The sequence below is a fragment of the Euleptes europaea genome, chromosome 11 (assembly GCF_029931775.1).
Source record: "Euleptes europaea isolate rEulEur1 chromosome 11, rEulEur1.hap1, whole genome shotgun sequence".
In the NCBI taxonomy this organism is placed as follows: domain Eukaryota; kingdom Metazoa; phylum Chordata; class Lepidosauria; order Squamata; family Sphaerodactylidae; genus Euleptes; species Euleptes europaea.
The window spans coordinates 31,274,878-31,412,960 of record NC_079322.1 but is presented as its reverse complement, the minus strand read 5'-3'; the positions used below and the strand labels follow the sequence as shown (position 1 = coordinate 31,412,960).

The 138,083-nt window shown below is 42.7% G+C and overlaps 1 protein-coding gene across 1 annotated transcript; it reads left to right on the top strand.

Annotated features, from left to right (window-relative positions):
• Positions 1 to 45,955: 45,955 nt before the first annotated feature.
• On the top strand, positions 45,956 to 130,295 carry ANO10 (anoctamin 10). The gene is made up of 12 exons (XM_056857394.1): positions 45,956 to 46,100; positions 47,774 to 47,953; positions 50,409 to 50,543; positions 51,344 to 51,463; positions 53,643 to 54,212; positions 58,632 to 58,687; positions 59,786 to 59,860; positions 62,456 to 62,638; positions 63,263 to 63,454; positions 66,234 to 66,362; positions 99,154 to 99,270; positions 130,160 to 130,295. The coding sequence occupies exons 1-12, from the start codon at positions 45,962 to 45,964 to the stop codon at positions 130,190 to 130,192; spliced, it is 1,929 nt and encodes a 642-aa protein (XP_056713372.1). The 5' UTR covers positions 45,956 to 45,961; the 3' UTR covers positions 130,193 to 130,295.
• The last annotated feature ends 7,788 nt before the right edge of the window (positions 130,296 to 138,083 follow it).

Below are 138,083 nucleotides of genomic sequence, written 5' to 3'. Positions count from 1 at the left end.
TTATACTCCACATAGGGTTGCCAACCTCCAGGAAGTATAGGAGCGAAGAACATTTACAAACAAGGTGCAATTTATATAAGCTACTGAGATAACCTGTATACATACAACGTACACGCACAAGTAACCACACTATAACCAACACACAGTATGTACAACATATACAATCCAAGGGCAAAAAGTCTTTCAAAGGTCTCAGCAGAGTGCCAAGGAAGTAACGTGAGTTCAAGATTAATGAGAAGCCACAATCTTCAATAGGATACGGCCGTTTCAAATTCACAATAATGTAGAATCCTCCTTCAGTCCTTCAGAGAATTGCTTCTAAAGAGTGTATAGTCATACACAATCATTTTCATATCCCACCCAGGGTAAGTATAAATCAGGTTACTATACTATTTTCCTAACTTTTGGTATTAGTATAGAGGTGCCTGTTTCTCCCCCAGCCGCCAGGTAGTAGCTGGAGTAAATTTACGGACCCTGCTCGCAGCTTTCGCCGCCTCGTGAGTAACTTACAGACACGGTTTGTGGCTCTTGCCGCCTTTTAGTTACCTTACAGACGGATTATAGCTCTGGAGCTCTCCTTTTCACAAGGACTGTAGCTTTTGTTTTTTAAGCCTTTGGTTGGACTTGCTTTTTTAAACTATTTTGCTTTGTGTAACCTTGATGGATGTGCCTTCAACATCTTGTTTGCTTATTACTTATTCTGTTGATTTTCTAGTGTGACTAATAACACATATCATTTCTTCTACTTGTGTTTATTATGAATATTAACTGCAGTAATATACTGTATATTTGAATTGAGCGCACGTGCTATTTGTTTCCCTAAATCTCCAGGTAGTAGCTGGAGATCTCCTATTACAACTGATCTCCAGCCGATAGAGGTCAATTCACCTGGAGAAAATGGCCACTTTGGCAATTGAACTCTATGACATTGAAGTCCCTCCCCAAACCATGTCCTCCTCAGGCTCCACCCCTAAAACCTCCCACCAGTTTCCAAGAAGGACCTGGCAACTCTAACTCCACACTTGAGTATGTCTTATGCTGACTGAAGAAGAGTTGGTTTTTTATGCCAACTTTCTCTACTACCACTTAAGGAAGAATCTACCCGGCTTGTGATCGCCTTCGTCTCCCCACAACAGACACCCTGTGAGGTAGGTGGGGCTGAGAGAGTTCGGAGAGAGCTGTGACTAACCCAAGGTCAACCAGCTGGCTTCATGTGTAAAGGTAGTCCCCTTTGCAAGCACTGGGTCATTACTGACCCATGGGGTGATGTCACACCCCGACGCTTGCTAGGCAGACTGTGTTTGCCATTGCCTTCCCCAGTCATCTGCACTTTACCCCCAGCAAGCTGGGTACTCATTTTACTGACCTCAAAAGGATAGAAGGCTGAGTTCACGTTGAGCCAGCTACCTAAAACCGACTTCTGTCGGGATCGAACTCAGGTCATGAGCAGAGCTTGGACTGCAGTACTGCAAATTACTACTCTGCACTGTGGGGCTTCATGTGTAGGAGTGGGGAAACCAACCCAATTCACCAGATTAGCATCTGCTGCTAGTGGAGGAGTGGGGAATCAAACCCGGTTCTCCAGATTCGAGTCCACCGTTCCAAACTACCGCTCTTAACCACTACACCACGCTGATCTATCTAGGTTAATGCTGTTTAGTGTGACTGGCTGCAGCTCTCTAGATGAGTGTGTTGTTATTCAATATTACTTGATCCTTTATAGCAGGGATTGAGACTGGGACCTTCGGCACACAAAACAATTGCTTTACCACAGAGCCACGGTTCCTCCACAGACTTTTCAGTTTTTGCACTCATGGTGGCCTTCCGCATTTATAGTATGATCTCTACTTTCACTCAGAAATATGACCCCCAGGGAGTCCAATGGTATTTACTCCCACGTAAGTGCATTGGATTTCAGCCTTGCAGTTAGGGTTAATATCTAATGCAGGGGCAGAGATGCATGCTTTGAGTAATTGCATTATACACACAAAACTCGTGAATTTTCAAAAAACTGATTCTCTATGCTAAAAGAAGCCTTTAAATGTAGACTGAACTGTTAGATAGCACTAAAAAGGCACATAACCTGTAACCGTAAAAGGTGGTAGTCATGTATTCACTGAGAGTGAAAAATAATGGAAACTTTTGTGCTCACTGGCTGATGGGAGGATTCTTTGAGAGTCCAAAACGGAAAATTCCTTGAGATTCCAAAACAGAAAGTAAGGGATACAAAATACACAAAAATGATATTTGGACATTAATGTGCTACTGCTCCACTGTTTTGACAACATATCTATGCGATTTCACAATATTAACTTCAAAAGGAGCTTCAGTATTAGTGCAGGAAAGATGACAGACTATGGCTAATTTTATATTTATGGCATAGGTAGATAACTACTGAACTTGAGAATTATAGTTCTATGTAGTATCTGTAACATCTAAGGTTGCCAACTGCTTGGAGGAAAGAATGTTTTAACTCTGTCTCTCTCTCTCTCTCTCTGTGTGTGTGTGTGTGTGTGAAGTGCCATCAAGACGCAGCCAATTTATGGCAATCCAGTAGGGTTTTCAAGGTATGAGACTAACAGAGGTGGTTTGCCTTTGCCTTCCTCTGCATAACAACTCTGGTATTCCTTGGTGGTCTCCCATCCAAGTACTAACCTGGGCCAACCCTGCGTAGCTTCTCAGATGTAACAAGATCAGCTAGCCTGGGCCATCCAGGTCGGGTTCTAACCCTTTAATAGAGGCTTAATGGGACCCTATTCACCAGGTTACGATTTCCGCAAATGGCCAGTGCAGTCCCAAGGGCTGTCTGTACTGCTGTAGCTGGCCGTTGGTGTAAGTATGGTGCCACTAATGTGCTCCCTAAAGGGTTTTGTCAGTGACCAGGTGGCAGGAAAAAGAGCATGTAGCTGGGTTTCTGAGGCTGCAACCACGTCAGCGTCCCGAGCAACTGTGCTGTAGTGTCCCAACCTGGTGTTTTGTTGCAGTGATTGGGCCGTGATGGACAGAGCAGGCAGAAGCAATCAGAGGTCAGCAGGCTGGGGGCGGGGGTAGCCCTATGCCCAGGGGAGGGGTGGGAAGGGGTGTGGCCAGTGATCAAACTTCCATATCTGTGGCACACACACCCCTCTCCCTTAAAGGACCAGAACCCTGCCATCAGTCACTGGGCAGATGACAGAGTTGACAAGGGCCCCAGCAACCCCCGCTCCCATGGAGACCCCATGCAGGCTCTCAACGCTTATGGTCCACATTTAAAAAAAAAAAAAAAAACCTCCTGCCAGTGGAGAGGGGGGACCTGGCAACCCTATACCAAGCAGCGTGTCAGAAAACCAAAAAGGGAAAAAAGATGCAAGGCGACTCGTGATAGCTTTATTGTCATGTATAGTCCCTATGCATTTTGCGGTTTAAGCTTCCTCAGGGGGATCTATAAAAACATAATATTTCAATAAATATAATAGAAGAACCACATCACAGAAAACATTACAAACTATTAAAATTAATAGAGATAGACTTGTGGGTGTAAATGCCTTCTCAATTTGCATTACACATCTGAGAACTAATGAACTGGTGCCCAGTTCGGATATGAACACGGCCCCAAGTGGCAAAGAGCTCAGAGTGGTTGGAGACTCTAACAGCAGGTACAGCTACTTTTTCTTTCTTTGCGTCACTGCCTTCTTACTTAATCCTCTTTTGACAGGATGTGCCTTTAGCTGCCTCCAAATTGCAATGATTCCCTATGGAGCTCCCACTGCTACTGTGAAAGAAGAGGCATTCATAGTGGAGATGGAGCATCCATGGGGCAGTTTCTCCCACAATTTCCTTGAGTCAGACAGACCCCTGCAGCCACCACTGTCCCTCTATGCCACCAGACGGTTTTCCCAAGATTTTTTTTTTAAAATCAGTAATTGCTATAGTGTAAAACTTTCCTGTGGAGGGAACCTTTTTTTGGGGGGTGGGAGGGGACTTGGAACTGGATATTGGGTTTCTAGAGCTATGTCGTAAGAGATGTTTTTGGAAGGGTCATCTGCTGAAGCTGGAGGGTGAGAGATTCAAAACAGATAAAAGGAAGTATTTTTTCACACAATGCGTAGTGACATTGTGGAACTCCCTGCACCAGGATGTAGTGATGACTGTCAACTTGGAAGGCTTTAAGAGGAGAGTGGACACGTTCATGGAGGAGAGGGGTATTCATGGCTACTAGTAAAAATTGATACTAGTCATGATGTATGCCTATTCTCTCCAGGATCAGAGGAGCATGCCTTGTTTGTGGCTTCCTAGAGGCACCTGGTTGGCCACTGTGTTAACAGACTGCTGGACTTGATGGGCATTGGTCTGATCCAGCATGGTATTTCTTATGTTCTTATGTTCAGTGTGATGTTACTTCTGGGTAGGGTTGCCTGCTCCGACTTGGGAAATACCTGGAGATTTTTGGGATAGAGCCTGAGGAGGGCAGGGTTTGGGAAGGGGAGGGAATTCAATGGGGTATAATGCCATAGAGTCTACCTTCCAAAACAGCCATTTTCTCTAGATGAACTGAACTCTGTCGCCTGGAGATCAGTTGTAATAGTGGGAGATCTCCAGCCGCTACCTGCAGGCTGGCAACCCTACTTCTGGGGGAAAACTAGAAGTCACGTCACATAGCTCTTGGAATCACCAGAAATGCTATGGTTTTACCATAGCGTTTCTGGCAATTGCAAGAGCAACATGATGTCACTCCCCCCCCCCAGAAGTGATACCAACACCCCCCATGTTCTGCCCTCAAAGCTCCTGCCAGCTGAGCTTGGCAACTCTTAGTGATTCCTGGGCTTTGGGCAAAAATCCAGGAATGGGGTCAGAAGTCGTTGCCACCCCCTGTTGGACCTCCTGCCATGCCTACCTCCTGGCACTGTGGGCCAAGCAAGGGGTGGTCCTTGCCCCATGTGAGGTGGATGGGAGCTGCTGCTGCCTCCAGAAGCTGGCTGGCTGCCTGAGCCCCAGACGAGACAGGCGCAAGCAACTACCACAGAGCAAGCTGCAGCCCTCAGTCATGGATTGGGGCCATGGGCGGTCAAGGGTTTCCCCAGTGTGGGGTGCAAGGCAGCTGCCCCTGTGGCCTGTTGGTTAAGACCACCCCTGCCAAGTACCAGAGAAGTGCCCCAAGTCATTGGAATCTGTTTCTGCTGCAGCAGCCCTACAAGTGCAAGCCGCTCCTTGTGTTACACCACTCTCCCTCTCCTCTAGATAGGCAGAGGGGGAGAGTGCTATAAAGATATTACAACTGAAAAAGGAATTCATTAAAACCAGTGGGACATGTTTAAATGCCAAAACAGAAAGGTTGCAGGATTGTAGATTGGTGAAACTAAGTGAATGATCCAAAGTTTTCTCTGTGCAATATTGTGCAAACTTTTCCTTTCTCTCTATCCCCCCCCCCAATCAAGTCACAGCTGACTTATGGCAACCCTGTAGGGTTTTCAATGCAACAGAGGTTCGGCGGAGGTTTGCCATTGACTGCCTCTGCGTTATGACCCTTGTATTTCTTGGAGGTCTCCGGTCCAAATACTAGCCAGGGTTGACCCTGCTTAATTTCTGAGTTCTGACAAGATCAGGCTAACCTGGGCTATCCAGGTCAGGGCTTCTATCTATTACCTCAGGTAAAATTTTGGTTATCTTCCAGACTTTGTGGATTGCGGCATTCTTCTCTCTAGCCTCCCCTTATCACACCTTGAGTCCTTTCACCACTATCCCTATTGTTAGCTCCCCCTCCTCACTCATTTAGATAATTTGATCTGTGCTGGCTTCCCCTCCCCTGCCTACTCCAGCACAAATTCCTTGCTGCTCTCTTGAAAGCTTTCCTGAGGCTTGGCCCCACCCTACCTTCCTCCCTTATTTCTTGACATATTACCCGCTTATGACCTTTGCTCCTCCAACTGTACCATCTTTAGCTGCCCAAAGGTCTCCTGCTCTCTTCCAACTCTGCCCATGTGCCCTCTCAGCCTGGAACTCCCTCCAGAAAATAAACTTTGGTTTAACATCTGAGTTCTAACCCAGAATGGAAATATAACTGAACTAAGTGAAGCTACATGGGCTCACCTTCCACACCCTCTCCATTATTTGTTATTTTTAGCTGCTTCCACACAGGAACCAGCCTTATTGTGCACACATTGCTACAGCAAATGCAGAGGCAGACACAGTGGCAATGGAGCAATCCCCGGGGAGGGGGGTTATTCTGCACTTTTCCCTCCCTGTCCCCTCATACCCACCATTCTCTCCCCCACCAGAAGGGGTTTTGCCACCTTTTTAAAAAAAATGGTTAGTGGGGTGGATGCTACCCCTACCAAACAACTCCATTGAGCAAAGTTTGTTTTGTTCATTAAACTATTTATACCTCACCTTTCCTTTTGTCTCAAGGCTTCCTCCAACTTAAATTCTTCCATTGGAAGAAGAGCCACTTAAGCTGGGTAAAGTTGCCAACCTCCTGTTGGAAATTCCTGGAGATTTGGGGGAGGGGTGGAGCCTGGGGATGGCAGGGACCTTAGGCGGGGATAATGCCATTGAGTCCACCCTCCAAAGCAGCCATTTTCTCCAGGGTGACTGATCTCTGTAGTCTGGAGATGTTGTCATTCTGGGAGATTTCCAGGCCTCACCTGGAGGCTGACAACTCTAGTTGGAGGATATCTCCAGCTAGAGGCTATTTGGATGGTTGGCTCCACATCAGTAGATATAGCTGCTGATATCTATATATTTAAGAGCTGGCAAAATGCCTGCTAATCTGCACCTTCCTGTTCACATGGTGGAAACCTACTTTGAGTATGATCTTTTGAGAAAGATCATAGCAATGCAAGCTTGGGGAAAAACCAGAACAAGGCAGGGGACAACCTCAAATGGGGAAATCTGCTAAATTTTGCAGAAGCTCCTCCGTGCCTCCCCCCCCCCCACCGCAGTTGTTGGAGTGTGAGAGGCGAAACTGCATCCATGCGGAAGCAGCTTTTGTCTCCTCTCCTCTCTCTGCTTTGCCACAATTTTGATTGCGCTTTTTTGAGGCTGGTCTTTTTGCTGCTGTTACACAGTAGTAAGCCATGCATTTTGATTAGCAATGTATAATGGCACTGTATCATTGTAAATATTGGAGTGGGGGAGGGAAATCACTGGCTTTGAATAATGGATTTTCGAGATATCTTTAACCAACAGAGGTATATTGGTTTTACCCTGACCTGGATGGCCCAGGCTAGCCTGATCTCATCAGATCTCAGAAGCTAAGCAGGGCTGGCCCTGGTTAGGACTTGGATGGGAGACCACTAAGGAAGTCCAGGGTTGCTTCCCAGAGGCAGGTACTGGCAGACCCCTTGTGTTCATCTGTTGCCCTGAAAACCCAACAGGGCCACCATAATTTGGCTGCGACTTGATTGTACTTTCCACCACTACCATATTGACTTCAGAGTTATTGCCTGTATACGCTTAGCAGTTACTCTGACATATAAAGCTTGTAAAGTTGCTCTCCATCAAGAAGAGAAAGTTAGAATGAACTGATGTGCGGTTATTATGTTGTGCCACTGAAAATGGGATGGAGGCAGGCCTTGGGTCAAAACCCCTTCCCTCTCAGCAGAGCTCAGTGGCAGTAGCTGAAGTCCCAGAAACCTACCACATGAGCCATGCCTGCCATGGGCCAGTCTGGTTGCCATCGATGGCGGTCCAGAATAAGGAAAGCATTATGAGACCATAAGAAAGTGCCGTTTTAATGGGTCAGTTCATAACCAGTACTTTATAATAATATACCATCCTTGTAATATACTAAGGTTATTTGGATGGGAGACCACCAAGGAATACCAGGCTTGCTGTGCAGAGGAAGGCACTGGCAAACAACCTCTATTAGTCTCATGCCATGAAAACCCCAAAAGGGTCGCCATAAGCTGGCTGCGACTTGAAGGCACTTTACACACACAATATACTAAGGTTGCTTCTCACTTTGAGTATTTCAGAAATAAATAAAGGCTAGTTTCTTGAAATAAGGAGCAGATAATAAGCATATATATCAGGGTTCTTTCCTCTGTCTTTTACATGGACCTCTCTGGTCATGTGTATTTGATGCCTCCTTTGCCTTGCTTCTGAGCAGGCAATTTTTATTCCTGAGGAGGCCCTTCTTAGGGTCAAGAAGAATCAATTTATGGGAGGAGCTAACTACCTACTACCTCCAAGGCAAAACCTTTCCTTTCCCTGTGGCTCAACCATTGACCTTTTCCTTTTTCCATTCTGTAACGAACTCCATTCCTGCATTGGGAGGTTTTGACAAGGGGGGGAGGGGAATAACCTCATAGACATGATCAAACAATTTTTTTTGCCGTCAAGTCACAGCTGACTTATGGCAACCCTGTAGGGTTTTCAAAGCAAGAGACGTTCAGAGATGGTCTTCCATTGCCTGCCTCTGCATAGCAACCCTGGTATTCCTTGATGGTCTCCTATCCAAATACTGACCAGGGCCAACCCTGCTTAGATCTGACAAGATCAAACTCTCCTGGACCATCCAGGTCAGGGCATGCAAACCATAGCAAAATTTAAAACCTCACAGAATGGTAGATTTACTGGCCCCACTTTTACAGGGATAAAACAAAGCCTTCCTTGCTGTGGATTAATTGGTGACAATTTTTGCAAGCAGGGGTTATGATTGATCATTAAGCTATAACACAGCATACATGGATCTACCATTACCATCTGTAAGCAGACTTGGAAACCATTTCAACGAGACAGGTTGCAAAGAAACTACTGTATGAAAGAACATTGGCTAAGCAAGTGATCTTTAATTACCATCTTTGTTGATCATCTCCTTTTAGCTGGGCTGAATATAAGTACAATCTTTAGCAGTACATTTTTGCTGTTTCGTGGAACTATTGCCTAGTTACTTGCATATGAAATACACAGTTGAGCAACATCCTTCAACATCTGCAAGAGAAGGGTGGGATGGGAGGTGTGTGCTTTACAAGCAGCTAGCCAATACCCAGCTAAGTTAAGGTTTGGGAATCTTAAGATCTGAGCACAGCAGAGACAGTCAACTTCCCCAGTGCCCACCAGTGAACTCTTAAGCAGATCTTAACCATTGATTTAAATGGTCTTGGATGAGTGCATTCCATGTTAAGTCTGCTGCATGAACCCCAGTAGCCAGTCCAATATTTTTAAAGTGAAACATGACAACCAAGCATCATGAATTGTGTTCCAATCAGCCTACTAACACCAAGCTATATTTTGGATGTTTGTCCCTGGAATACATGTGACTCAGGTAAATAGGTAAATAGCCCTATTCTTTAAGGTAGTTCTCCTAACTAAGAATACAGTGTCTGTGCTGCAGCAAGAGCCTGGCTGGAGCAGTGAAGCACCAGGCAAGGAAAAACATGCTAATGATGCAGCATTATAGCCCCAGTCTGGCATAAGGGACAGTGGATGGGGTGGAGGGGGAGTCAGGGGTACACATTGCATGCGACCCCCTTAGCCCAGCAGTCTTAGCACTGGCAGTATACCCACTCCTCTACCAGCATGGCAGCAGGAGCAGGAACTTGGTTGGACAGGACAATGATGGGGTCATTTTAGGTCTGGACCTGGGGTACGTCTCCTCCTCTCAGCCCCTTTTTGATGATGAGTCCCTCCTCAAGTTGAAAGGTCACATTGACTTGCTCCATCCTCTTTCCAGTCTTCCACTTACACCAGGCATGGTCAGCCTTGCCTCTTCAGGTCTCAGAAGCATCAGCAAGGGAAAGCAGGGAGAGCCCCCGCCCCCGATCCCCTTTTGCCCTGCAGGTCTGTATGTCCCCCAGATCCAAAGTCAACAGTCCCCACTACTTCCAGTCAGTGGAGAGGGAAACCCTACACATCTTCAGTAAGGGAATATTTCTGTACCATGGACATGGTTAAAGAAGTTGACCAGAAAATAGTGGGGAACAAGGAGTGTCATTGCCCTGGCTCTTGATAAGCATCATATGTCTTCCAGGATCTCAACTATAAGGTAGAGGGATAGCTATGTAGAGGAGCAGCAGCAGCTGATATTGTGAGGCAGTGGGTCATGGCGACCGGTGAGGAGAGTAGCAACATGACAAAAGCAGTGAGGAATGGGAAGGTTGCAGACATCAGTTGCATTCCGTACATACTTCACCAGGCCTTTTGGGATGCCCCAGGCCTGGGGAAAAGGGTAATAATATGGCCCTGCATGATCTGGTTGTGATGAAGATCAAGAAGCACTTTAACCACACAGCATGAAGGACAGTCAGCTGCTGCAGGGGAAGCAGGAAGAGTGGGGCATGTGCTGCAGGAATGGCTGGCATAAGCACATAACGGAATTCCATCAATGTCATGCTAGTGAGGCTGCTATGGTAGAAGATCCTCACTACCAGGCAGGATGGGTGAAACTGATGTGTAGGCACCACTTGGGATGCAGATAGTAGGTTACCATGACCAAGTTGTTCATGTCCTGAAGCCCTTCAAAGGTGTCATTAAATCTGTCAGAGTGGTCAGTGCGACTGTGAGCTAGGTCATTCCCTCTGTGAAGTTCCTTGGGTAATAGATGTTGGGTTTCTCATCCCTAACTCTACCCCATCTCTTCAGATATATGAAGTGTCACCCTAAGCTAGGGTTGCCAGCTCCGAGTTGGGAAATACCTGGGGATTTTGGGGGTGGAGTCTGAGGAGGGTGGCATTTGGGGAGGGGAGGGACTTCAATGCTATAGTGTCCAATTGCCAAAGAGGCCATTTTATCCAGGGGAACTGATCTCTGCCGGCAGGAGATCAGTTGTAATAGCAGGAGATCTCCAGCTAGTACCTAAAGGTTGGTAACCCTACCCTAGGCTGGCAGAAATATATCCATGGGCACAAACAGAAGAAGAGCAGGGGATTGAGGTGATAGCCAATGAACTGCCCTAGACTACCTGGTGTGTCATTGGTAGGCATAGGGGAGCAGAGCTCGCACAGGAAGCAGAGACACTGCTGTGCAGGGTGAGCCCAACTAGCAGTCATCTTGTGAGACCTATGTGGCAACTCTGGAGCTGACAGGGCAGAGACAGGTTCATCTACATTCCCTGAGGCCCTGTGGCATGTGAAAAATCTTAAGAGCAATAAGGAGTAAAGTAGCCTCCTTCACATACTTCATATAGCTCTCCCAGCAGACATTTGGAAGTGATAGCAAACCTCTTAATATCAGAAATAAAGAATGCCTTCAGAGAAACTCTGACTTGTCCATTTTACATATCTAGTTTCTCTGCTAAGCCCATCAAACATGCAGATTGATGGAGCTAGCCCTCCTTGAGTCATCCCCTCCTTCCTGGGAAACATCCCACAAACATTTTCACACATCTAAAAATCTTATATTAGAGAATTTACCGGTACTTAGGTAATCTAGGTGTTCTTCTTTTCTGCCTCTACTTCCTGTTCTTTCACACTCAACCATCTAGACCAGGGGTGTCCAATCTTTTGGCTTCTCTGGGCCACATTGGAAGAAGAAGAATTGTCTTGGGCTGCACATAAAATACACTACCACTAACGATAGCTGATTCATAATGTTTTAAGTAAGTTTACGGTTTTGTGTTGGGCCACAATCATAGCCGTCCTGGGCCGCAGTTTGTTGGTTTTTTCAAGATATTTTATTAATTTTTTAACAAGAAAAGAAAAAAGAAACAACCACACATACATACATGGGCCACAGTTTGGACAAGCCTGATCTAGACTAATCAAGGAGCCACCTCCTCAGAGGCGTCCTGGCTGCCGTGGAGCCTAAATTTTTTTTTAAAAAAAAATAATGGAAAAAAGGGGGAAATGCCCATTGAAAACAGTGAGGCTGCGCCATCAAAAAAGGTGGCACAACCCCGGCACTGCTCAAGGGGTTGTTCCCAGGGTGAAAGGGCTGTGGAAGCAGTGTAAAGGCAGCTCCACCCTGGGAACGCACCCCCCCCCCACACACACACACACACACTGATGTGGGCTTTCTTTCCTGGAAAAGCCCTGCCGGTGTGGCTGCACTGGCAGTGGGGGCTGGCGGTGCCCAGATGCCAGCAGGTTTGCCCCCGTGCTGGCGTAGGTGCCACCTTATTCCATGGTAAGGTGGCACCTATACCGGCACAGGATCACACCAGCTTCAAAGGAGCTTTGTCCCCCACCCCTTCAGGAATGGGCTGGCCGGGTGCCAAACGTTTGGGCTAAAGCTGATGTAGTTAAAAATGGAATACAAAAATTACCCATAATGCTTTGTGACATTGATGAGAGAGAACAAGAGACCCTAGTCCTGTCCCACACACCCACACATTGCATCAACAGTGCCTCCATCTCAACTGGATTAAACTTCAGTGTGTTGGTCCTCATCCAGTCCCTTGCCAGCTCTGGGCCCTGTTTACTACCATATCGGATTTCAGTGTAAAGGAGAAATAGAGCAAGATAACATCAGTGATTCCTAGGGTGAAGGAGGGTTGCCAATTCTGGATTGAGAAATTCCTGGAGATTTTGGAGGTGGAGTTTAGGGAGGGTGGAGCTCCTTGGGGTAAAATGCCATGGAGTATAATGGGGTATAATGCCCTCAAAAACAGCCATTTTCTTCAGGGAACTGATCTCTGTTCTCTGGAGAGCAACTTGCAATTCTGGGAGATCTCCAGTTCCCACCTGGAGTTTGCCACCTTAAATTGGAGCCACATTGATCCCTGCTCTCTCTCTGATCCCCCCCTTCCCCACCAGTCCTGTTCTTTCCTTCTCATCCACCCTTCTCTGTGACGTCTCTGGTCTCCTCCTTCAGGGCTCCAAGGGGTAGAGACCCTCCTCCTGCCCTCTCGGAAAGACAGGCCAGGACCCCTATGGGTTTGCCCGCCATCTCTGAAGAGACCCCAAGAGCCAAAGAGACCCCCCAGGGTCTCCTCCACACTGACACCCCCTCCACTGCCGCCTGGCTCCAGGGGGGAAGTCTGAGGAAGGTGACCCAGCTAGGCTGGCTTGAAATGTGGGGAACTGTCTTAAATGCATGTCACTGGTTGAACAGTATGGGATCTGTCCTGGCTGGGGATCGTTGCCACGGTTGCCCCCAAGGGAGAACAAGATTTCTCCCTGCTCAAAAGCCATTGAAAGGGGTGACTCATCCTCCGATGATGGGGGTGGGTGAAAGCCAGGGGAAACCCAGCTTGCCCATTGTGGGCTCAGTGACAGGAGGGGGGGTGCTCCTTTGTGACGTCACCCCTGGGCCCTTGCTGTCCTGGGGGGGCTCTGTGGGCTCTGAGAGAGTAGGAGAGGAGTTGAGCCTGCTTTTGACTGCGTTTTTTGCTTGTTTGGATTGATTTTGCCTGTTTGATTAATCCGACTAGTCACATTTATTGATTCTATATATATTTATAATCCTTGTTTGTCTTATTCATAATATTTATTTCACATTTATCTATTCTATATATATTTATAATACTTGTTTATCTTATTCATAATATTTATTCATTGGATATAATTGTATATATTTGTAAATATTTTATATACAATTGTACATATTGTGTTTGCTGATGACCGCCTGGCACAGGAGAATGTAAGTGGGGCTTCTGTTTTCTCTTCCAATTGCTATTTGGCTCCTCCCTCTAGGGTTGCCAGCTTCGGGTTGGGAAATTCCTGGAGATTGGAGGGGGCGGAGCCTGAGGAGGGCAGGGTTTGGAGAGGGGAGATGCTTCAATGCAGGTCTCTGAAGAGATAGGTCATACATTTTCTAAATAAATAAGAAATATGGGATCTGAACGCAACAAACAATGCATAACCAAGAGAGAAGAAGAGAGAGCCAGCGTGGTGTAGTGGTTAAGAGCGGTGGTTGGAGTGGTGGAGTCTGATCTGGAGAACTGGGTTTGAGTCCCCTTTCCTCCACATGAGTGGTGGAGGCTAATCTGGCGAACTGGATTTGTTTCCCCACTCCTACACATGAAGCCAGATGGGTGACCTTGGCTAGTCACAGTTCTCTTTGAACTCTCTCAGTCCCACCTAACTCATAGGGTGTCTGTTGTGGGGAGGGGAAGGGAAGGTGATTGTAAGCTGGTTTGAGTCTCTCTTAAGTGGTAGAGAAAGTTGGCATATAAAAATCAACTCTTCTAACATCACCAGGTTCTCTTAAGTGGTCCAGCTTGGATGGAGGCAACTGCTTAAGAGTGCAGTCCTGAAGGGAAGGGGTAGATCCACTGCGTCCGGGAGCAGTGAAGCCGTGCCACCTCCTCAGAGGCTTCCCAGCTGCCGTGGAGCCTAAAAACACATTAAAAAAAAAAATAATGGAAAAAAGGGGGAAATGCCCATTGAAAACAGTGAGGCTATGCCATAAAAAAACCACCAGCTTGCCCATTGTGGGCTCAGTGACAGGCAGGGGGGGCTACTTTGTGATGTCACCCCCTGCTGTTTTTCTGGGCCCTTGCTGTCCTGGGGGGGCTCTGTGGGCTCTTGACAGAGGAGTAGGAGAGGAGTTGAGCCTGCTTTTGACTGAGATTTTTGCCTGTTTGAATTGATTTGCCTGTTTGATTAATCCAACCAGTCGCATTTATCGATTCTATATATATTTATAATCCTTGTTTATCTTATTCATAGTTATTTATTGGATATAATTGTATATATTAGTAAATATTGTATACACAATTGTACATATTGTGTATGCTGATGGCCGCCCGGCACAGGAGAATGTAAGTGGGACTTCTGTTTTCTCTTCCCATTGCTATTTGGCTCCTCCCTCTAGGGTTGCCAGCTTCGGGTTGGGAAATTCCTGGGGATTGGGGGGGGCGGAGTCTGAGGAGGGTGGGGTTTGGAGAGGGAAGATGCTTCAATGCCCTAGAGTCCAATTGCCAAAGCGGCCCTTTTCTCCAGGGGAACTGATCTGTCACCTGGAGATCAGTTGTAATAGCAGGAGATAACCAGCCACCACCTGGAGGTTGGCAACCCTCCATCCATCCCTCTCCCTGCCCCCAATCCAAAGAGTGCTGCTCAGGATGGGTGGTGCGGCATTTCTTCCCCTGTTCCCCTTCCGCAGGAGGCACTTGGCAGCTTTAAGTCCGGGCTCCTTTCCCCGGGTTTTGGGCCACCCAGAGCAGGGCGAAGCCCCTGGGAATGTGGTTCCCACAAAGGCCTAGTGATGGTCCAGGAGGTGGCGGGTTCTGCTTCCAGGACAGACCCAACTCCCCTCAACCACTCTCCTTGAGCAATGTGGGGGGACTTCGAGGGAACCCTGGGTGTCACCAGTCCCGCTCTGACCTTCTCTCTGCTCTCTTCCAGCCTCCAGCGCCTGTGGGCCCTGTAGCCTAACGGGTTGCCAATCTCCTGGACTGGTCATGGCAACCCCGGCAGATGTGTGCAGCAGCCTCTCCAGACCAAGTGGCAAGCCTGTGCCGCCATGGAAAGGACTTCTCTTCATCCCTCGAAACCAGCAGTCAAAGAGCAGCAGCCAAAGCAGTCCCTCCAGCAAACCAGAGGGCATCCATGTTCCTGTGTATCCTGCTCTAGTGAAAGCCATATTGTAGGGAATATGTCCAGGCATGTAGCCTGCACCAGCACCCCCCCCCCTCTTGCAACATCGGACTAGTTCAGCAAAGCCATTCAGCAGACATTAAGATAACAATGACTCGCTCTTCAGCAACGATCTCCAGACATTAGCAGTGATCGCACCTTTTGTTTCAAGCCATTAAGCCAATCAGTGAGACTCCTGACTTCTCCTGGGATTGCAAAAGCCATTGGAATTATAATAGATTTCCAAATTCTCACTACCCCACAGCTTAATCCTTTGTCACCTTTTTGCCACCTGGGAACCTAGGAGGAGTTCTCCCCGCCCCCAGAAAAACAGTATAACTGCAATGCTCCCAGCCCACTCTCTCTCTCCCTTGGGCCTTCCCCTCCATACTGCCTGGCATTCTGCCAGAGGGGGTGTTCATGCTTGGACACCTAGCCCCCCCTGTCCCCTTTTTATCCCCCAAAGCTGCATGGAATTCAGGACGGACAACTAATCTGCAAGAGAGGTGCAGTATATTTCCTCCTCGGCCTGTCACATGGCGAAAGTCTCTTTTATTCCTCTGTTTATTTCCTAGATTCTCTGTATGTGTGTATGCATAACTGAATGCTTGAATATATAAACACTATTTAATTTGGACTTCCTAGTCTCTGTCTTTATTCAAGGTCTCATTAAACGGATTCTGGTAGAGTTGAGTGCGATCTCGCTATAAAAATACATAGTTACCGATTGCTAAGCTAATTTCCCCAATTAAAGAGCAATTCGGGTAACAGCCCTTTTTGGGAACAAGAATAAAATTGCCCCTGCGGCCCTGGAGGAGCCTGCAGGTGAGAGGATGCCCCAGGCTGAGGTGGCATTGTGGGCAGGGAGGGGAGGTGGGACCGAAGGGACTGCTCTCTCTGGGTATGAACCGAGTCCTCTCTCCCCAGCTACAACAGCAGCTGCCGCCAGCAAGACCCCCGCAAGAGAATGTATAGAAAGATATCTGAATGGGAACATCAAGGTGAGCCCCCTGAAGCACAGGGGCCTTCACCAGAGCCCAGGGTGCTTTCCCTTCCCTTGGGGGGGTTGGGCAGGCCCCGAAGCATCTCCGAGGGACCCCTTTGGTTCCACTCCCTTTCTGATTTCTCTCCCCCGAGGGCAATCTGTGTTGTGAAGGAGGGCTGGGGAGTGTGTGTGTGTGGGGGGGGCTGCCACGCAGATCCTGTGCCAGCTGACAGCTGTCCTGAGCGGTAGTGGTGGTGGTTGCAGGACAGGGAATGGTTTGCCCACACTCCCGGTGCCCCCCGGGCTGATGAAGTCTGCGTTACTGGCCCAGGAGTGCGTCTTGGAGGGACGTTGACTTCCGGACTGCCTCTGTCAGGGACACTGTGTCATCTGAGCGTCCTTCGGGGCCCTGCCCAGAGGCTGCCAGGGCAGGCTGGCTGGTTGTAGGGTTGCCAGCTCTGGGCTGGGAAAGACCTGGGGAGTTTGGGGGTGGAGGGGCCTTGAGCAGGTCTGATGCTGTGGAGTCCATCTTCCAAAACGGCCATTTTCTCCAGGGGGACTGATCGCCACCGCCTGGAAACGCATCGTATGAGTGGGAGGTGCCCAGGTCCACCCTAAGGATCAGCCCGCCAGCAATCCGGAGTGGGCCGGGCCGCCCTTTGGGCCAAAGATGCCACAGTGGCTTTCAGCTCCACTCTTCTTCCGAGCCTCTTGGGGAGGGGGGACTGGCCCATTCTCTGTGAGACCAGTGGCGTCTCAGGAGGGATGGAGACGGAGACCTGCCCTGCCTGTTCTGGGGCAGCAGGGACCCCACCAGGGGCGTAGACTTTCCAATTTCCTTGGGGGGCTGGGGCTGGGCCAGAGGCATTGCTATGCATCATAGGGAGGGGCCTCTGTTGCCACTATCTGTGGAGGGATTTAGGGAGGGTCTCCCCAGAAATTTAGGGGTGCTTCAACAAATGATCATCAGACAACTGAAATACAAGTTCAACATTTAATTAACACTGGAAATTGTTTATTTACATCTTTAAAAGTACTGTAAAATCAAACAGTCTCCTAAACCCATTACCCCTTCTGCAGCTCCCACAAGCATCCTCTCCTGCCATATCCCACCTATCCTTCCCAATTTCCCTTCACCTCCCCACTCCCCATGTGTTGGTAGGATTAGGGCAGAAACAAGAAGAAACTCTGCTTGATGGAACTGTAGGTTACTTTTTGGAAGAGCTGTGTCTAATGCGTCCAAATGACCACACAAAAGCAGCAGTAAATGTAGCATGAAGTATATAGCAAATCTCAATAACCTTTGTGCACATCCACTGCTTTTGCCCCAGTACTCCTCACTCCTCAGAAGATTCCATGCTGGCCATAATGAGACAAGGCATAGAGAATAAAACTGGTGCTATCACACTGCCCTTGTACAAATCTATGCTGAGACCACACTTGGAATACTGTGTAAAGTTCTGGTCACCACACCTCAAAAAGGATATTTCAGAGTTTGAGAAGGTGCAGAAAAGAGCAACCAAAATGATCAGGGGGCTAGAGGAACTGACCTTTGAGAAGCGGTTAAAGTGCTTAGGGCTACTTAGCTTGGAAAGAAGGCAGTTAAGGGGAGACATGATAGAGGTCTATAAAATTAGGCAAACTTGGTCACCTCACCGTTCACCCCCAACTAATGGTCACTGACGAACAGGTTGAAAAGCTGTTCTATTGTCATTTTCTTTGGGTTTGTCTTGTAGTGAGCTGTGCCTGGGTATCATTCTGTCCTTTCCAATCACCTTTTTTTTAACCATATTAGCATGATATTGTAATTGCAAAAATGCTTGCTGTAGCTCCTTCAAGTGAGTATCTCTGTCTGAGGGATTGGAGCAGATGCAACTATAACGTAGGGCTTGGCTATAGACAATGGCGTATTTGATATGGTTGGGGCAATACCTGGAGGCATATAGATATGTTTGCTAATCTGATGGTTTCCGAATAAGGTCGTCCTTGTGCGTCCCTCATGTATCCATACTGTAGTGTCCAGGAAGGTTATTTCTTTTTAAAAATTTTTTAAAAATATTATTTATTAAACAACAACAAAAAAGGAAATCAAATGTTAACTGGGAAACTATTTGGGGCAAGTAAATGCATAATCTAAATAAAGGGGTCTATATGCCAATAAATACAGCAAGAGATGAGCTATCTGATTACACCCAACTGTCCAAAAAAGTTTAATGGCAATATTGAACTACAAAGCAAAACAGGAACCAATACAACAACAAGCCACATAAAACTAATCTCAACAACATAAGAAATAAATGATGGTACATAACTCAAAACAGTGAGTACAAAATGTTAAAATCAACAGCTCAAGTAACAAGGGATCCAATTATTTTTACATTCAAAAGGTAGACTGAAGGTGGGGTGGAAGTTGTTGAAAGCCCTGTGAAATTTTTTGAGGGCTTCTTTGCCATGAGTCCAGATAAAGAAAATGCCATCAATGAATCACAAGTAAAGGAGAGGTGCCTATGGGCCCCTCAGCCCCCCTATAGTTTACGCCTATGCACCCGACGGCTCTCCTCACCCCGCTAACAGCCCCCCCTCTTGCCACTTCCAGGGCCGAAAAAACCACGGCCAGTTCCTTCGGGCCGTGTCTCAGGTGCGCATGGCCCAGGAGAGGAAAGGGCAGCATTTTCTCCCCTTCCAAAAAGAAGCAGCTGGGGAGGCCATCAAGGTGAGTGAGACTCAGGGCCCGGCTCCCAGTGGGAAGGGGGTGGCTGGGAGGTCCCAGGGTTGGGTTGGGGGAGGAATTGGTTTTTCCCCACCAGTATTTTTTTTTTTCAACGGGTTGCGCTTATGGCAGGCTGAGATCTCCCTGGTTTTGCACGTGTCTTGCCTTGGGAGCTCCATTTAAAGGCAGGCGGGAATCCCAGAGAGCCATTCTTGCTCCCAGGACCGGTGTGCAGGTCTCCGGGATGCCGAAGAGCCCCAGCTCTGTGCGAGGGAGGCTGAGAGTGGGAGAGCGAAGGTGGGGCAGGAGCAGCCCTGCCGGAGCCCATGGAGCACTGACCACCTCTCTCCCCATCCTTTGTTTCTCCCAGGAGATAATGCTCCAGTCCTTTTGGGAGCTGGAACCAACATTTCTATTGGCACAGAAAACTGTCGGGCACCTCAGGTACGTCTGTTGCAGAGGGAACCTTTGAGCATTACAGTCACCGGGAGGGGGGCTCTGTGAGGAGAGGGGGCAGCAGCTGATGTGGGGGTTGCGGGACCAGCCCCAGGGAGCCATGTTGCTCTGTGCCGGGCATTTGTCCCTTGAGGCCTGGGGGGAGCAGGAGTGGATCCGTGAGCACCCCCTCCCAGGGCAGGAGGACTAGCCCTACCTCACAGCTCAGAGCCCAACCCTTGCCTTTCCTTCCCACCCGCAAATTCTAGCCTCCCCTCAGCCCCGGACTGAGGGGGTCCATGGTGGGCTGGGCTCTGGGCCTGGTGCTCAGATGGAGCCCAGCCCACGAATCGGCGAAGAGCCAGGTAGGTTACACGCCAGGCACCGTGTGGTCGAGAAAGTGGTTTCCGAGGCCGTGTCTGCCCTGGAGTCGCAGTTTTAAGGAGAGCGGCATTCTTCGGGCATGGCAGGAAGAGGCCAAGGAGACAGGGTCCCTCTTTGGGTCCGGGATCCAGGGGCCTGCTTCCTGCAGAACAGGGAGGCTGGCCGTCAAGGCTTTCTGTGGGAGGGGGGAATTGGCAAGTCCACACTGTCCCCCTCTTCCTTTTAGGCGCTGAGAGGCCCGGCAACATGGTCCAGGCCCTTCTTCTAGAGGATCTCTCTGCAGGGCACATGGCAGCCCTTTTGGACGTAAGTGTGCAGAAGGCCCCTGTGGGGCAGAGGGCCTTCCCTGGTCCTGGGTTGCTGCTATGACCCCTGTGCCGGTTGAACCCAGACCGTCCAGGCCAAGGATGGTTGCCCCAGCTTCTCTGCCTGAGGATGCAAGCGGAGGCTGTGTGCAGGCAGAGCCCCTTTCCAAACACGAGGGGATCTCCCTGCAGAGGAACATAGTCTTCGGTGGGCTCAGCTGCCAGCGGTCTGGCAAGGGGGCCCTGCCGTCTCCCGGCCTGGGGTGTCGCTTTCTTTCCACAGCAAGTGGTATATTGGACACAAGTCCAGTGGGCAGGGCCCAGACGCAGGGCTGCTGATTTAATCGGTGCTGTGCTGGGCTTCCTCAAAGAAAAGCCCTTCGTGGAAGTAAGTTCCCCACCCATCCCCATCCCCCAAACGTGGCATGGATTGACTCCAAGGCCTATGGAGCAAAGCCAGAGAAACGGGGCTGCCCCAGCTCTTGGGGGGTGCAGCTGAGGACCGGTACTCCGGTCTCCGGGTCTCCTTCCCGCCTTAAGACTCCTCCCAAATGCTGGAGAGTCTGACACTGGGGCATTCCCCCCTCTCCATTATGATGACCGCCTTGGCTGGGCGGGGGGGGGGTCAGAAGGGGGGCAACTCTGAGGGTCGCGAGCTCCTTTGCTACCTGGGGATCTGCAAGAGGGGCCTCTTCTTCTCCTTCCCTCTAGATCCTGGACGACAGCACCTTGGGGCACGTGGTGGGGCAGCTGGCCCTCTCCTTGGCCGACCCGGAAGCGGACATCCGGGAGAAGGCCAGGGAGAACATGGGCCAGCTGCTCAGGCTGCTTCTCCGCCGGCGGGGTGAGTTCGCTGGGCAGGAGGAGATGTGCCCCCTTTTGCTGCAGCTGGTCATCTCTTCTCGGACCCCACCAGCCCCCCACCCCTGAGGTCAAGCCTGGCTGTGCACCCCCTCCCTTCGCAGCATAGGAGCTCCTCCTGTCAAGGAGCTCCTCCTGTCTTCCGCACAGCTGACCGAGAGGTTTCAGGATGCCTCTTCCTATGTGTCCCCATGGCCCCAGCCCCTCCGCCCCTCTTCAAGGGGAAGACAGTCCCTTTCAGGAGGGCGCGAGCCAGGCTGAGGGGGGTGGGGGGCTCATAGGACCTTGCCCCACGGGAGGAAGAGACACCCCCCCCCAGCCAGATGGAAGCAAAGCCGCTCTGTGCAGGGCAATTCCGCTGGAGCTCCGTCTATCTTCTCGGCAGGGCTGTGAAAAAATCCTCCCACCTGGGAGGATGATCCAGAGCGGCCCTGGAGGGAGAGCTGCCTCGATCTCATCTCCTTGGCTGAGGTAAAGGGAGCCTTTTTCCGTGGTGCTGGATGGGCCTCCTGGAGAACGGCCTCGCCTTTCAGGAAGGGAGGGGGTTTATTCGACAGGAAGCATGGGGGAGGGAATTCTTTGGGCAGGGGTGTGAAGGGGGTCCTGGGGCTCTTCCCTTGCCCAAGGAATGCCGCAGCCATGGGTCATTCCTCTATTCCTTTCTGATATCCGTATACCCACAATACTCCTGGCCCTGACCAGAAGAGCAGGCACAGGAGAGACAAGGCACTGCCTCAGGGAGTCTTTTCCAGTCTCCCTGTGGAAAGGGGCTGAAGGAGGGAAGGCGGGAGTCAAGATGTGGGGAGATCAAACACCAGGGCTGTGGTTTGGCTGGGCAGGAATGACTCAAAGGGAGACCTTGTGGGTTTCAGGTGTTCCAGGTCCACCTCAGCCAGGGACAGAGGCTCTCCCTCCAGGCGGCAGTTGTAGAATATTTGAGGACCCAGGAAAGCCGCTGGGTGAGGCTGGGGGCCCTGGTACAGACCTACGCCACCCTGGGCCAGGCACGAGGCCTTATAGGAGAGGAGGAGGAGGTGAGTGGATGGGTGAGGCAAGCGTGGCGGGTGGGGGGAGGCAAAGACACCAGCTCTTGGCTGAAATCCCAAAAAGGATGGGGATAATGTGGGCCATTTTCCCATCTCCCCAGGAAGACTATCTCCAGGGAAGCCTGGCTGCCCTCCTTTACGACCTCCAGAGGGGCAGAGGGCTTCCCGAGATCGTGGCACTCCTGCCAAAAACAGGTAAAGACCCCTTTCTGGGAGAAATGGAGGTGGAGAGGGAGCCGTGGCCGCAAAACCACCCCAGGAACCGAAGCTGCTCCTGCTCCCACCATCTGCAGCCAGGGCTGGGCCTAAGTCCCCCGAGGGTTGCCCTCTTTCCCTGAACGGGGGCTGCACAGGACCACACCAGAGGCTGCCTCTTGACATGCCAACCTTGCCCCAGGGCAAAGAGGGCGCTTTCCAGAAAGACCCGACAGCCCCAGGACAGGTTTGCCCACCCACTTCGGGACACCAACTCAGAAGCCATTCCGCCCTCTCTTGCATATGTGGTAGTCCAATCCAAGAGAGCTGACATGGGGCCATGCCTGCCTTTCTTCTCTTCCATCCGGAACATCTTCAGTAGTCCGCAAGGATCCGCAGGGGTGCCCTTCCTCCTCCTCCTCCTCCTCCAGCTGGGCCTGACATCTTGCAGTGGGACATCTTGCAGTGGGATAAGGAAAAGATATCTGCTACAAGTAGCCAAAAGAAAAAACCTTGATGGATGTCTGAAGAAAGTCTTTTTTAAAAAATAATAATAATTTAATTTATTATTTTTCCAAAATTATTAAACACAAAGTTCAACAATTAATATAAAATAACAATAAAATGTAAAATCAATAAAAACATTGTTGAAAATATTTATATATAATCAAAAATATATTGACTTCCCCTACACCTCCCTCCATCTAGTGATAAATTTATCACTTTTGCATAGATTATTCTAATCCTGATACTGTTACTAATATTTATTAATCGCTTTAGCATTTATATTCTTCAGAAAAAAAAGAAAAAGATTAATAATACTGTCATAAAATATAAAAAAAAAGATTTTTTTTTGTAAATCTCACTAATAATAAATGGATTAGAACAGTAGGAAACATTTAATTACTTCCATTAAAAATTAATTATTTTGTAAACCCTCCATTTCTCCCAAACACTCATTTAGTACAAATTATATTTCTAGTACATTGATATCATATATTTCCATCAAAGCCAAGCCTTTTAACCGGTTCCTTTTTAATCCCTTCCAAAAGAAAAACTAGACTCTTTTAAATCAGTCCCTTTGTTCGGAATTTCCAGCATTTTCTTCTTTTCCTCATTAACACTAAACCTCAAAGAGCATCCTTAGAAGTTGTTGGTAAAATTTCTTCTGCAGGTGAATGATCATGTAGGGGTTGGGGGTTCAGGGTCCCGGGTCCTCCGCTCCTCTGCCGCCCGCACTGGTTGAGCCCAAGGAGCCTCCTCGGCCTCAGACCAGTCAGAGGGAGAGTCCCAGTCAATCTCTCCCTCTGACGTAGCCAGAGTCCCGCCGCTCTCAACCTGCAGCAAGGCCCTCTGACTGCTCTCCTCCTCGGCCTCCGCTCCAATGGCCTTTATAAAGGCCAGGCTCCGCCCTTTCCTCCCCCTGGCCCCGCCCCCTTGAGCCCTAATGAGGGCTCAGGGGCTCCTCCCCCTCGGGAGTATGCCGCGCCCCTGTGGCCCCGCCTCTCGGCCAGGGCCAAACTGCCCAGCCCGCGCCCCCTCCCAGCCGGCTTCTCGGGGGCGGGGGAACAACCACCGGAGCCGGGTGGCGTGGGACCGCCGCTTCCTCGCCCGGGCCGCGCCCGCCCGCTTGTCAGCTGGGCCGCGGGGAGGCCGGTAAGGCCAGCGGCCGGGGAGGCGGCCGGGCGGCCGAGTCCGTCGTGGCTGCCCGCCAGGTGGGCGCCGGCTCCCGACCCTCGGCCCCGCCCTCCCTCTCTGAGGGGCCAGCCGTCTTTCCCTTCCCCGCCAGACCCTCTGCCCCCGTCCTCCTCCCCGGCTGCTCCGTCTCCTGCTGCAGCGTCTGTGGGGAAGAAAAGAGAAGCAGGTAAGGGTTCGGCCTCTTGATTCCCCTTGGTTCCCTCCCTGGGTCGCCCCTTTTCCTGTGTACCCCTGGGGCTGGTAGGGTAGTCCCAGGCGGGCTGCCCCTGGGCCCGTCTCGGGACAGATCATCATAATAGATCTGAGTTGCAATTTCTTCCATCCCAAAATCAAAGAAAAAGATCCCAGTAGCTCCGGTTTTTCTACCCTTTAAGCCCTCCAAGCTGGTGTTAAAAAGTTCATCAGGCAGAATTTAGAGACAGAAGTCTAAGTCACATTCAGATCCATTATTGCCAGCTCGACTGTTGCAGTTTGTTTATTGTAGTTCTCCGTTTCCTTTACAAGATTCTTCTGTTCTTCGTCACTCTTGTCAACTAGAGAGCCCTCTAGTCTCACCTCTGACCTCATTGTGATGATTTGGGTTTTTATATCTTTAAGACTGTCTAAGATGATATCCAGTTTTTGATTGATAACTTGATATTGAGTGTTCATCAAAGCAGAGAATTGATCCAGCTGTTTAGTCAAACGTTCCATGGTTGCTGCTTCTGAAAATTCTGTTAAGACTTAGTTGGTAAAGTCCAACTGCAAGTTCTTGTGTTGTAAATAACAAAGAGGTGCTGCAGGAGTCAGGGTCGTAAACCTTTCGTCTTCCTTTTGATCAGGAACTTGGGAAATATTTGCCAGTTACACGATGATGCCACACTTCCGATTCCAAGTTCTCTCGCGATGATAGATTGTTTCTGGGAAGGACGTGGCAGGAAGGCTTAGTTTAGTTAGAAAGACGACACCTCAGGGTGTGGGGGGTTATTCTTCCTCCCTCCCCTTTGTATGTCATAGTTTCTGATTGGTAGCTGAAGCGTCTTTCAAAAGCCCTAGTTGTTATGTCTTCCCACCGATCAAATTGATAAGATCCCTGCCAGTTTATCTGATCTTTTCTTGTTTTCAAAGAGTCATTTAAACATTGGTTGGGGAGATACGGATTTGACAGATGTATTTAGCAATGTGGTGAGATTTTTTTTGTATTGAACATTAGTTTATATTAAATATTATATTTTATTATATTAAATGGGTTTGGGTTAAGAAAAACCAATTTTATTAATTCGGTAGCTTATTAATCTATAACTTAGAAGCTATATGAAGACCTGACTTTTAGTTGACCCTAGTTCCAATTAGGACTCTGACCTAAAGGGTCATAGAAAATTGGATTGCTTAATCACCCACAACATATCGGATGCTCCAAAATTATGTTTGTGATAAGCAAGGCCATTTAAACAGGCAGAAAATTGTCTGCTCACGTATGGGGAGACTGTTTTGGTACACTAGCTGATGGACAGATCAGTTATCAGACCTGGACACTGAAAGAATCCAGGTAAAACAAAAGAGTTCTTTTAACTTACTCAGATTTTAGGAGAGTAGGTATTCTTGCTTCTGTATAGTTGCTTAGATGGTAGTAGATAGAGGAGATCTGAGCCTGATTCCAAAGAGACGTTCGTGGCTGTGTTATTTCCCTCTTGCCAGCGGGACCTAGCCCAAGATTCCGAGAATCTTCAGAAGGCTCTCTCGGAAAAAATGGGGGTCTAAACCGCTCTTGAAGGCTGCAGGGATATTCCTGCTACCCAGCTCACTGTTTAGAGCCGGGCAGGAGTGCAATTAAGCACCCCCAATTCGAACGTTTCTTGGTTCTCTCAGGAGCCCCTGAGGAACGTAGCGCTCAGATCAGCGTCTCTAGCGGAAGTCCGATGTCTGAGGAAACTCGTAAAATTGCCAGAGATAGACGAGAAGCAAAAGTAGAAGGTGACAGAAATAGAATCAAAAGTCTAAGTGCAACATTCCAGCGACTCGCACGTAGAGACAAAGAGACCTATTATAATAACCAGTGAAAATGAAGCAATTAAAGGTAAACGACCTTATTTGTAACGAGGTGACTGCCTCTCCCTCGTTGCAATTGATTGACTTAACAGAAGATCATATCCACAGCAAGTTCCCCCCATTAGAGTATCCTCACTACTGGAGGAACTCTATTTGGGGATGGGAAAGGCTACAAGGGAGGCATGTCCTGCTCTCTCAACCCCCCAAAGAAATTCCCTGAATGAAGATAGCTGCCTGCCACTTTTAGAAGAAAAACCTAAAGGAACCAAGGACTCTTGCTGGAAATTCCGAACAAAGGGACTGATTTAAAAGAGTCTAGTTTTTCTTTTGGAAGGGATTAAAAATGAACCGGTTAAAAGGCTTGGCTTTGATGGAAATATATGATATCAAGAGTCACTGGAAAAGACAGTCATGCTAGGAAAAGTTGAGGGCAGCAGGAAAAGAGGAAGACCCAACAAGAGATGGATTGACTCAATAAAGAGGCCACAGCCTTCAATTTGCAAGATCTGAGCAAGGCTGTCAAAGATAGGACATTTTGGAGGACTTTCATTCATAGGGTCGCCATGAGTCGGAAGCGACTTGACGGCACTTAACACACAGTAGAAGAAGAGTTGGTTTTTATATGCTGACTTTGTCTACCACTTAAGGGAGAATCAAACCAGTTTACAAGCACCTGCCCTTCCCCTCCCCACAATAGATATCCTGTGAGGTAGGTAGGGCTAAGGGAGCTGTGACTAGCCCAAGGTCACCCAGCAGGCTTCAGGAGTAGGAGTGGGGAAACCAACCCGGTTCACCAGATTAGCATCTGCTGCTCACGTGGAGGAGTGGGGAATCAAGCCCAGTTCTCCAGATTAGAGTCCACTGCTCCAAACCATCGCTCTTAACCACTACACTACGCTGGCTTTCAAGCTTTTGTCCCTGGCAATGTTTCATTGCCAGTGAGGTCATAACGCCTCAGGATATATTTCTGGGTATAAATGTACCCCCAAATTGCATCCATTTTGTGTGTGTGTCCTGGACTCTGCAAGCCCCCCACTTGCTTGTGGGTCCTTTTCTCTCTCTTCTGCAGCTGCCATCTTGTATGTCGCCCATCTGCTTGGTAACTATATTTTCCTTGCCCCCTTATTCTTCTTAGCTCTGTAGTGTTTACATGATTGATTGTGATTGTGTATGTTGTTAAATTGTTTTAATAAATTCTTAACATTCATACATCGCTTTATTGAGAACGTTTTCCACTGGTGTGCTCACCCTCGTAGAAAAAGGCGTCAAAGGTTCCATATGCCAACCTCTGGCAAAGCTTTTCTGTCTCCATTGCTGATTCCCCCAGATTAAAAGGAGACCCCCTAATTGGCATAACAAAGATATTGGAATAGTGTGGTGAGATGATCCAGCAATCCTAGAGATCAGAAGCAGTACAAGGATAGATAAGATTTAATATTTTCAGTGCTATTACTTTTCTAACTCACAGTTTGAAGCTTTCTGACTCCTTTATACTTTTCTGTTCCTCATCAAGGTGACCTATACAATACAAACACTTTATTACGCCCTTGCCAGAAAAATACATATAGTTAGTTCAACGGGCAAATATACTCATATACATACTATAAACTGTTACAACATAATCCTTCTTTCTGGGAATTCAGTCCTAAATAATCTGAATATATAATTACATAACCGATGGACGCCCTTCACTCCTTAGGAATACTCTTAGATTGACGGATTTTAATCACTACTGTGCAGAACCTGGCAGTGGAGGATGTAACCTGCTTGTTTTCCCCCAATAACATCTGCAATAAATCTACTTGCGGTACCCCTGTGACACCTTTTATTAGGGGGAAATGAGCTGGACACGAGCCTCATTATACCAGGGACAACCAAATAAAACGTGCCACTGATTCTAGCTCCCTTGACCCACAGGGGCAGAGTCTCTCTGATATTGGTATCTTCTTAAAACGGCCCTCCAACATAGCCGAAGGGAGAGCCTGGACATGTGCTAAAGTAAATGCTCTCCTATGGCTTCCTCCTTCCAACTGAAACAGATAGGATGCTGGGGCTACTTTGTACCTATTATTCTCTGTTGATATGAAGGCAGGACACCTCCCCACATCCTCTTGTCTTTCTATGTCCCAGATCCTCTGTTTAATTAGACTTTTAGCCTGTTCGTATCCCATCTGAGACACGACCTGTGGGTCCAGTCCTATTCTAACCAGCTTCCTAAAGACTGCCTGAAGCCATAATGATTTGAAATTATCCTTTAGAATCAGGGCGGAAAATCCCATTGGGTTGGTGATCATTTTAAGCCACATTTAGATGCCAGGCTCACTCTGGCCTCTGCCTTCACCATCCCCGTCTCCAGGTGGATGTTAGCATTTGACACAGAACTAGGGACTTGGAGGACTGTTCTTAGAAATTTAGATTGTACCCTTTCTAGAGGTGCAAATTGTGATGAAGGGGCACCCAGCCATGACCCATACAGGAGCTGTGTCAGGGATTTCACCCTAAATAGTTTGAGGGACCTTACACTGTGCAGTAATTGCAGCTATCTTTATATCAGATGCTGCATGCAGGAGAAGTAGCAGGTCTAACAAGTTCTATGACGAAAACTAATAGCTTGGACAACGATGTAGAAATGAAGATGCATCTGGATTTGCATTATAGTGGGCAGGTTTTAATCACTAAAGGCAGTATGTATCTTTGTATTTAGGTTTCTAAACTTCACGAGGATTACATTTCCTTGTTTGTGGGTGACCTGCAAAAAAGCTTTCACCTGCTCTGCAAGGAAATTAGTTGTTCCTCCGCACCAAATAGATCAGATAAAAACACACAGATATGGGCGTAAACCCTAGGCGGAAAGCCAGAGGTCAACGTCCCATGGATCTTAACTGCATGTACATTCCAACATTCACAGGAACATGCAAAAGTATCCAAAAGGGCAATAAAGTATTTTGCAAATGGGGCTTAAACTTTTAAATGGCTTTTGCTTCAGTTGTCAAACCTACTCTGGCTAGGATTCTTAGCTGCATCACACCTCAATACGAGAGCTTACAAATATACACAAGTAATGCAGGATGTACATGTGTTCAATGTAACATTTGAACAGAACTATTGGCATAATGAGATCAGGGCCATCAGCATCAAAACTACTACAGAAACAACAGGGACAGCAACTCCCACAATGATCTTGCCACCTACCAATCTCAGCGATGAGAGCTTCCTGATAGCAACCCCAAATGAACCATGCATCGGAAGGCACTAAAAATATTTGATGACGACCCCATGTTAGCCAAACATCATCAACACATTTTGTCCACTCAATACTAGCTGTATGTGGAAGGCATTGATCAAGATATGGCAACTATGAGAGTACTGAGATGACAGCCTCCGGCCCACACCCTCTTCCACACATGTGCATAAGTTGGTAACCAGGAAGAGCTCACAGCTCATTCACCAGCACAAGCCTCCATACCCAAGACACCCATAGATGGCACACTTTTCAGAAGAAAGTTCAGATACTGCTGTTACTCGAACATAGGCAAAGTTCTAAAAACCGAAAAAACATTTGTACTGGTTTCTCTACCTCTGTCCACAAGTTCATGTACAATGTATACTTAATTGTTCTTTGTATGAGCATTGAATAATTCTCATGTTACCATCAATGCATGTACAGTTGAATGTGTGATACAAACCCACATTAATCCAGGTTCCGGATCCCACATTTCATTTGCCCTCGGTTTTATTTGCAAAGTGAATGCATGCTGGCTCTTTCTTACAAACAGATATATGCACGTATCTGCAGGATGTACATGCGTTCACTGTTACTTGTGAACAAGGCTTTTATGATGGGAACAAGCTTTTTGAAGGGGGAAAGTGGATAAGCAAAGTGTTAGTGGCATGCTCCTGCCTTTGTTCAATAAGTTGCTTATTTTGACCAAATGAAATGCCTGATCTTTTGAAACTTTTCCATAACAGGCTGTTTGCAAGGGCCTTTTTTTTTTTAAGTAGCATTAAAAAATACAGCACTTACCAATAGAGTGAAATGGCATGTTCAGCTCTACTGCTTGATTCTGCTGGTTATATAAACTGGCTCTTACCTGATTATGAAGTAATTGGAAGTTGCTTCAGCACAGATGTTTTCTCTGCCTTTGTTTCCAAACTAGAGCACTGATTATGGGAACATCCATACACTGTTATCCTCCAATCATCTGCTTGCTAGATTTTTCCCACCCTATGCGCACTATTTCTCAAACTTGGTTGACTATAGTCTTTTTGTGGAAGAACAGTCCTAGCACCTTAACATGCCAGCTGAACAGACAGGTGTGCATTTTCAAACCTCCTGCCCTTATTGGTGCCATTTCTCTTCTCCCAGCCCCTTGCAGTTGCCATTCTCCACGCCCCACCACCAGAAGGTTTTCTAAGGGCTTTTGAAAAATCTGGAGGTGCAGTGGAGAAAATGTAGGGAAAAGGAGGAAAGTGTGCAGAAAACTCCTGTGGACATTCTATTGCTGGCGTGAATGCCTCTGGATTTGCAGCAGCAATGAATGCAGAATGTGTGTGTGTTGTGCCTTCAAGTCGCTTCCAATTCATGGTGACCCTATGAATCAATGTCCTCCAAAACATCCTATCTTTAACAGCCTTGCTCAGGTCTTGTAAACTGAGGGCTGTGGCTTCCTTTATACAGTCAATGCATCTCTTGTTGGGTCTTCCTCTTTTCCTGCTGCCTTCAACTTTTCCTAGCATGATTATTTTCAGTGACTCTTGTCTTCTCATAATGTGACCAAAGTACAACAGCCTCAGTTTAGTCATTTTAGCTTCTAAGTCAGTTCAGGCTTGGTTTGATCTATAACCCACTGATTGGTGTTTTTTTTTGGGGGGGGCAGTCCATGGTATCTGTAACACTCTCCTCCAACACCACATTTCCTCTGCTGTTCCCCAGTAGCTGAATGTAGAATAGAGACTCCTAATCATGTGAATGCAACCTGAACCAGGTTGCCTGCCTGACTTTTAAAATATTTTGTTCATATTTTATTGTTTTGGTTGCAAATGGTTTAATTCTATGTTCTTGGCAATGCTGCATATGAACCCTTTTTTAAAGTTTAGGACCTCTCCTTGGAATCTGAATTCCGTTGCTTGGTTACATCAAGTGCCTCTGGCTTCATCTTGATTTTTTCCCCCTTGTGTTTTGGGCTGCTTGAGAAAACAGCATTTCAGGTTTCATAGCACATATGCCTCTACTTGACACCTTCATTTCAGAATAAATTCTTAGTATAAATCTCACTTTTTTTCCCTTGAGGTTTTTAGGTGCAGAAAAATCTACGTTTTATATAGAGTCAGCAAAATGCTTACCTAGCACAGTAACTGTGTGATCCTAGGCAGGGTCACACCCTTCAAAGAAGATTGAAGGCAGGCACTAGGCTTAGAAGACAGTGAATCTGTTTAGGATTCCTCTATATCAGGTGTCAGTGAAGTAGGGCACCTTCTAAGGCTGGGGGTGGGAGGGAGGGCTGCTGTAGAGGGTTGAGGTCCTGTTGGTAATATCTGCCCAGGGCCACCATAACTTGGAATTAACCCTGTGTAAATGTACTAGTTTTTTTGGGGGGATACCTTGAGCAAATTTGGAAAGGGCCCCTCAATAACTGGGTAAATCTGCTTTGACGTGTAATTATTTTATCCTATTATTTGAAATTATTGGCAATAATTAGAAAACTGACATTCAATCAGAATATCCTGGAAGAGCTAGTTTTATGATAACTGATGATAGAGCTTTTCATAGCTGAACAGGAAAGGATTTGCATTAATGCTCTTACACTGGGTCCTCTTTGAGAGCCAGCGTGGTATAGTTGTTAAGAGCGGTGGCTTGGAGCGGTGGAGTCTGATCTGGAGGACCGGGTTTGATTCCCCACTCCTCCACATGAGCAGCGGAGGCTAATCTGGTGAACTGGATTTGTTTCCCCACTCCTACATTCAAAGCCAGCTGGGTGACCTTGGGCAAGTTACAGCTCTGTTAGAGCTCTCTCAGCCCCACCTACCTCACAGGGTGTCTGTTGTGGGGAGGGGAAGGGAAGGTGATTGTAAGCCGGTTTGTGTCTCCCTTAAGTGGTAGAGAAAGTCAGCATATAAAACCCAACTCTTCTTCTTCTTCGGTCAAGGCCATGAAGATAGTGCTGGCTGAAAAGGATCCCTCCATGCACGGCAGTGGTGGATTTCATAGCATGAGTTCTTTGGGATTCCATTGATTATATAATGGAAGGAAAGGATGTGAGATTGCTTTTTAGATTAGATATGCATGCCCAACACAATCAAGGGAAAGGCAATTTCCAGGAAAGTTTGATGACATTTTACTGTTGATTCTGCTCTACATTCACTGTTAATTTCAGGGATATAATTCAGTAACAATGGAAGAGGGGGAAATATTACTTTAGAAGAGATAAATAAAAACATTTGTTTTGAATAAGATAATATCAAAGGATGCAAGTGTGTATGTAGCTGATGTTAGTGCAATCTGATAATAGTGTTAATGCAGTGGGTGTGGGCTTAGGCTAAAGTAACTTTGCACCGGATTGCATTGCGAATGTATCTCAGTGTTAATGAAAATATAATTTTTGTTATGATGGAAAAGGAAATGTAGAGAAGCTTAGAAAATATGGTTCTTGTAGGTTATCCGGGCTGTGTAACCGTGGTCTTGGAATTTTCTTTCCTGACGTTTCGCCAGCAACTGTGATCTGTTAATGTGTGTAATCCAAAGCTAATCTGTATGGCTATTGTTGAATGTTGCCTTTGTTAGTCTGGAGGTTTTTAGAACAGGAATGAATAAGGCTTGGCTTCCTGTTCTAAAAACCTCCAGACTAACAAAGGCAACATTCAACAATAGCCATACAGATTAGCTTTGGATTACACACATTAACAGATCACTTCAGGATACAATGGTTCCATATTAACATACCATACCCTCATTAGCACATTATCTTGATACTTACAGAACAATGATTAGCACATTACTTTTGCAGGACAATACTCAGCTCAAACCCAACCCCTTTCTGACTATATATTACTCTTCCTACACCCTTGACACTGAGAGACACTGTCCTTCAGTGTTACTACTCTGAAGATGCCTGCCACAGTTGCTGGCGAAACGTCAGGAAAGAAAATTCCAAGACCACGGTTACACAGCCCGGATAACCTACAAGAACCAATGAACTCTGACCGTGAAAGCCTTCGACAATATTTAGAAAATATGGATGCAGAGGTAGGTATCTTATGCTTTATTAAAGCTGAATACATGGAATTCTAGAAACTATGTGTGGACGGCATTGTATACATACTCTCTCTCTCTCTTTTTGCTGTCTTTGGTTACAGCCTGTACATTGACTCATGCAGATTATATCTTCAAAGCATGAAGAACCTTTCTGGAGTGCATCTTGGTATCTACAAATGATTTAAAACTGGATTATATGTCATGCTGGTCAGGTAGGTATTGGGTTGGGCTGACGTCTCATCAGGTCAGAACCAACAAAGGAGTATGAAAATTCCTGTTGGATTGACAACAGCAGGAAGTTTGGCAAGTCAGAAATGCAGAGACCATTGTAGATGACATCCTAATCTTATTGCATTGTTTTTAATTATGAGTGCTTGCATCTCAGTGAGAAGGGTGGACTACAGATAAATAAATAAATAAATAAAGAAGTGATGGCTAGATATGGCTGGGAGGGAAGGTGGCATGGTGTAACCCGATCTTGTCGGATCTCGGAAGCTAAGCAGGGTTGGTACTTGGAAGGGAGACCACCAAGGAAGACTGCAGAGGAAGGCAAACCACCTCTGCTTCTCACTTGCCTTGAAAGCCCTTTGCTGGGGTCATCATAAAAGTCGGCTGCGACTTGATGGCCCTTTGCACACAGACATGGCTGTGTTCATTCTGTTCCCAAGCTTTATAACTATTGCTCAAACAGTAGAAATCTCAGATTTTGAATCTTTCTTGCCATGATCTATGTGCCACTCCAATAGTATTATTTAACGAATCTGTAACTTTCTGACCTACAAACCAAATACAGTTGTAAAAATCTGTTGCCTTGAAGTACAAGGGTGAAGAATAGCAAGCTACTTGTAACAGAGGGGACAATTAAATATGTTTTAGATGGAAACACTTTTCTTTTGTATAGCATTCCATGAAAAAGAAGAATAACTAGTACTGTGACATGGTTATAACAGAGCCACAAAACATTACAGTGCAACCACTGTTTTTGGTGGCTATGATAATGGTCACTCACTCCAAGATATTACACATGAAATTAAATCTGATGGTGGAATGCATGGTTTAATTTTGACAGGATGTGCAGCTGAAACTTTAAAAAAAATATCAAGGTTGTCATACAAACATGTAAAAAACCTTGATTTAAAAAAGAAAACACTTAAAAAAAGATCTACCCTGGTGTGCATTTTTGGGATGATCCTTTTCACCTGTCTAGAAAGGGTGAAACACCCCCTTCCTCTGCCTTGATGTCATGACTGATACAACCAAAACTGAGGTTGTTTTTTTTTAAAAAACAACATGCATTTTAAATTGGGGGTGGGTTGGTGTCAGGAAACTTTGTAATGCGGCTACATTATGACAATACAAGTGGCAAATATTTTTCTTTGCTCTCTCAATTAGCGCTTGAAAGGTTCCTGAAGTTCTCTCTCTCCATTCTCCAAAGCAGTAGGGGGACAATTAGTCTTTGCTAAGTAGATGACCACAGTGAGACACCCTGTAGCTTCTAGTAATCAGCATTACTAAAGGATTCAAGTATCTCATTATTTTGTAGCAGCACTATGCAAAGGAACAGGTTTTTTTTAAAAAAGGTCTAGTATTAATCTTGAGCAGCACTACACATTATTTATTTTATTATTAGTTTTGTATCCCGCTCTATATCCTGGGCTGGCTGATGCACCAGTTTTTTTAAAAAGGTGAGTGGAAAAATCATGACACCATAGGGGGTAGGGAGTGATGCAGTCGACATTTTGTATAGGGTTGCCAACAACCTGGAGGGGAAAAAAGTTCTGTTCCTTTAACAGAGCTTCATGTGCAGAAATGGACAGGTTAAACTGTCCAGGGCATGGATGTGTAACATCATCTGTTCAATAACATTATGTAAAGTCTTGATTAAAGGGACAGGATATTGGGAACCCTTGGTGTGAATCACAGCTAACAAGGTTTTTTTTGTTTTGTTTGTTTTTTAAAAGGTGCACTGTGCCATGTTAAATCTGTGTCAGATGTGCAATTCAAATAACAATCACTCTGGCAGCATCATAATCATAGGGGGGAAAACCTTTGTGTGAAATAAGCTAAGATTTTTGAATTTACCTTTTTCCAGGAAGGTTGACTACCATTCATGTTCCAGATGCGGCTGGCTGAAAACAGTCTGTTGGAGCTGAAGAATTCTCAGAGTTTTCTAACACAGTTGATGCGGCAGATAATTACCTATCCACCCATGCAACTTTTCTGTTTCTCTGAATGTATCTAGTAGAAAGTTGTACTTTGCTCCTGAACTAAAGAAAAACAGCCCATTGCAAATATGGAGCGTTCAAACTTCTGATCTCCAGTGCGCTATCTGTGATCTGACCTAATCTGGATAGCGTTTTTCTAGGCACAACAGTATTAAAAAGTTTCTGGGGTTGCATTTACACAGAGGTTTTCTCCTTGGCTTCTGAACTGCCGCATTGTTTGTGGAGCATCTACATCATATTGGAATATTTGGGAAGCAGAATGCTCAAGGCACATGCACACAGCAGATTACTATCTGGTTTGTGCTTGCTGCATAGAGTTGCTGCATAGAGTTACATAGAGTTATGTGTTACGCATAGAGCATCTTTATCTTTGCAAAACTAATATGAGTCCTTTATTGTAAGGAACTCCACTCTAGACAGGATAGAGATAGGTTTCTAATCTAGTCTAACTAGCTAGGATGGACAGAGATGCAGGATGTATGTTCTGCCCTCATGGTGCCAAGATGGAGAAGAAGAGAAATGTGGAGCAAAGATGTCAGTTGGAAGGAAGATTCTCTGAGAGTAGTCAGTTGGAAGGAAGATTCTCTGAGAGTAGTCAGTTGGAAGGAAGATTCTCTGAGAGTAGTCAGTTGGAAGGGAAGATTCTCTGAGAGTAGCAATCTACACATCAAAGGGATAGCATCAGAGCAGTAGAAAGGATGTTCAGTGTCCTGACCTATCTGTCTGACTCTGTTGTCCCCCTCTGAAGTCTGAGGCTAAGACACAGCGCAAAGTCCTTCACTCCCAACTCATTAGGGCTCTCCAACCTTTATGAGCCTGCAGGCACTTTTCGAATTCTGACACAGGGTGGTGTGACCACAACTACAAACTGACTGATGCAGGAGGTGGAGCCAACCATAAAATGTCAGGGAGTGAGGTTATAAGAACATATGGAAAGCCCTGCTGGAACAGACTTACAGCCCATTCCTGAGCTGGTGGCAGCCGGGGACGGCGGGGAGGAGGCGTTGCCTCCTAAGCCGTTCCACTGCCTCTGAAAGACAAAAAACAGGGCCTTTTCGCCCCGTTGAGAAAAGTGAGGCTATGCCAGCAAAAAGCTGGCACAGCCACGCTCCTCTCGCTGCTGGCATACCTGGGGCAAATGGGGACAGGAGGCTGCCTAATGGCAGCTCCTCCCCCAGCAATGCCCTGGGAAGCTGGAACGCCCCCTGGGATGCTGGTGTGGGCCTAGGGCATCCTAGGGCGGTGCTGCCATGGTGGCGTCCGGCCCTTCCCGCCAGCATTGGGACCACTTAGGGTGCCGTAAGTAGCCCAGATGCTGGTGTGGAATGTCCCAACACCGGCACAACGCCTTCCTGGCCTCCTAAGGGCTTTCGCCCTTAAAGGTCAGGAATGTGCTGCAGGGCCCATCAAGTCCAGCAGTCTGTTCACACAGTGGCCAACCTGGTGCCTCTAGGAATCCCACTAACAAATGGGCAGGCAGCAGGCAATCAGCAGATGTTGCTTCCTGGCACTGGGATTTAGAGGTTGACTGCCTCTGAACGTGGAGGTTCCCTTTAGTCACCAAGGCTAGTAGACAATGATAGACCTCTCCTCCATGATTCTGTCTAATCCTTTCGTAGTAATTCGGCATTTCACACAAAAAGCTCTGCTTAACGGGATGCCTTTTTAAATGAACATATTTTTTAAAAAAAATTTGCATACACCCATGGTAATACAGTGAAGACCTTTGTGCTGTGGTGGCAACTGTTGCTAAAGCAGCTTTTAAAAAATCTGCACAGGCAATCAGTTCTCCACTGGCCATTACCCTTCTGGGTAAAAGCCCCACCTGGCCCTGCCCACTTTCTAAAAACACTTGGCAGGTGCCAGGAAAGGTGTTGGCGGGCACCACAGCACACACGGGCACCACACTGGGGAACCCTGATCCACATCATCCTTGAATCACCCACTTTCATGGATTCTCTGTCCTTGGTATGTTCTTTCTCAAACCTGGTTTGCTATCATCTTTCTGGAAGGAAGTCGCACATTTTGAAGGTGACGCCCAGATTGGCGCCATTGTCCTTGTCTCAATCCCTGTAACCAGGCTTTAAAAAATTAGTAATTACTATTGTGCTCTGCCCTGACCTGGATGGCCCAGGCTAGCCTGATCTCAGAAGCTAAGCAGGGTCAGCCCTGGTTAGTATTTGGGTGGGAGACCACCAAGGAATACCAGGGTTGCTGTGCAGAGGAGAAGGCACTGGCAAACCACCTTTGAAAGTCTCTTGCCATAAAACCCCAAAAAGGGGTCGCCATAAGTCGGCTGCGACTTGAAGGCACTTTACACACACACATTGTGCTCTATTGCAAAATATATAATGTATGCTATATAATAGTATATATACTATTGCCGTACCACCTCCTGGTGGTGTGGCAGGGGGAAAATGCACAGAAACGTTTACCATTCTCGAGAATGTGTGTATTTCCACTACAGTTTCCATCTTCTTTTAATGACCATTTACTCAGAGATCTCCATGGTTTTCTTAAAATGAATCAAAATGGTAAATGATTAAACAATAAGATATTTTGTGTTACAGCGCTGTTAATCCATGTTGGTTCTACAGTTCATTTCCATTATTACATACATTTTTTCTCCCAAACAATCTGCCATAATTAGTAAGCATTTAAGTAGAAGGAAGCTCCTCTGTAGTATAGTGACATCTACTGAGCAAAAATAGAAAGGCATATTGTCCTTCTGCTAAGGGGGAAAAAACTCTGGCATTATTATCTTAATCAAACAATAGAGATTTACTATTCCCTTTCCTGGTAACATTATTTTATGCTGATGTTTCTAAGTGGTTTATTAATTATATCTGACATAAAAGCAGATGGTAAATACCAAAAATAAATGCCCCTATTTGGTTTACTTATGGCATGTGTTTAGCATTCACAATATGTTATAGCAAATGCTGGTTATATTTATATGCCGCAATAGTCATATTTACAACTCAGCAATTATTAAGTCTTGTGAGATGTAGGGCTTATTTTGTTCTTTCCCAACCCATTTATATATTTGTTCGCTCTCATCTTGTTGATTTGTCTTAGTTCAGCTTCTGAATAAATATCTAACATAATCTCTACTGACTTCTGCATCTGATGTATTTGTGAATATGCATGCCACAATAAATGAGTGGTTTGCCAGGGAGTGAGGAAGGATGCAACCTCTGTGCTTCCTGCCCTATTTTACCATCAATCCCGTCATCTTACTCCTTCCCTGTCTGCTTTGAGGTATAACCAGGCATGACCCACGGCATTTTGAGCCAAATCACATGAACGCATGAAGCTGCCTTATACTGAATCAGACCCTTGGTCCATCAAAGTCAGTATTGTCTACTCAGACCGGCAGTGGCTCTCCAGTGTCTCAGGCAGAGGTCTTTCCCATCACCTACTTTCCTAGTCCCTTTTAGTGGAGATGCCGGGGATTGAACCTGGGACCTTCTGCATGCCAAGCAGAGGCTCTACCACTAAGCCTCAGCTCCTCCCTCCCAAATCCAAAGGATGCGCCCAGTAGTAAAAACATGACAATAACAACAATAAATAAAAACATTGGCAACTTACTGCTGTTTAATGATGTCCCCAAACCTGTTGCCTAAGCGAAAGTAATCAGAAACTTTGCTGGACAAAAGCCCTACCTGGCCCCACCCACCTCCTAAAAACACTTGGTGGGCACTGGAAAAGGTATCGGCAGGTGCCAAGGCAACATGTTGGGGACCCCTGGGTTAGCCCCTTCTTCAGTGATGTTAATATTTTACCTGCACAAAGATTTTATATGGGGGAGAAATAAAAATGTAACTTCCCCCACCTACTGTCTGAAACTGTACAGCCCATTCTACCACTTAGGTTCAGGGAGCCGGCTCAAGGTTGACTCAGCCTGGTAAAGTGTAGATGACTGGGGAAGGCAATGGCAAACCACCCTGTAAACATTGCCTAGTAAACATCATGATGTAATGTCACCCCATGGGCCAGTAATGACCTGATGCTTGGACAGGGGACGACCTTTACCCTTTAATTGGTGGTAATGTAATTTCTCTATATTTTCGTATGTTGGTTAACACACCATGTCAAGTCCTAATATGCCATGTGTGTCCTGGTTATCATATCAGATTCCTTTATTCTTAAAGTATCAACTATCTTCCAAGAAATACTAAATATTCTGATTGTCTTTCTCTTTTTGATTACAAAAGGTGTTGGAGCAGTGAATCTAATACTACATGTTGAATATTTCAGCGCTATTTAACAGGAATTTGAGGTTCCAACGGGGTGTCGGAAAAAAATAATCAGGCTCGACTTCCTTACGAGGATAATCAGCAGATCCCAGGCTGTTACCACACTCGTATTCCCAGCGATGTATTAAGAGTTTGAAAATGTTATAAAAAATACTGTTCGCACTTTGTTTGGCCCCTTTAGCTGTGAAGACGTCTTCCAACCATTTATAACCGTGGTATCCAAAAACTCTTTTAAAGCGATGTTTTTTTACATTGGGGGTTACTGCACTGTGTATTCCCAGTGATGTATTAAGAGTTTGAAAATGTTGTAAAAAACATTGCTTTAAAAGGGTTTTTGGATACCACGGCTTATAAATGGTTGGAAGACGTCTTCACAGCTAAAGGGGCCAAACAAAAGTGCGAACAATATTTTTTAATAACGCTTTCAAACTCTTAATACATCGCTGGGAATACATAGAAAGTGCGAATAGTGTTTTTTATAACGTTTTCAAACTCTTAATACATCAGTGGGAATACATAGAAAGTGCGAACAGTTTTTTATAACGTTTTCAAACTCTTAATACCTCGGTGGGAATATATAAAGTGCGAACAGTATTTTTTATAACGTTTTCAAACTCTTAATACATCGGTGGGAATACACAGAAAGTGCGAACAGTGTTTTTTATAACGTTTTCAAACTCTTAATACATCAGTGGGAATACATAGGAAGTGCGAACAGTATTTTTTATTGGTTCTTGTAGGTTATCCGGGCTGTGTGACCGTGGTCTTGGTATTTCACACATGAACAGATCACTTCAGGATACAATGGTTCCATATTAACATACCACACCCTCATTAGCGCATTATCTTGATACTTACAGGACAATGATTAGCACATTACCTTTGATACTTTTTGCAGGACAACGATTCAGCTCAAACCCAACCCCCTTCTGTCTATATATTACTCTTCCTACACACTTGACACTGAGAGACACTGTCCTTCAGTGTTACTCCTCTGAAGATGCCGGCCACAGCTGCTGGCGAAACGTCAGGAGAGAAAATACCAAGACCACGGTCACACAGCCCGGATAACCTACAAGAACCAATGAACTCTGACCGTGAAAGCCTTCGACAGTATTTTTTTATAACATTTCGAAACTCTTAATACATCGCTGGGAATACAAAGCGCGGTAACCCAGCCAGTATCGTTTAAAACGTGCTTCAACTCACAGCACAATCCTACGCAGTTACTACAACGTACGCCAACGATTTTTAGCGCAAGACTCCACCGTCGCTTCACAACGGGCTTCGCGACGCGAGTGACCGCATCAGCTTGCGCCGCGGATCCTCCGAACGGCCCCAGAAACCCCTCTGCGCGCCCCTTTCCTAATTCCGCGCCGCTGGAGCGCCGCGCGGAATTCAGGAAAAACCCACCGCCACCGCCCCGGACGCAACCTGCGCACTCCGCGAGGGGAGGGGCGAACGAGCGGCGCCCCGCCTCCAATCATGCGCAGTCTCCGTCTCGTGGCCTGAGTGGCTCCGCCCGTTGGCGGCTGTCACGGCGGGTCTCCCCTCCCCCTCCCCCACCACATTGCCTCCCTCCTGAGGACGTGGAGAATAGAGGCAGAGGGTGAGTGAGGGGGAGAGAGTGAGGGAGGGGATGGTTTTAAAATAGAAGGACCCCCCCCTTTGCCTCTCCTGAGAGGAGACTTTTACCTCCCACCTCCCTCCCCTCAGAAGCTGCGGCCCCTGAAAGGGAGGGGTCCTCAAACCCCCACTAGGCGGGGTCAGGACGGAAGTGGAGGGGGCCTAATGGGATTGTTAAAGGGGAGTTGTTGAGGCTCGGTCCCATAAACCCAGTCCGCAGTAGTCTCCTATATATTTTGCTTCCCTTTAAGGCCCCAACCCCCCCTCCCCCCTTTCCGCTTTAAATGTGCCTGTTTGCAGAGTTTTGAGAACTCGGATTGGGGAAAAGGTGCAGCTACAGAGCGGCAAATCCAAGGCAAAACCTCCCGTGCAGAAATGGCCCCCCCGGGGGGGCATTTCTGCACGGGAGGTTTTGCCTTGGATTTGCCGCTCTGTAGCTGCACCTTTTCCCCAACCCGAGTTCTCAAAACTCTGCACCGGGGGGCTTATTTCTGAGACTTTGGGTGGGGGAAATGTGCATCTCGACAGCGGCGAACCCAAGGCAAAACCTCCCGTGCAGAAATGGCAACGTCTGCGACTTGCTGAGGCGTGGTTGAGGGGCTGCGCTCGGGTTGCATCCCCGCCGCGCTTTGCTGGTTTCCCTCTGCTCCTTTTAGGGGCGGCGCGCGTTTCCCCCGAGCCGAGTAAGAGGAAGCCAGCAGGCGGTGGGCCCCAGCTGAGTCCCGCCGGTGCTGTTAAAGCGAGTAAAAGACCGCGCTAGGGAGGAGTTTGGAGCATCCTTGGTAGGAATTAACCTTTGCTCCAGCGTAGGAACGTGGATATGCCGGAAGGAATCAGAGAGCAGTTTGCATCGGACTAACCTGGCAAATTCACAGTGTGGTTGCCTCGAGGGTACTTCTTTTTCAAGCCCTGCTTCGCATACTTAATAGAAAAGAGCAAGAGTCCAGAAGCACTTTAAAGACTAACAAAAAATATTTTCTGGCAGGGTATGAGCTTTCGTGAGCCACAGCTCACTTCTGCAGAAGAAGAAGTGAGCTGTGGCTCACAAAAGCTCACACCCTGCCAGAAAATATTTTTTGTTAGTCTTTTAAGGTGCTACTGGACTCTTGCCCTTTTCTACTACTGCAGACAGACTAACACGGCTACCCACTGAATTATCTTCACATACTTAGGTGCACTGCACACCTAAAAATAGAGAGTGTGGATGGAGTGAAACTGGGTTTTAAAGCATGCATCTGTCATAAAGTTTAATGTGTCATGGAGCCGGATTGGGCTGAGGCTGTGAATTTGAGCTTGAGGTTTTTCTCCGGCACGCAAAATCCTGCTGCATATGAAACTTGCATGTGAAGTATTTCCAGAGGGGTATGTGGTGGGGGAAATAAGCACATGTCTTGTGGTATCTTAAAAGATCAGCAGCGTTTTATTTTGGCAAAAGGTTTTGTGGGCTGGACTTCAAAAGCTTTGAGTGCGTCTCTTCACTGCAGTAATTTTACATATAGGGAGGATCCACTGCAAGTATCCGAAGTAGGCTCTAGCCTACAAAAGCGTATGCTGGATTACATGAAGTCTTTAAGGTATCTGAAGACTCCTAGTTGTCCATGCCAACCAGGATAACAAATGCTTCCATGTATGGCAGAACCATGTAATGGTTTCTCTGGGACCCCCGCCCAATATTATAGTGTCCCCTGTGTATAAAACTCACAAATGAAGTGGCCTTCAGTCCATGTTTGAGTGAATACTTTTAGTGTAGGGGTGTGTGTGTGAAAATCAGGAGTTCTTTTGATTCATGTAAGCGTAGCCTTAACTGTAAAAGCATTGCTTTTTAAAAATATTGGTAATGTAGTGTGTCATCAAAAGCACCTTTTTTGTAAGGTTTGCATTTCAATATGTATAAAAGACATACATAGAGCAGTGCTTAGTTTTTTAAAAGAAAGGCAAGACATAGTAGGCTCAAGCTTACCTGCTGTTTAATGATAGACGTGTGGTGATGGTTCATTGCTAAGAAAAAGATGATCTGGATGAAGTAATTTTCAGTATAAAAGACATGCAGGAAGTGATGGAATTACTGATTCTGAAGTTAAGCTCAATGCATTCAGGGAAACAATTTACATTTTTATTATTTATTTCTCCTACCTTCTGTAGCTGTGGTAGATCACATGCTCTGCATATAAAAGGTCCCTCTGCACAATAACTCATATTTTTATTCCCAAGAGGTACCAATAACAATACAGCAGATAAGATCCAAAGCCATGGTATGGACGTGCGGGAGACAACTGTCAATGCTGCCTTTGATTTTTGGTGCAACATTTTTGTGAAGCTGCTGCTCCACGGATGTCGTCCCGGATTGCCCTGCCCCTCACTGGGTCAACCCAGAGGAGCCTCCTCGGTCTCAGACCAGTCGAAGGGGGAGTCAGAACAGTCCTCCCCCTCTGTGGCAGCAAGCTTGGCCAGTCAGTCAGTTTCCTCTGGGCTGGAGTTCCCCTCCCCTCATCTGCTACCTTGTGCCTGCCTACAGCCCTGCCTCGTGAGCCTATATAGAGGGCTGGGGTCCTCTACTGGCCCTCTGGCCTCCCTCATGCTCCCTGGCCACTCCCAGGCCCGGCCATGTGGCTTGCTGCGGCCCCATCCTCGCCTGGCCGCCCATCAGCTGTTTGGTAGCGTGGCTCGGGCTGGCGTGGCAAGCCTCAGACTGGCCCCCATTGCCTCTTCAGGGCCATGTCCGCACTGCTCGTTTGCGGCTCTGAATTCTGCAGGCTTTCCTTGCATGTTCCCACTTCAACTTACCCAAAGGATTCCGAGGACGTCTCCAGAGCGCAATTTCGCTGCGTTAAGCACATCCGCTTATACGGCGAATTAAAAAAACACGTCCTCCACACCCGGTGCCTGAAACTGGGGACATGCAATGCGTGTTCGATCCACTTCCTGCTGCCAGCCCACTTCCTGCTGCCAGCCAACCCCCGCACTCCCCCCGCCTCCCTTACTAACGCTGGACCAATCGCCGTCCTTGCTTGGAGTGCTGACTGGGCATGCGTGGGAGCATGCCGGTCTGGGCTTTTCAAATGCAGCAGAGAAAGGTAGCGCGGTGTTAACAGAAATTTAAAGTCGTATTGGATTCTTTTGTACTGGACGCGTGTAAATTGCGAGGTACGTTTCTAGTGCGTTCACTGGGCTGGTTCCCTCCTGGACAGGCTGCAGTGGGGCCGGCTCGGCATCTGGCCGCTCCGGGTGGAACTCCCTGCCCCAGGATGTGGTGATGGCTGCCAGCTTGGAAGGCTTTAAGAGGGGAGTGGACATATTCATGGAGGAGAGGGGTATTCATGGCTATTAGTTAGAATGGATACTAGTCATGCTGCATACCTATTCTCTCTAGTATCAGAGGAGCATGCCTATTATTTTGGGTGCGGTGGAACACAGACAGGTTGGTGCTGCTGCAGTCGTCTTGTTTGTGGCTTCCTAGAGGCACCTGGTTTGGCCACTGTGTGAACAGATTGCTGGACTTGATGGGCCTTGGTCTGATCCAGCAGGGCCTTTCTTATGTTCTTATGTGTACTTGCATATTTCTAGAATGGGATTTTTTAACAAAGGAAACTGATACATCAAAAACAAAGATGCGTCCACATGTGACTCTTCCCAGTGCCCACACATTGCGGTTTTGGCTCACAGCCTGTCTGTAGCTTTTTATGAATGTTAACTAATAGCTAGAATGTTAATTTGCTTTAGACAGTCAGCACTTTCACACATACTGAATAATGCACTTTCAATCAACTTTCAATGCACTTTAATGATCGTTTGCAAGTGGATTTTGCCACTTTACACTGTAAAATCCAGCTGCAAAGTAGATTGAAAGTGGATTGAAAGTGCATTATTTGGAATTTGTGAAAGCGCCCAGTAACTGCGTCCATTATAGTGATTGATTGAGAGATTGAGAGTACAAGCAATTCACTTATGGCGTAGATCTAAAACTTGCTGTGCTGGCACATAAATGCTGAGTGTGGAAAGCATCAACTGCTGTCCTAGCACGGTTATCTTGGCCCAGGACTGGATCGAGAAATATAAACCTTTTTATACCTTTAATACCTTTAAAATGTGTGCTTCCTATTTTACGAAGGCAAAAAAAAGTTAAACTGAATCAGTGTTGCTCATTAGCATTTCTGCTTGACTTGATCAAACATTTACTTTTTAAATAAAGTTAATACAGGCTTTACAAATGTTCAGCTGTAATGCTGTAAACATTTTAAAACTTTTGGAACACTGTCTCTGCAATTGGTAGTCCAAAACAATGTGAACATACTGGAAACACCTTGTCTGGTTTAAAAATGCTGCTTTTACCAGAAACAGGGAAGTGTTGTAACAGCTACCTTGTAATTTGTGTTGCTCATTAGCATTTCTGCTTGACTTGATCAAACATTTACTTTTTAAATAAAGTTAATACAGAGCTCTTTGACATTGCTCTTGCCTACACCATGCATAGCTGTTTTTTCCTTTTTACCTTTCGGTATGCCAGTAGCCCAAAAGATGAAGATAAGCTGGTCTGCGTATGACACATTTGAGGCTAATTTCAAACCTTTGGTGGTCATCGAGCTTGCAGAAAACACCAAAGATGAAACCAAAGAATGGCTGACACAAAAGATTGTGGAGAAGAAGAAAAATGGAGGTGAGTATTCCCAAGTTTTATGAACTTCTGTTTTTATCAAGACTGTTGTTGTTGCATTTACATGCTTCACTAGAAGTCAACAGATTAGAATAGCATTTTTTTTGAGCAGCGAAAGGGCAAAAATGATAAAAAAAGTAGTGTGACTGAAGCAAAACTGTCGATTTTGAAAAATAAAACTACTGATCAATGATAAGTGTGCAGGGATGGTAGGACACTAGAAAGGAAACAGTGAAGGAGAAACGAATCTGAGTTCAGAGGCTGTGAATACTTGCTGCTCCTTTTGGGAACTGATGTTATTTCAAATCTAATGGGTTCGATGCTGGTGGCAAGTAGTCCCCCCCTTCCAAACAGCATCATGTATCATTTTTGTACCTCCTAGTTAATCCCCAGCTTTTCTCCAGTCTTTCTTAAATCTGCTTTTCTGCAACGTTTTGGGAAAGAATTCAGCAAAGCTTGGATAGCTGCCATGTGGTCAGAAAAGTTCAGATTTCCCCACTCTTACCCACATAGCAGCTGTTTTACTTGCCACGATTGCTTATCTCTGCCACCAGGGGCCTTAAAAAAGGCATCTTATATATCTTGTTTTAAAAGGGTGTCTGTAGCACTTTTTGTTGCAGAAAGACTCCTGAAAGTTGGGAATTCAGACCACCTTGTCATAACATCATAATGATATTAGTTGCCAATTAAAAAAAACTGGAAAAGCCTCTCTAGGGTGGGATTGGTTGCTGTCAGAGGTACTGGAGCAAGGTGAATGCAAGGGAAAGCTTGTAGATGCCCCATTGCTGCTGTATTGGTAAGTGGAGCAGCAACAGGGAAACCTCACAAGCCTGTCCCCATGTGGAAAACACCTGATACTATTTGTTGGCTTCTCTCTCTGCTGCCCCTTTTTGGCCTGTAAATTTATAAACAGACATCACAAAATACTACAGGTCTTCAGTACTGTTTCCCCCACATGGGAACTAATTTTGTAAAGCTCATGTAGCTCCTGAAACATGCAGGGAAGTGCAAAACAATATTTTATCAGCTGTGAAATGTGTCCTGCTGCTGCTGCATCACATAATAGAATCAAGCTAGCCATCAATTTTCTTTTCTAAGAGGTTAGCTAAATCTTACATGAGAACATGCAAACGCTGTTTAAAAAAAAAAAAAAAAAAAAAAACGCCAGGAAAGTGATTCTTGAACTTCCAGGATACATGTGGTTAAAAAGGTACACAGGTCAGCAGGCTGCATTGAGGAGGAGAAATGGGGTAAAATCACCCTTCCTTCCCCTTCTGTCATTGGAACTGCAATTATGGGAGAAGGAGGAGAGGGTTTCTGTAAAGCAAAACCAGGCTCTGCAGCGGTGCTCGTGGAGTAACTGGGCCTGGCCCAACGTGGGCTGCCACTGTGCAGCCAGGCCAGAGTTTTGCTGGGGAGAGACTGCTGAGAGAGGGAAAGCTGAAGACAGTGGAGCAGATACAGGCAGGTTGGCTGGTGGGTAGGAAGAAGAGAAGCAGGAAGAGGGGGAGAAGCTATGGGCAGTACTGGGGAAAGGAAAGAGTAAATGCAGGGGAAGGAATACAGAAGAAAATGAGGAGGCCCCTGCAAGTTCCTGCAGGTCTCATGCTTGTTATATAATAAGCATAACGTATTTTAAATGTATGCTCTGTTTCTTTTGTTGCCTTGTCTTGAAGGAGCGCAACTTCTGATTAAACCTTTGGTGGAAGATGGGAACCAGAACATATATCTTGTTGGAGCATCTCACTTGAGGCTGCTTCTGGGAGCTGAAACAGTGGGACTAGTGAAAGAATGTAATGATAATACAATGAGAGCCTTTACATATAGCAGTAGAAAAACCTTCAAAAATTTTGCAGGTAAACAGGGGGCCTTGGACTACCAGATTTGAGAATGTATTATCAGGCAGCCTGTTTCACTTGGCTAAAGAATTGGATTTTGTTAGAATTAGAAGGATTTAATTTAAGATTTGGGTGGCATGCATATTTATGGTATGAAAAAGCAAATGTAAACAAAGAGTTTCACCTTCATGTTATTAGAGCTGGATTATTACAAATTTGGAAAAAATATAAAAGAGTTTAGGAATTTAAAACCCCTGGATGGATTAACCCAGTAGAAGCTTTCATGAAAAGAGGAGTTCAGTTAAATTTAGATCATGATATCTATGGAAACATTATAGAATGTACACAAGGGATATGGACATTAAAGGCTAGGGAAGAATTAAAAATTACAGATTGGTTTACGTATTATAAATTAAAGGATATATTTAATAAAGATAAGATAAGAGGATTTAATCAAAATAAATCTAAGCTCGAAATTATATTATCTAAGGGAAATAAAGGAATGATAGGAAAAATGTATAAATTATTAATTGAAATGAATTTGGAACAAGAAAGAATAAACCCAGTTATGATTAAATGGATGAGGGAATTAGGATATAATATAGATTTAGAAATTTGGGAAAATTTATGGAAAAGAGAGTATAAATTTACAATTACTAACGAAATAAGGGAAAATTTATATAAGATGTTCTATAGATGGTATATAACTCCGATATTGTTAAGTAAAATTAAAAAGGATGAAAGTGATCTGTGTTGGAAGTGTGGAGCTCAAAAGGGTACATTTATGCATGCCTGGTGGTATTGTAATTAATTAAAAATTAAAAATTTTTGGAGGTTAATTATATTGGAAACTAATAAGTTGTTAAATACAAAGATTAAAAAAAGATCCCGCATTTTGTTTATTAGGAATTCCAAAAAAGAATATGGATAAATCTGATAGAGTGGTATGTCAATATAGTTTTGCAGCAGCAAGAATTACAATAGCAAAGAAATGGAAACAAGTAAATAAATCATTAATAAAGGACTGGAGAGAGAAACTGTGGTTGTATATGCGGATGGCCAAACTAACAGATTCTTTACATGGTAAAGATATGGAACAGTATAAAATAACTTGGTCAAAGGCCATCGCATTCTGGGATGAACTGGCGAAAATGAATTTTGGTAGTATAGTTAATGAATTATAGTTAACATATTTTATATAGATAAAAATAGTAGAAGATAAGTTTAAATACTGTCAGACTACTTCTCTGGAAGTCAACTGGTGGTGGGTGACACGAATAAGGTGGGTGGAGGGATTAGGGCACTGGTTAAGACATAATATTATAATAGTAGATGTAGAACTGGGTTATATGTGCTCTATTGTTATATTTGTTTTATTTTATAATGCTTTTATGTTTTATGTTATGTTATACGTTTTATGTTTAAAAAAATTAATAAAAATTTATTAAAAAAATTTTTTGCAGGTAAATAATTCTTCAAGAGTCTTTGTGAAATACTTGTTTTCTGCTTTGGGCAGCACAGTCCTAAGGGGGGGTTAGTTCTGGTGCAGCTGGGGACGAGGCTGCCTCCTGATTGGTTTGCTTCGCCATTCCCGAGTAAGCCAATTGGGAAATTCCCCCAAGCCCCATGGAACTGCTGTATGCAGTTCCATGGGGCTACGCCACCATTTTTACAGGTGTAAGTCTATGCCGGCACAATGGGGAGTTCCTGGGACAAAACGGCTTGGGGAGCTGACTAGTGTCAGCCCCGCCCCCGGGAATGCCCCCTTTGGTGCCGGCACGAGCCCCTGTGTTGGAGGAGCGCTGCTGCTGAGGCTGCACTGTTGTCCATGTGTGGCGCTGCCGTGCCGCTCCCCTGCACCAGCGTTTGTGCCCATTTGTACAGCGCAAGTGGCACTAATGCCGTCACAGGGGTCATGCCGGCTCCTAAACCCATTTGCCCCCCTCTTAGGATTGCACTTAGTTGGTAAAACTTCATTTTTGAACACTGAACTTTCAACTTCTTTTAACATGTGTGACTTAATGTGATTCAAGTTACATTATATGAAGTTCTGCACTTATTAGAAGTTGTTACTTTTTGTGATGGTTAACAGAAGTGTTTATTATTAAATGTTGAATATGAAATGCAAAATTCCGTAGAGTTGTAATTTTTACTTAAAAACTTAAGGCTTGGTATATAGACCCATTAAGAAAGTTAGTGTCATTGAATGTTTTCATACATACTCTCAGCTTAACCTACGTCACAGGATTGTTGTGAGGATAAAATGGAGGAAAGGAGAATGATGTTGGCCACCTTAGAGCTCCATTGGAGAGAAAGGTGGAGTATAAATGAAATAAATCAAATAATTAGACACTTTGTTAAGGACCCTCATCCTTTGTTGATGCTTTGTTCCTCCACAATTCCAAATTAGTATTTCTAGAGAGTTTTTCAAGACAAGATAATGTTCAACCATACTACTTATTTCTTTGTTTAGAAGACAATCATGATTTCCTTACAATGGCAGAGTGTCAGTACATCATCAAACACGAACTTGAAAACCTGAGAGCCAAAGATGAAAAGATGATCCCTGGTTACCCGCAGGCAAAGCTTTATCCAGGAAAATCAGTTGGTAAGTAACTTTGTATGGCAGTTTTTAATTGCAGGAATTCTAGGGTTGTAGGGTGTATGTGAAGGATCATGTGGTTTTCAGTTAGCTTTAGAGAATATTAAATATTTGTTGCTGTTTGGTACAGTTTTTGTAGATGAACTTTTTGTAGTTCAGTCATTCCCAAACTTTTCGGGCCACCATCCACTTGGTTCCACAAACTGAACCCCAGTGTCCGCTACCCTATCCAACAACACAGTTGAAGGGGCCCACCTCTAGCGCCCCTTACTGCCCTCTTGCCTCTTAGTGCCCCCCTAGATAATCCCACCCTCCCAGGGGGTGGTACTGCCCACTTTGGGAACCACTGAACCTCATACACAACCAGCAATAGCTTTCTGAACATCTTTCAGTGAGCTGATTTTCTAGGAGAGATTGTGGGTTTGATAAATGCTTAAACGCTGTCTGTTCCCACCATTCTGTGCATGCACATGGTGTTCTCACATCAAGAAAGGGCCAATTCTGACATAGCACACACAGGAGTGCATATGCTTAGAAAAGTCGTGTCAGAATTTGTTATTTGTAAGGTTTCTAGAGCCAGATCTATGAAAGAGGTCTATAAGAATGTAAGATATGCTTATGTATCTTTTTGGATTAAATATTATGAGCAAACAGGTCTCGTACTTACATGAAATCCTTTTAGCCTATGCAGGTTTATTTGAGGAAATGATATTGTGACTGCAGTCTCCATTAATAGATATGGATTTAAAGTTTGCTTTGTATAAGAACATTTAGATGAAACATTTGTCTCCCCCCCCCCCCTTTAGTGAGAAGGCTTCTAACCAATGGTATCTTAGTTCATATTTTTCCACTTCATGAACCAGAAGAATTAAAGAAACTTGGGCACACATGGTATGGCCAGCTGAGAATTAGGTACCAGCCTTTAGGTAAGTTAGTTCTGTTGTCACTAGATATTATATTAAAATATTTGCTTGGATCTTAACCTATTTGATGTGATGTGCACTCTGTTCCTAACTCATTGTGGTCTGTTATTGTAACATGTAATTTAGAGGCTAAACTTATGAGCTATAAGGCTATATAGACCGTCAAAATCACAGTCTGTTACAATGACAGAATAGATAAGGTGGTTTTCCAGTAAATAATTTGAGGACTCACATAAACAAGCCAAGCCACATGCTCGAGAGGGCTGGGAAACAAAACCAGAAGTCACCAGTCACTGGGATCTGGAGGAAAATTCTTTCCTGGTCTCAAATCTGATTATTCCTTTCCTTTATCCCTTAGAAGCTCCTTGATCCATTGATCTTGAGAAGCATAGTTTTGAATCTAATGTTTGGGGGATATAAGGACTGAGATAAATTTTGCCACTGCCAGTGTAGCTTTAGGATCCCTATCACTTAATAAAAAAGTTGTTATATCAGACACAGAGGCACTGAAGTTATGTATTAAAAGAGGAGAGATATATTGTGCTTTAAGGTCCTCATAGAAATGGCATTCTAAGAGCACATGAGCTAATGAGTCAGTGGAGCCAGAAGAGCACGGACAAGTCCTTTCCAAGTATGGTAAATTCAAAATTCTTCCTTGCATAACCACTGAAGGGTTAGCTTTTAATCTAGCTAGAAAGAAGGCTCCAGAGAGGCGAGGAATTGTCAAAAAGTAGGTATAGGCAGACAAACCATGTGGTGGTGGTATTCTGAAAAAATGAGATGAGCAAACTTGACAAGCACAAAAAGATGTGCTGTCATAATCCCTTTGATACACTTTTTCGTTGTAGCGAAAGCTTCTGTTTTTCCAAGATCTGATAACATATCGCATGAGATGTCCGTCAGTGACAGTTTCTCATCAAAGATTTTTTGCCATGAGAATCTATATGAGTCGTGTTGCAGAGAAACTAAGTACCCCTCAGTGCTAAAAAAACTACTTAAGTTGTAGCTTAAAAGCAAACAACCATGCCCTAACTTCAAGAGACATTGGCCAAACTCAGAGCAAAGGGTAACACCAGCAACACATCGAGGAGCATTTAACAGTTTTCGTAAAAACTGAAGCAGTGGTCGAACTATGGACTCGTTAACGGTAGTTATCCAGATAGCAACACCAAAGAGAATGATTGGAATTATTTTTAAATTGAAAACTTGAATGGCCCCTGGGATATATTTTCCGACTTTAGTATGGAAAAAGTTCACAATACCCTAGCCCCAGTTTTAATTCTGTTGAATACCTCTTTTTGAAGAAGATTCCAGTTTAGATTTATAAGAACAAAGAATACCGAGATAAACGAACTCCTTAACTTGATCAACATCAAAGCCTTCTAGTACCCAACTGAAAGAAAGCAGTTTTCTTCTCTTAGAAAAGGTCATGATCTTGGATTTATGGTGGTTTATTTTAAGATCTTCCCTAGAGCAATATTCAGAAAAAGTTTGAAGAGATCGTTTCAAACCAATTCTTGTGCAGGACAGAAGAACTGCATCATCAGCATAAAGTAGGATTGGGATATTATGTCTTGCAAGCTTTGGAGGATGACAGGACTCTGAAAAGTTCATTGCCAGATCGTTCAGATATAGGTTAAACAAAAGAGCAAGGAGACAACCTTGTCAAATCTGATTATTAGTCTATCCCGTTACAGCTTTTTAGTGAAGACCGCATCCTGAGTGTCAGCTAATGCAAAATAGGTACTTCACATTTGCAGACTAAGTGAGTTCATACTTCAGGAAAATACTGAGTTGAACAGAGGGAGGCTTCTTGAAATCATCTGTGCCTGGCTGCTTCTTCATATCATAATAATCCGTTAACGTGTCATAGCATGCTACCTGGATCAGCTGCAGCAAAACGTTCAGTGGCTGGTGGTGTGAAGAAAATTGCCTAGTGTGGTCGCACGCCATGTGGCTGGCCACATGACTGTGTGAAGTAACTCTAGCATGCATTCCTTGCTACTTTGTAAATTAGTACTTTCAGTTTCCTTAAAAAATATGAGGTAGCTAGCAATGATAAAGCACTTTCTGATGATATAGAATTTAATTGTAACATTTTAAAAATCCCTCCCAATAACTAATGCAGGTCTGGTGTATTTTCTGAGTATTATCTTTACTCTTTTTTTTCTTCTTCTCTCAGATGAAATTCGCTTCTACTTTGGTGAAACAATAGCTTTCTACTTTGCCTTTTTGGAGTATTTCACATTTGCTTTGATTCCAATGGCTGTCATTGGGATTCCTTATTATTTCTTTGCATGGGAAGATTATGACAAGTACGTGATGTTTGCAACCTTCAATCTGCTTTGGTCTACGGTTATCCTGGAAGTTTGGAAGCGTTGCTGCGCTGTGATGGCTTACAGGTGGGGGACACTGTTGATGAAGCGACAGTTTGAAGAACCCAGGCCAGGGTTTCATGGTGTTTTGGGCATCAACCCTGTGACCGGGAGAGAGGAGCCACTGTACTCTAGCTTCAAAAGACAGTTACGAATATATTTAGTCTCCTTACCGTTTGTGTGCCTTTGCCTCTACGTCGCACTTTACGTCATGATGATTTACTTTGACTTGGAAGAACAAGCATATTTATATCATGAAGAGAAACAATCCGAAATAAGCAGCTTGCTGTTATATGTGCCTAGCATAATTTATGCCATTGTGATTGAAGTTCTAAATCGCCTCTATCAATATGCTGCAGAGTTCTTAACCTCATGGGGTAAGATATGTGTCTCGTTCTCCTTATTGGTTTGAATATCTATAGATCTGTTTATTTTGATGGAGAGAAACTATTTGTCCTTGTGCAGACCATTTAAAAGTTTGCAGCTCCGTCCCCAACCCCCAATTTTAGTAACAGGAACTCAGCACAACAGCCCTAACATTTCATCTCAGGAAATAATGGAAATGTGAATGAGCAAACTGTACTAATGTTTTGGATCAAGTAGCTCTAAGAGTTAGTGTGGTGTAGTGGTACAGCACTGGACTGAGATTAGGGAGACCTAAATTCAAAAAGTCACTCAGCCATGAAGCTCCCTAGGTCATCTTGGGCCAGTCACAATCTCTCAGGGTCATGCTACACTTGATATGGGAGGGGCTGTGGCTCAGTGGTAGAACATCTGCTTGGCATGCAGAAGGTCCCAGGTTCAATCCTCGGTATCTCCAGTTAAAGGGACTAGGCAAGTAGGTGATGTGAAAGACCTCTGCCTGAGACCCTGGAGAGCCACTGCCAGTCTGAGTAGACAATACTAACTTTGATGGACAAAGGGTCTGATTCAGTATAAGGCAGCTTCATGTGTTCATGTTCATGTGATTTGGGTGAATCTGTGACTGGATCTTTCAAAGTATAATTTTAGCAGTAGCAGCTGTGGTGAGGATTTGGCTCATGGTCCTATGACCATGGATCATTCCACACATGCATATACCAGCATGTATATGCACACTATCAGTTTGCAGTTCAGTACTAACTATAATTTGCCATGCTGGCAAACTATGGTTAACACTCTAAACCAAAACTGAAATCTGGGCCTAAGAGAGACAGACTGGGGGGGCAGTGGCGGGATTAAGTTTATTTTCAATCAAACAGGTAGGAGTTTGTATAGCCTCCATGTCAGTAAACTTTCAATATCAGCCCCAGTGGTTAACTGGGGGTCTGTCGGTGCTGTTTTCCCCAAGGTGCCATGGCCTTTTCCTCTAGCCATTATTAGACTTGGAAAGGACCAACAATAGCAATGGTACAGATACCGGACTTCTCCACCCCACCATGCTTAATAGCAGCTGGGGGAGGGGGTGATAGGTGATAATTTAATCAGGGAAATAGCACAGAGTAAAAGCGTTAAAACACCAGCACAACACAAACACTTTATGGCTGCCTACTTAATTTCAATTACCTGCTGGGAGATTCAGTCTTGGATACCCATCATCCTGTGTAGATAAGTTCTAAGCCTAAATACTTGTTGAGAATAAAAAAGAGAACCATATATGTCAATGTGACCTCCCTGGATGAAGAGTTGGATAATAATGAAATAATAAGGGAAATAAAGAGTTTGCTTAAAAGATGCCTACATTTATATGGAATCAAAACCTCTAAAAAAAAAAAGAGTCAGAGATTGAAAACAGAGAATTTGAATAGTTTTTTGGGGAGTAATTATCTGATGCTGCCTTAAAGCAAAGTATGTAAATATATCTATGCTCATTTAGGTTGCAATTGTACATGGGAAACAAGTTAAGATTCCCATCCAGCTATGAAGTTCACTGTCTTAAGCAAGTTAGTTTCTCACGCTACCAGATCTAGTCATTTTAAGGATGAGACACTTACATGAATCTCTTGGAAGGAGGGAGTAAAATAAAACTTAAATACTGGACCTAGTACAGAGATCACTGAATGAGTAGACTAGTCCAGTAAATGTTTAATTGCAGAAGTAAAAGTTGACTCCCAGTTAACCATGAGGGCTGATACTGAAAGTCTACTGACAGGGAGGCTAAAGAAATTCCTACCCGTTTGATGAAAAATAAACTTAATCCTCCCCCACAGTCTGTCCCTCTTGGGCAAAAATTTCAGTTTTGGTTTGGAGTGTTAACCATAGTTTGCCACCATGGCAAATTATAGTTAGTACTGAACTGCAAACCGAAAGTGTGCAAGTGGAGAGAAGGTTATGAGCCCATTCCTGAAGGGGGGAGGGGCGAAGCTCCTTAAGAGCCAGTGTAACCCTGTGCTGGTGTAGGTGCCACCATATCACGGAATAAGGTGGCACCCACACCGGTGTGGGGCCCAACATGCTGGCGTCCAGGCACCTCTGGCCCCTGCCGCATGCACAGCCATGGTGGCAGGGCTTTCTCAGAAGGGAAAGCCTGCGCTGGTGGGGGGGGGCATTCCCGGGGGAGGAGCTGCCATTAGGCAGCTTCCTCACCCATTTTCCCCGGGAATGCCCCCTTGTGCTTATTTGGTGGCTCAGCGCCATTGGAGAAAATGGGGGACTTTCCCCATTTAGTCTATTTTTATTTTTAAAAAACCCCTTTTCCCCCTCCGTGGTGGCCGGGAAGCCTCTGAGGAGGTGGCGTGTCTGTGCCACTCCTGGCCACTGCTGATCTGCCCCCCCCTTCAGGATTGGCCTGCCCATGAACCCATAGCTTGTTTCTGATTCTCCAGCCCATATTTCGTTAGCTCACATAAATATTCTTTATTATTATCTTAATTTATAGCCTGTCTTTCTCACTGAGAGTCAAGGCAGATTACAAAATATGAATAGCTATTCAGTCAGAAAGCAAACGTCTCCAGTGATGCATTAGGACTAAGATTACAGAAATGGAAAACAATGCAAATGAAAAACTGTCCGAGGCAACAAAAACTTTCTAAGGCATGGCATGTCCTACCTTTGTAACCTCTTCATTATGGTATAACACATTGTAGTAAAAAAAGGGAGGTGATACGTATAATAAACTTGGCAAAAGACTGCAGTATTATCCTTTATAGAAGTGACATTCTGTCATGTTCCATTCTGTTCTAATCCCTTTGTAAAAATGCCCTCCTGATCATTTCTGTTTTGCATATTCTGCGAATATCTGTTTTTCCTTCTTGCAAGGAGAACTACAGATAACTGAAATTGACAGTCCTCAGTGAAATGAACATCAATGCATCTCTTTAAAATCTTCCATAATACTGCAGAGATCTTGTTTTAATAATGAATTTTTAAAACTGTAATAACAGAACAGCCTTTATTTCAAGTTTCCAAACTGATGACTGGGAGAATTATGGAAAACTCTACATTAATAGTAATTGAATGTTACATTTCATATAGAAGAAACTGTGTGGTGATCTTTTGAATAAAAGCCAAGCAATCAGTAAAATGAAAGATCTTTAATTGGTCGACAGTTTTGGTAATGCATTCAATTTGAATGTGAGTTTTTGCTTAAACACTGTTTATGACAGAGTGCAAATTTCAGCATAATCACAATAGATAAACCTAATGGAAATTGAAGATTTTATTTAGCATAATGCAGGAAAGACACTAATCCAGCAAAGTCCAAATTAATAAAAAAATGTAAAGGCTGTGCACAGCAGTTTGTGCACATTACTGATATTTTCATAATGTTTGGGCTGTGACAGCAACAAGAGAAATTCTTGACATATGATCTGGATTAAAGCATAGTGAAAATCTTGAGATAGTTGTTCTGATATTAATTCCAGGGGGGTGTAGCATGTTAGTTTGTTATAGAAAAATTAAACAGGAAGCCTTTAATGTGTAACTGTGCAACAAAAGAAAATGTTGAAGGGAAGGGGTAGGTTTGGGGTTACTGGCACAATATTAAGATCTTACTGTTCCACAAACATGGTAGGAAAGGGGAGCAATGTGCTTGACTCAAAAACACAAAATCTTTCCCACTGTTGGAGTTTTGACACACTAATGGTGTTTGGAGTCACTGGAAAAGACAATCATGCTAGGAAAAGTTGAAGGCAACAGGAAAAGAGGAAGACCCAACAAGAAATGGATTGACTCAATAAAGGAAGCCACAGCCCTCAGTTTGCAAGATCTGAGCAAGGCTGTCAAAGATAGGACATTTTGGAGGACATTGATTCATAGGGTCACCATGAGTTGAAAGCAACTTGATGGCACCTAACACATACACAGTAGTGTTTGGAATGAATTGAATAGTAAAAGATAGGCTTGGGTAGAAAATACATTGGCCATTTTGGTGAATCTAAAAGAGACACCTGTGTCAGTAACCAGAACAAGAAAAGGCAAAAAGAGATTGGTGCAGTGGGAAAAATATATTTATTAAGATTGCGACCCCTACACATTTTGCCTATGCTTCTTCAGGGGGGTCTGTTTAGTAGTGTTGCCAGAAGGTTCCCACAGCAGTTAAACTAAGCTTGATTTTGACAAACCTATTAAGAACATATGTCCAATTTAATATTTATTTAATATTACTGGTTTTAGGGATGTGGTCATATGTATATAGATAAAAAGGTGCAGTTTTAATTTAAATACAGCACATCCCTATGATTTTCAAAGGTTATGACTTAAACACATTTGTTACTTTTGGATGAATAAAATGGCTTACTTGCACTGGCTCGACGTAGTGTCTAAAGTGTTGCAAGTTTATGTGTTTTTCATTGATTGGGATTCTTATTACATTACAGAAAACCATAGATTGGAATCTTCATATCAGAATCACCTAATTCTGAAAGTCTTGGTGGTATGTATGAGTGAAAATGCTTGAATTGTATTTTGGACTATCTCTTGTACATCTCAATTAAAAGAGAGAGAGTTACCAAAGAATGTTTGCTCAGGACCAAACATAACTACATGATCAGAAATTGCATCTGTGACTAGAGAGGGTTTTTGGAGGGGTTGCCAGTTTTTCCGTGATTGTACTTTCTTGACCCTGCCCAAAGCCACTCCAGAGGGCCGTGCTGTGTGGAGGTGTGCAAGTATGTGAAGGAAAGCGATGACCAGTTTGTGCAAGCAAAGTGCTTTCTGCTTGTGCATAGGGAGGCTTGGATCCTTCTTTCTTGTATAACTCAATTTACAACATGGCTTAGCTGGAAATTTTCCTGGGGAGTTGTGTTTAGGATTTGGCGGTCCAAAACCCCATTCTTTGGATATTTGGTCAGAAATAATCTCATTTTGTTCAGTGAGATGTCCTTCTGAGGAAGTATGTATAGAATTGCACCCTGAATATGAGATTGTCATTGGGGATTAACTATAATATAAGGTTTATTCATTGGATTTGCTTTAAAATATCTCTTTAGACAATAGATAATGTGTCAACTGTTGATGCAACCCTTTTGGGCTAGACTTAAGATGCAGTCTGTCAAGTGCTGATTCTGCACACACTTCTTCAAAGTAAATTAGGATGTTGTACTTGAAATAGACTTGAATTGGGTGTTTGGGTTCTTTCTAGATATCCTGTATTTCTTGTTCTCCGTGTTAATTGTAAAAGCAGATATTGAGCAATCAAGTTTCATTCTGAAGATTATTTAACCAGAAGTACTTAAATATTGAAAACTGTTTAGGGAAAAAATAATGAGATGCATCCTTTTACTACATAATTTGGATTGTAGTGTTGAACTGAGTTAGATCAGGGTTGGCAATGTAAGACCTATAGACACCCAACTCAATGGAGCTTTTTCCAGTGGCTGGTTTATAAGTGAATTGCCACACGGTGGCAGCACAGGCTGCCTGGGCCAGAGGAGGAACCTTTTTGGGTTGGATATGTCATCTGGACTTTACCTTGTCCATCCCTGAACTAAAGTACTGATACTATTTAAATACTGTGTTTTGTCTTTTGCAGTTCAACTTTTTTAACTGTTTTGCCTCTTTATTCTACATCGCTTTTGTCATGTTTGATATGAAACTTTTGAGACAGGTAAGTGTATGAAAAGAGATCTGTATGTGGGTTTATAGATATAAAGTGTCTTTCCAAAAAGTCCTAACTACAGATTATGAGTTCATCTCCATGATTATAACCTCATATAGATTTCAACTGATTATTTTAGTGTCTCCAATAATTCTTATCAGGGCACATCAGTATGAATCAGGCACATACTGAATGATTGTTGATAGACAAATAAGTTCCAAAACCTCTCTGGATAGTTTATACTAGTGCTGAAGTGATCTTGTAGTTTTTCTTAATATTTAATTTTAACATTCTTCCCAAAATTTGATAACTCTGTTCCATGTCTGAAACAGTATTTTTCTAGTTTTCTTTACTTTAAGCACATTGCAGCTGCTTATCTGCTCCCTTTGACATTTAGAGTCCATTCCTAAAGGGGGGGGGGCGAAGCTCCTTAGGAGCCGGCATGACTGTGTGCCGGCATAGGTGACCCCCTATCATGGTGGCACCTACACCGGCGCAGGGGCAAACATGCTAGTGTCCAGGTGCTGCCAGTCCCCGCTGCCATTTCAGCCATGTGGGTAGGGTTTTCCCGGAAGCGCGGGGGGGGGGGAGTGTGTGTTCCCGGGGGTGGAGCTGCCTTTAGGCAGATTCCAAAGCCCTTTTGCCCCAGGAACGCCCCCTCCAGCGGCAGCAGGGCTGCACCACCTTTTTCGGTGGCACAGCCCCGTTGGAGGCAGTGGGGGATTTCTCCCATTTCTTGTATTTATATTTTGTAAAAAGGCTTTGTACGCCTCTGTGGCGGCTGGGAAGCCTCAGAGGAAGTGGTGTGGCTGCGCTGCTCCCGGCCGCCACGAAACTGCCCCCCTTTTAGGATTGGGCTGCTATTGTATTCATTATTTATATTCTATATTTATAGTTATATCATCCTTGACTGAAGAGGTTTTCAGTGTAGCTTTAGCACAATTTAATAAAAGGTGCTCAGTATTACATTTCCATTTCTCCACATGGTTGTGTTACTTTAAGATAACTGGATTTTATTGCAAAGGGTACTTTAGTGTGATTTTGTATATATCCTTTGGTTGTTTAACATTCTTCCCTGGGAATTGTACATTTATATTTTGCGATAATTCCTGGTTTTAATAAGATTGAGTTGCATTTTCTGTGATTGCGATCCGCTTTGGAGGCTCTGTTTTTGTCCCCCTCCATTGTCTGAGGTGGGATGGGCTGTGGCAAGGGACAGGGCCTTCTTGGCTATGGCACTCCAATTATAAAATGCCCTCCCCGCATCTGTGTACCTGTTACAAAGTCTTTTAGGACTTCTGCACCTGGTGAAGATATTCTGTTATCTCAGGAACCTGTTGATTTTGTATTTTTTTTACTGTGTTAGTATTTCTACTGTTGTTTATATTATATGTTTTTAATATGTTACTGTTGTTGATTGTATTATATATATTTGTTTTAATTTATCTTTGGGTTTTTAATTTTTTTTATTGGATTTCTATCCTGCCCTTTCCTGACTATAGTCAGGCTCAGGACAGCTAATAACCAAGGAATACAGTCAGTTTAAAATAATATAATATATAAATTACAGTTAAAAACCTTATTAATTTTAAAATTCCAGTTGACGCCCTTAACATTAAATAACAAGGACAGGGATAACCAATCAAAGACGGGGGAGAGAAAAGGAAGGCAGAAACAAAAAAGATACTAAGAAACAACTGAGGGAATGGGAATAAGGATAGGAGTAGCAAGGCCAGCTAAAAAGTAACCGTCACTGCCTCAGCTGTAGGCCTGGTGGAACATCTGTCTTACACGCTCTGTGGAATTGTTTAATTTTTATTTACATTTGTAAGCTTCCTCAGCAGCCAATTTTGGCTGGGATTTTACAAAATATAAATTTTAAATTCCGTAAAAGTTTGTTGAATCTTGTCTAGCAAATGTGACCATTTATGCATTTGTGAAAGGTATGATTTGAAAAAGTTCAAACTACAATCTTCAGGTTTTTAAATCTAGGTTGGAGAAGGTGATGAACAAAAAGCAGTAGAGTGATATATCTGGACTCATGATAGGGCTCTGCCCACACGTGACTAAGTAAGAACATCTCATTTCTAAAGCCTGAAGAATTGCATTGTGTGTGTAAAGTGCTGTCAAGTCGCAGCTGACTTATGGCGTCACCAGCAAGGGGCTTTCAAGGCAAGTGAGATGCAGAGGTGGTTGGCCATTTCCTTCCTCTGCAGAGTCTTCCTTGGTGATTTCCCTTCCAAGTACCATCCCTGCTTAGCTTATGAGATCTCATGAGATCAAGCTACACCACTCTGCATTCCCTCCCAAGAACTGCATTATAGCCTTCCAATATTTTTTGTCCATTTCCCATTTTGTAACTAAGAAGCTAAAGTCCCATGGAACTGTTAATTTAGTTATGCTGATAGGAATAAAAGGTGCTACTAGTCTGCAAAACCAGGTGCTTCGGTGTATAGCACTGTATGTCTCTTTACCACAAAGCTAGATCCAGCTTGATATGTTATTGTATTTGCTGTACTAGTCTTGATTGTTTGTTCATTGTAATACCAATTGAAGACTGCCTCAGTTGTCAAAATGTTTTTGCTTTTCTTTGCATTCTTTCAGAGCTTGGCAACTTTGCTGATAACTTCACAAATCCTTAACCAATGTGTAGAATCCATACTCCCTTACTGTCTCCAAAAGAGACGGAATAAGAGGGTTAAAAAAAGGGTGAAGTCATTAGAAATAGATACCGACTTGTCTGTATTTGAGCAAGTTAATCTGGAAAAAGAAATGGATACCTACTTGGTAAGCTGACTAATGTTTCTACTGTGTTGGACCTTTACATTTATTACATCTGAAAAGTACTAATAATCAGATTTTCAGTAACCATAGATTACATAAACTGTTTGCATTCCGAATGGAATTTGAAGATAGACATTGCATTTAAGAACATGCTGGATCAAGCCAGCGTCTTATAGAATTCAACTCTCCGCTTCCATTGAGTGCTTATACTGTCTGTTCAAATAGTAGTACATGTGATTTTCAGTGCAGAGCACTGGGCTCTTCCCCCATCATTGTTAAAATGGAGAAGGGGAGAATACCACTTTGCATCTCCCAAAGGGAAGAAAAGTAGGGTGTCAATTAAGTAAGTAAATTAATTTAATAAATAAATGCATGAGTGGCCTCCCTAATGTTTGTGGGGTGAATGCATAAGGAGAATTAATTGAACTTCAAATGAGGGCATTTGAGAAATGAGAACAGCTATCAGCGCCTACGCTCTCCTCACTTTAATCTTAACACTGTCCGTTTTACAGCTATATACTCTACTTTAATCTTCCTCATTAAAGTTAGAAAAATGCATAGAGGCTAGGGTCATCACAAGTGCATCAAATCTTGTATTGATGGACAAAGTGTTCTCTCTTCTTCCAGGGTACTTTTGATGACTATTTGGAGCTGTTCTTACAGTTTGGCTACGTGAGTCTCTTTTCATGCGTCTACCCTTTAGCAGCCGTTTTTGCAGTGTTAAACAACGTCACAGAGATGTATTCCGATGCCTTGAAAATGTGCAGCATCTTCAAACGACCATTTTCAGAGCCCACAGCAAATATTGGTGTATGGCAGGTAACGCATTTAAGTTTATTGTTGGTTTGTATTATTCCTCTGTCATCCTTGGAAAGTACAAAAACCTTCTTGCTTCTTAAGGATGTAGAGGAGGGATAAGAGCATATCTATCCCCTGATGACTTTTGATTCCATTGTCCATGTTATTCTGGATTGGTTGGCTTCTTTGAAGAATGGAATATAATGATCCACTTTTTTCTGGCTGATTTGAGTCCAGAAAGTGGCTCTGAGGAATAGTTGCCTAACTCTGTGGTACCTTTCCTGTGGAATCCCACAGGGTTCATTCTTGTCTCCCATGCTGTTTAGAATCTCCATGAAACTACTGAGAGAGATCATCTGGAGGCTGAGTTGTGTTACTAGTATGGTGATAGCACTGAGTTGTGTTACCAGTATGGTGGTAGCACTCTGCTCTGTTTCTCCAGAACAAAAAAAAAACAGGTAGGTCAGTGGATACCCTGAACAAGAGTCAGATGGAGGCATGTAGTACCAGTTACTAGCCAGTAGAAATAAGTTACTTGGTATGGCAGCTGTGGTCTTTCCTTGAGAAGAACAATTTGATTACAGTTTTGTGTTATCTGCTCACTTGCAGGTTAGGGTACTGTACATGGCTGCCTTTGAACCAAAGTTTCAGCTGGCAGCCAGGTTATTAATGGGTGTGCATTATAAAGAACATGTTTTCCCAGTACTGAAATACTTTCACTGCCTGCCAGCCTTCTGGCACATTCCAAACAACAACAACAACAACAACACTTTAAGGCCCGAAACAGACAAGGACCAGAGCACTTGAAGAAGGAACACATTTTCTCACGCCACCCTGCTCACTAGTTATAGTCCTTGCCTCAAGGCCTGCTGTGTATATCCCCTCTGTCTGGGCCTTCACAAGGTGGTGTGTGGTAGGTACTTAGAGACTGAACTTTTTTAGTCATCATGGCACTTCATTTATGGAATGCCTTTCTCTCAGAACCCCATCAGGCAGAGCTTACCATCCTACAGATGTATTGGTTTTTATCTGGCCTGGTTTTATTATAGCTCTGTTCTCGTTTTATCTGCATATTTTTGTTTTCTATGGTTTAAAGATTTTTTTTATGTTGTCTTGCTGCTAATAGAGGGCTTGCTTTTATGGTATGTTATGTAGCTGTCCTTTTTATGCTATTGGTTTCTGAGATATTTTAAACCTTGTTGCTCTATGGGCTGGCATCTATTTTGGTAGTAAGTTTTAATTGTTTTAACTTTGTGAGCTGAAGAGGCAGCCAATTAATATCCAGATAAATAAACAGATTATTGTAAGCTGGGAAGATATCATCAGAAAGGAAGAACAGGGGGAAATTATAAGGAAGAAAAACAGACAAGACAATTTTGTTATTTATAGGTTCAAGTGTGCTTTATCACAATTCATTAAGTTCCATTATATCTCATATAGCAGTGTGTCAGAGTTCTCCCTTCCCAAATAAGGTCCCCAAGGCGGCAAACATCAAATATTAAAACGTTTCAACATTAAAAATATTTAAAATAAAGTATGTATAAAACAATTCAATCAAAACATATGAACACACACAATACCGAAACCAGGGAGGAGGGCCAGTGAGATTTATATTGGGAATATGCCAAACAAAACAAAAAAGTCTTCACCTGCTGGCAGAAGATAGTTAATATAGTTAACAATCAGAATGAGAGAGAAACCCTAAGCCTGGGGAGAGGGGTGAAACTTCTAAACGAATCTCAGTTAAGCACTGTCATGCTGGAGTGTCCCTCTGAAGTTCTCTTGTTGGATTATTTTGACTTTCGGGTCAGCAACAGAGTGATCTGAAAACCATAGTTCTCCAAGAAAAGAAATCATATGCTGAAATAAAATGTTATGAATCTCTCCAGTGCCACAAGATTCCTATTTTTTGTAAACAGGCTGGGTATGGGCAATGCCTGTATGGGAGACTACCTAGGAATCCCGTGTAAGCCACCTTGATTTCTGTGATTGAAGAAAGGTGGGATGTAAGTGTAATGAAGAAAATTGAGAACTGCACAGATAGAAACGACTAGCACAACTTTGACAGTAGAAGATTTCTTGACTGGGTGAGTTGATACATTTTCTCACCACTTCGTGCTTGAAAGAGGAGATTCCAGATCTCTTGCAGGGCCTGCAGTAGCATCCTGATAGACAGCTATTTTGTCTCTGTGTTTGAAGGTCGAGAAGGTAAATCTTCAGATGGAGGTGGCATCCCACTGGGATCTGTTAAACTGGTCATACCACATAGTGTGAATGTGGTAGTCCCTCCATTAACCGCATGTTCCTGATCTATTACAGTCCCTCCCAGGTATCTGGGTTGTAGTCTCAAGCTTAATATCTTTAAACAGACTGCTGTTATAGCCATTCTTGCTTCTAGTAGGGAGGGCCAGTTGTCACCTCATCCACTCAGGAAGGAATTCTTGAAGGAGTACCCATCGGTTATTTTGTTGTAAAGCCTCATTGTAGTAACTTTTAAAACTTTTTGGCTAGATAATGTAATGGGTCATGCATAGTTATTTTCTATGACGTTTTGTAACAGGCACTAAATATTTTTATCTGACAGATAAAGTAGGAAAAGTACAGCATGGAAAATGATAATTTCCTTGTGAATGTTTGTATGTTCCTGATCAGCTATTGGCAGATTTCATGTAGATACCTATCCAAACTTTGACCACCTTGAACTTCTGAATGTAAAACAGAGGAAAATCAGGGGTCCTTAAGATCCTGGAAAAAATGAAATAGTCAAATTATTACTGAAAGAGTTTTACTTCTTTTTCAGCTTGCTTTTGAAACAATGACTGTTATATCGGTAATTACCAATTGTGTCCTGATTGGCTTGTCGCCCCAAGTAAATGCACTTTTTCCAGACTCAAAAACTGAACTTATCCTGATTGTGGTGTTGGCAGAGGTAAGTAGAAGATTTTAAAATTTGAGTTATAATAGAGAAATAAGTATTTATAGCATGTATATATTTCATGCAGAGGTAAATTTTTACTTGTAGTTTGCGAAGGAATGTTTTATATCAGTGGTTTTCAAGCTTTCTACAGGAGCACTGTTCTCCTTGATGTTCCTTTATACGTGTACTGAGTAATCCTTATGTTACAGTCATGCATGTACAACTGAATGTGTGATAAAAACACTTTTATCCAGGTACTGATCCCTGGTTTCATTTGTAAAGGGAACGCATGCTGGCTCTTACAAATAGAAGTATGTTTGTATAGGCAGGATGAATGAGTGTTCACTGTAACCTGTGAAGAGGGCTCTTCAGAGCCCTTTCCGTGTTAACATGTCTACCAGGGAACCCCAGCATATTTTACATGCATTAGAACGTGGCTGGTAGTGAACAGTTGTAAAGTGGGTTGATGGGGTTATTTGAAGAGGAGACCCAATGTACAAGTTGGATTATTGAACCCTTCACTTGTTCCACCTCCCCCCTACCGGTCTGTAGAGGAGTAAGAGAAGGGTTAAAGGTTCATCACCTCTATCCTGCTTACTACTTCTCCAATTGAATTCACTTCCATCCCACCGCTTTAACAAGCTGTTGTAACCTATGTTTTCCATACACAGATCTGCCATCATAATTCTCATTTAGGCCAATTATTCACTCAAAAATTTAATGCTCTCTTGCGCCGGAGCAAAAACAAAAGCGAACTTAAAAGGTTATTAATTGATGCGATTCAGATCCATTAAGCCGGATGTACCTTGGGTTATTCTTGAAACAAAGTCCGCAGTATTTGACAGCTGCTGTGTCGTTTCAGCCCTCCCCCTTCTGACATGTTGTGGCCCGCCCCCACCTCCATCGCAACTCCTTCACAACTCCGCTCATTGGGTTCCTTAGAGGGGAGGCATCCGAAGGAGAGGGGGAAGGAGAGGCGGGGGTTAATGGCTGACGCCCCAACAGCCCAGGGTCGAGGAAGGGCGCTTCGCAACGGGCACTCAATGTCATCTCTTTCTCACACGCGCTCACTCGGCCCAAGAAGGGCAAGGTGTATGGGGAGTTTTGCCTTGGATTTGCCGCTCTCTGGATGCTCTCTAAAAAGGCTTTTTTCATACCATTCTTTCCGTTGTTTTTTAAAAAATAAATCAACCCATGATACCTGTTTAGAAGACAACTTCAGTAGTACAACTTATTTTTCTGCTTTCTTGTATTTGCTTGCTGGCAACATCACATGAACATTATTTCTCAGGCAGGCACCAAAGGTCATAAATTGATCACCAGTTTAAAGCTGCCACTGGAGATTGTGTTGTATGGTGGTTTGGCTAGTGGGGAACTCTCTCTTTCCCCAAGAAATATGCAGTGTAGAATAAGAGTTCAACAAATGGCAGGTTACTTTGTGTTTCAGAAGACGTGTTTCATACATTGAAAGTGTGTATAAATAAATGTCATTACTTATTGCCACTATATATCATAAGAGACAGCATTAAGAAAAACAAAAATGTTTGCTCAATGTAATTGCTGACTACATTCTGAAACTGTTAATAGCACATAGTATAGAATAGAATAGCTCAGTTTCAAAAGGCTATTATGAATCAAAAGGTCTGAGCCCCTTCATGAAAGTAAACAAAATCAGAAACTTTTAGTTAGTTGGTCATTAATACTCCCATTATCATCTCAAAAGCATATAAAACCTTAAACATATGTCAAATAAAGATAAAGATTTAAGGGAGTTACCTGCCAGTGCAGTTCTTAAACCTACAAAAACAAAATAGCTGCCTAAATAACCCCATAAAGGAATATACATGAAACCATAGAAGCTTATGAATGGAATTTATTTCTTGTAGTTTAAGACTTCAGATAAATGCTTTGAATGGAGGTTAGTCTCAAGTCTTAAAAGCATCTATTTGAAGCGACTCTTTCAAGTCAGATTTGTGAACCAGAGTGCTAGGAAAGGTCTTACTGCAGCAACTGATGGGCTGAGAGACATCTGAAATCCACTCCTTCCTGGACTGCTAGCAGAGTAAATGAGGTCTGAATTCTTCACAACATTTTAAAAGACTGCATAAAAATAGACACGTGGAAAGGCCCTTGGTTTGCTTCCTTCTTTCTTTGTATTTCCCGGAGTTGAAATATAACCTGAGCTTCAAAAACCTAGCATTTTGTTTTGATGAACAGATGAGTATTAAGATATTAGGATATTAGGGGCCCACAAGACACCGGTGGGGGGATCCCATTACCCACTTACATGCTGAGTTCAAGTGTAACTCCCTGCCACCTCTGTCACCAAGCCTGGTGCTGCTCCAGTTACTTATTGTAATTCCCCCTGTTTTATAGAGGTGATTTATATTTAAGAGATTACTACTGCAGGAACAGTTCTCTTTTTAAAAAGGCAGCAAATAACACTTTTTTCCAGTTTATAAAAACCAATACAAGGTACCTGGTGTGACAATCTTATGTCCAGCCTCTAAGAGGCTCTTCCCAACCAATCACCACTCAACAGTGAACTAGCCAGTCAGGAGAGTGTAGGGGAAATGTGTAGGTGGGAGCAGACAGTTCAACTGCAGGTAGGGCTGGGTAAAAAGAAAGGGTAAGATGGAGAAAGGAAATCAGGTCCTGTCTCAAAATTCCTCATGCTGAAGAGGGAATTAGAAGGGCTTTCCTTTGGACAAGGTAAAATCATAAACCAGTTCTTATAAGTTTCAGTCTCTTAGTGAGATGCTTTGAGTGAGAGCAAGTAGTTACTAAATTGTTAAATGAAACCGTGTATATTCTCAATTTGTAAATTTCTAAGCCCAGTATTGGTGAACCACTAAGTTTTTTTCGCCTCTCTGAGCCAATCAGAATAAAACAACGTCTTCATGAATGTGCCATGTCTTAACCTACATTTAACCTACTGAGCACAATATACTAAGTTCAAGAAAGTTTCAGATGTGCTGACTATAAAAAACAACAATGATCTGCTCTCTCATTACACTACCACTTTTTTCTACAAATACAGCACCTTAACACAAAAAAGGGGAACAGAAATTATCCTGGCATTTCGGCCCTTACTCCTCTCCTATCCTCAGGAAGAACTATAATATTTCTGGTGGCAGAGTGTGATGTTTTGAACCTGTTGAAAAAAATCAGTGGTATATTTGGATATTGTGGAGAAGGATGAGTGTGAGATTCTGCACATGGGATCTGTTTAAAAGAGTTCTGTACCTGTTTAAATATACTGAAAGATAAATTAAAATATTTTGGTTCCCATGGTTGGTTGGGTTTTTTTTTCAGGTTTTCTTTCTTTCTGGAGTTTTATTACTGAAAATAATTAAAGACAATATATTGATTAACAAAAATGCTGTTTGTGTTTGTCTGGTGTGTGTCCAAGAATATTATGCAGTACTTTACAGTTACTCAAGTAGTTTTGAAAGAGTGCAGGAACAACCTTGCTATTATGTTTGGTGACATAAAGGAGGAAAGAATTGAAGAAAACGTTTTTGATCCAATAACCAAAAGAAAAATTACGAAATTACTATTATTAACGAGCTACAAATTTGGAATGAAAGCAGAACAGACAGAAACCACTGCACACATCCAGATGTTCTGTTGCCATTGCTGCTGCAGCAGTTCTTGCTGTAGAAAAGAAGTTGAGGAAATGTTGTCATGATGCAAGTTGAGTCGTGATGCATACCTATTCTCTCCAGGATCAGAGGAGCATGCCTATTATCTTGGGTGCTGTGGAACACAGGCAGGATAGTGCTGCTGCAGTCGTCTTGTTTGGGGGCTTCCTAGAGGCACCCGGTTGGCCACTGTGTGAACAGACTGCTAGACTTGATGGACCTTGGTCTGATCCAGCAGGACTTTTCTTATGTTCTTATGAAACACATCAGTGGTCTGTGGTTGCTCCGACTGATCTGTCTTTGCTTGTGCAATCTGGGAATCTACTGACAACAATGTAACCTGACTTGGAAAACTGTACAGCAGGATCCTGGTGACTGCGTCTGCACTTAGAAGTCATATTTGTTGATAGTGGAGCTTTGCCTAGTTGCCTAGAGGCATTTTTAAAAATTTGCCACTGTGCAATCAGGGGAATGTTTAATTGCAGCAACGGCGCGCAGTGAAATATGTAAAGTCTTTCTGAATCTTTGGCTCTAGTCCTAAACATACTGATTCCTTGTTCAGGTTTCATTGACTTAATTGGGATTGTCTCTGATGTAATTTCCTTGAGAATTTAAACGCATATGATTATTGCCAAGTTCGCTGAACGCTCTTAACATTCCATTTGTCATGATCCAAATTGAAGGCCTATTACTGCACTAAGGAAACAGCTGATTCCTCTCTGCCAAAGTCTCCCCCACCTCCTTTTTGGTCACTTGTTAATGTGTGTGTGTGTAAAGTGCCGTCAAGTCGCAGCCGACTTATGGCGACCCCTTGGGGTTTTCATGGGCGGCAGGCTGTGTTTGCATCTACTGCTGGTGTTGTGGGAGGATGGGCAGTGAAAGAGAAAAATGCTTTGGTAAGCAAGGGCCCTTATATGCAGTGTTACATCGTGGTGCAGACTGCAACAGCATGGTTGTCCCATATGTCATAGTGATTTGGTTCTCTAGTTCATAGCTGCAATAATATGGGAGGGCAGGTTGATGCTGAGAAACAAACCTGCTGCAGAAGAGTGCCCATAGGACCTATTAGTGAACACAAGCCCAGTGTATGATGTGGTTCACCATATCAGCGCAATGTGATATGGCTCTAAACTTGCGACACATTTTTTCTGCATGGTACTGAGAAAATTGATAGCTCTGAGAGCACTGTTGGCATGAGTCTTTTCTTTACCCCCCCCCCCCAATTCTATATAGAAACAGAAATGATCCTTGATCCTATTTCCTTTGCCTTAAAGGTAAAGATAGTCTTCTGTTCAAAAACCGGGTCATTACTGACCCATGGGATTATGTCACATTATGGCATTTACTATGCAGACTTATGGTTACAGGGTGGTTTGACACTGCCTTCCCCAGTCGTCTACACTTTACCCTCAGCAAGCTGGGTACTCATTTTACCAACCTCAGAAGGATGGAAGGCTGAGTCAACCTTGAGACAGCTACCTGAAACAGACCACTGTTGGGATTGAACTCAGGTTGTGAGCAGAGCTTCAATTGTAGTACTGGTGCTTACCACTCTGTGCCACAGGGCTGCATCCTCCTTTGGAACTGAAAGCATTAAATATGTGCCATGCAGACCAGGTCTTGTTAGATCCCTGCATACTACAGTGATCATTGAATCTAGGAGGTAAACATCAAGGAGCAGTTGGGTGTATGTTTAATGAAATATTCTATACAGTTTTTAGTTTATAAAAGACTGTGGCATCAGGTATGAATAGAGCAGTATCTGGCTCCTCCATGCTTACTTCTTAGTTTTATAATCTGTGCATAGGTATTCTAGTATTCTAGTCTATTGAAAAAGCTGGATATAAACAATTCGCCGTAAACATTTGTTGGAAGCTTTTTTGTTTTCAAATATAGATAAAAATGGCAGCTGATCCAAATTACTATTTATGACCTGAATCAATTGGATTGAAAGACTACCTCAATTTAATTAAATTACATAAGCATAGTCCAGTGTTGAAAAATGACTTCACAGTGGTAAACTAACTGTCCTTTTCAAATGGCATTTTGTTAAATGAGGTTCTGGATTGAACACGCACACTGCAGTGTGATTTTTCTGGGATTAATTTTACAATGTACATGAAATGGAATTTGTGAAATAAAGGCTTAGAGATTGTCATAGGAAAAGTATGTAAAGTAACTGTCAAAATAATCTTGTCCCTTTCTGCACAGATTTCATTCTGTATTTGAAGGAAGTGTCAATCCCAAGTGTGATTTCTTTGGCTGGATTAAAGTAGTGGGATTGTAATTCTTAGAGGCATTTTCCCTTAATGCTAGCGCAGTGGAAGGGACACTGCAGGCAGCTGCTTTCTCTTTTTAATACCGCTATAACTTCTTTTGAAGTTGCAGGAAACTTCTAATGTATGTATATAATCAACAGAATCTGTATAGTGGATAATACAAAGCGGGCACAGTAAGAAGTTGTTGAGAACTTGTTGCCTGTAATATGTTTGATCAGGGTTAATACCAGCAAAATGAAGTGTCATAAGATAAAAGTAAACTGTCTGGGGGTGGGTGGGTGATTAATTCGTGCAAGCAAAAAGAAATAGTGTTTGCTACCGTTATTGCTAAGATTGCTTTATGTGCATGTTTTTAAAAACTGTCTGAATTCTGCTGTCCAGAAACTGCTTGGTATCTTTGCAACTAGCATTATCAGTAAGTCTAGAGGATTTTAAGAGGCAAAAACGGACTCTGAAAAAGAAATTTACAAAGACATTTTGGAATGCATTCTTCCACATACTTGGGTCTTGTTTCTAGACAGAGATGCAGAAGATCTTTTAGTACTTTGAACTTGTGGTGTCATTCAGAATTCAAACAACATCACTCATATCTCTTCAATGTTATTGTAGCAGAATGGCTCTACCACCCTATAAATCAGAGGGTGTTTTCTCCCTAGACTTCCCCTGCTGGTTTGCAGCCCTGTCAGGAAGCTGGGATAGAAAGGTACTTCCCACCCCTCTCTTTTGCTTCTTTGGTAGCGTAACCCCTAGGTATTCCCACCCCTAGGTCTTGAAGTCTTTCCTGCTCCCCATTGGTGCTGCCCAGGGAACTTACGCCAAATGGTAATCTTGTGTTAGCATACTGGGTAGCAAGGCAGTGAATAAGGAAGTATGCACGCTGTTTAAACAACTTTATTACTACATGACACAACTCATGGTAACTACAAGACAGATCTAGGTACAGTAAGCAAAATAAAAAGAACATGAAAGAAAGGTTAACTTACAATGCTTGAACATCTGGTCCAGCCTCAGAGGGAGGCTGGCTGTTGGTTTCGAGATTCCCTCCCCTCAGAGCCGCACTTGCAAGCAGCATCCTTCTTCATTGCTCACATCAAATCCTCCTTCAAAGGAATTCTCTTCTCACACACATTTTCTTGAAAAAAGCCATGCCAGATGTTTTTACCATTTACTGTGTCATTCATCGCCAAAATCTGGTTGTAAAACCCGCACCAGTTATTACATGCTGTTATTACTGCAGTGACTAAAATTAAAGCCCATGCTCTCAGTACTCTCAATGATTGACTATTCTGGGAGCTTCTGTGTTGAGAATGTTGAAGATTTTGAATGTTGGAAGCATCATACTGAAGTTTATTGCCTATTTTGAATAAATGCAAGTAAATATTATTGTTCTGAATTTTATCGCCATTATCTTCCTTCGTGGATTGTGCTACCTGCTGTTCTGAATAATGCTTTTTATAGGGTAGGGGGCACTGGGTGAGTTGATGGAACCAAGGGGGCAGTGGCCCAAATTTTTTTGGAAACCGCTGATGTACAATTAGGACATGTTCACGGAAGTCTCTTACAGGTTCTTGTTTGAGGTAGGGCTAGCTAGTGTCTCTAGCTCGAGGGGGATTTGCTTACTTTGTTAAACACTATACGTGCATTTTTCCAATCCTTGTCAGAACTTGGTAACAAAACACTTGACAGTCATTTTTGGGCAAGCCTAATTAATTGCACCTTCCCCTAGTTCCCTTCCTTTGTAACTGTCAGTGAACTGGATCACGGATATGTTTTGTCATTGTTTAGGTAATGTGCGTGTCATCATAAATTGCCTTTTGCAAATGTCAGGTAGGCCTAAAGTGACTAATTATCACTTCTCAATTACCATTAGAAAATACTTCTATAGAGCAGGTGTTTAAACAGTGTCTAGTATATTAAAACAAGGTAATTTCCACTAGAGGGCACATGTGTATTCATTGAACTCTGCCTTCCCATTTTGTTATCTAAATATCCACAGCAGTAAATGCCTTAGTTGACCATCTTTTACAAGTGTTGTGGATCGTAAGTCTTTGTTTACTATCACTGATTAATTTTTGCTTTTTTAAAAAATGAGGACTATTGCTGTCTCAAGCTTGGAATCTTTTCCTCATGATTTTAGTTTAAACAAAAGCCATAAACTGACTCGTATCTCCACTTGCACAGGCTTCCTTGTGCTGAAGCTCCTTTGTCAGTGTACTTGTGGTAGCTGGACTAGGCCATCTTATGAAGTAGAAATCTGTCTTCTTCCCAGAGGGATGGGGAAGCAGAAGAAAAGCTGTTGCATAGCTGTCTAAGACAAACAAAATAATGGACAGTGTTTTCTTGACAAGAGGGGAATGGCCTGAGAAGCAGATCGAACACCATAACAGATAGACAGAGTAACAGGAAATTACCCGAGATATTTTACAGCATCCTACCTGGAACCTACCCAGTTTGGAGAGAGGTTATGAAACTTTTCCACCCAACTAGTATTTGCTGTTGCCTGGAGTAGGTATAGGGTGTTGGTGACCTTTCCCCTGCAGAACTCAGAAGTATTGGTGTTAGACCAGCAAGCTTTTCTGTTCAGCCAACTTGAGTGTTGATCTGATGCTTTAGGATTTGTAAAGACCTCTGGGCTGGGTTATTTTCCTGCCCACCCCTTGTTTTGCTGGTACAGGATTCCTTGGAAGACTCCATTAGTTGTTTTGGTTGCTGATATGTTTACGAACTTCTCAATAAAGCTGGCTCTTAGTTTAATAGCATGCAAACTCTGTCCGCCTGCTTCAGATGCTGCTTTCCTTCTCGCCCTTATTTGTACCAGGTTCTTTTGGCTGGCGTTGATTTAAAAAGTGGCAGATCTTCCAGTGCTTGTTTGTAGAACTGAACACCTTGAACACTTTCAGGGATAAGAATATTGTGACAAGCAGACCAGGAGGATCAATACCAGTATTCTCCCTGTATATCATATTTTTAGAGAGAGTGTGTGTATTATAGATCTTATTGGGGCTGCACAAATTTTTAAAACATGACATGCCCTTTAATACCTCTTTACCAATCAATTTTTCTATTTTGGATGATTTTTTAAAATTTATTTTTTATTTTTATAGGATACAGAAAAATAGGGGGGAAAGGGAGAGGATAATCAAACTGTGTTCATTTCCATTTTCACCGACGTACAGATTTTCATCATCAACTTACATATTTTAATCTTTCTAATATCTATTATTACTACTGTTTCATACATACATCAGTTCTCTATTATCATTATTAATATTTCAAATATTTTTCTTTAGCTTTCAAAGATAAAATAAAACTTGTACAAGACTCACACTAGGATACTTATTTATGAACTACTGTATCATAAAAAGCTTGCCATTTCTGCTCGTTTCTCTGGAGGAGCTCCCCCCCCCCCATGGCCTTGTCAGAAGCGTCTACCTGGAGGGTAAACGGGCGAGAACAGTCCGGGTGGGCCAGAACGGGCTCCAAAGTAAAGCGGCTTTTCAGAAAATCAAACGCCGCCTGGCAGCGGTCATCCCATGCCACCTGATAGTGTCCAACAGTAGCCGCCTGTCCCTTCTCCTTTGTTTTAAGGAGGTCCGTGATGGGGAGGGCTATCTTGGCAAAGTCGGGGATGAAGGCGCGATAAAAGTTCGCGAAGCCCAAGAACTGTTGGATTTGTTTGCGAGTCCTGGGGGGTTCCCAATCGCGGACCGCCTGAACCTTCTCGGGGTCCATGATCAACCCGTTGGGGGATACGACATACCCGAAGAAGGTCAGTTGGTCCTGGTTAAAAGCACACTTAGATAATTTGGCATACAGGTGGTGTTCTCGTAAGCGGCGCAGTACCTCCCTCACCAACTCCCGGTGTTCGTCCGGGTTCCTAGAATAAATTAGGATGTCATCTAAGTAGTCGATTATCCCCTTATCCAATAAATCACGCAATATTTCATTGATTAGTTGCATGAAGCACGATGGAGCTCCAGACAACCTGAATGGCATGACTAAAAACTCAAATAGTCAATAACAACACGAGAAGGCTGTTTTCACTTCATTCCCCTCCCTTATCCGGACCCGGTAATAGGCTTCAGACAGGTCCAGCTTCGAGAACACCCGGCCTTCCTGGAGTTGACTGAGGAGGTCAGGGATGAGGGGAATGGGGTAGGCATTGGATTCAGTAACAGCGTTAAGCCCTCTATAGTCCACACAGAGCCTGAGGTCTGAAGTTCCTTTTCTTCTTTACGAAGCAGGGTGATGAGAACGCGGCCTTGGAAGACCGTATGAACCCCCGGGCCAAGTTCTTATCGAGGAATTCTCGCAACACAGTCTTTTCTTGGGGGCTCATGGGGTAGACCCGGGCTTTGGAGGGTTTAATGTCTTTGGTCAATTCAATGGTACAGTCCGTGGTGCGATGAGGGGGTAGCAAATCACAGTCCTCCCCCTTGAAATCGTCCACAAAATCACTATACTCTGGGGGTAGTATTGAGGGTTCCGCCGCGGCGGTGCTCACCCCCCTCCCTCGGGCATGTCCTCCCTGCAGTGTCGCTCGCACTGGGGGGAGTCGAACACCATCTGGCGCTGCACCCAGTCGATGCTTGGATTGTGTCCCGCCAGCCAATTACTCCCTAGGTAGGACCACCAGGTAAGCGATCCCAGGAGCTATAGTAAGGCTGATTAGTTCCCAGTGATCTCCCACCCCTAACAACACCGGGTGGGAACGCAAATAGACGGGGGCCCCTTGCAGATCACTCCCATCCATTTGACAACGGGTATCGGAACCGGATTGGTGTTCCTAAAGGTAGCCTTCCGTGCTGGTCTGCTCACAGAAAGCCCTCCTCGTTTTTTGCCGGCGACGAGTCCCTGGAGCAGCTGCGATGAGTGCAGAGAGCGGGTGCCGGGTCGGGGCGCATAGCAGTCATCCCGCGGTGGGTGGTCGGGCCCTCCGTTCTCCTCAGATCCGGGATACGGTTTGCTCTGCCAGCAGCTGATTCTGTAGATCCGCTAGGACATTTCGCCGCAAAAAGCCCCACTCTCCCTCAGCGTAGGCAGGGTCCCTCTCTGAAGCGGCGTGCTCTCTCTTCCGCGAATCTGCCCCGGGGCCCCTCGTCGCAGCGGGACTCCGTTGCGGCGCCCCCCTTGGGAAGGCTTCGGGGAGGTTCTTTCGCCGGGCGATCCCTCGCAAATTGGAGCGTTGACTTACGGGTCTCGACTTGCGCAGCCAATCGGATCCATTCCTCGACCATTTGTGGGTCGCCCAGGGTCAAACAGCCGTCCAAAAGGGGGGTGAAGCTTGATGTTTAAATAATCAGTTTAAAAGTCATTTACCGCTGGAACTTTAACTTGATTCAAAAACCAGACCTGGGAGAGTATGTTAGCACATCTGTTTCTTCAGTCAGCTCTCATTTGCCAGCTTTTAGACACCTTCAAGTTTTTAATTAGATTTGTTTTGACAGTTAGCTTAGCTGGCAGGACTGAATTTCAAGTGCGCAACAGCTGGCAAAAAGCCAAGTTTCGGTTTGGATCTGTTAGCGAGTCTAAGATAAAGTCCAGAGTGCTTTTTAATCCTTCACAATTACTGTCAGACACCTCAGTGTTGTTGGTTTTTAATATCCCATATAATGTAAAAAAAAGAACCTTGTTTTTATAGATCCGGGTCTCTCCGCCGTTTTCCCTGGCTCCTTGGAGTTTAATGGCGCCCGCTCCTCGGCTCACCCGTCTAAGCGTCCGTCGCCACTTCTGAGGCAATGGCCACTCCTAGGACGGGGAGCTCATCGGCGCCCTGATCAGCATCCCCTCTTCTTCAAGGGGTGCCGCTTGCCAGGTGTTGGGGGGGCGGATTCCCTGCCCCCGGCTGCTTCAAGCCCGGAGCGCGATCGTTTGCGCTGCCATGGCATTACTTCACCATCTTTCTTGACTAAGTCATTATAAGTAAGTAGGTCATTTTTATTCCTACTTGCAAAGTCCGTATATGCTTCTATTGGTGACATCATTCTAGGTGGCGATGGGCTTAAAAATCTCTTTATTGAGTTCCATACTCTCATCATCTGCTCTGGTAGATTCTCGGTATTTACACTCTTAAATCTAGTTGTGGCTTTTTTAGTCCAAAGCAATTGATGAAAGCCGTATTCAAGGTCCGCTTTTTCCAATCTAATCATTCAGTCTTCTGGATGATGCAAGTGTGGCTGCTTGATGATAGAGTTAAAGATTAGGCAAATTCAATCCTCCTCTATTTTTGTAAAACTGCAAACCTTATTCCAAACGAACTTGTTCAGTGTTCTCTGCCATTTTGTCAGTTGATGAGCTTATATATATTGGGATAGTTTGAAAAAGAAAGTTAAGTCTTAGCATAGTATTCATTTTCAACACTGCTATTGGACGCAACCATGATATTTGTAATCTTGTCCATCTTTGAAGTTCTTCTTATATTTTCCCCCAAACTGCTTTGTAGTTCAAGTCAAAAAGTGTGTCTGTTCCCAGACACATGCAAGGCAGATGAATTTTTGTGCACACAATATTGTTGCCGTTCAGAACTGGACACTTCGAAATGCACACTTGTTGTGATTCAACTGCCTTGCATGTGTCAGTGCTGCTTCATCTGTGCTCATTCAGGCCACAAGTTGGCTTGAAGCCTCCCTGGCTCAGTGTTGATCTATTTTTATCTAATGATTGGTTTGCTCACTTCAGGGATTCACACATTGTAAACTAAGGCACTGATTGCCTTGTCCTTGCCAGATGTGTTTCTTGTGTGGTGAATGGCAATACTGCAAAGTAATATTGTCTTGTTCTGGAATACAAGAACAACTATGTGTAGGATGAGGTGCCGCACTATCACACATAATTTTAGGATCTCTTCTCCTTTCATCTTTTGTAGTGGTATACATGATCCTCATGAATCTCCATTGTAAATCATGCGACAGCACCACAGCTAGGATATAAATCATTAGGCCTGCTTAGGTTTGCACTGTTAAATATCAGTAAGAGATATTATGTCCTACAGAAAGTGAGCTAAAGTCTTCATCAAGGAGGAACCTTATTAACAGAACATAGGCTAGGCACCAAGCCGCGAACAATTCAGTTTATCTTCTTCAATCCAATATTAATTGGATAACTTATTTTGCCATTGTGACTTAAAACTGGACCAATTATTCCTAAATTTTTATATAAAACTTAAAGCACAAGTATCCAGTAAAAAAGCACACTCTATTTTTCAACAGAAGCAAAAAGTTTGATATCCCAAAGCCAATGTAAGGACAGACAGGTCCCAAAGTTTCACAGCGTTCCAATGGGCACCTGAAGTATTGCAGAGATGAAATTCATTATTTTTCTATACAACAGTGTAGTTTCTGTGTGTACTGAACCAAGACACATTAACACATGAAGCTGCCTTATACTGTACCAGACCATCAGTCTATCAAGGTCAGTATTGTCGTCTTACACTGGCAGCGGCTCTCCAGGGTCTCAGGCAGAGGTCTTTCACATCACCTACTGCTTGGTCCTTTTAACTGGAGGTGCTGGGGATTGAACCTGGGACCTTTTGCATGCCAAGCAGATGCTCTGCCACTGAGCCATTAGGTTGTTATTATTACACACACACTACTATATATCGTAAAGCATGTAAAAATTTAACAAAAAAAAGAGTAAACTACGTTACACTTCCTAAATGTTAATCCTTGAGGTCAGTCCATTATCTCAGGAATTGCATATAAACAAAACTCCAGTGTTAGAATGTTATTAAATATTGCAAATATAAGATTTGTGAAGTTGATATAGTCATCATGCTGATAGTCAATATTAAAATCTGAAGGTACTGTTACTGCAGTATTTTTGCAAAAACATAAAATATAGCTAGTGGAAATCAGCCGTCACTTTTTGGAATAGTGATAATTATCAAACTTGAACACACTAAAAGCAGTCCTCTGCAGAGTTATTCATTTCTATGTTTCTTGTGTAAGATTGTACTATAAGAAAGGTAATTTCACACCCTATATGTCAATCAGCTTGATAAAAAGAGAAACTGACAACACTTGCAAAGATGTGTTTTTGTACGAATTCCATATACTAGGGATTAGTGACTATTTATACATATATCTAAGCTCAATGTAAGTAATTTAACAGCATAGATGTAATCTTCCAGGCTCCCTGGCACCAGCTCCTGCTGTAAAAACCTTCCACTGATGTGGAGGGTCACATGGAGTTAGATCTTCTGTCTACTTTTAGCAGCTAAACAAGCAGAAGGCCCTGCTTGTTGTGACTTTTTGGGGACACAGTCCACACTCCCTTATAGTTATGTAATCTGGGATAGAGTTCCTTAGTGCACCTCCACCTATTGCAGTCAGTATTTGTATCAGCACAGGGTGAAGAACTCACACCCTGCAAAAGTACATTGGGAAACTTCCGGGGCACTAAATTGTATTTGGCTCCTGTCTTTCATTTTACTTTCACCTTGCACAATAGTTGTATTTTGCCAAATCTCTGGATTAAATAAGTACTGCTTTAAATTGATCTCATGAAGGTCATGTCATGCAAGGATGCATTTTTGCATGATTCTGCTCATCGCTGTAGCCCCAAGGTCCATCTAGGAAGCTGCCAAGTAAAATTTAAGAAATCTATGCTAGTGACCTCCTCTCCCCTCTGAAATCTTACAAATATAGTTCTAAGTAGAATACTTTAATGGCTCTATACAAATATTCATGTGTCCTGTAGAACACGCACACACACACACACATATAGTTGATCATGCTTTTAAACTATTGATGCTTCAAAATATTGAGCTCTGCAACTCCTATTAATCAAATGATATTGAATGCATTGGCTAGTAAGTTGAAAAAAATTGAGGAACAAGATATTCAGTGGTGGCTTGCCATTGCCTGCCTCTGCGTAGCAATCCTGGAATACCTTGATGATCTCCCATCCAAGTACTAACCAAGGCTGACCCAGCTTAGTTTCCAAGCTCTGATAAGATTAGACTAGCCTGGGCTATCGAGGTCACTTTTTGTTTGTTAAGCTTACATTTTCAGAACCACTCCAGTTTGTTTTATAATTTGTATAAAGTTTAGCTTGACCGTGAAAGCCTTCGACAATATTTTTAGCTTGGGAAATTATTATAAAGTAGTGTTTAAAAGGGGTTGAAGGAAGGCATTTTATGGGTTATAGCATGCAAAGCCAAAGATGTGCTTGGATGGAGAGTGAATATAACTTTTTAGAGTGCCTTTCAGTCTTCTTATTTTGTGTCTGAATGTGTTTTCCTTTTGTGTACAGTAAGCTTGATAGTTTCTTTTTTTAAATACCCACATCTTGTGTAACCAGCTTCTGCTGAATGCCAAATGCACTTCGACATTCAGATGCAATTGAGTGGTTCTGCCCCTTTCCTCTACTGGCGACAGCAGGTGATGACAGGTTGCTGAAGTTGCTCGAGATGGAATGCAGTGTATATTTTTTAAAAATAAAGTAGTCAAGTTTATGTCTAAGTTAAAAATAGAAAGCAAAACAAAGTTGTTTTTTTTAATTGGCTCTATGCCTTGCTACTGGATCTCAAAATGAAACTTTTTCAAATACTGTGTTTCTAATTTAAGGACTGAAAAGTACCTGGTAAGTGTTAAATATTTAAATCAGTGGTTATCAGCAGCCATCCACAGCTAAATAAAATCTGGATTCCACTTTGTAGGTAATCACTAGTTATTTCACTGACAGAAGTGCGTCATTACCCCTCTCCTTCTCCATTGAATTGGTAGGTAAAATTTCCAGAAATGTTGAAGCTGTGAAGAAACTCGGTGTTTGTAGATACATGGAGTGGTTGATGCTTTCAGTTTTGTGAAGCTTTCCATTTTAATGTCTTATTGCTAGCTTTTGCTGGCTTTGTAAGCCAGCTTGGCCTTGGAGGCTACAGCAAGAAAGGTAGGATAAAAATGTTTCGATATACAGATAATTTTTCTGGAGGAAAAATGAAAATATTGAAATATATACAATACTTCCTTATCAAACCGAAACTTATTTTTATAGTTTACCAACAAAATGCATCATTTGCAGCTTCCCTTATAAAACTGTTCCTTTTACTTTAATTGCATTGACTGAAAGTCATAGCAAACAACTAACTCATAAGTATAAAACTATAATATTTGGCGTAGTTTATTAAATTTAAAAGTATAAATGCCTTAATCTTCTACACAAAACATAGCAAACATGCCCAGTACTAGGGAGACAGCTACAAGTTATTCTGCCATATTTTACGATTAAAACCATGTATCTGTTATCTGAGAATTAGGAAGAAATAGAAGTTGGAACTAGAAAACATATGTTTGGTAGTAAACAGAGTTATTTGGGCAGAAACAATTTCATACTGACATTAAGTTAAACTTTATAACACTGAATTCCTTAATAGTGTGTTATCATACATGTTATAGCATGTTAATTGTGGACCAAATTGTTTCATTTAAACAAAAATACTAGCATCCCATCCAGCAAAAGAGGGCAAACAAGCTGTTTGTTCCCCAGCCTGTGTATACAGGTATATGTTGTACTATCCTAAATTTGATTTGCTAGGCAGTATAATTTCAAATTTTCTAGTCAACTATTTTTCCAGAAGTTTTCTATACAATGAGACCTATCAAATACGGATATTGGTCCAAAATGTTGACAAGTAAAAGTACTAAATGAATAATGGAAATGTATCTGATATACTTCCCTACTGTCATTACCTGCTGTAGATTTTCATAGCCTAGCACAAGCTTATAGGTGTGGTGAAAAAATTCAATATACTTGTTACTGAAGCTTTCACTTAGCAGATGCTATGCTTCACTGAGTTGCAGGATAAGGAAATTAATATTGATTTGAGCATAGAGAATATGGCAAGTGCCTACAAAGCAAAGTAATGTAGAGAAGAAGTCATATTCTTACTGTTACAGAGGAAAGGGTCCTTAACAAAGAAATTACGGTATATTCTGGATGGTATATCTCTTTTTAAAGATGACCCTGGGGAAAGTATCGCCAATGTATTATATATTATTCAGGACTTTATTGCTACTGTTTTGTAGTATAACAAATTTCTAAGATGCTCTACTCACCTGATACACATTACTCAGGTAGGAAGAAACTGTCTTTCCTTTCCTTTTATCCCTTAGAAGCTCCTTGATCAATTGATCTTGAGCAGCATATATCTAGGAAGGATATAAGGATTGAAACAAATCTTGCCACTGACGATGTAGCCTTGGGGTCCCTATCGCTTAGTAAAAAAGGCATTATGTCAGTCACAGAGGCATTGGATTTGTGTATTAAAAGGGGGGAAATATAATGCGATCGAAGTTCCTCGTAAAAACGGCATTCCAAAAGGGCATGGGCTAATGAGTCAATAGAGCCAGAAGAGCAAGGGCAGATCCTGTCTGAGTATGGTATATTCAGAATTCTGCCCTGCATTACCATAGAAGGGTTAGCATTCAATCTAGCCAAGCAAAAAGCTCTACAGAGACGAGGAGTTGTCAGATAATATGTATAGGCAGGCAGACCATGTGGAGGGGGTATTCCGAAGAACTGGGATGAACAGACATGACGAGCACAAAAAGTAGTGCTGTTATAATCGAGCTCTTTAATGCGCTTTTTAATTTTGGTAAAAGCTTAAGTTTTCCCAAGATCTAATAACATATCCTGCGAGAAGCCCAACAACGACAGTTTCTCATCTAAGATTTTTTGCCATGAGGATTTAAAAGGGTCATGCTTCAGAGAAGCTAGGAACCCCTCAGTGCTAAAGCACAGTTTAAGGTGTAGTTTAAAGGTGGCCAACCACGCCCTAGCTTCAAGTGACATTCGGCCAAACTCAGAACGAAGAGTAATACCAGCAACACATCAAGGGGCATTTAGGGGTTTTTGTAAGAACTGAAGCAGTGGATGATCTATAGATTCATTGATGACTGTTATCCAGATGGCAACACCAAAGAGGATAATTGGGGTAATTTTCAGGTTAAAAACCTGAATAGCCCCTGGAATATATTTGCCACCTTTGGTGTGAAAAAAGTTGACAATAGCACCAACCCCAGGTTTGGAAGAAACTGTCAGGCTACAATTGTTTAGTTAGTTCCACAATATCACTGTATCATCTTTAGAAAGAGATAGATTTCCCCAGTTTCTCCATCTATTTGGGGTACTTACTGTATATGAACTGATGAGTGAATATAATGTAGAGGTCACTGTGTGCTCGGATAACCTGGATGCTAATCTCCTTTATGTCATGGAGCTTGATGGATGACCTTTGGCTGGACGGTCACCCTCAGCCTAACCTCTTTCACAGAGTTGTGAGGATCAAAGAGAAGGCAAGGGCCATGAATGCTACCCTGAGCCCTTAGGGGAAAGGCAGGGTGAAAATGTTCGTATGCAGTGATTGGAAAATTGATAGATAAGCTAATACAGAATTTTTGGATGAATTAGGGAAGTCAGTATGGTCTTTATTTGATTGTCCTTTTATATACAGCATACTACAATAATTCTGACTGTTTAGGGGGGAAATTACAGTAGCTATTCTACCTAAGTAAAATGATGATACTATGTACAAATCATGTTTAATTTTAAGAAAGCTTGGCATTCTGCTATTTGAAAGCTGCTTGGTTAGCATTTTCCCACACCTAAGGCTAATCAAGTGGTTCTTTAGCAACATATTTTTAGAAAGCCAGTACTGTGGATTAGTTGTTTTGTGCTTATTCTTGGGTATAGTTGACAGTATATAAAACTCTGCTAAACAGAAGAAAAAAACTGGCCAACAATAATAATTGTTTGAACAGCATAATAAGTAAATATGTTGATTTGAGAAATCATCACTAGTGCCCTTATTAGCCATTCTTTGTGGTTTTCGTCCTGATACATATAGGTGCTAGGTAGCTGAAATAGTTTTTTTTTTTAATTAAATGATCTTTATAAGGAAGCAGTTTTGGTCAACAAGCAGGGGTGGACTGGGAGGCCAAAACAGCCTTGGAGAGGGTCCTGTCCCTTTCCCCTTGCCTTTTCTTCAGGGAAACTAAAAACTTGCAGGCTGGCAGAATTGTTTTAGTTGCCTGGCAATTCCCACAATGGCTACGGAGATCTTGTATTCATTTCTATGAACTGACTACATAGGGTCGATGATTTGTTTTTACAACAAAGGAGCAATAGAATCAGATGTTGGCAATACTTTGTCTTAGCTGTCCTTATTGTAATCATGTTTTTATGTCTGTGCGTGGCAGTTCATATGTAAAATATTTTTTGTTCAGTTAACTATCTGAGAATCATATGAGACAGCATCCATTGCTTCTCACCTATTTGTTTATTCCTGACAAAGTCAACAGGAGCATCATTCTCATTCAGCTGTCATTTTGCAGCAGCAGGAAAGCAACAATAGGACTGCTCCCCATTTGACATGTATGGCTACTAGACCAACAGAACAAGGTCTTTTTATCCATTTTAGAATTCATACTTTTTATCTTGAATATATTAAATACTTTATAGAATTAAATAAATGCATTTTTTCCTCGCAGTTTTCTCTTCCTGTTTTTACAGTGACCTTAATGCAATTCATTTGACTTAACCATGCTAGGTATTATGCAAACGTTTCCCCCCAAATATAATCAGGTCTGTCCTTGTCTGTTGCAACGAGTGCAGTGCTTTCTCTTCATGCTTTACTGCTGACTTCTTGGAGGTAATCTTCTTAAGACTTTGAATACAGAGTGTGAATTGAATCTCAAAACACCATTTTCAAAAATGAGGTGCTTTCTATACAGCAAACTTTATTCCATATTCAGTTGGGAAAATATTCAAACATTCTAAATGTCTTGAAGGAATTACAGAATTGGGTGCTTAACACTATAAAAAATCAGTGGTGATGGTTCCTTTCAACTGGGTAATATAAAACATGCAGATAAGGCCAACTTGCTAACCCTATGTACCTGATTAATGGATAAGATATTTTACAGATATCCTAATTCGTGCCTTCCTCACCTTCAGACATGATGACCCCCCAAAAGAGGGTTTTCTTTGGTGATACCTTGCCCATGATCCCCTACTACAAGTTCTTTGTTGGTGATAACATGTTTTATATATTTGGCATATATTTGGTAAAAAATAAACTTATTCTCCCAAGTACTTGTGGATTAATTTGCAGTTGTCTTGATTATTTGTTAGTAGTTGTAATCTATTGTTTTAATTTTGCTTGTTTCAACACTTTGATGTTTACCCTGTCCTAAATGTATGGTTCTACTGCTTTGCCTTATGGAAATAATGGCTTCATGCTACAGTCTTTATGCTGTGATTTTATGGTTGACTTTTTGCTGCTGTTTATTTATTATCATACTAGTTTATTATTTTATTTTTGTATGTTGCCCCAAGAGCTTTTTAAAGCTGAGAATGAGAGATAAAATTTTTTGGAATTAATTAAGGGATTGTATAATATGATACTGAACACCACTGTTCAGTATTCACACTGACTGCTTCAGGGTTTGGGAAATAGAAATAGTAACTATTAAAGCTAGATGTGGAAAATGTTTGGTTTCAAATAGAACCAATCGCAATTATATAAATCTGCAGTGGAGTAAGCCTTCTGATTTCTTATGTCCACAAATCTAAATATTTTGCCTCTGGTCCCCCAGCTTTAGCTATCAGTTTGCTTTAAAGATTTATTAGAGAAGCAAAAATAAATGTCATGAAAAATAAGTACTCATGGGGAAAAATGATGTGAAGTGCCTGGTGGAAGGAATGGATCTAACCGAAATAACAGAAGTAATAATCAATTCAAAAATAAGTCCTGTTGCCAATCACAAATCCAAGTAAGTGAATGATATAATACAGCTGTGCTGTATCTTTGGGAATATGAGTAGAGCACACGGAATAATTAGGGTTGCCAAGCTACAGGTAATAGCTGGAGATCTCCTGCTAGTACAACTGATATCCAGCCGATAGACATCAGTTCACCTGGAGAAAATGGCTGCTTTGGCAATTGGACTCTATGGCATTGAAGTCCCCCTCTTCCCCAAACCCCACCCTCCTTAGGCTCCGCCCAAAAAACCTCCCACCTGTGGCGAAGAGGGACCTAGCAACCCTAGGAATAATGATGAAGGCACCATGGAAAATTGGTAAAATGACATGAATGAGGTGAATCGGTGCAGCAATAGGAAGAGCTCCATGACACTGTTAGAGTGATTCATTTCTGGGCAAAAATGGACTAGGGAGAAGAACTAGGGACCATTCCTTATCATTCCGCTTAGTCCTTTATAGCTGTCTCCTATTCTCTGTTTCCTCCCTCCATATAATTCCACCTCTCTGTTTTCTTCCATGACCAAATCTTAATTGCTCTCTCCAGTGCATCTGGAATTTCCTTTTCATTCATAGGCTGCAGGTAAGGTGGTGATTGTCTTCAAAAGTCTGGCCCCTGGTCAGGTCCCTGCTTCCAGTGGGTCAGCTAGAAATAGAAGAGAGCTGGGACATTCCTCTAGAACTTTTATGATCTCTCTTACACTTTGGTATTTTGCAACACTTTTACAAACCTGGTTTCTTATGGATAGGTATTTTCCATTGCACGAGAAAGAGATACGTTTTCCTTCTCTAGGTTGTGTGACTACAACTTTTTTAAGGTTCCAAAAATATATTGCTTTCCCCACAGGCCATAATTATGAATCCGTATGGTGCTTGGTGTTACATTATGCATAGTTCCTATTTAAGTTAGAAAAATGAGAGCCTAACTATATGTTAAGTTAGCCTTACAAAGCATCCGCAAGGGAGCCCAATATGGACAAAGGCAAAGAGTGCATCAGTGTTAACATTCTCCCTTGGTAGTGCAGCTCTAGGTCAAATTGCTCCTATGGTTGCTTTTTATGGCTAAACTCTAACTTGGGATCTGATCAGGGTTCCCCGATGTAACGTATAGTTTGACCTTAGGGAAGGAGCGAGAAACATTTATGTGTTCCACAGATGTGCACATCAAGTGGACCAGAGGCCTCGACTGAAAACAAAAGTAAGGGATTGCATTGGAATGTACCTTGGAATTGAAATTCTGGAACTCTGCAGTTACTTTCCTTTGCTTCTTTCTTGCAGGCATCAAGTAACACAAATCTGATCTTTGTCTTAAATGTTGTAGCTAACCAATAAAAATTATAGTTGTCACTGTCAGCCCTTGCGTAGCTGATATATGTTGACATGAGAGGATGGCAGAGTTGTACCATTCCAGTTACCATAGACACCACAGTCTCTTAAAGACTGAGCTACTCTAAATTGTATTGTCATTTTTTCATCCAATCAGTGTTATTATTACGAACCTAGATCAGCCAACAAAAATATAGTCAACAGAATCAATAACACATACAAGAAAATATATACACGCAGCAAAAACGCATAGCCTCATTAATCTGACTTCCATGATACATGCATGGTTCATAAGATTTCCTCTTCCTCCTGCTCCTCATTATTAGTATTAGTATTCAGGCCAAAGCACAGAATTTAGCCATGCATGAGCTGAGGTATCACTTTGCCCTGCAAGTCTTCAATCACATATGGTATGTGTGAGCCCCCTCTTGAAAAAAGCAGTCAAGGTAGCTGATACCTTTCTTTGGGTATTCTCAATAACATGGGCCATCTGAGCTCTCAATTAGCCAGTCGACTGGAAAAATTATACCTAGATATTTAAAAACCTTCACCTAGTTAATATCATGGCCATCAATTTGCCATCTATGCTTGACAAATTTTATAGTGAAGACAAGAGTTTTAGTTTTTTGAAAGTTAATTTTTGCTGATCCACCTTGCTATATGTAGTGAGAGCTCAAAGGGTTCTTCTAAGCCCTACTTCAGAGTGTAATAAAATGACAATGTCATCCACATATAGTAGTGTGGGACTCTGTCTATTTGCTAGTTTAGGCGGATGAAAGTCTGGATTGGAGAGGGCTTGTTCCATTGAATTAATGTAAAAGTTAAATAGCAGAGGGGCCAAGATACAACCATGTTTCACACCCCTTCTAACAGGGACATTGAGTCAAATGACTCTAGATTACATTTTACCATCAGGAAATTGTTTTTATACAATGCACGAATAAACACAAGTAATCTATAGTCCACTTAGACTTAGAACATCTCTAATTATGTCCATAGTTTGTCCTGATAAACACCCTTTTATAGTCTACAAAGGCTGCATAAGGTACCTCATGGGACCTAGCACTGAATTTCTCTGCTGAATGGTGTAAAATCTGGTATTGATCTATAGTGGAGCAGCCAGTTCTAAAGCCCACTTGTTCCTTGGATAGAATGTTCTCTTGGCTGAACCAGTCCCAGAACTCCCAGCATAAATGCCTTTCTTAATGGAATTGATTTTTAGTGGCACATCAGCTTTGTGTGATTTTTGGGCAGGTGGTTGGGGGTTGGTCGATCCTGTAAGCATTAAGTACATGTTTTAGGAATTTAAATGACTGGGGGAGGAAATTTCTTCAGCTGGATAGTGATATATTGTGTTGTCAAAAGCTGCTTCCTGGTTCGCTCTTACTCATTTCCTTCTTCCATGTTTCACACCACCTGCACAATTGTTTCTTCTGAGTCCTTTCTTTCATATCATCTGTTACAATTATGTGCTGCCCACAATTTTTCCTTCTAGTCTTTTAACATGATCTCCAAACGTTAATGTATTTTAATATTCTTAAAAGTTCCTCTCACCTGCCCTTGCATTCACAGTTCCTTCTTCTTTGCCAGATGCAGTAACCTGTGCCAGGCAATGGTGCTTTGATATGTACTCAGACATGCCTTGATTGGAATGGTTTTTGGAATGGAGAGCCAGCTTGGTGTAGTGGCTAAGAGTAGTTGTTTGGAGTGGTGGAGAACCAGGTTTGATTCCCTACTCCTCCACATGAGTGGTGGACGCTAATCTGGTGAACCCGGTCGGTTTCCCCACTCCTCCACATGAAGCCAGCTGGGTGAGCTCGGGCTAGTCACAGCTCTCTTAGAGCTCTCTCAGCCCCATCTACCTCACAGGGTGTCTGTTGTGGGGAAGGGAAGGTGATTGTAAGCCGGTTTGATTCTTCCTTAAGTGGTAGAGAAAGTTGGCATATAAAAACCAACTCTTCTTCTTTCAATAGAGAAAGCCAACCTAACCATCCATTGAAATGAATGGGGCAATCAACAAGCACAAGAGATAGTTATGAAAATGCCCACAATTAAATGTTCACTCTCATCTGGCTGCTGTGTACTAACTTGTTGTTCAGGGCTAAACATTAATTCTCAGTGTCCATTACGAATTTATAAGCATAGGTTCTCCTACCCCATATAAATTGTAACACGTGCCCCGTTTCCCTGAGTAATAAGATTTCCCTTACCCAGATTTGTACCCTTTGGAGGAGAGAGTACTTAAAGTCTAATGGTGTCTTTTTAATATTTACTTGATTTAAAAATATAGAAGTGGAGACATAAAGGTGCTTTTATAGTGCAGCGGATCTGCTGCCAAGCATCAGATCCCCAGATGGTGTGATCCTGCACCCCCAAGATGCTTGGGGGTGGGAGGTAGAGTGGTGTGAATACTCTCATAAAACTTCAAAGTCGGACCTCTCCATATGTCTGAAACAGAATTGGCAGTATCAAATAATGGGTGATGAGAAAGCTCAGAGATTTGAACAGATAAGCAAGGTTATAAGTTTGTGAAAATTAACAAGGTTAATTAAAATTAACAAGGTTAATTAAAAGTGGTACAAGGTTATAGTCAGGTAAAAAATGCTAAGAACAGCCAATCAAAATTTCTGTAAAGTGGATCCTGTAGAGTTGTCAAAGACTGTGATGAATAAGGAAATCTAAGTCTCTGTTTAAGCCAGGATGACATGTAGTGTTTAATTTCTTGATGAATTCTAATTTATGTTGTATATTATCTTTGAAGTTTTTGTGTAGAACAGTAACTGTCAGGTCTGTAATAGGGAGATAAAATGTTTTTTCCACTGGTTTTTGGATGTTGTGGTTTCTTGTGTCCAATTTGTGCTCACTGATTCTTTCATACAGAGACCGACACATTTGTCCAGTGGAGTCAGTAGAATGCTTTAGATCCTTAACTATTGTATGTTGTTGTTCAGTTTAATTATTTTGACCAATTTGGAGGAGGGTTTTTTGTACCTTGTTAAACTTGAACAAGTATTGCTTTAAGGAAAGTAATGCTTTTCAAATACTGTCAAAATTTGGAACAAATGTAAATGGTTCTCCATTACTATTTTATCTACTGTATCCTTTTGCTTGAGCAAACATACTCATTTTGCAAGCCTAATTTCTGAAAGGAAAGTTCTTGCAGTGCATTTGCGTGAAGATGAATTATCTTATGGCAAATTCAACATTAGGTTTTAACGAAGCAGCTGTAGAAAAATGAGTGTGGCAGAGGAAAAAATATTTTACACAAAACATGTGAAGAGCTAGTTTTCATGAATGTTTTTTTCTCTTAAGACTTCTTTGTTTCAGGACATTAAAGTCAAATTAAAAAACATGGAAAGGATGCCAAAAATATCTTTAGTCATGGCTCTAAACTAGCTTCAAAGTCTGTTAGTGTACATATTATAAACAAAGTATTCTTATTTTCTTGCTTGTTGGGCCATGGGAATTGTTGCTGCCTTAATCTCAGCAGGTTGTCTATGGAAATTATTTTGGAGGTCTTCGGCAAAGAACATGAATGGAATTACTTAACATTTCTGATGCTGTCAGAAAATCTCAGGAGGCCATCAGGGCCTTTGTTCCAAGAATGCATTTCCATTAACTTGTCATAACTTAAGAGAAGGCTTGTCAGTTTGCAGGTGGTGGGGACACATACAACCCCCATAAGTATAATAATTTGCTCTCTGCAATCAATACTAATGTTATATTGGTACTTCAAGACGTGTTGTTTTCAGCCCAATAACTAAGGCCCTAACTAGGTAATACGTGGGAGATCCATGATCAGATCTTCCCAATCTTTTTAAAAATCAAATTGTACCTATGTGGGGATGCCTAGTTTGGATTGGGGAGAAAGGTTTTAATCCTTTAACCTTGATGGTTTTGCCAATTGAAACTGACCCTGTAGGTCGGTATAACCTTGGAAAGGGAAAAAAAAGATGGGCAAGGAGAGGGTTGTGTCCTGTCCCCCAGCCCATACCTAAGGCTAGTAACTGAGGGAAGGGGTCAGTTTCAACTAGCAATATCTTGGAATAGAAGGAATTAAACTCCTTCTCTCCCCCCCCCCCCCCCAGCAACCCAGGCTAGATTGGGGTCCTAGTGTGTCTACTATTTGGGAACTATGGAAAGATCTGATTATGTATCTAGTTATCCTACCATGCAATCCTGAAGGGTGGGTGGAGCCTCTTAGGAGCTGGTGCAACCCCACTACCGGTGTCCATGCCACTTATACCTGCAAAGTGGCATGGACGCCGGCGCAGGGTGACTTATGCCGGCTCCAGGGAGCAATGTAGCAGCGCTAACCTCGGGCACTGGCGCTGCCTCTAATGGTGGCATTTTTCTGGTGCGAATGTGGTTTCATGGGGGTGGGAGCGTTGTAAAAAGTAATTAGTTTTTTTTTTACAGCCAAGGAGCCTCTCAGGAGACAGAGCGGCTGCACTGTCCCCAGCTGTCGACTAACTATCCCTCCTTGAGGAATGGGCTGAAAGTCACACATCTGGTCTGGTTGGGCCAAACAATGGTTTATCAAGTTTATGCTCCTAATATGTCCAGAATAAGCACTCTGATCTGTGGTTTTAATTCTTCCTTAGTTTTTCTTTTGTATACTCTTTAAAAAATAATTTTGTGAGTTTATTTTTCTCACTTTGTTTCAGTATGTCGCTGGAGGAGCAAAAATGTGATTTGAAAGATCTGTGATAAGTTACTTGACTTTAAAAAAACTGATTGTTGCCTTTAATGGCTACAAATTTATGTGACTAAATCACTTCCTTTCAAGCTCCAGGAGAAAAATATGGGATCCCATGTTTTTCCCCTCCACAGGAGGAAAAGCAGTTGAGAGAGACAAACTTGGAAAACTGGCCCATGGGAAATAGGTAAAGCACTCCCCTCCCTCAGCACTGCAGGTATAATTGCATTACCAATCTTTGTAGTTCAAAACATATCACACCAGTAAACAAGCCTGACCCAGAAGTCAAAGAGTTACCATCTCTGGCCAGTTATTTAAATGCTTTCTTGCTAGCCCAACATATTTCTCCAGAGTTTTCTGTTCATACAGAACAGAGTTGGGTTGGTACTGCATAGCCTGAACCCCTATCTCCAGGTTCAGGTGAGGTTTGCCCTGTCTAAAAATTTTTTTCAGAAAAACCCAAGCTTTTACATTTTTGACATGATAGCTTAAATGTAGTTTGGCTCTAGAATGTGTAGCATCTGTTTTTAAAAAATGAAATGATTTAAAACCACTCACACTGTCTTCTGTGTTCTAAGCTACATTAGATTTATTCAGTTCAGTGCTCTCAGGTAGTAAAACCAATCTAATCTTTATTATTGTTTCACATGTTCACATTTTGAGGAGTTCGATACTAAGCCCTGGCCAAGATCAAAGCCCTGCATCAAGTTTCACACATTCCTTAAAAAAGTATAAATTGAGGAGTTCTTAGAGTAACTATGATTTAAAATATTACTTTTTCTTCAGTTTTCCATTTCCCCTTTTAGATTTAGAGTAACAGCATATTGATTTTGGAAATAAAGCTTGATTTGTGTCTCCTGCGAAACACCCTTAAACTGTTGAACAGTCTGATGACATGAGATCGAAGGTTGAGAGGGGTTCTTCTATTACTGTGATTCTACTACCAATCAATCATATTTAGTCTGTAGATAGTTTATGGAATCAATATTTTTCTGCCCTTGTTTAGGATTCTTTATTGCTTAAAAACAATCCCCCAATTATATAATATAGCACAAACGGTAAGCTAACTAATTAGATTCATTTTAAGTAATGGTTTTAGTACCTATTTACATACAAGGTGAACCTTTTTTATGATTGGAAATGAGTTTTTGCCCCTGCATGTTTAAAAGAAAAGACAGTTGCATTCAAAAAGTAAGGGGGAGAATTATAAAAACCTAATGTAATGTAGATGTTAGAAAATAAAAATGATTTGCCCTGATAAGGTGACCTCTTTTCAATGCACGTTCCAGCTGCTCTTTTTGCACTCTCCTTTGCAGCAGTGTTTCCTAAACTTTGCCCCCTTTCAAGGGGTCCTTCTGATCTTTCTTTGTCTTCCAAGCCCTCTAACCCAACAGCAGTCATTACTTGATCAGGTAAACACAGAATCCTTACACACAGCGGCATATATGCAGCCCACTGATGTGTAGGTAAGGATCTGTAGATTGGAGAACTAATCCAACATTGGTACTGAAAGAAAACAGGGCATCTCAAGACTCCCTCCTAAAACCAGCCACTCAGGGAAGGAAACAGGAGTGGAAATGAGATACTGTAGCCACAAGCTCCAATCTCTTCCCTGTCTCTCCTTGACTTCTGTGGTTAACCTAGCAGGAGGTTTTTGGGGTGGAGCCTGGGGAGTGTGGGGTTTGGGGAGGGGAGGGACTTCAATGCCGTAGAGTCCAGTTGCCAAAGCGGCCATTTCCACCAGGTGAACTGATCCCTATAGATGCAGTCCAACTGCTGCTCACCAATTATGCAGTGATTTTTAATGTTCACATTGTCTGTTGTACATTATCTCAGTGATCCTTACAAGAGTCAGGCAGGCTAGTATTATCCCCATGTTGCCAACAGTCAGCTGAAACTGTGAGGCTGGTCCACTCAATGGCCGAGGTGTCATTTGAACTCAGGACTTTGCCGCTCACAATTTCAGCTCCACACTACAGTACCTGCTGAAGCAAGTTCACAGATAAGAATCAGTCCACATTTTCTAGGCACTTCAGCATCTTCCAAATAAGGTAGTCAGATAACAGGATCCAGCGTATAAAAGTTGCAATCAGTTGAGAGGTACTTCGTAATGCATGGTATCAATCACAGTCTTGAGCTGAATTGCACAAGCATTTTTACGAGTCTGCGCTTCATGTCAAATTTATTTCGGAGCATGATCAAAGCTTTACTCTTCATCAGGTACTACATTAGCTAATTTGACTTTTGGCAACCTGTATCCTAATTCCTATTAAACACTATCCATAAATTAATATAAGTTTTGTGCCAGAACATTTAAGGATTACATGATGGAGATATATTATCAGGTGCACTGCAGCATTCTAGACTGCTGCGTTGCAAAATTTAGTACTAAGAAATACTGCAGCGTATACTTACTGCTTCTTGTATGTCTTGAACATAGCTATGCATTGACGTAAACATGAGAAAATACATCATCTGAAGGTTTAGGTATCTCTGAGTGGCTGTTTAATTCACTCCAGCAAATTAGTCCTTTTTTACTTTCAAGTTGTTGATACATTTTTCTGATTTGTAACCGAATTACTAGTGTTTGTAGCAGGCTATTGAGATTTTATTTATTTAACAAAATTTATACCCCCATTTTCCACCAGGGGCCACCAAAATGGCTAACAAATTAAAACATACAGAATAAAATTGCATCTTAAAAACCATTAAAATAAACAAAAATCCCCCAAACACATCGATAAAACAAAAGCAGAGCTAAAATACATATAAAGACCATACTTACAACATTAGGCAGGAAGGAGGGGTCATTGAGGAAATGGCTAACAATGCAAAAAGGTCTTCACCCACTGCCTGACAATGGCAACAGAAAGGGACAGATGAGTCTCCTTGGGAGAGAGTTCTAGAGGTTTGGTGCCACAACCAAGAAGGGCCTATCTCAGAATCCAGGGACACCTGAAGCAGGGCCTCCGGTAGGTTCATAAGGGAGTAGGTGGTCTTTCAGGTATGTTGGCCCCAAAAAAGTCAGCATCAGCACATTGAATGGTGCCTGAAAACAGAGACGACAGGCCAAGACTGGAATTTGAAATGGTCCCTGGCATCTACTTCAGTCAGCATTCTGGCTGCAGCATTTTGCACCAATCAAAATTTCTGATTCTGCTGAACATCTTCATAGTCCCTAGGCATTTTAAAAATGAAAACTGAGATTTTCAGGATGCTGGCTTGCGCCACATACCAATTACAGGACATATATAAGTCCTAAATATAGCTGCTTCTGCTGTTCGTTGACTGAATCACTACTATACAGGTCATTGTAGGTTTGGATGCAAATATTGTGTTCTGAGTTTGTTGAAGTAAAATGGATTTCTCTGTATGGCTATAAATTCATATGCCTCCCCTAAGCCACAGACTTAGGGGGTCAGAAGGCATTCTGGAATGTTGTATGGATCAATTTAAGGGTGTGCATCAGGAGGAGGGACTGGCAGAAATGGATCCCCACAGGTTTCTGCTTAGGATCCATGCCATTGCCAAGCTGCAGCCGTCCTACCAGAAATGGTGGCAATTATGTTATTTACAGTTCTATGGGAGGCTCACAGTGCATTCCTAAGGAGAGTTACTCCAGTCTAAGCGCATTGAAATGAATGGGCTTACACTGCAGTAACTCTCCTTAGGAATGCACGGTCAGCTACTCCTGTTCTTTGTGCCTGAAATAGTAAATACCATGATAAAGCTATCTACTAAACTACGTAAATAGCCCTGTCACAGTTCTGAAGGTTTGAGAAGGGCCTTTCTCTTTTTACTCTGCTTGCCCCGAACAAAATTGGTAACCAGGATTAGAACAGGAATTGGTCCCACCTGGCTTTGAAAATAAAACAAGAAGAACTGGGAGTCTGCTGCATATGACAAGAACATTTTCTGTGGTTTGGCTAATCTTTTACTAAAAACTGTAGCAACCATTTTAATAGCATATATCAGTGTTGAGTCATATTCTAAGCCCTTGTGGGGAGGGGCCGTGGCTCAGTGGTAGAGCATCTGCTTGGCATGCAGAAGGTCCCAGGTTCAATCCCCAGCATCTCCAGTTAAAGGGATTAGGCAAGCAGGTGATGTGAAAGACCTCTGCCTGAGACCCTGGAGAGACGCTGCCAGTTTGAGTAGACAGTACCGACTTTGATGGACCAAGGGTCTGATGCAGTAGAAAGCAGCTTCATGTGTGTTCATGTGTGGAACAGCAGCATTGTTCTAAATTGCAAGAACTGAAGATATGCTGCTTCTCAACAGCGTGTTCAACATGATGATTACATGGTGTTATGTCTTAGTATGAAGAAATCAGGATGGAATTAACACAACTCCCTCACGTCAACAGTAAAATATCCTCCTATTTTGCCATCTGCCAAGTGGGTAAGGAGCGAAATATCCATGTCTCTCTCACCCTTGATAATTGCAGTTCTATCAAACTCTTTGTGGCCTTCTGCCAAGTGCTTTGAGAGCTAGTGGAACTGGCCTGCTGTGCAAAAAACCCCACATATATAGCCATGAGCAACAGCAGCAGCTGTGTTTTTGTATCAATGTGTCCCTTAAAAAAACCAAAAACGCTTCTTGGAATTTTGAACAGCTAATTCAATTTCTACAATATATGACTGCAGGACTGCAATATTCAGTTGGCCTTAGCCACCGCTGAACTACCGTATGTTATATGTAAAACAAGTTCATTTTGTCAAGAAGAAAATTGTCTGCCAAAATCTTGGGGAGAAATGCAGTATCTGAAGAAGGGAGCTTTACTTCTGGAAAGCTTATACCCTGGAAATTTTGCTGGTCTTTAAAATGTTACTGGATTCCTACCTTGTTCTTCTACTGCAGCCCAACACTGCTACCCCCCTGAAACTGTCTTTAGGGGGGAAACACTAAAAACTCCATGTTAAGAAATTGGTGGTTGAAGAAGTATCAACAAAATCATAGTCTCAGAATCAATATCAATATTTACAGAACCTCCTGTGGGTGGGTGTGGGTGCTTTCAAGTCACAGCTGATTTATAGGGGGGCGTAGTGTTTTCAAGGCAAGAGAGGTTCGGAGGTGGCTTGTCATTGCCTGCCTCCACGTGGGCTGAGAGAGTTCTGAGAGAACTGTGACTGGCCCAAGGTTACCCAGCAGGCTTCTTGTGGAGGAGTGGGGAATCGAACCTGATTCTCCAGATCAGAGTCTCCATGATTCTAGTATAATGCAAGTGACAATACATAATTTACATATATATGTACCATACCTTCTGTAGTTGTTTATGCTAGCCTTTAATGCACGCTTGAAAATACGTTTCTTAGGCCTGTTTCCTATCCAGTATCTGGCCGTATCACCTTCTAACAGATTAACAACATTGTGTGCTATTGTAGACTACTTAAGATTCAGTACCAGAAAGTAGAGCTTAACATTACATATTGCTCCATAACCCTTTTTACACCATGTAGCACTGGAGACTGCAGTTTTAAAGGGAGAGCAGGGTAATTTTTAAAGCCTTTTCCTCTTGCAGGGTTTTTCTGATTAAAATTGGCACCCCGCCTGTTTTTGCACCCATTGGAGAAACCTACAGGTATAACTTAAGTATTTTCCTGTGTGGATCAAAGAAGTTTGGGGTTGAAGATTTTCATTAGAAAAATGCTTAAGGAAAAGATAGCCCTCTCGCCTCTGTGCTAGTGTTTATCCTTTTGCAACTCCAGCACGTGGGTTGGGTAAAATTTAAAGATTGATAAAAAAGGATAACAACACACATGTATTTGCATACTAAATTTAAGGGGGAAGGGATAACAAAGGGCTTTTGTGACAGTTTATTTTGTACATGCTAGTATCTGGCGAAATTACCATGGCAGACAGAATGGTTTACTAACACAGAGGTTTCCTCAGCTGTGGATTTTTCACTTCTTATTGGTACTTTCTACTTCATGACTAACTAGAATAGTACAGAAGGATGGCTCATTACTCATAAAGACTAATAATGCTCATTTTATACTTGCTGTTATAAATTGTGGTTAAAAGGTAAAAAGTGATAACTGCTGCAGACAAATGTTTCTGTGATACAGAACTCATAACTGAATATTGTTTATCCTTTTTAGCATTTAATGCTGGCAATAAAGTTTCTCATGGCATTTGCGATCCCTGATAAGCCACAAGATATTCGGATAAAATTGGGAAGGCTAGAATTTGAATCGCTGGAGGCACTCAAACAGCAGGTAAGGATGACTACTACTTCATTGTAATTGTGGACCATGCGCATATGCTGAGTATCATTTGGAATCTTCTAGACCACTGGTTCCAAACGTGGTACTGCCCCTGTGAGTTGATGGGATTACCTAGGGGGCTCTTAGGGGCAGAGGGGTGCAGGAGGTGGGCCCTTTGACCACATTGTTCACTTATTTACAACTGACCAGGCTAGAGACTAGTCGCTGGTAAATGGCACTCTAAGTTTCTGCCTCTGCATAGTGCTGCAATCTGGTGGAAACTATCAGAATTTTTAGTAAATACGCCACCTGAGCTCTAGTCAGACCAGTATACTACGTTTTGAGAAGCTGTCTTCACTGTGTATGTTTTTGTCTCTGTCATTTTTCAAGTTGTTGCTGTTAAGTCCTTAACATAATAGTATGGAGTGTGGTATTTATTTTCCTGTGTTCTTGTTTACTGAACCTGCTGATTATGAGATGTGCTTTTTAGCTATCTGTCATTTTTGTCACAGCCCACACAATGTTAATATTTCTAGGTTATATAAATGTAACCCTGTGGATTTGGGCCTTGATTGAAGTTTGGTGGGAAAGGTATTTTGTCTCTGAGAGGGAGCCATTGGAGAGTCCTGAGGGGAAAGAGAGGGTTATGAGGAGAAAAAAGGGAGACGGAAAAAAGGGAGACGGAAGCACCTGAGACGGAGCCTCAAGAGAGCTGCAGCCTCCAAAGATCTGCAGCAACACAAAAAGCCTAAATAGCAACACCACCACAGTGAGCAATGAAATGGCTGAAAATATGGAAGATGCATTGTGAATCATACTAAGGACAACAGAATTTGCATTACAACTGGATGAGTCAATTTTGCCAGGCAATGAATCTTTGTTTCATGCTTATGTGTGCTTTGTAATAGATGAAAGCTTGGCTCAAGAGTTCTTATTTGCAAGGCAAATAAGAACAGATACTAAAAGGGGAGTCAATATTTTGTTCAGTTGAGCAGTTCTTCAAAGATGAGGAAATTCCACTTGTTAACATACTTGTTCTGTGTTGAGAATGATGAAGATTGTGAATGTTCGAAGCTTCATACTAAACCAATAGTTTTTTTGGTGTTGGGTTCAGATAGTCAATGACATAACATAAAAGCACTTATTACATTTCAGTAATAGTCAAATTCTACCAGACATTCACACCTCTTTTGTCCCACCTCTTCAGTGCTTACCCTGGTCACCAAAAATCTGGAAAATCCAACAGGGTTTGTAGGGCTTTGAGAATATATTTGTGTTATGGAGGCAGAGAATATTCTGGCATTTTAGGGCATCTACTGAGACAGCCTCTTTTAGGTGGCTCTTGTTGCTGATGTTGAGTAAATTGTTTAATAACAATAGCTTTTTTCTTTTTCTCATTAATATATATCTTGGGTAAATATGGGCAAAAAAATGTTTATTCTTCCTATCCTGGGATTAAAGAATTTAATAGTACCAGAACTGGGGACAATCTACCCAACTGTTTTCTAGAGAACTCCAGTAAACTTGTATCTACTACTCAGACCCTCTGAATAATATCCTACCATTGTTTCCTCCACGTTGACGCATTCGGCCTTTAATGTTCAGTTATTGACAGCTTCTGTAAGGTTTGGGCAAACTATCCAAATTGTTTGTTAGTATATGTACATGTAAACAATGAGTTCTGATTTATGACAAAGATGCCTGGAAATCTGAGGCGGTTGCACAGAGAAGCAGCTTCATCAATTTTATATGAGATTCAAATTCATTCTAATTCCAGAGGCTTTTAAAAATCAGGTAGATAACTGGAAGGTTTTGTATGTGTTTTACTAGATGCTGTGCCTGAAATGTGAGCACCTTGTCAAAAGTTCAGTTTAAGACAGCAGCGCTCCAGTTCTTAGCGTGTGTTTCTACCTAGGTCAAGAATGCCTTCCACAATAACTCCCTCACAGTTCTTATAAAGGTTGAATGTAATGTGCTGCAGCTGAATTTTGCCGTTCACAGATGTGTTTACTTGGAAGAAACCGTGGCTAGACCGTGGCTTTGCATAATATGACAAAGAGCAGGATTGTAAACCTAGAAGGACTATTCCTTGTCTCTGCATTTATATGTATTTTTAAGACAGGAAAAACTAGGTCATCCACTGAAACCTTAAATACAAGTTACTATAGCCACCTTTGGCTTAGAGTATAAAACATCTGCCGGCTGCTGTCTACTTAATCCTCTAGTCTGTATCTACTTGCTTGTAGTCAAGATTTTTTTCCTCTAATCCGTGAAGTTTATTACAATCATATTTTCTAAGCTTCTCAGGCTTGGCTTTAAAATTCTTATGTAATTTCTGTGTAAACTGAGCCTGGCTCTTTCTGGATCTAGTACCCATGTACACAGTGAAGTGGCCTAACTTGGAAGTGGCCCCCTTTCCCCCACTGCACAACTTTGGGAAGAGGGAAAAGCCCTTATTATAATAATTGCAAGTAACCATTGTTATCATTTTATCTTTGCACATATCCCTTTATTGATTCCATATTATTTACTTGATCATTTGAACTTTCAGATAATGTCATAAAATAAACTGAGTGTATGCCTCATTGTTCCATTTGTCTGGATGAGTGCAATCTCCATGCCTATTTAAAAAAATAGCACCTTAAAATGCATTAAAAAAGAATGTTTACACAAAGTTATTATATCTTTACCTTCATAACCTCTTCAAAATATATACTTCCACCTGCATGGCTTCATATGGAAACTGGAAACATTCTCCTTTAGCATATATTTCCAGATGTGCATTGGTAAAAATGTAGGATTGCAGAATACTGATAGGGAAATACAGTTCTTGCTAAAGTTTGTCCACATGAAAACAATGACAAAGAAGTGGCATATAGAGTAGAAATATTCTCTTTAGTGTGCAATGGTACCCAACACTATTCCAAGCTTCACTACCTTGCCTCATGCCATTAAACTAAGTAGGAGACTTAATAGGAAGGAAACAGGATCGTGACAATTTTAAATAAAGAACAGATAACTTCTGTACCTGTTCATATTAGCTGCAGTGCTGCATTTTGTAATTGCATGTTCTTCCACTCTTCTGTTTATATGGAATAGTTAATTATAAGTTTATGGGAATATGCTGATGGAAATAACCAGAGTAGAAGGAATGGATGTAACAAAGGTAAACGTACTCTGCTTTTTCTCTGTTGTGAATTGCTGTGAGATGTATTGAATTTATATTGTTATCCATCATAGCTTTGGTTGGTATGCTATATTTATTCTGAACTGCTAGTGCCAGAACTGTGACCGACCACCATTATAGTTCACTAAGTATTTTATAATCTTTCATAACCACTCTATGATGCAGGCAAATCCAATATTTATGCTTGACTGCAGCGAAGGTATCATACTATCCAAGGTCTTCCAAAAGGCATCCATTTGTTAGGACACATAGCTCTTCTATATCAATAACATTAAATCAAACTTGTGTAAACTGGCTAAGAGAATTGGTTGAGAATGGTTAAGAAACCATTACCTTGTATAAACAGCTGAAATGAACTGCTATAGAATGAGAATTCAGGCTATGGTTCAAGGTCCATACATTTGCGATCTGCAGGTGGGTGACATCAAGATCCCATCTGTACATTCACCAGATGTCTGAGTGGAGGTATGCAAGATTGATGGCATTTGTGCTTCCATAACTGCCACAGTGGTGGCTTTTCCCAAGTTAATTGGAAGAGAGGAAGCCGGTAGCCATGTTTCTGTGCCTTGATGCTTCACCCAGATTGTGTGATAGGATTAGCCAGTGAAAAGATGGTTCTGCCAAAGACTGGGCATGATATGATCAGGCCTGTCTGATAGAATGGTGGCTATGCCTGAATTATGAAAGACCGTGCAAGCTGCCTCTCCACTGTGTTGAGAAAAATGGGTGTAAGTTAATCTACTCTTAAAAAGCAAAGATATATAAAGTTTAATAATTTATATTACTAAAGGAGCAATATCTCAAAGTTAATAAAATATATAAAACACTTCTTGTGTCAGAACAAAACAAAGGACTAAACATGTTTCAACAGTGTCTTCATCAGTGGTCTGTTATCTCAAAATCACAATGCAGCATATTCCCATGTAAAAGAAAATGTGCATGTATCTTTGTAGCCTCAATAATGCCTCAAAAGCAATACCCCAAAAAATAAAATTTCAAAACTAATGGAAAATTATAGTTGTTCCACTAAACCAAATACATCCAATATTCCTTATAGAGATCCATTTCCAGTAACCATACCATAGTTTGAACATTCACTAGATTTGTCAGTTAAGGAACTCACTGAGTTGCCATAAACTACAGTAAAAGGATTTTAAAAATTAAAAATATCCTGGCAACACTGGTTTGCTCTCATCTGGTTAACCAAAGGATGCATCTCCAAAACTGCCAAGCAGTATAAAAACATCAGTTGCTCAAGTCTATATAAAGACGCTGTAAAACTAGGTATGCTTAAAAATAGGTGTTGTGAGCTGGTTAAAATAAATCCTAAGTCCTGCAAAGTCACTGCGTAACATGCTTTGCCTGCAAGAAATTGAGTGAAGATGTATGCATGTGTTAGCATCTGTCGGACTGGGTTATATTGCTAAAAATATATATTTCCAAAGCTGAGAGCTGGCTTTGAAACTAAACATAAAAGAGGATAACCTTATTTTAACAGTGCATGCCTTAGTATAGATTCGTTCCCAAATTCAATCTCTGGCATCTTCAGTTAAAGATTTCAGATGACAGAATGGATGTGGGGGGGGATCTGTCTGTGAGGTCCTGGTTAGACATTACTAGTCCATTCATTTGAGCTCCGTGTAAGACTGTCTTTCCTAAATAATAATAAAAAAGAATGTACAAAGAAAAAGTGAAAGATAAAAGCTTACAATGAAGTTAACTTCAGTAGCCTAGATAACATTTTGTTATCCTGAACTTTGTGTTACCTGTGATTAATGACAGGAAATGTGTGATGGCACCAAGTGCCTGTGGTGTAATGGCAGATTTAGATCTGAAATGAGGGATAATTGAAAATTAACATCGTATGCACAAATCTCAAATATGTGTGAATGTTATGTAATGGATTGTTTGCTGTTAACAGAATTAGAAGAACACTTCAGAATGTTGAGCTTTTTTCTTCCCTCTCAGATTATGTGGCCTTTTCCATCTCATGAAAGTCAAATAAATGCAGAGTGATGCAACTAAGAATCCTTGCTGAGGTGCCTTTTTGTCAATCTGAACATTGGGCCTGCCTCTTAGTGAAAAAACTTAAGAATCCTTTCTTGGATTCTCTTACACTACAGTGAACATATCATGTTTCTGTAAGGGAACCTGAAGCAAGACAAGAGACAGGCAGAGCAATCCTGAAGGGGGGGGAAGCTCTTAGGAGCTGGCACAGGGCCACTTACACTAGTGTTGGGAACCATGCAGCAGTGCCACACATGGGCATCGCTGCAGCCACCAGCTCAGTGTTTCCCTGGCACCAGGCCTCGTGCCAATGCTGACGGGCGTTCCCTGGGGCGGGGGCTGACTTTAGTCAGCTCCCTGAGCCCTTTCGCCTGGGAACACCCCCTTTTGCCAGTGCGAACTTGTGCCGGCAAAATGGGTGGTGTAGCCCCATGAAACTTTATGGAGGAGCTTCACGAGGTTTTTTAAAAATTAAATTTTAAGCTTTTACTTTCAGGCTGGCAAGCTGTTCAGGATGCAGTGTGGCTGCGCTGTCCCCGTACACCCTGTACCAACCCTCCTCTTTAAGATTGGGCTGTAAACCATTGTCACTACAATAAACAAGATATGCTCTCACTTCCCAAGTGAATCCAGTAAGGCTATATAGTTTTGTATTGAAATAGTAGCATTAGAAATTGAGAGAAAAGTGTTGATTATGGTTTTCAAAGAACTGATAGAGGCTGGTTGTAACATTATCTTTTCACATACCCCCCCAAAAAAGCCACTCTAATAAATTTTTGAAAGTTCTGATACTTGTGTATCTTTTTCATGTGAAAAATGTCACAAATCAAAAAATTTTTTTCCTGTATTCCTTCATCATCAAAAGCAATTGGGAGGGGTTTGAAGTGGAGAAAATATAATCATGGAAAAGGTTAAACATTCCCTTCCTCTCCACTGCATCTCTGTTCCAAATCCCCTCTTTCTGAAGCAGCTTTGCTTTAAAAAAAAAAGCCAGTGCTCTAATATGTGCGTGTTTGTAATGAATATTTAGCTGGTAAAGATATAAGAAGATGCCTAACAGAATCTTTCTAGCCCAGTAATACCTATCCTGAATGGGCCTGACTCAGTAGGGTCTCAGAGAAATTTCCTAGCCCTGCCACCAGTCTGGGGATTAAACCTGGATATACACTATGGGGAATTTTTCACGGAGATTTGCTGCTGTTTCGACGCTGATTTGCGTCGGAGTCAAATTTTGGTTATTCACTGCAGATCCGGCTTTTCCCTGATAGAGGTATAAAAGCCGCGTTATGTCAGCGGCAAACCAAACCACTTCTGAGCCGTACTTTCCAGTAGAAGCGTGTTTTGTTGCTCGGATGCCCATGAAAAAATGTTTGCTTCGGTTCCGCTGTCCCTCCCCGTGACGTCTCCTTTCTCCTCCCCCAAGAACGGTGATTGGCTGGGGGAGTTTCGCGCTCGGACAAGAATACCGCCCCTTTTGCTGCCTGCCTGCCTGCCTAGAGTCCTGGCACTTCTCTCCCTCCATCCCGGAGGCTGGCGGGCGGGCAGGCGGCACACCTTCCCTGCCCTTCGCCCGGGATGGACCTTGGAGCTGGGCCCACACCTCCAAGCCCAGGGGGACGTCGGATGGACAGCTCCAGGGGGAGACTGGCGGGGCCACACCATGTGCTCCTCGTGCGCTAGGGGGGGTGGCAGCTCGGTCTAGGGCAGCTGGACCCGTGGGGGGGATGTTCAAGGGAAGGGGCTGTTGGCCCCTCTACCCCAGTGGGGAGGGGGGATTTTTGAGAAATCGGATGGGAAAAATGTGCATCCTGAGAGCAGAAAACCCAAGGCAAAACTCCCTCCCATCACTCTTCTGAAGAGGAGCGGCCAGCCTGCTCTGATCTCCCTCCTCTCTCTCTGCACTGTGGCCGGATCATGGCCGGCGCGCAAGCCAGGGGCCTTCTTTTCATGTTCCCATGAAAAACCAAAACTACATCGAGATTGACAGGGATAAATCGCGGCCATGAAAAAAACATTTAAATCGTGTGTTTTTTTAGTCCGTGGCAAAACAGAAGCAAAATCTACCGTGAAAAATGCCCCTATAAGTAAAGCTTATGCCTCCCCCCCCCAAAGTTGTCACGGTTTAGTCCCACAGCAGGACTTGAATAAGACAAATAGCCTTCTCAGAGTAGAACTGAGATTTGAGTGCTATCTCCTTGGTTTATACGTAGCCATACTGGGTGGTATTGCATCAGTTGTCAGTTACAGCCATGCGTTTGTTCAATTGAGACATTTCATGACTTCAGCCCTTATATAACTCAATATATTCACTGTTGTGGTCACACCACGCCACTCTACACTTCCTAAATTATGGTAACCTGGCGCTGTTCACTTGTTTGTCCTATAACTGTTCGCTTCTACAGTTTAGATAACACTATTTTTGCTCACAAAATTTTTTGGAACACCGTCTTATTCACAGCAAGCTCATCTGACTATAAATAGCTACGTCCCAAGCAGCCCAATTGCTGGTTTAAAATGCCAGAGTGAGTTATATATGGAAGCACAATTATGAATAATATAGAAACAATCCTCTGATTTTCTGAAATACCTTTTTGTGAGCAAACATCAGGTTAACCAAAGTGCAATAAGCTTTGCTTCTAGGGGATAGGAGCACCCAAATGCTACTCAAATTGAAAGAAAGTGTTTCCTTTAAGACAGTATTTTAATTTTTTCCATGATGTAAAATAATATTAAATGAGGATTTCTGAACATACCCTTAAGCACACCATAGTGTAAGGTAGGATTATAAGTGAATAAAATAAGCATTGTCTGCTGAGTATCTGAAATGCTGGCCCAAGCAGAATGGAGGGGCCGTGGCTCAGTGGTAGAGCATCTGCTTGGCATGCAGAAGGGCCCAGATTCAATCCCCGGCATCTCCAGTTAAAGGGACTAGGCAGGTAGGTGATGTGAAAGACCTCTGTCTGAGACCCTGGAGAGCTGCTGCCAGTCGTGAGTACACAATACTGACCTTGATGGACCGAGGGTCTGATTCAGTATAAGACAGCTTCATGTATTAATGTGGAGGAGACTGTGGGGTTCCTGCTGAGGAGGCAGGCACCTTACTGGTGTTGAAAGTGTTGATGGATCTGTTTGCAAAAGTACCTAAAACTTTAGTTTTATATTTGTGAAGTTAAGGGCTGAGTTGCATGTCTGAAGCAAGCGCTGATTGGTCATCTTTCATAAGCAAAGATCCAGTGAACTCCGTGTCGAAGGCCTCAGCCAAGTCTTTTAAAAGATAAGCTACTGACAGGGATTAGGAGCCTCAAACGGTCTTCTGTGCAGAGGCAGAGGCCAGTCACCGAGAGATCTGAAAGCTTTCTAGAGTTTTCCTGAATGGTCATGCAACGCAGCCTTCCCAGTCGTGTGACACCAAAATCAGCATGTAGTGTGGGTGGGAGAGCTCCCCTCCCCTCCAGTAGTCCTTTCACTGCTGTAGAGAGAGATTCGTTTGCTGTGTCTCTGCTTGCTGGCAGTCCTGGGAGCTTACCACATCTCATCTGAGGTAAAAGTTGTGCCAACCATTGCTTCATTTCTGTCAGGTTTTCCTCCCGCTTGGGTAGTTTTCTGCTTAAAGATGGCACGGGGAATGGCCAGTTAATGGCATTCCTGTACAAGATTCAATAAAGAGAACAAAAGCTCCTGAGATAGAGTTTGTTTTGCTCTCCTTGTTATCAAATAAAGTTAGGGTCTGCTTGAACCCCAGTGCTAGAATGGCTCGTTTTACTGCAGCAACAACATGCTCAACTTGTATTTTGTTGGAAGTTAGGTATTACTTCACTTGTGCAGATTGCACATATACAAGGAAGGCTAGATTCAGTTTGAGCTTGTAAACGTACAAGTCAGAAGAGATGGGTGAATATCAGAAACATCTGCTGTTAGTCTGCACTGTATCCATGCAATTGATACAGTAGTGCAGAAGTGAGCCAGGTAGAGTTCATATATTCCTTTTTTAACCTATGAACTGCATATTGCAAGTAGAAGTTAAATATATTTTAAAATAATCAGGATTATACTATTTTACGTAGCCCAGGGTACGTAATATACTTTCCAAAATGGCAACAGAAGAAGAAGAGTTGGTTTTTATATGCCGACTTTCTCTACCACTTAAGGGGGACTCAACCCGGCTTACAATCACCTTCCCTCCCCCTCCCCACAACAGACACCCTGTGAGGTAGGTGGGGCTGAGAGAGAGTGACTTGCCCAAGATCACCCAGCTGGCTTCATGTGTAGGAATGGGGAAACAAATCCAGTTCACCAGATTAGCCTCCACCGCTCATGTGGAGGAGTGGGGAATCAAATCTGGTTCTCCAGAACAGAGTCCACCGCTCCAAACCACCGCTCTTAACCACTACACCACGCTGGCAGGTATTAAAAGTCTGCCAAGATCGCACCTAAGCAATCCTTTGCAGGACCAAATGTGTGCGCTTGAATGCCATACCTGACCGCCACATTTATTTTCCATATGGTTAACTAAATGTATGATTTTCAGTGCGCAGAGTTCCTATAGTATCTACATCTAAAATTATTTGTGATCATACAGAATAAAGAAAACAGAAAAATGACACATTGTTCAGAGTGGGTATTAAGTTAAACTTTCACAGTTTTCCATCCCCAGTCATGTGGATTATTCATCTGAGGAATGTTGGTCAACTGATTCCTCTAGATGATGGATTGCAAAGCACTTCTATATGAGTGCTGAATCAGCATGTGTAAGGCTGTCTTCCATATAAATGGAATTCAACTGCATTTATTAACATTTTCTATACTGCTAGTAGGACGATTCTGGGCCAGACTAGATGTCTGCTGGAGCTCTGTGATCAGATATTTCAAGTGTTGTTTAAGGTAAATTACAGCCCCGGGGTGGGGGTGGGGAGTTTGAATTAATCCTTCAAGTACCCCATCTGAAACACATACATCCTGGGCCTGTTACTAGCCCTTGGAAGTGAAAAAACAATAAAAGACAAATAGTAGAAAAAGCTGTATGCTGGGGAGTGGAAGGGTTAAATCCCTTCTTTCTTTGCACCCCAGCCTTGGTTTGAAAATGGTGAGAAGTCCCATCACAGATCTTTCCATGGGGTTTGACATTCACAGTACTGAATTAGCACAAATGCATGATATTTATACATTTATTGGAATGCAAAATAATTCTTGGCAGTTTAATCAAGATTTTGCATTGACTTCCACCTCTTCTACTCGGATTTCATTCCTTTTCCTGAAAAGACAAACTTTGAATGCTTGAAAGGGGTGAAAGGGGCTAGCAGAACCAGGTCCTTTAACCGCACTCAGTCTCAAGGTTTTGAATGCATAGCAACCCAAAAAACTGGTGCCTCCAATAATATCAAATCCCACTGTTTTGGTACCTTCCTTGTGGCCATCCTTTGGAGCATGCCATATAAGTAACAGAAGTACCTGATTTCTTTTGCCATGAGGGTGTGGGGAATTAATTCTGTTTTCTTCACTTGTAGTGATGATTGTATTTTTATTGGAGCAGAGCACTTGCTTTCCTCTTCGGACTGCAGAATTAACTTCTGTGGTAGGAGGCTATAAGGTTACTTATTGACAGGAATTTCCTCACTTATAACTGTAAAATCCTATTAATTCATCTATAATATTTGTCAAATCAGGTCAATCATGACAAGAAACAATTAGATAAGCCTAATGCACAAATAGTGTTATGAGATGGTTGGGGATGTTAAAGAAGGGATCCTTGGCTCTTACAGTGTATTGTTTTAATAGTATAAAAAACAATAGTATACCATACTTTAATAGTATACCATAGTTTTTAGGATTTGTGGTCTTTTAGTCATGTAAGTGGCAGCTGAAAGTCATAATGTGGAAATCTTAAATCCACCTTAAGGTTATGCATTGTTTTATGTGAATCCAAACTATGATATGATTTTTTTTTTTTTTTTGCAATGTGCAACTGATTCGTTCTGTTATAGTCTAAAGGGCCTACCTCTCTTGTAGCCTAGATTTAGAGAGGGCAAAAAGTTGTCTGATGGCAAAAAAAAAATCCTGGAGACTGATGGTTTGTCTCAGTATATGAAAAGGACTTGTGGGGAGCATCTCAGTTCTCAATTCTCACCCCCCCCCCCCTATTTCCAACATGTTTTGGGTAAGCATGGCCCTGATCTGTGGATTAGGTATCTGCAGACGGGGCCACACTTGAAAAATAGTATATAAAGGATGATGATGATAAGTAATTGCTATTCTGTAATGCAGTCAATTGGTTCTCCTTTTGAAACTAATTATAATTGAAGCTTAAAAGAATATTTTCCAAATTCACTATACAAATATAAATCTAATAAAAAGCGTAATGGTAGTAGCTGTATCTAATCATGTAATCTAATGAAACTTTTAGGAACGCTTAGAGTATAGAAGCAGTTTATGTACTTTGTTTTCATATTTAGTTCAGAGCAAAATCTGGGAAGTTTGCTTTATAAATGTTAATAGTACTATGCTAACTATTTCTATTAACACGTAAAATTACTTTGTGTGTTTAAAATAATTAGAACACACACATCTTGTACATTACAGATTTCTATATGTATATATTCACATTAAGTTTAAACAAAAACTGGTCCCATCCACCAAGTTGATGTGCACACAACATATATTAAAGGTAAAGGTAGTCCCCTGTGCAAACAGATAATTGGCAGTGCTAGAAAGGAAGGGGTATTGAATCTAGGCCTTTCTTCTCCCCAGCCAGTAAACTGACTGTCCTGTGCAAATCAGTTCAGCAAGTACTATGCATGAGGGTCTGTGGCTTGGGAGACCTATTCTTTGAAAAGCCTAATTTATATGCTACTGTAATGTGCTACCGCTATAAACACAGGAATAACAGTAATCCAAGAACCAGTTTTAAAACCACCCCTTCCAACCAGGCAATTCATTTTAATTGATTTAATGAAGACACAAACAGATACAAAATCCAGGTTATTCTGAACTGTGTTCTGCTTTCATCAACAATGTTCTTTATTTGGACACACTCTCTGGCCTTCCAAGTAGATTAAACTGCATTTAATTTGCCCTCATTATACCCCACATTTCAGCTATAACATTCAGAAAGCTTGGTTCTCAAGGACTTCAGTGGGAAGAGGATGTACTGCTTTTTGGGGGGAAGCCTAAGGCAAACAAAAACAAATGGAGAAATCTTCTCTAAATGAAAATGGAGGGGGGTGGTTGAATGAAAGCCTAAGAGGTTGGATTTAGGGCACCTTTACAGCTTGTGCTTTGCATTTGTTGTTAATGTTATTTTCTCCCCTGAGGCAAGGGCATCCTGAGCTGCGGGTTGTTTTCCCTCTCCATCCGGGTAGGCAGGACTAAAAGATTCTGACTTCCTGTGATACTTGGCGGGAAAACAGCCTGAGGAAGCCAGTTTCCGTCCTGCCGATCCGGGTGGAGCAGGCAACTCCGCACAGCTCCGTGCCTTTCGACTTCATTTCTTTTAGCTAGGAGTAGTTTTCTTTCCCTTTCGTGTTACGCCTTACCTCTCAGTGTTCCGTGAGTCCTTAATCTTTGCCTTGGTCCTTGTTTTAAGTGTTGGTCTGTCTTCTGCCCCCCCCCCTCCGTTTTCCCCCCCTCCTTATTCCCTTAGCCAAGATGGCCGACGCCATTTTAGTTAGGGAAGACAACCTTCTCTTTGAGAAGGACTATCAAAGGGGGTTGGTGCAGAGCAACCCCAAGGGCTCCGGTTCTCCCAACGGCCGCCCAGGCGGACCATTAGGGAGCAAAGAGGAACCGGGAGAGACCCAGACGCCTGATCCGGAGGCGCCTTTAGGAAAGCCTAAAAAGGCGCGCAAAATCGCGCCGCAGCTACCAGGCGCCCGAAAAAAGAGACGCGGCGCTAAGGTCGGAGCAGGGGCGAAAGCCGGGCGCAGGTCACCCGCCTCTTCCCCAAAACCGGCTAAACTGCCCAACAGTCACCGAGGACGATCGGATCCTGTGGCAGCTGCATCCTCTGGTAACCCTGCGCAAACGGGAACGTTCCCGCCGGGAGTTGGCAGCCCCCCCCCCTCCTCCCAGGAGGCGGCGGGCGCACAATTCATTTCGTGGCAAAACGCTGATAACCTGATTAATTATGCCCTCCAGCGTCAGTGGATGGCTTTTCAATCCTTCCAAACTCGCCTCCCTCCCCCTATGGGATTGGACCCCTCCTTTCCCCCCCCAATCTCCCGCCTAATCTTCCCTCTTCTAGCAGCACTTCTGCTGGGAATGAAGCAAAATCAAAGCTCAATGCTCCCTCTGCTGGCAGGAGTGGGTCATGGCCTACTAAAGCAGCAATGAAGGCTAAACCATGTCAAATCAGTGAGAATCAAATGGATCTCTCTAAGTCTCCAATTTCTTCTGTAGATTGTGAGGAGGAGGAGGAGTTAGAGGAGGGGGAATTCGATTCCGACGAAGACCCACCTCTACAGGTAGAACAACATAACAGGCTTTATTCTGGGGAGGATTATCAGGCCCTTTTGGCAAAAGCTATCCTCGCCCTTGATCTCAATGAGGAATCAGATCAATCTGAAGAGCCAAAGTCTAAGTTAAAAAAAGGGGTCAAGGGATGCTTTCCAAGACCTAAGCCAACAACCAATTCAGTACCCTTCCCAGAATTTTTCATTAACGCGGTCAGAGACGAATGGGAGCACCCAACTCCCAATAAACAACTCCCCACTAGTATTAAAAAAATTATACAATCTGGCTCCACATGCCATGGAAATGCTTAAGGTTCCTTTGGTAGACGCCCCTGTGTTGGACCTCCAATCACCAGGTTTGGTCCCAGAAGACGGGGTGGGCTCCCTGAGGGACCAGTTAGACAGAAAGTCAGACTACCTGGCTAGGAAGGCGCACGAGGCCTCAGCCATGGCCATTCAGACCAGCGCTACCACTTCCATCTTCGCTAGGGCTGCTTATTTATGGGTTAAGAAAATTATACAACTCGTACCAGATGATAGCCTCAGAGTTCTTGGTGGCCTTGACAGAGTACAAACTGCTTTGACTGTGATGGCGGATGCCTCACTAGATACCATGTCCTCAGTAGCGAGGTCAATGGCATCAGTCACCTCCATTAGAAGGGGTCTATGGCTCAGGTCCTGGCCAGCTGATTTTAAGGCCAAAACCACCCTGATGGCCTACCCAGTCAAGGAGGGGAGGCTTTTCGGAGAAAAGCTGGACAGTATCCTTGTTGAAACAAAGGATAAAAAACAGGTCCTTCCCATGCAGATCAAAAAAGACCAACGTTCTCCTCTGTATCATTCCTTTCGTTCCCCCAAATTCACTCCCAGATTCAGAACAGACTTCAGGAGAGACTCTTGGGTGTCAAACCGGGGATCATGGAACAATACCAGATCCTTTTGCAGAGGGGGGAGATTCTCTAGGCTCCAAAACTTCCAGGCCAGGTCAGATAAGGGCGACAGATTATCCAAACACCCCCCTCAGTGACGCCAATCACACCCACGTGGGGGGGAGGTTACAAATGTTCACAGCAAGGTGGGCCTTGTCCAACCCGGACAAATGGGTCTCTCAGATCCTATCCCTACTGGAATTCACCTCCCAACCCCAGGATCTCTTCCTAAATTCCCCGATATCACTCAAAACAGAGAAACACTCAAGGACAATAACAGCAATTCAACACCTACTATTCATCAAAGCCATAGAGCCAGTCCCCAGCTCTCAGAAGGGCCAGGGAGTATATTCCATATTTTTTACGGTGCCAAAGAAAAACGGCGACTGGAGGGCCATCCTCGACTTGAAGTACATCAACAAGAGGATGGCTCGAAGACACTTCCGCATGGAAACAGTCAAGTAAATCGTGGAATCTCTACTCCCTGGCACCTTTATGACGGCTGTGGATCTGACGGAGGCCTACCTCCATATTCCTATACATCCACTACACAGACCATTCCTCAGGTTCGCCTATGGCCCCAACCATTACCAATTCAGAGCCCTCCCCTTCGGGTTGACATCTGCCCCGAGGGTCTTCACGAAGGTACTGGTAACAGTCATTGCTACACTCAGACAGGAAGGAGTCCAGGTACACCCGTACCTGGACAATATTCTGATCTGTGCCCCAACACCGAATCTCTCCCGCACCCATACAGATCGTGTTATCCAGGTCCTCCAGGAGCATGGATATCTTATAAATTTCGGCAAGAGCTCCTTACAACCTTCCCAGGTTATGACACACCTGGGAACCAGAATCAATTCAAAGACCAACTCCTTATCTCTGTCCCAGGAGAGAATAATCAAACTGAAAACCTTTGCCACCAAACTGACCAAGTCAAGGTCCGCTATGCTAATGTCCCTTGCGGCTCTACTGGGCCTGATGGTGTCGTGCATAGCGATCGTCCCATGGGCACGCTTTCACTCACGCCCCCTTCAGTGGCTTCTACGTCCCCACCAATTAGACATAGCAAGAAAAAAGGTCAAGTCAGTGACAGTCCCGCACAGCGTCAGACACAGTCTTCTGTGGTGGACCGTTCCATCGAACCTGCACAAAGCCACACAGTACATTCACGAAGACCCTGTTCAAGTCTTCACAGACGCCAGCCTTTTCGGATGGGGGGCCATATTGGGAGATCAGGTAGCCCAGGGACGCTGGACCCACCAGGAATCACTGCTCCATATCAACCTGTTGGAACTCAGAGCTGTGAAATTAGCTCTCTGGAAGTTCGCAGACATAATCAGGAACCATCATGTGCTTATCAGAACGGACAACGTCGCTACAAAAGCGCACATCAACAAACAGGGGGGTCCAGGTCCTCTTCCCTGCACAGAGAAGCAGTAGCAATTCTCACGGGCTCAAGCCAATCTTCCCTCGATCAGAGCGGAACATATCAAGGGAGACCTCAATTGCCAGGCCGACTGGTTAAGCCGGCAAAATTTAGACGAAGGAGAATGGGAGTTAGATCCAGGAACATTTCTTCAGATCACAGAAATATTTGGCACCCCCTTAGTAGATCTGTTTGCCTCCGAATCAAACCGCAAGGTACTCAGATTTTACTCCAGGTATTTACACCCAAAGGCAGAAGGCACAGACGCCCTTCTCAGCCCGTGGCCCAGGGGACTGCTGTACGCTTTCCCTCCGATACCCATTCTACCAAAAGTCCTCCGCAAGATCCATCAATACAAAGCCAACGTGATATTAATAGCCCCTTACTGGCCTCGGAGGCCATGGTTTGTAACTCTGAAGTGCATGTCCTGTCAAGATCCATGGCAAATTCCAACTGAATCCAACACTCTCAGACAGGGACCTATCCTTCACCCAGACCCTCATTGGTTCTGTTTGACCGCCTGGCACTTGAAAGGCGGTCACTGCTAGAGCTAGGCTATTCCATCGAGGTGGTCAACACAATTCTGGAGGCCAGAAAGCCCTCCACAAGGCGCATTTACAACGCGTCGTGGAAGGCTTTCATTCGCTGGGCCAGGAGAAAGAAAACGGACCCACTTCACCCTGACATTCCTGGCATCCTGGAATTTTTACAGGAAGGGGTTAGACAGAATCTTAAGGCTTCCACCTTAAGAAGACAATTGGCTGCCATTTCTACTGTCGTTCCTTTCATGGACGGACATCCCACCACACAGCATAGACACATCTCCGCCTTTCTAAAAGGGGTATCCCAAATTCAACCTCCTGCCTCCCACAGGTTCCCTACATGGAATCTTAATCTGGTTCTTAAGATTCTCATGGGCCCACCATTCGAACCCTTCAAAACGGTTCCGATGAGGTACCTTCGCATGAAGGTCCTCTTTCTTACAGCTATTACCTCAGCTAGGAGGGTATCGGAACTCAGAGCCCTTTCTATTAGAAAAGGCCTGTGTGTCTTCCATAAAGACAAGGTTGTCCTGACTCCTGACCCCACCTTCCGACCTAAAATAAACTCCCATTTCCATAGATCTCAGGAAATAAACCTCCCATCGTTCTGCCCCAATCCATCTGGCACAACCGAAGCATTATGGCACACCTTAGACCTCAGGAGAGCCATCCGCACATTCATTAAGCGCACTGCAGAAATTAGAAAGTCAGACTTCCTATTCATAGGAATATCTAACCCCAGTAAAGGACAAAAGATGTCAGCCGCTGCCATCAGTAACACAATCAAGGCATGCATAGCTGAAGCTTACAAGGTAGCTGGCAAACCAGTGCCCGAGGGCATCACAGCTCATTCCCTCAGGAGTATGGCAACCACCGCCGCCTTCGACAAACAGGCCCCGCTGGAAGAAATTTGCCGGGCCGCAACCTGGTCCTCTGTTTCAACATTTATCAAGCATTATAAAATTCACACATGGTCCTCAGCGCAGGCGGCCTTTGGCCGCAGGGTCCTGCAGAATGTAGTTGAGTAAGTGTAGTTTATCCCACCCTTTTTTGGGGAGCTCTTATAAGTCCCGCAGCTCAGGATGCCCTTGCCTCAGGGGAGAATATAGCCTTGGATACTCACCGTGAGGGCTTATTCTCCTCTGAGGCGAAGGGCATCCTGCCCCTCCCTTATAACTTTTCCTACAATAAAAATTTTTAACTGTTCAGCACTTGTCTCCTGCTTAGCACAGGAATGGTTCTATCTGTCTATTTGTTCATGTTGGGTTATATGCAATTGCAATTTACAGTTAGTTTATATAGCGAGTTCTTCCTGCTGCCGTTAATGTAGCTAGTCTAGACGGTAACTGGCTTCCTCAGGCTGTTTTCCCGCCAAGTATCACAGGAAGTCAGAATCTTTTAGTCCTGCCTACCCGGATGGAGAGGGAAAACAACCCGCAGCTCAGGATGCCCTTCGCCTCAGAGGAGAATAAGCCCTCACGGTGAGTATCCAAGGCTATATTCTCGGAATGTTGGGTTGCTGCTAATCTTGAGTTGTACTTTAGATTTGAGTGTTAGGCAAAACCCTGCTTCCTAGAAAAACATGTTTCTCTTTCAAATTGATCTTAATTTTCTGATTCATAAAATGAGAGCCCAATAATTACTGTAGGGGGGATGGGATGAGTAATTGGTATCTTTCTGCACCCCTTATTCTCCCTCTCCGATATGCTATAAGAAAAAGAAGGGGGTTCTTTTTCTTCACCTTTCCTTCCCTTCCCCACAACAGGCACCGTGTGAGGTAGGTGGGGCTGAGGGAGTTTTGAGAGAACTGTGACTAGCCCAAGGTCACCCAGCAGGCTTCATGTGGAGGAGTGGGGAAACCAACCCAGTTCAGCAGATGAGAGTCTGCTGCTCATGTGGAGGAGCGGGGAATCAAACCCCCTTCTTCAGATCTGAGTCCACCGCTCCAAACCACCGCTCGTAACCACTACACCACGCTGGCTCTCAGGGGTTGCCAATGTTTCTGAGCCTGTGGGAGCCTTTGTAATTCTAACACAGTGTGGTGGGCATGGCCACAGCCAAAACATGACTGATGCAGAGCCAGCCATTAAATGGCTGTCGGAGCTTACCTTCAGTCTCACAGTGAAGATGCTTGTGCTGTGGTGGCAGCAGCTGCCAAAGCAACATTTTTAAAAATCTGCACCGCCAATCAAATCTCCTATGGCCTGTCAGAAGCCTGTCTGAGCCAAAACCCCACCTACTTGACTGACTCCAGGAAAGATGTTGGGAGGCGCCATGGCACCCACAGGCACCATGTTGGGGACCCCCTGCTACAAACTCTTGTGCAAGCTCAGGTAAGCTTGATCAGGCTGATTTCTCCAACACTCTATTTTCTTCCTTTCCTCCCTTCAGCCATTCTCAGCTTTCCAAAGTCAATGAATGTGCTGAGTTCTGAGGGTGACGGGGGCGGGGATTCATTTTTTCAACTTACAAACTAATATTTTCTGCAGGCTTTGAATATCCAAAAATCCTGAACTCTGTGAAAAGCCGTCCATTAGGAGCCTTTACGATATGCAAACAAGTGATATGTGTATCTACACTGACTCCCAATCTGTTTCCAGGCACAATACAAGGTGCTGGTGTTGACAGTTAAAGCCCTGCATCGTGGCTTGGGACCAGCACACCTGAAGAGGCACAATATAATTGACTATATTTGCTGTCAAATTCAACGTATCTAAAAGTTTGTTGCTGTTCTGCTATCTATTAACGTTGGAGGGCTTGTGATTGTAAGGTGTTTACATTCAGCATCGTGTGTGCTGTTCAAGTCGCCTGTGCTCCGTTTGCATGACTCTCCAGGTTAGCGTTGAATAGGCTCTGTTGCCAAGGCAACGATCTGCTGTCATCTTGCAAAGCTGGAGAGTGTTTAAATGGCAAGATTGCCTTCTGAAAACGTGCCGCTGTATTCGGCATTTTATGACCATTCAAAAAAAATCATCCTAACTACAAAAAAACAACAAATCAAAACAACAAATCAAAGCAGAAGTCACTTGTACAATTCAGGAATGATTCAGAGGAAAATAGTAAGTGGTTAACAATGCAGTCCTGTGCAAAGTTAACTCTACCCTAAGTACATAGAGTAGAGTAACTACATAGAATTACAGCTAAGAAGCAAAGCATTGCTATACAATTTCTAATGGACTATTGCGGTTGTGGAATTTTTAATGCGATAATACCTGACCAGTGTTTGTCTCACAATCCTCACCCTGGAATATTGCATAATGGTTAAGTATGGCTTCTGTTGTCTGTTTCTTGTCTTCTGTTACTTTAAGTACAGGGTTTTTTTTTAGCTATTCACATTTATTTGGTCTTGGGCACTGTCATTAGCTTACCTGAGTGCTGCATGAGTCAGGGATTCTGAAAGAAACGTTACTGCTTCACTTTGTCATCATGCATACATATTTATAACTAAGATTTGGCAAAGAATTACCTTCCCTGGTAGTTTCATGTTTATAGACTGTGATACCCATGCAGATCTTACTAGTGCCCATTTCTGGTTCACAAGGATCAAGACAAGCTTTATATGCAACAACGTGGGCTTTTAAAATGACCTATTTCAGATTTGGTTGGGTCACAAAGAAGATTTTTTTAAAGCTTTCTGTTTGTATTTAGCCTTCATGCACAGTAATAATGCTGCCAATGTTGCTTTGTAACTTGTGTCTGTCTGCTGCCAGCTATTATTCCTTATCTGTTCATCAGTTTCCAAGGTTTGCCCTCGGAGGCTGCATATTTGCATTTTTATTTGCTTTCCCTAGAAACTTGTAGGTGGCTGTGAATATTTCCAAGGTGAAGTTAAATTTGGATCCAAGGCTGCCATAAAGAATGCTGTAGCCCTAGGTAACATAATAAAATGTCCTCCCATTCGTGGGTCATTTGGGGTTCTTTCACTCTACTAGAGAGCTGGATGGGGCACTAAACAGGGCTCCAGAATATGCACACATACATCAGCCATGTTTTCTGCCTAAACTCACTTTAGAAAATAATAGGAGTCCAGTAGCACCTTAAAAACTGACAAAATTTCTGGCAGGGTATGAACTTTCCTCTGTTTCGTATACAGAGATGTATAATTCCTTCTTCTCTAACAAAAGGTGGAGAGGTAAACCTCTTTGGATTTTCTTTGAAAACACTGAAAAACCCTTTTGTGTTTTTATTTAAGAATGACAGTGAATTACTTTTTAAAATTTTTACATTAGTATTGTTACTGCTTCCTTTTTTATAAATGATAGGTGTATTAGGATGTATTCCTTACTTTCTGTGCAGTCCTGAGCAGAGTTACACCTTTCTAAGACCATTACTTCAATGGATTTAGAAGTGTGTAACTCTGTTTCTCCATTTGTATTCAGAACATGTCATATGGAAATCTGGATTAGATTTAGATGAAGGTGGAGTGAAAATTGGTGGAAATAACATTACCAATTTGAGATATGCAGATGACACCACATTCATGGCAGAAAAAAATAAGCAACTATTGATGAAGAAGAAAAGAGCAAGAGCCCAGCAGCACCTTAAAGACTAACTCAATTTCTGGCACGGTATCAGCTTTTGTGCGTCACAGCTCGTTTCTAAGGTGCTACTGAACTCTTGCTCTTTTTTAGTGCTATGGACAAACTTCTACCCATCATGATCTACTGATGAAGGTTAAAGGAGAAAGTGCCAAACCAGGATTACAGGTAAACATCAAAAACACAAAAGCAATAACTACTGAGAAATTACACAACTTTGAGATTGATTATTCCTTTGCTCAGTCGTCACTCAAAAGGGCGACTGCAACCAAGAAATCAGAAAGAGATTGAGCCTTGGAAGAGCTGCCATGAAGGAACTAGAAAAGATCCTTAAGTGTAAGGAAGTGCTGCAGGAGACCAAGATAATTCATACTATGGTATTTTCCATTACTATGTATGGATGTGAAAGTTGGACAATGAAGAAAGCAGGCAGGAAGAAAATTGATTCATTTGAAGTGTGGTGTTGGATGAGAGTTTTATGGATACCATGGACTGCCACAAAAAGACAAATCAGTGGGTTCTAAATCGAATCAAGCCTGAATTCTCCCTAGAAGCTAAAGGTCTTCCTCTTTTCCTGCTGCCTTCCACAAATATAGCTATTAGAATACACACATGCACATACACAATCCAGTACAGAGTTAAGTGCACTTAAGGCAATCAATTTCAGTGACCCTAAGTGCACCTACAAACTATTGGATTGTGAAGAGCAACGAGAAAAGTCATGGCTTCATAGTGTCCAGAATTTTATACGCATACCTGAGTTACGTGATAGTCATAAGATATGATCTTTATTTTAAAAGAAACACTGTTGTGTTCTGGGAGTCGTAATTATTGATGAAAATGCTTTAGTCTGATTATGTCTCTGAAATATAATAATATTGCCAGCCATCGGTCAATAACATGGCAGTGCCTTAGAGATCTTCTATCTGTGGGTTGTTGTTTTTTAATACACCATCATCTGATCATATAACCATTCATGTCCTCTTAAGGATAATTCTTCAGGATTTCAATCCTGTTTACACTGGTTCCTCACGATCAGTCTGTTTTACCATAAAGCACGCAGAGCTGTACTTTACTGTTTATGGAGCACCCATTAAATAGAGTGGGTCAGCATGGCATGGCGCATCGCGTGTGCTTAATCTGTTTCATATAAACGTGCTGTGAAAGTGCTAGGTCAATATGGATAATGTGCAATCTGCTCTAAACAGTCGGTTGCACAATAAGCGTAATTTGTGGGGGACAGTTACGGTTCTCAGGAGTCCTTTCATCAGTGCATGTATCTAATTAATCTCCTCATAAATGCTCATTCAGAGAGTGCCAGAAGACCGCTCTGGTTGGTTGCCATGGCAGATATTATTCTTCATGCTCCTGTGAGAGCTACATTTTTATGAACTGTGAATGTTTTCAGGTTTATCACAGCAGCAAGGCTGTGGTTAGCAGGCATTCTTCACTGACAGCTCCTTTTTTTGGTCTGATTCTCATTTTCCTCTCCGTTTCATTATATTCTCATCAAAATGTTTTCAGAGATCGTTTTAACTGCACTTCATGTTACGCAAATCAGAGCAGATCTGTGTTTCATCATAAGGCCAGTCCCCCCAGCCCTAAAAGAATGAAAATATTGCATGCAAGGATTTGCTACGGCAATCACTAACCAAAATGGCTAGACATGCCTTCAAAAAAGCTGATGGAATTTCATGATAAGTTGATATGTCTGAGCAGAAAAATTATGTGCAAAGGTTTCTTGGACTGGTATGTCCTGTAGTTGTATGTCTTTTTTCAAAAAAGTTTTGGTTTCATGCAGGCATGTTCCAGTTTTATACGACCTGATAATGTAGAACTTGCCATTTTAGCATACATAACAACATGCAATATAATGTTGACACATTTATTTCTGTCCCCTTTTAGAAATTGTTCCCCCCCCCCTGCACAAAGTGGCACAAGCATTTCTTCCTTTGCTATTCCTGGCAGCAGCAGCAGCTCCTGGGACGGCTTGCCAAACTACTTTTGTTGGGGAGGGTGTGTGGATTGGGTTTAAGTGATTAAGTACTGCCAGTTGCTGTAGGGAAGAAAGGAACCCCCCCCCCCCCCGCGCGCATGTGGATGGATCTTCTGAATGCATGCAATCAGCTCCCTTGGGTCGCATCCAAATGTTTGAAGCATGTATAGCAGTGAGAGCTGCAATGACATATTCTAGATTGCAGTTGTCTTAAAATAATAGCATAATCTCTAACAGGGAATTCTCTGAGCACTTCACAACAAAAATCCCCATTTTCCATAGGGACCTTTTTAAAAGGTAGGCCTAGAAGACTGGATCCACATAGACAGGATTGTCATGTTAAAGAGACAATGATCTAAAAGGTTTTCCTAGTATTTAACCCATTCTTTTCTAAAATGCAGATTACTGCTACGAGGTTCAGACAGTCTTTTTATGCTGGGATCTCACTGGTTTAACAATACCGAACAGCTCTTGAGTTTGTATGAGGAAGGTTCTCTCTCTTTCCTGTAACTGTTGTACCTTCTGCTATATGCTCGCAACTGGTTTTAAAGAAACGGTATATCAAACGGACTTAGAAGCGGTATACCATATGCTAGCCTCGTTATGTGAATGAGAGATCCCTGGAGATTCTATAGTGGCAGAAAGGTTGGGAACTTCAGTACTAAGTGCTCTGGGTCACTTTGTCATGTGTGGACCTTTCAAAAGAACATAAAGGAATAGGATTGATTTCCAGAAACTAAGGAAACTCAGGCCCACAGAAGTGCATACATCAAGATCAGCCTTGCAAATTAATCCATGTGAGTTACAGGGACAGAAAAGGTTTCCTAGGCTGCCTCTGTATAGCAACCCTGCTATTCCTTGGTGGTTTCCCATCCAAATACTGACCAGGGCCATCCGTGTCATGATTCTGAGATTGGGCTATCCTGCGCTATCCAGGTCAAGGAATAGCATGGTAATAGCTTTAAAAATCTGGTCGTCTAGAGACAGTTCTAATTCACCAGTTTGTAGGGTTGCCAGGTGGTTTGGAATCCATCTGATGGCTGACAGTAAGGATCGCGTGCATGCGCGGCCACGAGCAACGTGATCCCATCACTTCCCAGACCTCAAGTGATGAGAAAGGCTGGAAGTATACAAATAAGTACGTTCTGCTCCAAGCCAAAGTTAGGCACTGAAATCTCTTCTGCTGAAATCAGACTTCTTAAGGACATAACGTGTTTGAAAGTGCTTAAATTTGATCTCATGCCCTAAATAAATATCAATTTAAAATTAATTTTGCCAGAAATACCCCCACATTAGAGACTGAGAATGTGCTGCATAACAAGGCCATGATATCCAGAATTGTATGTATTTATTTATTTGTTAAATTTATAACCCGCCCTCCCCTGCCAAAGGTCAGGCTCAGGGCAGGTTTTAGAAGACAATCACTTTGAAGAAGGGGCCATAATTCCACTTCCCTTTCTATTCCACATACATATTACAGTAATGCCTGTGGACACCAACCAAGTCAAGTCCTTGTCATACTCTGTGCTCTGGCAACACATAGGTAGTAAATAATCTCCATGTCTGGAGAATAGACTGAAGGTTTCTGTTTCAAATAAGCTTTTATTGTTACAGTCAAATCCTCCTTTAGGCGCTGCATGAGAAGGCATGTCAGATAGCCCTTTAGAAGTTCAAATACCCTAAATAACTTGTTTTGCTTTCCCAGCATGTCAGTAACCACTCAAAGATTCACAAGTATACCCTGGCTTCTTAAAGCTCCATGCAGCTAGTCTTCTGGAATTAATTTTAGTCTCATTCAGAGAAGAAGTCTCCTCATTAAATAAGATTTAATTACATTCATGCATATTAATTACATTCAGGCATATATTCATGCCTGTAATTTTTATCAGCTCTTTAGTGGTATATTATGCAAGGCATTACTCAGCAAATGTTATCTGCCTGTCAGTATCTTTTTTATGTGATAGTCTTGTCAGTTTTGATGTGTCATGTTGAGAGTGAGTTGCCTTTCCTTCTAATGCACTTTTCACTAATACTATGATGATATGTCTGTGCGTGGGGAGGGAGTGCTCATAATTAACCTAGCCACTTTTGAAGATAGCAAAGAGAACATTTTTGCATGCCAGATTACTATGGAAAGATTGCTACCACTTCTCATGGGCGGGGGGAAGGATTTGGCTTGACTGCAAACGGTCCTGGTATTTCCAATTTTAAGGGATTTCACATTGCAATTAGGCTGATGGCCAAACCAGGCATGTGCTGGGAGTTCCATGACTGGAGCTCTCAGGAATTTTGTTTAAAGACAGATTTTAGGGGTACTCATCAGTTTACTGCAGTGAGGCAGCTCTCCAGTGCCATTTTACAGGCTGGTAAAAAGCTGTCGGGGAGGCTTAGAACTCCCTCTCCTGTGATCCCAAGTTGAATCAGGAATCACCTGAAAATCAAGTTTAAAAAAACACTGGAAGGTCTGAACACAGAACATCCACTGGATTTAGTTTAGGCCTTGGAAGATCTCTGCTTGGGGCCTTGGACACTAGCTGGCCTCCAGACTGCATAATACTAGGACTAGGTGGACCAACGGTCTGTCTTGGTATAAGGCAGCATCTTGGACACATGTTATGGCTTAATGACTATCGCATACATTGGGTTTATGAAGAATGCTACATGAAACATTGCCTTTTGACAGCAGAACATATAACTCAACAAAAAAGACATTTTTTTCACACAAATCTGTCTAATTAATACACATGTGGAATTAAGGATACCTATTTTTTCCATTTTTAGTTAGTATTTTTTTAAACTCCTTAATTTTGTTGTTACATGTTTTTGGTTTCTTTGTTACATTTTAGTCCATCTATCTAATTCTGAATATGGCCCCCAGCATATGGATTAAAAAAAAGCCACAATGGGGCTGGGTGTAGACGGGGCTTTTTCAACAACCCCTGAGCAAAGCCCTGGGTGTGCAGGAAACTATGAAATGTAAAAAACACTGGGGGTGGGGGGTAGACAATGGGGGAATCTTCATATCCCTGTTCCAATACCAGGAGTGAGCCTGACTGGGAGAGAAATGGTGACAGTGGCAAACATTTGATGTGGGAGAGACAGAGTCCAACACTCCTCTGCAGCTTTCTTTACTGATGAGCAGGAAGTTGCCTATTTTTCCCTAATGGGACTGATAGCAGCTGGTGGATGCTACATTGGGGGCTCATGTTCTTGCCTGGTATTTAGGATTATGAAAGAGGTATACCAGCACATCTAACTATACATGTCGCTATGGGAAGTTATCAGCTTGCTTTTATATATCTATATCTATATATATATCTATATATAGATATATATAGATATAGATATATATATGTAAATTATTCTGCAGTTACTGATAATTTGTCTAAGGAACCTTTTCTCATTTGTCAGGATCTTCTTGTTGGTATGACCACTGTAGTATTTCAGATCACATTTGAATACCATCAAAAAGGCTCTAAGTTTCCCTTTGAACATAATGTGTAGAGTGTTATGTAGAGTGTGGTCACAGTATGGATACAGATTTTCATTGTTTAAGAAAGTAACTCTTTCACCTGAAGCCTTCGCCATATTTTAGCTTGCAAAATCTTCACCTTGGGGCCAAACTACACAATATGTTTTTTAATGAGTCAGCAGCTGTGGGAAACATCATTTTAAAGGCCTACAGGAGCTGATTCCACTCAGGACCATGGTGTGTGGGGCAGAAAAGGGCTCCTGCCTTCTTCCCCGTGCCATTTTCCCCAAGCCGAACCAGCACAGAGGAGGAGTTGTCTGCCCATGCAGCTGTAATGATGCACATGCAGTTACCTATGTTCAGACAAAGGTATGCTGTAGTTACCTTTCATATTGTCTCGGTCGCACACGATGCAAACATTTTCCAAAGCCAAGTATCATGCTCTAATCATAAATTATTATAGCACAGCTTCTATAATTACTATTATTTAGTATTACTTATAATTACTATTAATTACTATTAATTACAATAGTAAATTCGACCTGTCCTTGCTCTTCTGGCTCTATTGATTCATTAGCTCATGCCCTCTTGGAATGCCGCTTCTACGAGGAACTTTGATCACATTATATCTCTCCCCTTTTAACATATAAATCCAGTGCCTCTGTGTCTGACATAATGCCTTTTTAATTAAATGACAGGGATCCCAAGGCTACATTGTCAGTGGAAAGATTTATTTCAGTCCTTATATCCCTCAAACATTAGATTTACGCTGCTCAAGATCAATGGATCAAGGAGCTTCTAAGGGATAAAGGAAAGGAATGGTAAATTCCTCAACCTAAATTGTAGTTGATAAAAATGTTCCTCATCAGTTGTGCTATAAATAATAAATCAGTATAGAACTGTGTTTCAGTCTTGTTTATTTTGATCTGCTGCCACAGCTACTACTAATGTGATGTTTGAATTGTAGCCTGAGCAGTGAGGATTGTATAGTTTTTTGAGAAGTACATGTTTTCTCAGGCCCAGATGTGTTGGCAAACATAATTTGTGAAGTAATTTTCAAAATTTAGCCTTTTACTTTTGCCAAAACCTTGCCTTGACAATGTGTTGAATTTACAGCATATTAGTCATTGCCTAACTGCATTAATTGTGCAGTGGCAAATTGAAAACTACGTAATCCTGGTCACTACTAAAAGTAATATCGTTTGCAGAACAGATCTGGTACTGTATATGTGTTTGCTGTTAATTTTGAATGTCTACATGTTCTACTGAAATAGGGCTTGCAATAAGGAAGCAGCCAGTTTTAGTAAACTCTAGGCAATTTACACACATCCTGAAATGCATAAATCATAATCACAATCCACACCACCATCACAAAAGCGATCCATGCCCCTCGTCAATACAGTCAGCAGAAGGACCTCAGAAACAGCTGTAGATCAGTAAGTAGTTAGGAAATGAGAAAAGGAATCAGGACTATTGAATTAGAGAAAGAAATAATGTGCTTCCTTATCAGTGTGTTTTGAGAAATCTTTCCAAAAACCACATTAAAAGCACATGATTTTTAAAATCTCAAGCATCCGAAGAAAACAGAATGGTTCTCTCTTGGCCCTGAACAAGAATTTACATCCCATTTTTGGGACTGCACAGAAACCCCAAAGAGTAGTAATTTTGGTCTTAAAATGAATTCCTGTATTTGTTTCCTTATGAATAAAAAGCTTTTCCTGAAGAGGTCATCATAGCAAAGCTATTAAAATAAAAAGGGGGTTGGGTGCTCATGGTTTGATTTTATACTTGGTACAAATTTTCTGTCATCAGATGTATGTAAAACCTTAGTTATCAAAGTCTGTACTGTGGATAGGCAGCACAGCAGATCAGAATATCCACAGCATATTTACAGACTGGAGCATCACAGCACACAGTAATGTTGAAAACTTGAGAAAATTGCTTTGGGATATGTAATTTAGTCCATATTTGGGTTGTGAATGCAATATTGCTATTGTATTCCTGTCTCTTGGTTAAGTGTTGAATTAAATGCATTTAAGGCATTTAATTGAATGTGAGGAAGCAAGGCTGCTAAAGGAGGATTAGAGCACCATCTCTCATTTATGAGATTTTCCCCCCACAGATGCTAGGAACACATACACGAAACTAAACTGAATTTACTAATAGGTAAAAATGGGAGTGTAACGTTTCAGGGACACTGTGACATGATTATTTTGGAACACAGTGAAGAGGATTCTGATTTTACGTATTAAAAGATCATACTGTCTGACCCAGTGGTTTGCTGTAGACAAGGACCCTCCCTCCCCTGTATGAGGATTTCCCATCTCTTTAGAAAAGAGATTTTCACATCATGAAGCTACCGCTTCCACCAGATAATGGAGCATCTAATTGTTGCAAAATGCTCTGTGAACGCATCCAGTATTTTGGTACTGACTTTATCAACTCATTCCTGAGCCTTGCTGCGGCTAGGAGCAGCGTAGCTGTGGTGCTGCCTCAGCGCCTCCAAAGAGGTTCCCCAGCTGCCACAAGGCTTAAAAAAGCCTTTTTAAAATGTTTTAAAAAGAAAATGGGGCTTCCCCCCCCTCCATAGAAAACAGCAATGCTGCACTAGGAATAACCTGGTGCAGCAATGCTGTTGTTCAAGGGGGCGTTCCCGGGCTGGAGGGGCTTTGGAAGCTGACTGCTGTCGGCTTCACCCCTGGGAATGCCCACCCACTGGTGCCACATCTCTCTTCCAGGATTTAGGTCCCAGAGAGACTGCGGTGTCGGAGGAGCGGCATGCAGCTCCGTGGCACCCAGGTGCCAACAGAACTGCCCCCGCTGCCAGCGTAAGTGCCTCTTATTCCATGATAAGAGGCCACTTATGCTGGCAGCGTGGTCACTCTACCTCCAGACCACTTTCAGCCCCCCACCTCAGGAATGGGCTGCAATTCTCAAATGGTTCAAATCTTAAATGGCTGCTAAAGGAGAATTTCTTTTTCAGTTATTAGGTTTTCCTACCTCTGTTGCTAGGAGTATACATGAACAAAAATGCATAGGAGGGCAGCAAAGACATTCAGCTATGAGTTCTTGTTTGACCATGCTATGCCAATGATTCCTTCTCCTGGAAACTTTCCAGTCTTACCATGAGTATTTTCCAAAAGGGACTCCAGATTACTGTTTTGGGCTAATTTTTAGTGACTACAATATGGAAAAGTTTCTTTTAATGTTTAAATATTAATTAAATGAATTTATGATTTAATGATAAAATGATTTAATTAAATGAATATTAATTCATGGACAATTCACACTGAGATTCGTTTGAATTTGAACAATTGTCAGGGACTCATACTGTTACTAGTCTTATAAAAGTCTTCCTAGCTGAAGACTCGGTCCCTGCTGCACTCACTCAAGGAATAATTGAATTGGGGCGCTACTATGTCACATTTTTACTTAGGCTGCATCCACACTTCCTCTTGGTTATTATGGAGAATCCATAATGTGATGCCATTAAAAGTGAGTGGCATGGAAGCTTTCTCATGTTGAGCTCCCATCTTTTTAAAGAGTTGATTGTGATCATTCTTCTGGCTTTAAAGGCAATTGTAGCACTACCTGTCTAGTGTGGGCTGGCAAAATGCTGTTGATGCTTCAGAGGGAAGTGTGTTCCATGAGGTGGTGAGTGATGGGATTAGTGGATTCTCCACTTTTTGCTTTGCTTGTCTGGTACAGCCTGATGGTAGTACCATTACCATGTTTTACTATGGTCCCTTCCCACATAGCCAGGGTTTTTTTCTATTTAAAAAAACAACACATTTTGCACAAGTATTCTGCAGAAATATTGCTTAATTTGTGGTTTCTTGATTGCAACCTTCACTCAGCAAACGTCTCAGTTTTGCCTTTTGAAATGTCCCCCCTCCTGCCATCTGCTAGCCCTTGTAATTAATTTTCTCAAAAGTAGCCATCATTTGCTACCACATTTATTTTTTATTGGTATAACTGCACTTTATTTGCAGTTGCACTCATAAAAACACAACTTTAAAAAGGATCGAGGAAATGGTGGCTACAGGTTCATCTTTGAAATGTAAGAGATGCGGAGATCTTTGCTCATTGGTCACAGTTGGGAGTGAGTCTCATAATACAAATTGATCTTGCTGGCAGGTGTGGGCATTTCTGAATCGTCGTGGGAACTGTATTGAATGCTGAATGCAGCCACAGTTCTAACGTTGCTTCCAGCATATTATGGAACAAATCCTCAACAGAACTGAAGGGTCCAAGGGCAGAAAGAGCCTTGATTGTGTTCAAAGCTGTGTTTTTTCCCCTTCAGATGTGGTGCTTGCTTAGCTTCCATCATGTTCTTTTATGCTCTACTTTCTTTTAGCAAATGAAGCTCGCAACAGAGTCCCTGAAATAAGAAACACGCTGAGATGATATCCTAAGCATCTGCTGAAGAATAGTAAGATTTTACAAGTATTAATGTCAAGAAATGCCTGGTTACTACATTTCAACACTCCATCATATATTATTATTGGTCCTTACTCATCACCAGAAGCCTGATCAAAAGAAAGAAGTATTTCTTACTTTTCCTTCCAAAACCTCGTGCAATGTAGCACCTACTTGCAGCTTGTGCCAGATATGGCTAAAGTACACAGTAGCAACCAATGGTACACAAGGATATAAAATTTCAAAAAAAAATGCCAACAATCAGAACTACAATCCTGAATTGCAGTTTTGAAAAGGAGAATTCTAGAGGCTGCAGTACACAGTTTCATATCCCTCATGGCGGTTAAACCATTTTATCCTCATACTACCATATTTAACCGTCATCTTATTTTGTAGATTGCTTATTAGATTGTTCCCTGCAAATAAGGGAAAAAAAACCTTAATCTGAATCTTGTTTACTGTTTGATGTGATGTATACATTTCTCCTACAGGGCCAATTCAGTGCAAGTTTTTTTTTTTAAAGAAATGTGAACTGTAAAATGTATGAGACTAGCATTTTAACATGACAATCGTGCTCCGTATTTGTTTTAAGGAACTGGAAAAGAAAGCACTTGGCATGAAGCAAAGTTCACTCGTCTTAATTCAGTGTACTAGTTAAACAGCCATCCTTGTATCTTTCTATTCAGCACCAGTTTCTACTTGGCTGGATCTTTAAATGCAAGTAGTATTAATAAAGAATATCCTCTGAATCGGCAAGCCATTAAAACCTGTAGCCATTGTGGATCTCTTATTTTCGTGCGTGCCCCAAAACACTTACTGTTGTGATATTTATTTATTGGGGTTAAAACACATTTATGGTCCATGGATTCTCGAGCCACCACGTGGTTTGTTTCCTTTCCTTTCTCTTAACTGCATGGCGTTAGGCCACAGACTCTGGCAATCAAATACAAGTTGACAGTATTTTGAGGGGCATATAAAGTAAGCGATAATAATTTATTTAAATGCATCGTAATCAATGAACCAGCTGGACAGTTTATTGATGGGGCTGGTTGGTAACAAGATTGCTAAAGGAAGACAGGGTGATTGTGGTGATGAAGCTGAATGATCTTTGTGTAGGTCTTCACCGTGGAATGTGTGGTGTTGGGGATGATTAGGACCATGGATTGGAAATAAAACCACTAGTATCATAATACCCTTATGCAGAACTATTTTCATTAATTTGTTTATTTTTAGACTTATATCGCGCTCTCTTTCCCGGCAAAGGCCGGGCTCAGAGTGGCTGAAATCCATTTAAAAACATAGTTCAATAAACAATATGGTTTACTGATGCGAGCACATTGGAAATAATTTGTAGTTTGCCATTGTAATGCTGCAAACAAGTTGAGCATGGGTCTGGGTTTGTTCTGTTTGAGAAAAGGCTAGTGAGTTTTGTTGCCTACTAGGGTTTGTATAATTTTGTAGACTTCTAGAATGTGTATCTGCAACCTTCAAAATGAAAATGGCTGCTTTGGGGGGTAGTTTATGGCATTATTCCCTTCTGAGATCCGTCACCCTCTTCAAACCCCACCACAGACTCCACCCCTCAAATCTCCAGGAATTTTCCAGCTTGGAGTTGGCAACCCTATTTCCTTTCCACCCACCAGCCAACCTACATTTATCTGCCCTGTCTTACGTTTTCTGTCTCCTCACCCCCTGCAGCCTCTACCTTGGAAAAATCCAGTCTTTCTCTACAGTGGGGACCAAAGCAGCTTACATTAGTCTCCTCTCCTTTTTATCCACACAACCCTGTGAGGTAGGTTTGGCTGAAAGTATGTGACTGGTCCAAAATCACCCAGTGAGCTGTCACAGCAAAATGGGGATTTGCACCTGGGTCTCCCTGACCCTATTCTGAAGCTCTAACTAATACACCACACTGGCTTTCATAGAATGGCTGCTACTGAACAGTAGCAAGCAGCCAGTCCTAAGAAGTCAGGTGGTATCGATACTCAGAGACTGCTGCTTCCAGGCCTAGGATTGCCAACATCCAAGTGGGACCTGGAGATCCCACAGAATTACAACTGATCTCCAGACTACAGAGATCAGAAGACGAGTTGGTTTTTATACCCTGCTTTTCTCTACCTTAAGGAGTCTCAAAGCGGCTTATAATCACAATCCCTTCCTCTCCCCACAACAGGCACCTTGTGAGGTAGGTGAGACAGAGAGTTCTGAGAGAACTGTGACTGGCCCAAGGTCACCTAGCAGGCTTCATGGAAGAGTGGGGAATCAAACGCAGTTCTCCAGATTAGAGTCCACCGCTCTTAACTACTACACCACACTGGTGGAGAAATGGCTTTTCCTCTGGAGAAAATGGCAGCTTTGGAAGGTGGACACTATGGCATTATTTTCAGCTGAGGTCTCTCCCCTCCCCAAACCCTGCCCTCCTCAAACTGCACCACAAACTCTCCAAGAATTTCCCTACCTGGAGTTGGCAACCCTAGTCAGGCCTGGTCCCAATGAGTTCTCCCTCAAAGGCTACAATAAGCCTGGAAAGGGCCCTGCCCTAGCCTTTTACTCACAGAAACGCCTGGCCTGGGATGCAGTGATTGTCTAGCAACAGCCACTGAGGGAATCTATTGCTTAAAGCTACAGGTGCTCATTTTATAATTTGTGGGTTTTTAACACACACACCATGTATTTTTCTTAGATTTCACATTTTCCTTCAAACCCAGGGCCCTTTTCAGTTTTGTAGAAAGATCTGTCTTGCCCGTTCACAGCTCAAGTCACTGCATTTAAGCATCCAAAGATTTGATGACTTAGCTATTAGAATATAGGATAGAATTTCACTTCTCATGCGCAATCTGATGTTCAAACAAACAAGTACTTATTCAAACGGGATTATACGAAGAGAACCCTGCCAAGACAAGTTCACAGCACCAGTCCATTCTTGAAAATCAAATTTACACACTAGTTTGCTTGCATTTATTCTGGAAAAAGGTATGTCTATGGATTTACAATAAATTAAGAGTATCCACTAGCTTTTCATATAGTACCTAGTCATTTCCCCATTAGCAATGTTTTTCCTTTGACCAAGATATTACTGCTTGCACTTTCTATGCAACTTTTCACCATCCACAACAGAGTAAGACAGTGACCTAAAGTCCTTGTATCCGCTTGCAGGTATGTTTTTGCTTGCATGAGAACAATTCCTCTAGATTCTGGTCGTCTTTCTTGTTGCCTTAAAAAAAACAATACTACTACTAACCCTGGTTTGCTTTGACCTGACTTCAAGGTTAGCAGATGTCTAAGATAATGAATTTGACATCATTCAGGCAAGAATATGGATTTGCCTCTTGATACTGTCAGAGCTGCATTCCAGAAAGAAGATATGCTAATACACCTTAGGCATTTCTCTTCATTAACATCTGCCTGTAGTGACGACTCCTCCTGCTTGGGAAGAGATCAAGGCATGTCTCTAGAAAGATTAAGGGGAAGTTCCATTTACTTAGGGGGTTACCGCACTTTGTATTCCCAGCGATGTATTAAGAGTTTGAAAATGTTGTAAAAAACATCGCTTTAAAAGGGGTTTTGGATACCACGGCTTATAAATGGTTGGAAGAAGTCTTCACAGTTAAAGGGCCCAAACAAAGTGCGAACAGTATTTTTTATAACATTTTCAAACTCTTAATACATTGCTGGGAATACATAATGTGGTAACAGCCATTGTCTTGTGCAACTGTAGTAATTGTGGGAAAGCATCTTCCTTCTGCTGCTCTTAAATAGACTAGACCATCTCATGCTTTGGTCCAAACTTCAGTTTCTAAGTCCTGTCACAAGCCTCTATCAAGGTGCATATTTGCAGGAGCAGGGCTGAGCCCCTCAATCAAGTCCAGAAGCCCCCTTTCTGCCTAACCTCTTAGAGGGCAAGGTATCAAAATAAGGCAAATCAATGCCTTAGTCTTGGACAGTTGTCTCATAACTGTTTTTAAGAGTACTCCCACTGTTTTTAGGGTACACCAGGTGCAGGGGGCCATTCAGGCCTTTCTGAATACTTTTACCTCAGGATTTTGCCTTATCCTCAGTTTCAGGCTATGATGTTTTTAGCCATAGACTATATTTTCCTCCAGTACTTTTGTTCTCATGGTTGCACAGGAGTTAGGCAGTTCATAAAAAGCTATTCCTCAGCTCATCTCTCTTCAAATCACTCACTTTCACCTTTCTCTCCCCCCCCCAATTTTTTTCTAGGTCTAGGGCTGGTTTCTGGCTTTTCACACCCATCGCTACTGACAGGCAGGTTTCCAAATTGAGAAAGGTTTTGAGTTTTCTATGGCCCAACCTCACACTTCAAGACCACACTGTTTTCCCAGCTCTTGGATGTCTACAGCCCTCATCACCCTCATAACTGGGTCCTTTGCAGCTGGGCAGCATCAGCATGACTCTCTGTAGCCACTAGACAAGCATTTTTCTCCACTTGTGTTGAGGCCGCACATACTGCAGCAATTGTGTTTGCTGTCAGAATTTAAGGTGCTGTTCAGATATTTTGGTACTCAGCTGCTGCCACTGTTTTGCATCCTCCATTCTGGCTCAATCATTTCAACTCAGTTTCTGTAAATAACAATCCCATCCCTAAAATGTGTTACACACTTCCTGTCTCACCAAACAGGAACTGCCACCTAGGTTTGGCTTCCTTTGAACAAGAGCACTCTGGAGCACTTTAAAATTGTTTCATTTACAAATATGCAAGTAGAACTTAGGCGAAAGGTGTACCTCAGGATAGCACATCCACTTCCTTGCATCAGGTCCCCATAGGGCTCCCATCCCAAAGCACTTCAGCCAACTCATAGCTTTGCTCGAAACCAAACTGCTGTTCCTCCAGCCATGTATACTTGGCACTTCTCAGTTGGGGTGTGTGTGGAGTCAGTGACCTTTTTCAAGCTCTGAAGTTTGGGGCCTTGACTTTCAAATCTTGTGTGACATTTTAAAGTGAAGGCCCTAGTGATATATCTAAAGTACTCTAACAGCAACTTCACACCAAGATAACAGGGCTGGGTCTTCCGTTGTATTTCTGCATTGGCCCTTCCTCCTATGACAAAACATGGGCTGTTTCTCCACAGATAAATGCTAAGCAAATCCACTTTCACTAAAGCATTTACCTTCTCCCCCTTGTGTAATATGAATACAACCCTAACTTTACAGGCATAGACATGTGGACCTCACTGATTCACTTAGCTAACGGGAATATGACAGCTTCCCCATTAACTGTGGAAGTATGAAAACAGGACATTTTTGCCCAACTCCAGCTCCAAACAGGAAAGACTGCAATCAGTATGCATTGAACACTTTCAAGCACAAACAGACCTAACAAAAACAAGGGATTACGTGTACATCTACTAATGCTGAAGTGCCAGGTTGATTCAGTTATACCAAACTATCCAATTACTGTTTTTCACCCAGACCATAGATTTTAAAATAAGGTAATAGAAGGAAAGATGCCACTGATGTGCAAGTCATCTTTGAAAGAGGTAAGAATTGTGGTGTGCCAACAGGACATTGCCAAGCGTGCATTCAGTATTTTATCTTTTCATGACATTCTTGTAACGAATGATCAAGATTTACAAGACATGTTTCAAATTTCAGTTTATTTGTGAGATAATATTAATGGGTAATGCATTTCCCATCCGCTTTTGCAAAAAAATGTTACTTTGTTTGGGGTTTGTACCCATTATGACATAAGATACTGCATTATAGACAAGGACTTAAACCACATTAATCAGTAATGAAACAGTAGCCATATCAGAGAGTATAAAGTTGACATGGAAGTAATTTATGCACCAATGAAGAGGTCAGTTTTATTAATTGGATTTTTTTTTCATTTGTCACACACCATGAATGCTTATACAATGAAGAAAGCCAAACAATCGCTGGAAGCAATTGACGAAAATCAACTGATATTTTTGTACCCTCCATAACATGTATAGCTTCTTGCTCTTTGCCTCTGTTCTGCTTAATTTCACTGCTACTTGTAAAATTCTGTGTCAAGATTGTCACATCTTAAATACAGGTAAGTTGCTAGAAGTACATTATATACACATACAGAAAAATACAAGACTAGTTGCTTTCCACAATATTTAATTTATATGCTATGGTAACTATATGCAACTTGTAAAGACAGCTTTAAGGGGTACAAGAAACTGTTACTTGCTCTATAATAGTTTGGTCCAATATATTTTAATGTAGTGGTTATTTGCTCCCTCCTTTAACATGACAATGTAATACAACATACAACACAGGCACAATCATTCACCTGTGAACAAATGAATAAAAAGACACTCAAGATAACATCTGTACACCCAGAGGTTCAACCAACCATACACAACTAAATAAGGCTATTTTACAGCTATGCAGCATAAATGGTCAACACTGCTGTTCTAAAGTGAGCACCATATATACACATTTGTATATAAAAACAAAGAAAACAAAACACACACCTGGGTTAGTCAAAAGGTGCCATTCCAAGGCTGTACACAGTGTGGAAATAATATTTACAATACTTGAAAATTAAAAAAAGCTGCAAAGTTTATTGCCAATGCCCTTTATAAACTTTCTCCTACTTTTTAATAGGCTCTGTTCACTGCCGTCCACGAACTATCTTCTGGCCCTTTATAAGATCCCTGCTCAAGAAACTTTCAAGCAAATATGTTCTATGGCTTCACCCACACATCTGTTTCTGTAGCTTTCAGCTGTTGATATCATACTGGTATAGCATGGTAGGCTGTTTTAAAAATAAACTGCAACAGCTTAAAAAAAACACGAAAGTTTTAAGTAGTACAAAACTTCATTAACAACTTGCTGTATTTGGGAAGAAGTATAAGCCCCAACTAGGCAAATTATTAAAATATGCTATACAATTTAGACTTACAAGTACCATCTCAAACTTGTTCACTTGGAAATAGTGCTGAATTCAATGAAACTTTTTTTGTAAGCGTTCCTTGGGGTAGCTTCTTTAGCAAGACTTGGGTTAGTGTGAACAACAAATTATAACCAAACGTAACAGTTCTTTGGTGCTCTGCAGACTACAATGTAAATGAAATGGATTCTACTTGACCATTTTGCTAGCATTAAGATACTAAAGAGTGTAAACTGTCTCAGACATCGGTGCCTGTCTGGGATGTTGCTACATAATACCATCAATTCTTACCAACATTGCTTTGAAGACCCAGTGCACATGGCACGAAAAAAATAACATTCTTGCCCTTCCCAAAATTAGGAATCTGCAATATATTTTATTCTAGATAAAAGTTCATCTTGTCAAAAGTATCATTTTGTACAGAAAAATGCCACTTACATTTGCGAGCATTTCAATAGCAAGGGATTAAAAAAAATACACTAACAGCAGTAAGAATGTAGAAGGAAATTGATCCATACCAACTTTTTATTATTTGACTTGATTTGGAGAGTTATTGAGGAAAATTCAACAAGGCAACTATTTTATACCCAGCAAACTAAATTTGATATTGCAAGACTATACTGAAATCTGCATTATTTTATTCCATGTTGCATTTTGAAATATTAGATGTTAGACTCAGTGTATTCCACTAGGCTTACTCTGTTCCAAATGCAGTAATTGTTCCACTTCCATCAAATTCATTTAAAATATCTGATTAAAACACCTGGCTTGTGTATTATGAACAACTTCTGGTATAAGTAACTTTACACTGAGGTGACTGCCACCTCTCATAACTGTCCATGATATACATGGCAGCAATATTAAAACAGTTGAGACACTTGATTAACCCTTAAAGTAATAAGCTCTCTACAAAGCTTCCATTAATATTGAAAACAGGCTGTGAATGCTAATAGGTAGGTGGAGGACATGTTCAGAAGAT

Bases quoted from the DNA above. Each gene is read 5' to 3' on its own strand.
- ANO10 (XM_056857394.1), top strand. From the start codon at position 45,962: ATGAAGATAAGCTGGTCTGCGTATGACACATTTGAGGCTAATTTCAAA. The intron at 47,954-50,408 runs GTAAACAGGGGG...TTCTTTGTTTAG, and splicing joins AACCTTCAAAAATTTTGCAG to AAGACAATCATGATTTCCTT. The intron at 54,213-58,631 runs GTAAGATATGTG...ATTACATTACAG, and splicing joins AGAGTTCTTAACCTCATGGG to AAAACCATAGATTGGAATCT.